At 39.0% G+C, this 125,401-nt stretch overlaps 7 protein-coding genes across 10 annotated transcripts in view; 3 read left to right on the top strand and 4 right to left on the bottom strand.

Moving 5' to 3' along the window:
* Positions 1-31,292: 31,292 nt before the first annotated feature.
* LOC136763384 (5-beta-cholestane-3-alpha,7-alpha-diol 12-alpha-hydroxylase-like) lies at positions 31,293-32,994 on the bottom strand. Its single transcript, XM_066717362.1, has one exon. It carries the CDS (start codon positions 32,929-32,931, stop codon positions 31,396-31,398), a length of 1,536 nt encoding a protein of 511 aa, XP_066573459.1. The 5' UTR covers positions 32,932-32,994; the 3' UTR covers positions 31,293-31,395.
* A 13,767-nt stretch (positions 32,995-46,761) lies between these two features.
* On the bottom strand, positions 46,762-48,458 carry LOC136763377 (5-beta-cholestane-3-alpha,7-alpha-diol 12-alpha-hydroxylase). The gene has a single exon (XM_066717349.1). It carries the CDS (start codon positions 48,398-48,400, stop codon positions 46,865-46,867), a length of 1,536 nt encoding a protein of 511 aa, XP_066573446.1. The 5' UTR covers positions 48,401-48,458; the 3' UTR covers positions 46,762-46,864.
* A 10,796-nt stretch (positions 48,459-59,254) lies between these two features.
* On the bottom strand, positions 59,255-72,283 carry LOC136763351 (atypical chemokine receptor 2). 3 transcript variants are annotated; one of them, XM_066717315.1, is made up of 2 exons: positions 72,215-72,283; positions 59,255-61,670 (listed from the first exon to the last, which is right to left on the bottom strand). In XM_066717315.1, exon 2 carries the CDS (start codon positions 61,646-61,648, stop codon positions 60,479-60,481), a length of 1,170 nt encoding a protein of 389 aa, XP_066573412.1. In that variant the 5' UTR covers positions 61,649-61,670; positions 72,215-72,283; the 3' UTR covers positions 59,255-60,478. The 3 variants fall into 3 exon arrangements, with proteins under 3 accessions (XP_066573412.1, XP_066573404.1, XP_066573395.1); XM_066717307.1 differs by lacking the exon at positions 72,215-72,283 and adding an exon at positions 63,827-64,128; XM_066717298.1 differs by lacking the exon at positions 72,215-72,283 and adding an exon at positions 63,747-64,127.
* Positions 67,498-70,863, top strand: higd1a (HIG1 hypoxia inducible domain family, member 1A). 2 transcript variants are annotated; one of them, XM_066717329.1, is made up of 4 exons: positions 67,498-67,641; positions 68,919-69,020; positions 69,467-69,601; positions 70,202-70,863. In XM_066717329.1, the coding sequence occupies exons 2-4, from the start codon at positions 68,924-68,926 to the stop codon at positions 70,249-70,251; spliced, it is 282 nt and encodes a 93-aa protein (XP_066573426.1). In that variant the 5' UTR covers positions 67,498-67,641; positions 68,919-68,923; the 3' UTR covers positions 70,252-70,863. The 2 variants fall into 2 exon arrangements, with proteins under 2 accessions (XP_066573426.1, XP_066573434.1); XM_066717337.1 differs by lacking the exon at positions 67,498-67,641 and adding an exon at positions 68,726-68,751.
* A 108-nt stretch (positions 72,284-72,391) lies between the features above and the next one.
* On the top strand, positions 72,392-81,613 carry ccdc13 (coiled-coil domain containing 13). The gene is made up of 15 exons (XM_066717285.1): positions 72,392-72,519; positions 73,177-73,455; positions 74,202-74,350; positions 74,696-74,838; positions 75,465-75,551; positions 76,119-76,235; positions 76,490-76,594; positions 77,244-77,405; positions 77,589-77,765; positions 77,899-78,096; positions 78,451-78,668; positions 79,007-79,126; positions 79,667-79,863; positions 80,212-80,326; positions 80,518-81,613. Exons 2-15 carry the CDS (start codon positions 73,238-73,240, stop codon positions 80,684-80,686), a joined length of 2,175 nt encoding a protein of 724 aa, XP_066573382.1. The 5' UTR covers positions 72,392-72,519; positions 73,177-73,237; the 3' UTR covers positions 80,687-81,613.
* A 1,951-nt stretch (positions 81,614-83,564) lies between these two features.
* LOC136763336 (ALS2 C-terminal-like protein) lies at positions 83,565-117,403 on the bottom strand. Its single transcript, XM_066717272.1, has 28 exons — positions 117,291-117,403; positions 106,263-106,403; positions 105,320-105,425; positions 104,897-105,089; positions 104,401-104,466; positions 103,557-103,725; positions 102,798-102,926; positions 102,182-102,307; positions 100,757-100,827; positions 100,579-100,645; positions 99,974-100,179; positions 99,493-99,558; positions 98,863-98,961; positions 98,260-98,421; positions 97,600-97,711; positions 96,660-96,737; positions 96,118-96,248; positions 94,868-95,083; positions 94,368-94,461; positions 93,434-93,591; positions 92,755-92,805; positions 92,219-92,248; positions 91,923-92,099; positions 88,233-88,275; positions 87,591-87,652; positions 87,226-87,375; positions 86,192-86,288; positions 83,565-85,723 (listed from the first exon to the last, which is right to left on the bottom strand). The coding sequence occupies exons 2-28, from the start codon at positions 106,383-106,385 to the stop codon at positions 85,661-85,663; spliced, it is 3,045 nt and encodes a 1,014-aa protein (XP_066573369.1). The 5' UTR covers positions 106,386-106,403; positions 117,291-117,403; the 3' UTR covers positions 83,565-85,660.
* Positions 117,404-120,514: 3,111 nt separating this feature from the next.
* Positions 120,515-125,401, top strand: part of tmie (transmembrane inner ear) — an 18,010-nt gene continuing 13,123 nt past the window's right edge. The window contains exon 1 of the mRNA XM_066689082.1: positions 120,515-120,749. Within this exon, the coding sequence (XP_066545179.1) occupies positions 120,642-120,749 (108 nt within the window). The 5' untranslated portion in view covers positions 120,515-120,641. The remainder of the gene's footprint in view (positions 120,750-125,401) is intronic.

Raw genomic sequence — 125,401 nt, 5'->3', positions numbered from 1 at the left:
CAAATGAAGACATGAAGAGACCCCTCCGAGACAAGTCTGTATCTCAGCGGAGTCTCAGTGCTTCAGTCTAAAGATGAGCACGAGATGCTACAGCGACCCAAGGATCGGCGAGTGTGCATCTTTGCACATGGAGGGAGGGGGAGCTTAGTATTTTGCAGACACTAAAGTTATCATTTAAATAGTAGTTTGCAGTTCAAATAATAAAATAATAGAATACAGATACATGATATGCAACAAGCTTTCTCTTCACTACATACAGTAAAACAAAATCTCTCTATATTTAATGTTCACATATTTTGATTGGAATCTTCATTTTGAAAATAAAATAAAACACGTTTAGGAAATTGTGAATAGCAGAATCGTAAATTGAGCACACACTCCTAAATAGTGGAGTGGACACTTCTTTGGTATTATAAATATTGACCAAGCTACCAGGTATGGTTATATCAATGTCTGTTCCTTCCTTTCATTTATTTTTAAACTTTGCTTTTTTAAAGTGCTTTTTTCCCACACAGGTATGCCAAGTTATGTCCTTTTATCTGGTCTGGAGAAGACAAACACAACTAGATACAAAGTGGCTCCTGACAATAACAGCACAATAGGGGACAGATGTAGCCCTAAATCTAAACCTGGCATTAAATCCAAGACATTACTTTGAGACATGTAAGACATTCCATACTAAGAGACGAAAAATGTGATCCTCTCCGATCACGCCTCAGTGGGTGGAAACGCAGTGTAATTATATTGCTGTGATGCTCTGAGGAGCTACAGGTTCACAATCCCTGTTCCAAACATTTGACACACTGCAAGCGAGTTAAATACTCTAATTAAGCCTACGGATATCTTTCACTGTCTCCTGTGAAGCATAAAGAGATCAGAACTGACAAAAACAGTCTGCTCTCTTCTGTTTCTCTGCAAAGCTTATGATGCCGAAGAATTATATGTAGTAGCGCAGGGGTTTTCAATCCGGTCCTGGAGTACCCCCTGCCCTGCTGGTTTTTGTTCCTACTGAGGTCGTAATTGCTTAATTGCATCCTTAATTGACCTAACAAAGCAATATACCATCCAATTAAGTAATTAAGACCTAGGTTGGAACAAAAACCAGCAGGGCAGGGGGTACTCCAGGACCGGATTGAAAACCCCTGTAGTAGCGTAAGTATGTAAGCACAAACATTTGCAGTGAATGCTTCGTCTATGATCAAGACAAAGAACATGCATACCTGTAGGGACCCTCACTCCATTACCTGTTCACTTACTATACAAACTCCTGCCGATGCTACAAGATTAGCCGACCACTTTCACTACATATTGAATAAATGTAGTTTTCTCACTGTAGTAGAGGATAACAAACATAACGCTTGCAGAGAGTCCAGTGAAATCTGTTCAATGCTTTTATTGCACAATCATGTTTATTTTGGATATGTGATTTGGCTTGGATTTAAGCTACAGTGACAGATATGTTGCATTATAACTTAAAACGCATTTCAAATGTACTTAAACAGCACAGATAACAGAGATGCCATGAGTTTACAATCTACAGGGAAGTCCGCTTTGCTTTCCTGTTAATGCAGTGTTTCACACAAGGTGAGAATGAGGCTGTGATATAAAGCACATGCCAACAGAGCCGTGGGTCTGGTTTGTGTTTAGAAAGTGATACATCAGGCGTGGATCTGTCATGCTTGGTAGGAAGACCCTCTCTGAAGTCCCGCATTGCGCTTTACACACATTCAGAGCCTGAGTCTGGCCAGATGTTTCAAAAAGGAAAACACAACTATGGACAAGATTAATGACAAGCATATGTCTTTATATTTATAAACGTCACTTAATGCAAATATTAAGAATTTGTTTTGCATACGATAGTAATTGAATAATTCATAAATGCATGGATTGGCAGGCATTACGGTCGCAGACACGTATTTCTCATTTTCCTGTTGCTATTACACGGGCTGGAAAGCAATGTGGATCAAGGCATTTTGTGTATTTATGTATTTGTTTGTTTGATGACTTATTATGACCATAACAACTTTATGTATGCAAAAATCAACACATACTGTAGAGAGCACAACAAGGACTACAAGTTCTGCAGGAGTAAACACTGAGCACACAGAGGACTAACACTTATATTCCTACTATTATAACTAGATTTGGTAGCCGTATTGTAGGATACGAACTATGCTGACACAGACGCACCTCTGAGCTCTGCATCACACAGCTCCGCCCATATCGAGGACAAACCCGTGATGCCAAAACACAGCTCTGCAGTTTTATACACTCTACTGATTTCACAGAAGGATTGTGTCACTCTAATGATCTCATAAATACAACAAGACCCATTATACATACATTCACTGTAACAAATGGTTATCTGTGTTCATCCCTGCGCATTTCTGTGACTAATGTCCATTACTCTGAAATGAAGCCATGGACGGGTTTAATTGTCACTGAATACTGTTTAGTTAGCTAGGATAATTTTTCAAAATGTATATTTACATATTTTATAGGATGTAAATGTGCATACAGTCACCAAGCCAATAATTAGGGACTATATTTGCTTTTGAAAACAGTGTTAGAACAGTTTTCAAAGAATCAAAAATACAAACAAAACACTTTAGGAACAATACTTTCACACCAATTTCATTGGATTTAAACACGTTTTGTAGATAGTAATAATTCATAAAACAAGAATGTGATTATTAAGTTTCAAGTATTTTAATTGGCTCTGCACAAAGGCAGGTAATTTGTTTCAATTTAATTCGAATGTCGGTTTCATATTAACCGCTACAAGATACATACTTTGATTTTATACCTTATTTCCACTAACGTCATAGTTGTGTGTGTGTGAGTTTGGTTTAATGGAATATTCCATTTTTTTTTTTGTCCAGGGATAGCCTTACTTCCCCGTACAGCACAATTCAATTATTTCCTATGATTGAACGTGAGGCATTTAATTGAAAAACATGTAGAGAAATTTCCACTACGTATGTATGTAAGCGAAGGTTGTCGGGTAAAGGAAGATCCCCACGCTTTACTTTGGGGATGCATCTGGAAAGACAATATCTGACACATCCCTGCACAGTGCGTCAAAAACGATTAAGCAGGGCTTCTTCTGAACAGAGCATTTTCACTTTGCTCCACTGGCTTTTGTGCTTTAGCCTTGTATCTACAAGTGGTTATAAATAGTCTTTTCATTCATAACTGCCTTATCTTCCACATCATTTACAATACACATAAACACTGTCCGGATCAGTCAGCATCCCACTAAGCATTAGACTTCTAGAATAGGTAAAAGTACAGTGTCTTCTACAATTATTCAGGCAGTGCTGCATTTACATCCTTGTATTTAGTTTACATTGAATTGGAACATTGCGACACACACATAGGCTGCGATTAAACAAGTCTTCTACACATACAGACAATGTCACCAGCTTCAGGGTTATTATTTTCAATAATTTGGTGGTAACATTTATTTATCTATTCCCAGCTATAGTATTAAGTATACTGTCAATGTGAAAAATGTACGGGTTAAGCAAAGTATGTATATAATGCTCCCAATTTTAGGAACCAAGTCTTATGAAAACTCCTGTAATTTATGATGGATAATTATGCATTACACAAAGCAGTCAAATTTTTTACTAACCCTTATTGCTACATCTTTCCAGGGACAAATCATAACAGTGCATATATCAAGGACTAATAAAGAGTTTTAGTGCTAAAATTCATGTTTACAATTTCATTTATACTCTTCGGTGATATATATATATATATACAGTGAGGGAAAAAAGTATTTGATCCCCTGCTGATTTTGTACGTTTGCCCACTGACAAAGAAATGATCAGTCTATAATTTTAATGGTAGGTGTATTTTAACAGTGAGAGACAGAATAACAACAAAAAAATCCAGAAAAGCGCATTTCAAAAAAGTTATACACTGATTTGCATGTTAATGAGGGAAATAAGTATTTGACCCCTTCGACTTAGTACTTGGTGGCAAAACCCTTGTTGGCAATCACAGAGGTCAGACGTTTCTTGTAGTTGGCCACCAGGTTTGTACACATCTCAGGAGATATTTTGTCCCACTCCTCTTTGCAGATCCTCTCCAAGTCATTAAGGTTTGGAGGCTGACATTTGGCAACTTGAACCTTCAGCTCCCTCCATAGATTTTCTATGGGATTAAGGTCTGGAGACTGGCTAGGCCACTCCAGGACCTTAATGTCCTTCTTCTTGAGCCACTCCTTTGTTGCCTTGGCTGTGTGTTTTGGGTCATTGTCATGCTGGAATACCCATCCACGACCCATTTTCAATGCCCTGGCTGAGGGAAGGAGGTTCTCACCCAAGATTTGACTGTACATGGCCCCGTCCATCGTCCCTTTGATGCGGTGCAGTTGTCCTGTCCCCTTAGCAGAAAAACACCCCAAAGCATAATGTTTCCACCTCCATGTTTGACGGTGGGGATGGTGTTCTTGGGGTCATTCCTCCTCCTCCAAACACGGCGAGTTGAGTTGATGCCAAAGAGCTCGATTTTGGTCTCATCTGACCACAACACTTTCACCCAGTTGTCCTCTGAATCATTCAGATGTTCATTGGCAAACTTCAGATGGGCCTGTACATGTGCTTTCTTGAGCAGGGGGACCTTGTGGGCGCTGCAGGATTTCACTCCTTCACGGCGTAGTGTGTTACCAATTGTTTTCTTGGTGACTATGGTCCCAGCTGCCTTGAGATCATTAACAAGATCCTCCCGTGTAGTTCTGGGCTGATTCCTCACCGTTCTCATGATCATTGAAACTCCACGAGGTGAGATCTTGCATGGAGCCCCAGACCGAGGGAGACTGACAGTTATTTTGTGTTTCTTCCATTTGCGAATAATCGCACCAACTGTTGTCACCTTCTCACCAAGCTGCTTGGCGATGGTCTTGTAGCCCATTCCAGCCTTGTGTAGGTCTACAATCTTGTCCCTGATATCCTTGGACAGCTCTTTGGTCTTGGCCATGGTGGAGAGTTTGGAATCTGATTGATTGATTGCTTCTGTGGACAGGTGTCTTTTATACAGGTAACGAGCTGAGATTAGGAGCACTCCCTTTAAAACTGACAAAACTTCGCAATTTATAACTTTTTTGAAATGTGTTTTTCTGGATTTTTTTGTTGTTCTTCTGTCTCTCACTGTTAAAATACACCTACCATTAAAATTATAGACTGATCATTTCTTTGTCAGTGGGCAAACGTACAAAATCAGCAGGGGATCAAATTCTTTTTTCCCTCACTGTATATATATATATGTGAGTGCTTGTGTGTGTGTGTGTGTGTGTGTGTGTGTGTGTGTGTGTGTGTGTACGCCTGCGCTGTCAGCTTATTTTAATGTTTTTGCAATGTTTATAAGAATACAGCAACACATTAACTTATGTAATATCCTAACACGGCTCAATGTGAAAAATGTTTTTAGGACATTTGCTTCATTTTATTATAATAATAATTATTTGTTTATTATTAGTAGTATTAGCAGCTGTAGTAGTATCAGTAGTAGGGATCTCAAAGCTTAAAGAAAAGGGGCAAGTGAAAGAAAATATCAAATATTTGCATCCCTGCTTTGAAAATTTGACTGTTTCAGACAGAACATCTGCGCTCTTTTCTAAGAGAGTTACAGTCTGATTTAAAAAACAGACCCGATTTGTTTTTATTTGCCTGGGGAATTCATCTTCCTAAGTATCTTAAACTGAAACCTGATTTTTGTGACACTAGGCCTTAAGGTTTTATTATTAAAATAAGTGAATGTCGAAAACACATGTTCTGAAATAGCCAAATGCGAAATGTCACTAGATAGAAGTAGCACAAAAAACTATTGTGAGGTTTCCTAAAACAATATTGATCACTTCCCTAAAAAAATCTGATCACAGTTCTGCATGTTATATACTCAACATTTGGTAGCAACCAAATCCATAACCCAGGGACTGCACTCAAAAAGCAATGCACCACAATATGTTCCTCATGGTCTCATGTTCAAATCAGTAGCTTGACAATGGGCTGGATTAAATCAAAACTTTGACCCACCCGCTAATAGAAAACTACAGAACTGTTCATCATAGTGGTTACATTTCTGATTAGAAGAAAGTGGCATCTTACTAAAAATGCACCCACGAGTACAGTTCTGTAGTTTGATTTAATCCGGCCCAATGTTTCATTCAGAAATACAGATCAAACCACCCTTTATATTAAAGAATTGTATGATCTGTATTTTATGCTAACTCTCACAAACAAAACAAACAATCCCCCCAAAAACCCACACACAATAAAACAAACGTGTCACCATCTCAAGCAATACATCACAGAGCCGCCTTAAGGCAGGTGATCCCAATAGACCTCTTACTGAGAGAACTACTGCAATCCCATTTATTCAATCCCAAATTGGTTCTCATAATGTTTGTGAAATGTATTTAACCGTTGTTTGGTTTTAGAACTCTTATTATAATGAGTGATCTTATTTTAGTGAAAAGCCCACTGACTACTTTCTTTTGCTTAAAAATGTTGTTTCCGTTCTTGTGCATTTTGATTGAATATGTTTTGCACGTATACAGTTTCCCAGGCACAGTGATGTGCAGAGCACCAGGTGTTTGGCCTGAGGAGTGAGTTCACAGTAGACTTTGCACGGATGTCAACTGATTTAATCCTTCATGCAGCTCTTAAATCTTAAGCAAGTGCGCCCTCTCTCTGATATTTAAAAAAATAAATGCCCTTGTAATCCAACCTCAACTCTGAATGAGACAAATGACCTGTGATACCAAGGTTCTCCCTGGATTAATACACTACAGCCATTAATAAATACACATACATTACAGCCATTAATAAATACACATACATGCACAGACACACACATCCTAGGAGGTATCTGCCAATTGACCTCCAACAGTTGTGAGCTGTCAAGTTACAAAATTAAAATACAGGGTGTATTGAAGGATGTGAATACAAATAAGAAAGCCTGGGTCTTCCAGAGACCCAGATAGAGCGCACACCCTGATTTAATAATAATAATAATAATAATAATAATAATAATAATAATAATAATAATAATAATAATAATAATAATAATACAGGGTGCCCTAAAAGGAGTCATAGGCAATCTTGTGCCAAATTCTACCAAGTCCACATCAATATTGAGCAATTGCCACAGCACCCTTTTGAGTTCAGTCAAATTTTCAACATTCATTTCCTGTTTTAAAAAACAAACAAAACGTACTGCCGGGGGGCAAATGTGGCAGCATCCACAGAGACAGCTTCTGTTTGTTCTGTACATCGAGGAGCACGCACTAGATCCCTGTCCGGCAAGTTTAAAATGCTATACATATCACAGGTAGCTGCCATATGGCGTGATGCCCAGGCTGCTGGCAAGTAGCCCAGGTACAGCAGGAAATAAGACGAAGTATTTATGTAATTTCAGCTGCTGGGCAGGGAAGTTCAGACCACAAAACCAACTCAAATATGACATTAATGACAGAGGAGACAAATAATAAAAACAACAGCAGCATACTGATGATGATGATAATACTAATTATTTTTATAAATGTTGTAACTTACAATGTAAGATCCATTTATATTCTTTAAATTATCTTGCGCATATGCATATCTGTATTTATGCATTTTAGCAGTTTCACTTTTCTTTAGCCTGGCTTTAAATGTTGAAACTGTTTTACAATGCAAACTATTTAATTAACAGAACTTTGATGTCTTTAGCATAAATAAAAACAACTATCTATATACATTTTGACTCATGTAAGCTGTCTGAATATACAGTTAGGTCCATAAATATTTGGACAGTGACAATTGCCATCATTATGGCTCTGTACGCCACCACAATGGATTTGAAAGGAAACAATCAAGATGTAGACTTTCATCTTTAATTTGTGTAACGTACCGTGGGGCACGGGAACAGGGGACCCAGTTGCGGTGCGTGGTAGAGGTGGTCAGACAGGTGTGGGTCAGATACTGGTGGTCGTGGTCACAGGCAAGGGTCGGGCGATCAGGCAAACAGAGTCAAGAGGGAAGTCCAAAGTCGTGGTCAGGAGGTCAGGCAAGGAATCGATGGAACAAGGCAATGATCAAAATACGGGGAGTAATGCTCGGAGATGTAGCTGAAAACTGACAAAACTTCGCAGTGACTGGGAGTGAAGGGTTTAAATGTGGAGTAGAGAAACAAGATGAGAGGTGCAGGGCAAATGGGAGCAGGGGGTGATTACAGAAGTGCACAAGGGTTCCAGGAATGTTGATTGATAAGGCAGGGTGATGGTGACGGTGACATCTAGTGGGGGACAGTGGAAGTGCTAGATGGTAGCCATGACAATTTGAGGGTAGTTACATCCAAATTGGGTGAACGATGTAGGAATTACACCCATTTTTATATGTGGTCCCTCCAATTTTAGGGGCTCAAAAGTAATTGGACAAACAAACATAATCATGAATTATGAATGAGTTTCAATACTTGGTGGCAAATCCTTTGCAATCAATGACTGCCTGACGTCTGGAACCCATAGACATCACCAGATGCTGGGTTTCTTCCCTGGTGATGCTCTGCCAGGCCTGCACTGCAGCTGTCTTTAGTTCCTGCTTGTTCTTGGGCATTTTGCATTCAGTTTTGCCTTCAGAATTCTTTCCCTGGTGGAGACAAACCCCTTCACAACAGTTGGCAAGATCAAGAACACCCTCCAGGAGGTAGGCGTATCTGTGTCAAAGTCAACAATCAAGAGCAGACTTCACCAGAGTAAATACAGAGGGTTTACCACAAGATGTAAACAGGAAACAGGAAGACCAGATTAGAATTTGCCAAAAAACATCTAAAGAACCCTGTACAGTTCTGGAACAACATCCTATGGACAGATGAGACAAAGATCAACTTGTACCAGAATGATGTGAAGAGAAGAGTATTGAGAAAGGAAGGAACTGCTCATGATCCGAAGCATACCACCTCATCTGTGAAGCATGTTATGGCATGGTCATGTATGTCTGCCAAGGGAGCTGGTTCCCTTGTACTTATCGATGATGTGACTGCTGACAAAAGCAGCAGGATGAATTGTGAAGTGTTTAGTGCTATATTATCTGTTTAGATTCAGCCAAATGCTTCAAAACAGTGCTTCACAGTGCAGATGGACAATGACCCAAAGCATATTCTTCTTCTTGATTGTTTCGTTTCCAATACATAGTGGTGGAGTACATAGCCAAATGATGACAATTGTGTTACTGTCCAAATATTTATTGACCTAACTGTACTTAATATAGGCATGAAAGCTAAAATAGAAATGGTGTCGGGCGTATTGTTTTGAATTAGACTCATAAATCATGAATTTATTTACACTGACATTTAGATTTTTGGGGGATTGCTGTTTGATAAATGAAAAAAATAATGCTATGATATCAAGTAAATAACACTTGTTCTCAGGGGTTTGCATATCTTTGCAAGGCCTGAATGCAGAAAGTCTTGATTGTTGTTTTTCTTTTCCCCGTGTAGCATCTTGAGATTCTTGTTCAGGAAATTGAAGTAATTGCATTAGTGTCTGCATTCAGGACAACAACTAATTCACTTTCAGGCTAATTCACTTATTCAGAGTAAGTGTATTGGTTCAGCATGTATATGTTTGCCTCCTCTTCACGTGATCACCCATGGAACTGTAAAAACAGATTAACCCTTTTCTGGGGAGAATAAATCGGACTGGAGGTTCAACCACTGGGCTTCCTGTGTGGAGCAGAACGATCGCCAAGCACCACACTCAGGTCACATGATGAGGCCAATGCAACAGCCCAAGGGCACTGTTCTATAAATGGTTTGGCGCTTCCCTAGTATATTAACCATGTTGATCTGCTCCAGTTAAATATTTGTGTTCACATAGACTGACAATACATAGCTAGGGATGTTAAAAACACACAAACACACACTACTTATTAGTAAGGTGAACAATAGAGTCATTAACTTTATCCCACTGTAGCGGGGATAAATTGACAAAGAGTCAATTTCAAATGTTCACGTCTATAATGGGAACACTGTTCTCTAATATCCAAAGGTATGTGAGTGTAAAGAAGAAGCTATCATTAACATACAGCATATTTATGTAAACATACATATTCACAAATACACATATAAATACTGTCTTTAAACAGCACTGCAGTAAACACAGAGTCCTCACAGTTTACACTCACACAAACATATTATAAATCCGACTTTCATTCAACATAATTTTACTCCTCAGAAAACTAGAGCAAAATGTTAACAAATGCAATTGTGAAGAAATGCATGTAAAATATAAATGGATGCCTTATTTAGCACTATAATAGCATCACAAATAGCAAGGAAGTTCAGGACAAGGTACAATTCTCATTATTTTATTCACATATAGTCTAAACCCTTCTAGAAATGTAATTACCATTTTGATTTCTAAAATTAGTTTAAAATAACTATTTAGTCAGATATTCCAGTCGCACCTAAAAAAATGCAATCAACTATCTCTCTCGTGTATTTAAAATAAGTGATTCTTCAGCTGAATATGGCAAGTTAGCCTTTCAACATAAAAGTAACACCATAACACCATCCCCTTTAAAGAAGCTTCACCCAATAATTAAACCATATTTGCTGTACATACCTTCCCATAGAGAGAAAAACAAAGATGTTTCACTTCCAATCACTGCACAGCATGCTATACTGGTTTCCGCAGCACGGTTAGCCAGTGTATACCTAGAACAGAGAGACAATGGTTCATTCTGTGGGCATTGTGCCGCAGGCTCTCACCACCAAGTACAGGCAGAGCACACAGGGGCCCCGCAGCCTCCCAATACCCCTATTGTTTCCCTGGGCCCTCATCACACTGGGCAGCACTCGGATTGTCTGTAGTATTTGTTCATTTTATCAATTGTGGGTTTTGTTACACGTTTCATTCAGATCTTTCACCAATGTGTGCCCGACTCTCCAGAGCCATGTGACACCAGACCAAGAGTATGGCATTAAAATACTGTAAAAACAGTTTATAAATAGTGAATTAATTAATTAATTAATAATTAAAATAGGTACATAAATAATACAATGATAATTCTACACTGTAGATCTAATTCAAGAGCTTATGTTTGTATGAAAATAATAGCTTAATTGTTTTAATTGTGATAGTATTGGACTTATGTAAGTAAAGTACAACAATGTCTGACTAATAAAACATGCAATATGAAAACATGGATGTCAAAGTGAAAATCTTTTTTTTTAGTTAATCTGGGTAACATTGGAATAATAATAATAATTGCAACTCCCAAACAAAAAACCCAATCTATGTCTCCCATTCGCAGCAAGGTTAGGCACACTTCCTTTGATCCGCAATGTATCTGGAGGTGTGGTTTCCCATGCCTTTCACTGAGGCACCCCGAGGGCTGCCCAAATCCCAAGTCATATAACGCTGGTATGGATAATATGGAGGGACACAGAAAGAAGGAAATCCTTTAAATACGATGAATCATTTCAGCTAAGTACGATGGTCATTTTCCTCTACAACACTGCCCCTGAGCTTTCCAGTCTCTATCTGCCCTGTAACAGCAGCTTAGCATCAAGTAATACGACTCTACCATGCAGAAAATAAATATTATATAATAAACCCAGTACTCAAAAAGAAGATAAAGAAGAAGAATAAATGTTTTGTCTTCTTTGCCAAAATAGAATTGAAGGGAATCTTGAGATAAATTACTTCGTTCCTTAAGCCAAGACATCACTATTGTCCAAGCATCTAACAGCCAAACCCCCTTATATAATATACATTTAATATTGAATGCTTCCCTTTTCACACCTTTTAAAATCTATGCCACAAAAGCACTGTGATCCCCACTTACTGAGACAGTCTTTATACTCAGACAGGCTGTACAACTCTCTCCACACTATTTAGAAATATTATTACACATAAAGGGAAACAACTTTGCAAACCATTAGGAAAAAGATGGGAATATTTCTGAAAGCAAAATACAGGATAAAACTGTGCCCCAAAAGAAAGACAAGATACATTCAACAAACATATACAAGCAATAAAATGCCAGATTACACACAATTTCTCTCTCTCTCTATATATATATATATATATATATATATATATATATATATTTTTTTTTTTTTTTTTTTTGGAATCACAAACATTCTCACTTGTCGTGTGTACAACAACTGTACATGTTATTACTGTTAAAAAAAATCCACATCTATCTACACCAACATCCTGAAGACTTGTTTCTACCTAGTTCTGGGAAGCTACAGGGACTTCTGGTTATTATTCCCATTATCATTGTTATCAGTGCACAACTCATGAAATGCTAATCAATAACTAATATACTACATTAAGATCTGCAACAAACATACCACATAATCTATTTTTACCCCTACATTCCTACAAATTCACAATTAACTGTGCTGTGAGAAAGGGTGTCTTCTAGGAAATAAATGATAAACATTTTTGCATATTTTGACAAGCTAAGAACATTTGTCATTAGGGTTTTCCCTGATACGTTTTTACAACAAACACAGGAAGTAGGTTGGGTGGGTTTTGCTGTACTGGGAGTGTCAAAGCACAAAGAGAATTGTTTAATTTAGCACATCTCTCACAACTCATTATTTGCATGGAAGCAGGTGGGTTTGGTCCACTGCTGAAAGTTAAGTGCTAAAACAAAACATCTGCTCCTTGTCACACTATGCTGTACAGAACACAGTCCTTGACTTGTCAGTATGTGTTGGTAGGCTGTCTGGATGGAAACTTTGGTGAATGTACAAAAGGGATAAACCAGCTATAGTCTGGACCTACCTAAACATGTCCTGAAAAGCCTATTGGGAATGTAGGTCTGGTTAGAGCTGCTAATCTGACTTTCTAGATAAATTCCTTGTATTCAGTTTTCCAACACATACTGTCACGGTGCTGAGGTTGTATGGCAAGTCAAATTGTCATTTAGAGATATCTCAAAATACAATTTAAGATATCTTACATTGAATTGCAGATATCTCAAATTGACTTAATTTGAGATATCTTGAAATGGAGTTAGAGGCCTTGCATTTATTTGATTTTGCTTTGGACATGTTGTTTGCAGCATCATATATTTATCATTCTTTGACAGGATTGTTTTCTATTAAGCAGAGTACTTAATTATAATTAGTATATGTTATTCTATGCAGTGAAGACCTAAGGAAATGATTGTCTCTGTTCACAGGTGATTTGCAGCATGTTGTTCTTAACTTTGCAAACCTGCTTGTGCTCCCTGCAAGGTAAATTACACATTTCAAAAAGCTGTGCTTATACATCAGAAAACCAATTGAATATACTCCAGTTAAACCAAGGCATTGTCTTGTTAATCAACAAAAACACCATTACATGGTTTATTCTGTATTCTTATACAGAAATAATCTATCAGTTTTGGAAAACCTGTAAATCTGTCCTCCAGATTGGATGCAAAAGTCATATATATTCAAATATGTATGTATTATGGTTGAGAATGTAGTTAATTGTATTAAGCACTATTCAGATTTATCATAATTTGAATTTAAATGAAGCCAGGAGATCTGTATGAACGCTTCTTGCATAAATCTCAATGTTACAAAATGAATTTGTACAGCTCTTAAAAGCACCACAATCATGTGAAAATCAAGCATTCCTGCTCCTCTCAATAATTAATTCACCTTTAAATGAACAGGCATTAGAAAAAAATAGATTTCAATGTAAAAGCACACATTTGCTTTCTTTTATTTTCTCATGAGCTATTTTCCTCGACAATGTTATGGAAGACAAAGCTTTTGTTCTGCTATTGCAGGGGATGATGCTCTGTACAGAAAAGGCTGTAGTTCCTTCAGGGCATAGATCACACATATTTGTAATGTCATAACTCTGTGACTGCAACTAGACCTTATATGATTTGTATTGCAAATGTAAAGTAGTACAGCAATAGCCTACATTGTTAATTGTTATCACAATACATTTAATAATAATAGTAGTAATTCAAGAATAACCTATTTGCTGCTGCTGTACTGTTACCCCTAACCCTCCCCTAGCCCAAATCATGCAAAGTACATTTAGAAACATAACACTTTCAGAAAGCAACTGAATTTGAGAACACAATAGGATGTAAACCTAAGCCTATTAACTATGGAGTTCTCCTACTGAATACATAATGTTTTTGTAAACACCCTGGAGAGTGATCAGTTTAGAAAATAACAATAAGTTAACACATCATTCTTACAGCTATAAAAACTACGTAAAACATTTTTTTGGCAAATTACAAATAAAACTAGACTCACACAATCATTAGTTAACTATATCTATCACCATGGGCCCATCATTGGAAATTGGCCTTTAGTGTGTCTGCAGCCTGTGCACTTGCCAATACACGATAAACTATACTATACTACACTATACTATACTATACTATACTATACTATAGACAGTCTTGGCTGAGATTACAGCATCATTCAGACAGCAAACACATTCACACAATATTCTAAAAATGTATGAATGTTAATGCCATTCGACTAACTTGCATTAATTAAACACTGTACTCCTCTTAAATGACACACGTATGGTTTATTAAACAAATAAATAAATAATTAAACGACGTTCAACACCTGTACACATGTCTATTATTAAACTTACAATTCGATAACAATAGATTCGTTAGGACTGTAATGATAGGTTACTCATAACGCAGCAGATTAGGGGGTTGAAAATAGTGTAGACTCCAGTATCTTTCCTTTATTAAGGAAGAAAACATGAAATGGTAGCAGGGGGGTTCAGGTATATTTCTTGCATAAACTTATATTCAAAAATGTAGTAAACAGAAATTACAAGTTACTGTAGCCTATAAGGGTGTTTTTCTTATGAAATATGCGGTTTAAAAAGTACAAACATTCCTACACAAATAAAAGGGAATATATTGACTTTAATTTAGATGACTGTGAAATATTGACTAAAAAAACAACAACCACACACACAAACATTTAAAAAACGGATAGTATTTCCACTTTCACAAGTCGTGCGCAATAGCCAGAATGGTTTTTAGGAATAAATCTGCATCACAGAAATCTTAAATAACACATGAAAAGTGCACGTTAACCTTTATTAGCATGCTTCACAGAAACAAATGATTATACTCACAAGTCCATTTGCCCCCATGGTAGCAAATTATTGACCGTGTGGGATGATCAGAGCAAACAATAATAACAGAGGGATGCAAATGCTGCAGGTTAACCTTTTCTATCCTTTTACAAGGCAGCTGCATCATCATAAGGACACATTTAGGAAGCTTTTCACTTAGTGCCACTCACGAATCCCTCTTTGGCGTATATATATATATACTTTTGCAGTAATGCACATGCACGCACACACGCACAGACACACATGCACATGCGTCCCTGCTGTCATGCTTTTCCAATGTGTCGACGGCTCGCACAGCTGGCACGCGCGCCCGGACCACCCGAGCGGCAGGAGCCGAGTGACGTCACAGGTGTCCGCGGACTGCAGGGGGGCGCTCGGGCACCTTTGCAATCCCACAAGCCGCACTGCTCTGAAAGTAGCACACTCTCACACACACAAACTATCGGCAGTCCCAAGACAAACAGCACAAGAAGGGAACAAGGGTTTAGATTCGTTTTTCATCCTATGCATGTTTATTCTGGAACCTATCCTAGGGGCTTTCAATACTGCTCCATAGTCCTGACTTGTGTTGAGTTATTAACTCTTGAACACTATTTTGAACGGCTACATGATCGAATAATCAGCTGTTTAATAGTAATAATAATAATAAATACATAATTATATTAATTAATAAATAAATAAATAAATAAATAAATATTATTGCATAGTTAGTTGTTGCAAGTTTTGTCAAAATGCTTGTTATAAATCACTATTTACATGTACAGGACAATAAATTGACTGCCTAGTCTGCTGCCCTAGAAAAGCCTATCGACTTTGCCCTGATACATTGTACTGTAATACACTGTAATGCACTGTAATACACGGTAATGTTCTATAACACACTATAATGCATTGTGTAACACTGTACACACTACATTGTATTGTAATATAATATACTATAGACTGTATTATAAGGTATTGTATTGTTCTTAAAAAGGCACAGGCAAACCTGATGTGCATCATGATGTCGTAACCCTGTACAAAGTTTCATTCACACAGCACAAATCTGTAGGTGGAGTTAGTGATTAAATAATAATAATAATAATAATAATAATAATAATAATAATAATAATAATAATCCTGCAAGAGAAGAGTACTCTGTGTGTTATCACACATAAATAAAACTCACAGCTAGTTGACAGGCAATCAGTTTGTCAGTGAGTATTGAATTGCACATTTTATTTCTATTTACTTGACTCTTTTACTACTTTTTTACTACTCTTTTACTCTATCCACAGTGATGTGGTTGAAGCTGAAAATTTGGGAACATTCAAACAGAGACTGGAAAGGATCCTTGGATCACTTAGTTATTAATGCACTTATCAGTTTTTACAATCTAGGATGTAAGACCTTATATATTGCTTACTGTATCTCCTATACACTTGTGTAAATTCTGAATTTGTAAAATGTATTATGCCTTGAACTGCACTGTATTATTGCCCTGTATTATTGCACTTTGTATTGCTCTGATATTTTGTAAGTTGCCCTGGACAAGGGCATCTGCTAATAAGTAAGTAAGTAAGTAAGTAAGTAAGTAAGTAAGTAAATAAATAAATACATACATAAATAAATAATAATAATAATAATAATAATAATAATAATAATAATAATAGTAATAATATTAATAATAATAATAATAATAATAATAATAATAATAATAATAATAATAATGGAGACCAAACGAGCATGATGGGTCAAATGGCCTGCTCTCGTTTGTAAACTTTCTTATGTTCTTATGTAGTGTATCAGATATCAGTCAGTTAGGGAAGTTTCATAGAGAAACTTAGCTTGTTATGGGGACAGGTGCGTGTCATAAGGGATAATAGCACATAATAGAGGACGGGAGTGGCCATACCACTTGGGCTGAGGATGCAAAATCCAGGACTGCGCCTGGATTCAGTTGGCATGGTTGCCTCCTTGGCGCCAGAGAGAGGTTTGCTGACCTTCGCTAACCTCTCACTCGTTTGGCTGAGAGGCAGCATGATGGTTGAAGCTGGTTTCCTTAAAGACTGGCCATCTTCTGCGAAATGGGTGAGTGAGCTGCATGCATTGTGGGTGCAGCCTTTGTGTGTGCGCTTTGGGGGTGATGACTCCAGGTATGCATCTCTCCATTCCATGTGAACCGGCCGGTAGAGGTATTCCCTCCTCCCTTCTCTTGAGCAGAGGAGAGTCGGTTGCACCTGCTTTGCCTTGTGCTGGTGTTGAGCTGCTATGTGGACAGTTCTTTTATGTTGGGGTAGATCTCTGTGCTCCTGTCCCCTCACAGTTTATTTATCTGCCAGTAGAGCAGGCTTCTGAGCCCTCCCCCTATGGATATTATCCTCTTTCCCTTTAATTACCATAAAAGGAATTAGTTATTTTTTTATTTAATGAATATTGATTTAAAATGTTTTCTGTGCCGGGATAATGACTGATTTATTTTAAATTGATTTTCCAAAATTCACATGAGCTGCTGAATAAAGTGAATTGCAATATTACAATTTTTACTTAACCAAATGTACATTACTATTATATTGGTACTAATTGTATGAACAAAATGTGTTGACAGAAGGCAATGCAGTCTCCAAGCACAGAGGACACATCTTGCAAGTGCAGCAGTGGTTAGCTGATTGGTTAGCATTAAGAAAAAATTATATAAATATATATGCTGGAGCGAATTCTTGGGACAGCAGTTCCAGTCATTCAGCTTTATTTCCAAATGAATTCACACAGAAGCCCTGTGTCTGGTTAGGGCTGGAAAGCCTATTGATTTCCTGGTTAAAAGCAGTTCTATTACCCACCAGAAGAGGCACTCTACCCTATTGGAGTAGGCAATGTTACAGAAGCAAAACAGACCCAGAATTAGGGTGATCTTATGTATGTTTCAGCAGTAAAATTGAGTCAGAGTGTGCTGCTGCTCACACTCAAGATTAAACTCACACACAGACAAAATATCTATATATATATATATATATATATATATATATATATATATATATATATTGTGGCACAGTTTAAGGTATGGCATATGACAGCACAATATCAGAACTATATCAGAACAAGTTGGATTGTTGGACACACACCTGCAAGTCCGTATTTCTACAATTCACTGCATAAAAGGACAGCAAATACTTTCTCACAGTGCATTGCATTGATTTTTGATAAGGGTATTAACAAATATGAAGGCTACTGTAAATATGTGTGTGTGTGTGTGTGTGTGTGTGTGTGTGTGTGTGTGTGTGTGTGTGTGTGTGTGTGTATTTTATATAATTTAATTTTAAAATCAATGCTTCAATTTGGTTTTGGTCAAAAATAACATAGCTTGGTGCTATCCTCTCCAATTTATATCTTTTGGTAAATTAAATATCTGACTAATTATTTTTTGTTCTCATTTTATGTTTGCTGTACTTATATCCTCATGAGTTTCTCAACAGAAATATTAAGAATCTTTGTTGTATTACAGAAGATAGAGATTATTTTATTGAAGGAGAAACAGCAAATGGGATTGAAACAGATTTTGTCTTACTTTCAGTCTACGCAAGGAATTAAGAGATAAAATGCAAAATAACATCTTTGTAGCCAGAGGTTGTTTACAGCCCAACTTACAGAAAATAGATTCAAGGCACAATGTGAAATCAAAACAGCAGAAGCTGCCTTTGGAAGAAATAATATTATCACAGAATAGCTTGATTTCATATCCCTGAGTCTTGTGCGACTATGTATTTTAAGATATGGATGATTAAAAAGAGAAAACGTATGAACATCTGTTCATGAAAAATGTTCATGTGAGTATGTATGTGTAATTGGATTGTTGTAATTTGGAGGTGTTTTCTAAAGCTTCTTGTTCTTGTCATATGCTTGTGTCTGTGAACTATAGATGTTGTGTTTGTGTAATTTGTAAACATCATCAATTAACATATTCATTAATTCTGTTTTTACGAGTACTGATGTGGGACAGTAACCTGTCTAAATGCAGAATATATTATATTTGCAAGATTGTGTAACCCATGTAAGAAAGTTATAATTTATAGAGTACAGATTGAATTGTTAGAAACAGAGGAGAGAAAAACTTAAATTACATAAATCTATGGGGTCTAAGGCCAGTGGGATGCATCCCCTATAGACCATGGGTCATGGGTTGGGTGGGTCTATGATAGCAGGGGGGAATTGGAGTTCCCCGACCAAAGCATGTGTTGAGGCCCACCATCCAGGGCCTAGCATTTCAAGACCTGTCATCTTAGGTCCAGCATCAAGTAAGATTTATCCACCAAATCAAGTCCACCATCTCATGTTGGTGAGAGGGAGTTCTCAGAGATTGGTGCCACAGTCGGCGCCTGAGGGAAACTGGACAGAGAAGTACATTAACCTTTAAGACAAAAATATATCATCCCAATTTACCAGGCTAGAAGCTTACTAAAATGTGGAGGGAGCCTAGTGTCTTAGTATATATTTTTGTGTTATATCAGATCCTTGCTGGGGTATTCTCCACAAGCTGAAATGCAGACAGAGAGCAGTTAAGCCCAGTACAGAATTGGTTATTTACGAGGTTCGTCTCAGGTAGAAAATGACAATGTGAAAGTGCTTGATTTTCAACCCGGGGTCACCCTGGGTTGAACTGTCTAGTGTAAAAGCAGCTTTAGAGGGACTTCCAGCATGGTTCTGGCACTCCGATTGTATTCTTGATCATAGATGAGGGCTTGAAACAAAGTACTAACAAATCTCTGAATGAGTCAATGATTATGACACTGAGCACAATAGAAAAAGAGTGAACTGGAAAACATTCGAGTTGACACCAGGCCCTCAATATGAATGTCATTAGCAGATTTCCAGCAGGCTTCTGCATATTTTAAATTCCAAAAATAAAGTTCAACAGGTGTGTATGACATTTTTGTATTGGTTTTACTTTTTCTTGGGGGAGCACTGAAATTACTACCTTACAGAAGAAGTGCACCTGCACACTGTTCAATCTTTAAACATTTGCAATCCCATTCTTAAGTCTTCTAGTATGTAAAATAATGCATGTTCTGTAAGTATCCATTATAGACTCCTTCCTGTACCAAACCCCAGTAAAAGTCAGAGGATCCCTGTGGTGCTGCTAGTCTGTCACAGAGTCAGCTAACAGGGGGCCAAGAGTCCAGGCGGCTCCGGGACATCCTTGTAGGGAGGGGTGATGGGCAGGAGACATGGGCAGTGGAAGATACTGTTGGGCAGTTGTGCAGCAGCAGAGACAGTTGCTTGGTTCACTGACAAGCCCAGCAGCTTCCCTGGAAAGCAGTAAAGATTTAGAGTGACAGACTGTTGTCTGGGCCATCAAGATGGGGGAAAAATTAAATGTTGATTCCCTTGTAAGCAAGTGTCATGATTACTTTAACTCTTTCGCTGTTTCTTGGATTTGGGACTCGTGGAGTTTGATGGTGACCACAGAAGACAGAAAAAGGACACAAGTTGAGGCACACAGTGCACCCCTCTTGTTCTTGAGATGTTTTGCGGCTTTCTACAGGTGATTGGGTTTACAGAAGAGAACAAGGCCCAAGCTGACCGAGGCCTAAACCGAGCAATAGAGTTGTTACAGTGATATGATACAGTTACAGTGACATTGTTCTATTTATTGCAGATTTTTAATGCACATGGTGTGGATTCCAAAGTATATAATACATACAAATATGTTAGATGTGTATGTGCACCCCCATATGCTGAAAACAGTCACAATCTATCTGAAATCATAAATATGTAAGATAATTTAACAGACCTAGTTATATTTCATATTGTATGTACCAATGTCATCCAGTACATTTATCAAGAATGCATCTTTCGTATTGGAATGTCTTACGTTTTTCTGATCACTAGTACTGGTTACAGATCATATCACTACCCCAAACAATGCACGTTGGCATGCTCACCCTTATAGGAACAGCAAGACAGTTTCATCAGAGGTACACTTTCTCCTCTCACATATCAGCAATGCCACTAAAGCCAAGAGAAATGTGAGTGAGGGCAGTTTTCTTACATCCAGAATATGTGTATACAGAATGTATCAAATTCAAAAAATACAACAATTCAGGTGTTGACAGTGTAAAATAATACGACCAAATTTGATTGTAAGAATCACAGGCAGAAGACTTGGTGTGATTACTGCAAGGGACTGTAACAGCTGTAGAACAATTGCCAGTTTGTATTTTGGCATTAAAACCTACAACAAAGGGTGCCAATGCTCAATAATGAGTACAAATTAAACATGCTAATAGACAGGAGAGTGGCTGGTGATAGAGGTTAATAAGTTCAATGGCTGTGTCCATTTGCACCCATGGGCACCTGGTTTGAAAGCTATACCAGGTCCCAATTTATATCAAGCTAGTAGACTCAATGTAGAGCTCAATGGGCATTGGTGTATAGCACATGGGCATCACAGAACTAAGCCAACATTGGCAGTCATGCTTGGCATTAGTACTCGGGTTGAAGTCAGGTGTATTTATGAGAACAGCTGACCGAAAAGTCACTTGTTTTATTAGACAATTGTGAATAACGACGGCATCTTCTGATATGACTCCACTGTCGCTTGAATGATGTTAAATTTGTTTGTTTGTTTATGAGAAAAGATACAGGAAGTAAACTGCATCTAAAAGTAAATAAAATAATGAGTACATTAAAGCATGGTTCAATATATTATTGTAAGGAAAAATAATGGTTTAGCTGAAATCTGTGTAAGATTAAAAATAAAAATAAACAACCAACTGCATACAGTGCTATGCTAAACATTTCCTTTTAATTACACATAGTAGTAAAACATTAGATTAATACCTCATGTAATTTAGAAATACATAACTGGACATGTAGGCCAAACTTTTTGCAAAATGCACATTTACATGACCCACTTCCCCGACAAAGGCACAGAAAGGTGGTCATCCATAGTAATTTAATGCAATTGTGTTCAGTTTCATTCAACTGTGAGGAATTATAGAAACAGCTGTCACTCCATGGTAAGCAGAGGGTCATAGGTATGGTCTTAGGCATTATGTTCAAGAATTGATGAGGAAAAGCATAATCTTAAATTGCTCTGTATTGGCAGCCCTCTATACTTTGATCAGTAGGGTTCAGGTCAAGTGACTAGTTTTTCCAGGAATGCTCTGATCTAAACCATAATGGAGAAGAAGAAAATGGGCCAGCCTGTGATTCTGTACGTAGTGGAAAAATTTGGCCCCCACAGTGTCACAAAAGTCAATTTGTCTGTCCCAGTTACAACATGAAACAATATGAGGCATTGTCGCAGCATGGAAAGTTACCCTTAATGGCAAACAATTGTGTTAGCCAGGCACAGGGCCCGTACTGTCTATTGTCCTCTCACCTACACAGCTGTGCATCCCAGCCATGCAAGGCAGAGAGACGGGCAATAGACCATCACAAGACCGGAGGCACTGATGAGAGACGTAGTTTTCTTTTGAACTTGACTGATGACAGGATCCAATCAGAAGAAGTTGAGGAGGAAGATGGTGATTATTAATCATGTTATTATTTATTTTTATGAACTTATAGAAAAAAAAAAGAACTAGGAATTCACAATTTACAAACTGTACCATGTCTAGACAGTGAGGCTGTTCTAAAACCTTCCTCTTTATGATTAAAATGAACCAGAGACATAAACCTCATAGTATGTAGTTCATCATGTACATTTTATTAATATATTGTGTATACATGAACTGCTGTCCCGCTCGCTGTCTTTGGTATGTCAGTGCAAAAACATTTTCTAACTGTTCATTTTGAAACCCAACTTGAGCATTTATATTCCAAGGTCATTTTATTAAAATGACGCACACTTTTCTTCAGCACTTCAAGTTAAAAATAGTAGATGTTACTTGTGAATTGGTGTCTGTATTTGCTCTGACTACCTCTGCTGGCATGTCCACCATTCTGCCCTCTTCTAATTATAGCTGATCACTGAGATACACTGAGCAGCTCAAACTAATAATTCAACCAGAAATGGCTCAAAATAGTACGGCAGTCCACAGATACTCATTTGCCTCGGGAACACGTTTCTCCTTGCATTCGCTCAGAGTAAACTTTGGTTCAGTGAAGAAACACACACAAGCATTTTCTTCCACATTCTGTAAAAATTTCCTCCGAGGCATAATAAACCTGAAGGAAATCGTGTTTGTCTTGAAGTATTGACTTGTATTGACCTTGATTCGGAGGCATAATGTGCACTGTCTTGGCGCATCTCTTTATGATTCTTAACTCGGTGAAGATTCGGTTCATTTTAATATATTGCAGCAAGTCATCCGAATTTGGCTTGGTGCCTGTGTCTGAAGGAGGAAGATTATACTCTTTAACTTGTGAATTGACTCCGTAAGAAGGAATGGGGGACTGTGGACAGTCGTGCTACTGTAAAGGGCTGTTATTGTACTTTGTGTGTACGTATGTGCCTCTAGCATTTGTCTGAATAATCTGCTCCTGTTTTGCGTCGCGTAGTCATTGTGGCCGTGTGTTTCCGCTGTGGGCTGCAATGGGCTCCGTCTTTCTGGCATCTGTAAACTGTTAGTGGTATTGCTGCAGGGCCAGGCATTCCTTTCACAGAGCCTTTGAATATTATTAATAAGCCGTTCATATGGCTAAAAAAATAACAAGTTTTATGGATTATTTTCCTCCCCAGTGTTTGTCAGTGCAGTAGAGTTTGTGCTCAAGCAGAATCGTTTTGAGAGCTATGGCAGTGAAAGTCGAAGTGAGCACCACTGTGATTGGCATGATATGAGAGCTGAAGTGAAGGGGGTGAGCAGGTAACACGAACCTCTTCTTTCATCTCAGTTCAGTCTTTTTATTGCCTCAACGGGGCTTGGAACTGAATATGTAATGAATGGTAGGGTTCCTCTATAAAGGCCAAAGATATTTCTGACACAATTACTGTCTTGTAAGCTATATACACATACTGAGTTAAAACATTAACATTAATGACACAATAGCTCAATCAGTGTGTGGATTACACAAATGTTTTCATGTGCAGTGGAATCACAATACAATTAAAACCACCTTAAAACTGAACTTAAATCTGCATCAAACGACAACTTTAAAGGTTCAGTTCTGATTTCAAACCGACTAGCAACCAAACACTTAACGAATGTGATGCTCCAAACTCCGATGTCAAGCCTCTAGCATGTTTCCAAGTAAGCTGATATCATTGACGTTTACTTTTACCATTCGGCATGATCTTTTTGTTTTGTGACATACTGCATACATTAGATGCACAATAAGGCCACGATCTTCCATTTTAAGGATGTTAAATCTATTACAATGGAGATGAGAAAAGTTTCAAACACCACTGGGCTGGAATCAAGAATAAAGTTCTGGCTCTGATCAAGGGAAGATGACCTCTGCTTTTCTGAAGACATCAGGATGTATTAGGGATGCTTTTGTTTATTCTTACCCTTGTATTTATCATTACATAAATTAGTTCTGTACCCTTTTAAAAGATCCCAGTCACACTGAATATCAGACATACTGTAATGTCATGTAATGCGGTGTCACAATGTCTATTAGAAACCCATGTCAACATAACTGAAAACCCCACTTATCACAAGCACCCGATTGAATCATTTCCTCCAGCTTCATCATGTAACTTGTGATGATCCTTTCATTTTCTTCCAGCTCTAATGAATCATACTCTGAAATGTCTTAACAACATTAATAACAAACTGAGTAGCAGTACTAATGGATTCAGTATTGTGCTTTTTTGTGTGTGAAGGATTATGCTTATTGTCACTATTTGTAAATTAAATATAGCTTTCAATTAATAGAAGATTGCATCCCAGGTCACATCTGGGGTCACAAATGTATATATACATCACACACACACACACACACACACACACACACACACACTCACCTAAAGGATTATTAGGAACACCATACTAATACTGTGTTTGACCCCCTTTCGCCTTCAGAACTGCCTTAATTCTACGTGACATTGATTCAACAAGGTGCTGAAAGCATTCTTTAGAAATGTTGGCCCATATTGATAGGATAGCATCTTACAGTTGATGGAGATTTGTGGGATGCACATCCAGAGCATGAAGCTCCCGTTCCACCACATCCCAAAGATGCTCTATTGGGTTGAGATCTGGTGACTGTGGGGGCCAGTTCAGTACAGTGAACTCATTGTCATGTTCAAGAAACCAATTTGAAATGATTCGACCTTTGTGACATGGTGCATTATCCTGCTGGAAGTAGCCATCAGAGGATGGGTACATGGTGGTCATAAAGGGATAGACATGGTCAGAAACAATGCTCAGGTAGGCCGTGGCATTTAAACAATGCCCAATTGGCACTAAGGGGCCTAAAGTGTGCCAAGAAAACATCCCCCACACCATTACACCACCACCACCAGCCTGCACAGTGGTAACAAGGCATGATGGATCCATGTTCTCATTCGGTTTACGCCAAATTCTGACTCTACCATCTGAATGTCTCAACAGAAATCGAGACTCATCAGACCAGGCAACATTTTTCCAGTCTTCAACTGTCCAATTTTGGTGAGCTTGTGCAAATTGTAGCCTCTTTTTCCTATTTGTAGTGGAGATGAGTGGTACCCGGTGGGGTCTTCTGCTGTTGTAGCCCATCCGCCTCAAGGTTGTACGTGTTGTGGCTTCACAAATGCTTTGCTGCATACCTCGGTTGTAACGAATGCTTATTTCAGTCAAAGTTGCTCTTCTATCAGCTTGAATCAGTCGGCCCATTCTCCTCTGACCTCTAGCATCAACAAGGCATTTTCGCCCACAGGACTGCCGCATACTGGATGTTTTTCCCTTTTCACACCATTCTTTGTAAACCCTAGAAATGGTTGTGCGTGAAAATCCCAGTAACTGAGCAGATTGTGAAATACTCAGACCAGCCCGTCTGGCACCAACAACCATGCCACGCTCAAAATTGCTTAAATCACCTTTCTTTCCCATTCAGACATTCAGTTTGGAGTTCAGGAGATTGTCTTGACCAGGACCACACCCCTAAATGCATTGAAGCAACTGCCATGTGATTGGTTGGTTAGATAATTGCATTAATGAGAAATTGAACAGATGTTCCTAATAATCCTTTAGGTGAGTGTATATAATAGACACCTATCAAAGCTTTAAAATAACAAGCTGACATTTTTGTTGTTTGAGTTAACATTTAGATCCTTCTGGAAAAGACAAATATCTGCACATCTGCATAAAATTGGCACAATAAGCTACTGAAATACAGATCCTAATCACAATAATATATTAAATTGAGCATCGTATTGAAACAGCTGCTCCGAGTAACGTTTCATTTCTTCCCCAGTGGTGGTGGAAATACATCATTTGAGGCTGTAAAGATGGATGGTCTCAAACAATTATGTAAACACTAGCCAAAGAATTAGAAGCCTTATCCTTATAGTCACTTAAAATTTAAAGAGCATAACCATTTGTTCTGCACCATAAACCCATTTGTATCCTCATCAGAATGCCATATTGTGTTGAATAACTGCTGTATTTGTTTTGATGTTTTAAATACTTTTTACTATTGATGTGGGTCACTGCCCAGTCTAGATGCCAAAGCAATCTGTATCTGTATTGTGCAAGATTGTGTAATCTAGACCAGGGTTCAGTGCAGTTTCTGTATAGCTGATTCTTAGAAAAAATTGCTCAATGTAGTTGCTCACCCACCAAAGTTGGTTAGTAAGAAAACTTTAGATGAGTCTTCCTGACTGTTCATCTCCGCAGCGCTTTGTTATACTGAATAAACTACTTTGGTATGATTTGAATTCAGTCGGGTCCTGAATTTCTCCCTATCACTACAATAGATAGATAGATACTTGAGATATATTGTTTCATTTTTAAATCAAGACTTGGACACTCTTTCTTATCTCATTCTCTTTTGGAGTTTCTCCATCTCTCTCTCTGTTAGTGAAGTTAAACTCAAAGGACACACTTGCATGCAAGTCCCCCAGGTTGCGTTGTGAAGCTGTACCAGACAAGGTCAACATACTGTGCATCACATGAGTTGCTGGTGAAGACAGCTTCGCTCCATATGGAGACACAGGTTGCACCGCAGCATGTTCCTCAGTGTCGTTTTGGAGCACAGAGCATGTTCACGGATCTGAAATATGTGTGTATGTCATTACAAGGAACTCTTTGGGAGCGGGAAATGTAATGCAAGGCGACTGCAGAGTCTGTTCTTATTAGGAGAGTCTTCGCTGCGAGTCTGTCTCACAGGCGACTGTGCTGTGGACTTCCATCAGTCCTGTTTGTCCCCTTCTAGTCTTTCTGTCTTTCTTTCTGTCAATTTTATCCCTCCTCAATTGGCTCATTTCCTAAACATTAGCAAGCTTATTAAACTCTTTATGCAAAGCAGTTCAGAGCGATTTCAAAATTATACCATCAAGCTATGCCAAGGTTAAAGCATGTTCTCCACAGAGGAACAAGATGTCTCTGGCGTGTAATGAGTTTGATTGAGTATGAACCGGGTTATCAAAGCTACATCTAGACAGTTCGGGTCAGGATTCAAGATAAATGACAGGATTCCAGTTTGTGGATTTTAGGATTCTTCTGTGTTCATATATGTGTGCAGTCAGACTGTGCCCGAAAAATACACAGCCCCAAAAAGACCAGTCCCCTAAAACAGGGGATTGGTGTGTCTTTCAAGTCTCGTGTGAGGTCACCGTTACGGGCTCATGTACACAATATTCATTATAATCCAAAGTTGTGTGTGTGGACTTGTGTGTAATTTAATGAGAGGAGACATTAGTTAACTTATAGTGAGTTTAGTTTTACTTTAAAATATTTACAGTTTTTCTTCACTAAATTGTTCTTGTGTTATGTATCATTTGCTTTATTGATTGTTTTATGTCACAGGTGTTTTCTTGATTGATTGCTTGATTTCTTTCGTTCTGTGCTACACCTGACTAGTCACACCTGGCTGTTTATGGGCAACGCTGTACCTTGTAACCCACAGAGTTTCAATCGCCTGTTCCCACTTTCATTAGAACAGTGGTTTCCTCCCTAAAAAGCAGTCTTCTTTACAGATTAGAGGTGAGCAGAGGAAGCAGGAAAAGATAGCAGCTGGAGCTGTGCGTGGAGCGACAGACAACAACTGTCTTGTTTTCAGAAGAGTTCCAGGTAATTTGTCATACTTGCAGTGGTGATTTGTTTACACACCCCAAACAAATTACCACAGTAAACTAACCGTACCCCTCTTCCCCCTGGCTAGAGCTCGGGAGATTCTGAAAGGCTTTTGATTACATAACAAAAGTAAACACATGCAGGCTGCACGCTATGTCAAGATGTTTAGTCGGAAAATAAAATAAAATGCTGCAGAGCGGCATCTCTGAACCACTGTTGAGATGGACAGCCATCTTGCATACATGAGTGAGAGAAGAGAGCGGCCAGAACTGCCCGTGCATCTTGGTTCCCCGGGGCTTTTCTCCTCCTTGGTTGCCTTCAGTCAGAATACTATATTGAGTGGAGGTGCTGGGAGCTGAAAGGGAGTCTTCATGGGTGATTAACTCTTTCCACTTTCCAACAGAGTTAATTTTATAGCCAAGAGAGCACAAGATTCGCTGTCAAAAGTGCTGAGACTGATTCTGCTTGATGGGTGGTAGTTACTTCCCAAGCTGCCCCAGGTTGGGATGTTTAGGCCTTCAGAAACGCAGACATGGAACACAGTTTTAATTAGAGCCCAGGGCTGACGATTATGCCGGTTCATATGGGGCTCCGTTGTGAAATGGCACATCTTGGTTAACCTCCTCCTTGGCACTCCAGACGAGCTGTGGGACTCAAATGTGCAGTGTTGGCTTAAAAACAAGTAAATCAATAGATACATAAATAAAGGAGTGGGGCGAGAAGGCAGACTTGGGGCCTGGGGGACACAGTGGGGGCATTTTAAAGAGCTGTTGGCCATTGATAAAAGGTTTGACATTTCTACCACATGATGTTTGTGTATTCAGTTCTGTCCACTAACACAAAATGAAATGTTTAATCCTCCTGTGAGGCATTAGGTTGTACTGATTAATGCATTATGCGCTCCCCCAATGCACTTGTCTTTTCAAGCTCGAGATTTTAGTATGAAAACTGTTTTGGACGCTGACTGGTCAGTGCAGGGCAGAGCCAGAGCCAGTGAACTTGAATTATCATTATAGTTTTTTTTTAATAGTTTAGTTATGAGTGTGAGATAAGGGTGAAACAAAAGTATCAAATCAAATCATACCAGTTGAATCCTTTGACATCATCATCAGCAAATGAAGGCAAGTCTGTTTCACTCTTCTTAGTGTCTCCATTTGTCATTTATGCAAAACCCTTTCTCTGCCTCATCAAATGTTGAGAAAAACACTGGGATAAATCTGTCCTGGAGAAATTTCTGAACAAGGGGAAATGGTGAGAATAACCTTTAGAACTCAATAATTGAGAAGTGTCTGTGTGTGTAGGTGTGTGTATTTTCTTTGGAATTGAAAAAATGTAATTAGTTTGCCCTAACGTTTTTCAGGAAAAAATATGTTGATGCATTTATACCAGATATTCATGGTATATGATGTATTTTCTGCCATACTTGGTGAACATGTGTTTGTGAATATAAACCTTGGACTCCAGTTTTTAATATGTTGGTTAGCTGCTCCTATTCTTTATGCTTTTATCCCATGATTAATCTAACCTTATAGAGTTTCACTCTAATTATATCTAACTTCACGAGGCTGTGCATTGTTTTTATATGGTCTTGCATGACTCTTAAACATTGACCTTGATCTAGTGTCTTTTAATAATTAATAGATATGTACTCATTTATGGCTGGCTGCAGGTCCTTGTCCGCACTATAACACAAGGTTGTGCACTATTGTAGTTTGTATAAACACTGGCAACCTGTACATAACTTTAACTCTGCATCAATACCATAATGTTACTGTAGATCACAAACTAAAGCTCAGTGCTTCTCCCAAATGGCAAGATGTACTTAACTGTTACAGTAAAAGTAGCACTATTTCACCTATAGTTTATCTTACAATAACTACAGTATGGGCAGTAGATATATCACTGTAAGTCCTTCAGTAATCTATGTGACCCTGTAGCAGATGAAGCGGTTATTGACAGTGGATGGGTGGATGAATGGATGTTACAATGCAAATATTTATGCATTTGTTTTGTATGCTTTTACCTTGAGTTGGTTCTTATTTCAGGTGTTGACTGGAGAATTTGGGAAACTGAGAAGGAAACAAAAATTAGTTCATTTGTTGTGTCTGTCCTAAGCTGTAACTGAAGCTTTTACACTATTTTCTGCCTCCTGATGATCACATATTGTATCCCTTCTTGTACTCTGCTGAGGTCATCGAAGAGGTTTTCTTTGTCCATTCTCTCATTCTATTCAATAAACTATTCCCGTTTATAAATAATGTGTAGCATTTCTGGTTTATTTTCTTCTTGTTTTTGTGACCCTACTTATCAACCCATGAAAGACAGTTTCATTTTTAATTTTTATTTTCCGGTTTTCCTGTTTAAACACACAAGTACCAGAGCTTGTGTATTTGATCTCAAAAGCTCTTTTTAGTTTGGAAACCATGCCTTCAGTTGAGCAATACCTTATTTTCACTACTTTAGTTTTATTGATTAAGAAAGAAATTCGGAATATAAAAAGATCTATTCGTGTATAACATACATTTACATTGTAAAGCCAGTAGGTGGTGATATCACCTCAAAAAAATTGCATTTTTAAAGCCATTTCTACTTCTGCTTTTACAATATTTCATAAGATGCATCCATTGTGGTTGTTATGTGGATATGTCCCTGCATGACAATATGAAAAAGGGGAAATATTTGGTAAGCATCAGCTTGAATGAGATTTGTATATTTAAAAGGGTTTAATCTATTTGATATTTAAATACTTGTAATATATTGAGTGTTATAATTTAAGTACAACTATATTATTTGACTTTAAAGTTACCTAATTGATATTTAGTCCCCATTTGCTCTGTGTTACTTGGATTGAACAAATGGTTTGGAAAGTACAAGAAGAATGTGAAGATGATAAGTAAACTTAACAGACAAGTCCTGCAGTATTCTGCTGCCAGATTTAGCCTGAAGTAACACTCAATCACACTTGTTCAACAAGCTCTTTCAGAGAGAATCAAAAACAAAAACAGAAAGAAAAACATTTGGCAAGCACAAGCATTTCAAGCACAAAAATATTTATTTTTTACACAACCTCAAGAAGGATGAAAATAAACAAACATTTCGTAGAACGCTGTAAAGCAGACAGAAAATGAAACTCTAAAAGCGTAGTCGGTATTTAAACTGGATGTCTCTGGTGGGTTGCATGGACCCAAACCCCCAGCGTGTGATGTCAATGGGGGGGATTTCTTCCACAGGGTTCTTCAACTCAAACTCAAAATATGTGAGCATTAAAAAGACATACTGCTTGAGCTCGTTTGTTGCAAAGAAGCGACCAGGACACATAGTCACTCCTGCACCCCAGGGCATGCTATAGTATTTCATCTTCTTACCATTTCTGTAGAAATCAGTCTTTTTGGTACCGTCAGGGTTTAGGAACCGGTCATATTTAAAGCTCTGGGGGTCGGGGTGGACCTCGGGGTCTATATGAACAGCAGCATACGGAAACAGAGCCACTCGGTCCCCTTCCCGGAGGCTATACTCTCTCCCGTCTGCCATCTTCAGGGTCATGTCCTGCAAAACAGCCCTGGTCAGGACGGGGGCCGCTATGAGCCGAAGCGTCTCCTCCACTGTGCTGTCCAGGATGGGGGTCTTCAACAGCATGTCTCTCGTCAGGTTGATCAGTGCCCCCCCCGGTGTCACCTCCTGCCCCGTCTCCTTCAAGACATCCTCCACCTCCTTTTGCACTGCCTTCATCGCTTCTGGGTGCTTCATGAGGAACAGGAGAAGCCAGAAGGCCGCCGGGCCCGTGTTGCCCTGAGACGCCCACAGGAGCAGGAACATGTACCTGTCCTGCATGGACTCCTCCATGCCGTTCTCAGCTCTGATCTGCTGCTGCTCCATCACCCAGCCACTGATGTTTTCCTTCTCATTCACGTTCTTCACAGACAGCATATTCCAGAATAGCCTCTTGAGCCTTTCGGCTTCTATCTTCTCCTTGGGTGGCAGCACACCGTAGGCCAGTTTGGGGAACAGTTTGTCATACTTTCTGAACTCATAGAACAGTTTGTCAGACTCAATCCGGTCCTTCTCTTTGGCTTTCTCTGTGCTGCCCGATGCTTTGGGCGTTTCGTTGCCAAAAAGAGCCAGGTAGCCAGCTCTGAATACGATGTTGTAGCTATAGTTAAATAGTCCATCTTCATTCCATTTTCCCACAGATTTTTCTGAACCCACACTGTGTAGCATCAAGTTCTGAAGGTTAGTCATCATCGCCTGGGTCATGACTACTAACCCGTCTCCCATTAGGTGTTTGTTGCTTGAAGCCTGCATGAATTTGTGGCCATTCTCCAAGCCATAGTAACCAAAAACTCTTGCCACCAGTTGCTCAGCAAATTTGGTAAAATCCAGCTTTCCTCTGGATTCCTTGACCACAGTTCCGAAGGACAGTGGATCCATCAGAAAGGTAAAGTAATAGCCACCGAGCTGCACAGTGAAAATATCCCCATGTTTCTTCTTCATTTTCTGAAGAAACTTAGAGGTGTCCCTTCGGAAGTCCAGAACATGTCCCAGCCAAGGTATTGGGCCCCTGTCCAGTGGTGGCTCCCCAGGGCGTCTCTTGCGAAAAGCTCCCAAGAGGTAGAGACCCCCTAGAATACACATCAACAAAGTGAGGAGAACTGGTACTAGATAGCCCATTTTCTCTGCTTCAGCTCTCAGAGCTGCTGCGAGTGAATGATCTGCCTAACCTGTTTATGAAAGGAGTTTGCTCCTCCCCGGTCGCACTGGACTCTTTTTTTGAAGCTGGGGGAGGACCAGGAAGTATGAAGTATCATCCTGGGAGTTTTTTTTATTAACTCTTTGTTTCCAGCTTGTTAATATTTTCTGTGCTTCCCTAGGCTTTATACATGTGCTTTTCTATGACATTGGTAAATGTTGGCTGATGTTGCAACCTACAGTCTTAGGAATTACAAGTTTGTTGTGGTAACCAACTGATTCATTCAATGTGTCTTGTGATGTGTAGCATTGCTTTCATTTCAGCTGATTGCATTTCATCAAAACAGGAATTACATGTCAAACATCTGTTTGATATTAAAATCCACAGCTCATATCAATGTATTGAACTCAAACAGTTTCCTACAATGTTCTGTATAATTTAGATAACTATGTTTATAATTAACATATTAATTGATTTATTTTCAGGAATATATTGTAGTGGTTTAGTAAGTTCTCAGGATACACTGAGAAAGTAATAAAAAGTGTATTACATAACAATAGTTAAGAAAAGAACCGAGGATGTAATTTTTGTATCTTCGGATAGACAATGGGTTGCAGTCTTATCTATCACAAGTGATTACATCTAATTAAAATACAGTTGCACAAAATAGATGTACCACTTGCATTATAATTAACACAGGCCTGAGTTTATTACTGTTGTTGAAGTGTTTGATGAGTTGATTGGTGCTGGGGGCATTATTCTTCAGGCAGCAGACATTGTTTTAAGACTTCAGACAAATACCTGTGCCCCAGAATACACAACCTTAATACTGTTTACTGGTCATTGAATAACCTAAAGGCAATAGGTGTAGTACAACTTCAGGAAACTAATAATTAAAGTAGTCTCCAGAAAGGAGTGAATACAAACTAATGATTGCCTTTTAGACAAAACAAAATGAACATAAATCCAATTAACAACATGAAGATAATAATAAAAGTCAAATTTTCCACTACAATATTAGCACAATGACATCGGAAGAAAATACTGCAATTCACATATTTTCTTTAAATACGTTTAATATCTGCAGATTGCAGATTATTATTAAGGGTTATTCCAATCTGATGTTTTAATTATTTAATTCCGACCCTTCCTCACCAACTACTCGACTCAGCTGCTTGTCCAGTCACTGGTCCTCTCCCACCTGGACTACTGCAACTCCCTCCTGGCCGGCCTGCCTGCAACTACTACCCACCGCTCCAGCTCATCCAGAACTCTGCGGCTCGTCTGGTATTAAAGGGACTAGCAGAATTAAAAACAAACAAATCACCTGGGCCAGAAGGTATATTTCCAACAGTACTTAAAGAAATGAGGGACATGATTTATAGGCCGCTAACTAAAATATTCCAAAAGACACTTAGAACAGGGGATGTGCCAACTGACTGGAAGACAGCAAATATCATACCAATCCACAAGAAAGGGGACAAAACTGAGCCAGGAAATTACAGACCAATCAGTCTCACCTGCATCACTTGTAAAATGTTGGAGAAAATTATAATACAGAAAATAGAGGAGCATCTTAATGAAAACCATATTCTTGGAGATAGTCAACATGGGTTTAGACGAGGCAGATCATGTCTTACTAATCTATTCGAGTTTTTTGAACATGCAACTGCAGCTGTAGATCATGTGAAAGCATATGATATGATATACTTAGATTTTAGGAAAGCTTTTGATAAGGTTCCACACCAAAGACTGATCCTCAAATTTGAAACTGTAGGCGTTCAGGGTAATGTAAGTAGATGGATTATGAACTGGTTGATGTATAGGAAACAGAGGGTGTCGATTAGAGGAGTCGCTTCTAACTGGAGTGAGGTTGTTAGTGGAGTTCCACAGGGATCAGTACTAGGGCCTTTGCTTTTTCTAATCTATATTAATGATCTGGACTCTGGGATAGTTAACAAACTTGTCAAATTTGCAGATGATACTAAAATAGGTGGCTCAGCAGATACAATCTCAGCAAACAGGCTTTTCAAATGGACTTAGATAATACTCAGTTTTGGGCAAAATGGACAAAATTGTCCACTATAATTACACTTATGAGGGATAGAACTAGATGAAGTAATGCATAAGAAAGACCTAGGAGTTTATGTGGAAACGGAAAACAAGGAGACACATCTTCACACAGAGAGGCGTCACAATCTGGAACAAACTCTCCAGTGATGTGGTTGAAGCTGAAAGTTTGGGAACATTTAAAAATAGACTGGATAGGATCCTTGGATCACTTAGTTATTAATGGACACCAAACGAGCATGATGGGTCGAATGGCCTCCTCTCGTTTGTAAACTTTCTTATGTTCTTATTCTCTCTGTTCCGATTCTACTTGTAATTTAGTCATTAATTCTCCTGTAAGATTGCACTTATACAATGTTTTGTCATACTCTTGCCTTTGCATTACTAGCACTTTTATTTTTTATTTTGATTTCCCCTATGCTCCCTTTCCCTTAGCTCTTAACTTTGACTTAACATCTTGTCTGCACTCATCAGCTCTTACAATCTAGGATGTAAGACCTTATATATTAAACAGTGTCCTGCTGCACCAAGGAAGACTGCTTTCCTCTCTTCCCCAAGCTGAGTAGTTCAAAATGCCTTTATGCTTTTAATTGCTCGCTCACCTGTTGTTCAAAAGAAAAAACTCAGATTATATTGCCCCAGAGAAGGGGAGACAGGTGAAAACAATCGGACAAGGGATTCTTGGGAAGACCAATCCAGTTGCAGATTTGTGTCTCGGACAGCACAACTTGATAAGTGTCCGCATGTGAAAACAAGTTAAATCCCAACACCTCATAACATAATCAGTGATAATAAAATAAAATAAGAATAAGACTAAGAATAAGAATAATAACTTGATAATACTATGAAAAGTGCAAACAAATAAGTAAATGAGAAATAGGGTAATCATTATAATGTGTCATATACTTCACACCGTCACCGTCCGTGACACCACTCCACACAGTATGAAGTGTGGCAAGAACGTATCGATTTACAGATGGTCTTTGCTCCCTCATAATGTTCTACAGCCCTGTCCTATCTTCGATCCTGCGTTTGCTTCCACTCTAGGAGTGTCCTCTGGCCTTGACCCGTGTGATCATTGCCAATTTACCTATATATATCAGTCTCAGTTTGATGGACCTGTCTGTACCATTAATGTCCTTGTGTCCTTGATTTAGAGAAGGTGGTTTAACATGATAGATTGTGTAATGATTTACACACATTTCAGATCTAATTTTTGGCATGTTAACAAATTACTTATTAGAACATATTTATACTTTTTTAGACCTTAGTAGATTTAGAGCCCTGACACTACATACATTATCTAAGCAGACTGAAAAATGTAAGTGTTCAATGCTGTTTGTGGTGCGGGATTCTTTGTATCATTAAATTGTCTGTATTCCCATGTTCTCGCTGTCATTGTCCATTTTAAAATTCACTTCAACAAAAAGCAACACCACCAGCTTGAGCCTTGTACAAAAAAGCTGAGGCGACAATTTGCAAACCCAGACAATGATTTAATATATAGGTGTTGTAGCGTTAGATGACTAATATTGTAATATTCTAATAATGCACACTTCTGCTAAAGCATTTTGCACTGGAAGACTCAAACTCACATATATTTACAATGAATCCAAAATAGTTAGCACATGACGTAAGCAGCTTTAGGAGAAATTCGTCATCTGATTTTCATTCGAGAATGAGTTACCACCTCGTTAATCCCTGTTCTGGCTGTTCAGGCTCATCACTTTGTGTTTCTGTTATGCTTACACAAGGAGAAGGAGAATGAATGCTTTGGCAGCTCTGTAAGCACTATGCAAAAGACTCAGAGCTGGCGATGTCGATGTTTTATTATGGAGAGGAGTTATGAAGTACCCTGTACCGGTACGATCTAGGTGTGGTGGGCCTCAGGGAGTATTGATGTACTGGTACATTCTACAATAGAAAAATATGAAACTATATAAAACTTGCTACAACTGTATATTTTTTAATAATTTAACAACCATATGTTACTGTAATTGATTTAACTGGGTTTCTGTCTCGTTATTTTGGACCCTTTCAGTGTTTTAGTCTAACAAAACAACTAAACAAAAGTAGAAGTCGAGTCAGATCAAAACCTGTACTGTTACAAGCTTTGTACTGATTAAACACACACCCAGGTCTGATTTGTAATTTGCAAGTAGTGGTTAAAGTGTAATTTAGTTTATTATAAAGTAAACCTTTTTCACTGAGTGTACCTGAGTTCATACACAGTGTGACAGGCTTGTTTGTGAAATGAAAACAAATAAAACAGGGAGTACAGAACAAAAGGTGCCTTCTGGGGTTTTAGAGGGGCTTTTCAGCAAACACACAATAACAGAGAAAGAAAACTAAATATCCTCCTCACTTATGTACGTGCTCAAAAAAAAAAGAAGACCGTGCTTCCTTGTCGCAATAGATGCAGCGATTGAGGATCGTACTGCAAACAGAAGAAATATCTGAATAAGGAGATACTTTTCATCTATTTCATCATATGCATAGATCTATCTAGCTAAAATACATATTGTAAAGTGAAAATGTCCCATAAAATAAATACGTACTCTCTCTCTCTCTCTCTCTCTCTCTCTCTCTCTCTCTCTCTCTCTGTCTGTCTGTCTCTGTCTGTGGCACACATGCATTCAAACTTTGAATAAGTGCTGTATTGGAACAAAAAAATAGTGTTTCCAGTGCTATAATTGAAATATTTATGATTTATTGAAAGCAAACTCAGTGAACTTAGCAATTAATAGTCATTTGACTGTAATAAACATTTATTTTGTGTGATTTTTTCCCACCAGTGGTCAATCTTATTTATTATTTAATATACTAAGAGTCACAGCAGAGCATCTTAGAATGTGCTGCTGAAAAGGTAAAATCAAAACATGTGTGTAACTTGCTGACCCCGTGGACGAGGCAGTGTTGCCTAAGTAAACAACCTGAGGTTCCCTTCATTTGTGTTTATCTTACTGACTAATAATTAAACTATGATACTGGTATTAGTAATTAAGCAATACCAGAACTGACCGCAGGAATTGCCGGGTCAGCAGTTGAGCTTTAACGACGTGCTGTGGAGATGAAACTGACTGAAAGGATGTGAGTGTTATGAGGGGAAGGGTGACCTTGTGGTTGTAACAGGCATTTAACCCAGTGGCAGTAGGAAGGGTATGACTCTCCTGCTATTGCCTAATGGTCAGTTCAATTTTTCTTTTGTGTGGAAATACTTTTTAAAATGCCTCTAAAACTATGCATTCTATGGATATGAATAAGGATGTTACTACCATGGATGGAGTTATTTTGTGAACATGATTATTATTACTATTAGGCCTATTATTATCATTATTATTTTGATTATGATTAATCTTTTGTATAACACTTTGGAAAGTGTCAGTCTTGTCGTTTATAGATTGGATGTAAACGGCTATATTTTAAGTATAGTACGTCACGTTGAGCATTTTCTACATTAAGTGAATTATTATATGTAGGGCTCAAGGTCATAATCATATTGTTTATGTTAATAAAAACATATCCATCCTCTATTCATAGTAGGACGTGCTACATGTAAATGTACAAACTTTGCAAAGTAATAGTTATGTTTAAAGCATATTAATCCAAGATCATACTTTTTAGACTCTCCCTCTGCGGCCGTGTGGTCAGCCATGTTTGATGAGAATGGAGATCAATAGTGTGATGATCATCTCGGATGCCTGATCTACACGTTGTTTTTGAGTCTGTGTGAAAATTGTGCAAAAGAACTGCGAGCGTGTAGAGAACTGCACATGTGCAGCGAGAACTGCAGATGTGTAAACCAGATTGAATGAACACAGAATTTAATTCCAAGCATAAATTAAAAACTTTTGCACTTATAAGTTGTATTTCTGTGCTCACTAATTTTGACAGTGAATTCACTCCATAGGGCAGTGGTGGGTTTGCTGGAGAGGTGAAGCTGCATGTCTTCAGCATGGCAATTAAAATTGACTTTGTGAAGACCCATAAACTTGCCCAGCGGTAGGAGGTAAATGATGAAAAGAAGTGGACCCAACACTGACCTCTGGGGGACACCCTGTGAAAAAGCTGCACACTCTGATCTGTGTTTTTTCATTTGCACAAACTGTTGACGGTCAGTAAGTTAAAAGGAAAACTGAGAGAGTGCAACACCCAAGACAACAACACCAGCCAAACATACCATGAGGAGTGGAAAGAACTTGATATCAAAGGCTGTACTCCAGTCAAGAATAGATGAGGATAGATAGTATGCCTGAGTCAGCTGCACAGAGGAGGTCATTGGTGATTTTTACTAGGGCTGTTTCAGTGCTGAGCTTAGAGCAAAAACCAGACTTCATGGAGGTTATTGGAGCTGAGATGGAGTTGAAGCTGAGTGGCCACAACCATAAGTGTTTTCAGAAGGAGGGAAAGGTTTGAGATGGGACGGAGGTTGCTCAGGTCATCAGGGTCAGCATTATTTTTGTAAGAACAGCAGCAACCTTGGAGTGGAAGGTACAATGCCAATAGTGATGGAATAATTCATTATGCCAGTGTGCAGAGGAGTGATTGTAGGCAGGCAGGTTTTGGGCATGGGGTCAAGTTCGCAGGTACGCTACCATTCCAAAGTTTGGGGTCACTTAGAAATGTCCTTGTTTTCAAAAGAAAAGCAAATTGATCAGAAATACAGTGTAGACATTGTTAATGTTGTAAATGACTATTGTAGCTGGAAATGGCTGATTTGTAATGGAATATCTACACAGGCATACAGAGGCCTATTATCAGCAACCATCAGTCCTGTGTTCCAATGGCACATTGTGTTTGCTAATCCAAGTTTATCATTTTAAAAGACTAATTGATCATTAGAAAACCCTTTTCAATTATGTTAGCACAGCTGTAAACTGTTGTGCTGATTAAAGAAGCAATAAAACTGGCCTTCTTTAGACTAGTTGAGTATGTGGAGCATCAGCAATTGTGGGTTCATTTACAGGCTCAAAATGGACAGAAACAAAGAACTTTCTTCTGAAACTCGTCAGTCTGTTCTTGTTCTGAGAAATGAAGGCTATTCCATGCGAGAAATTGCCAAAAAACTGAAGATCTCGTACAACGCTGTGTACTACTCCCTTCACAGAACAGTGCAAACTGGCTCTAACCAGGATAGAAAGAGGAGTGAGAGGCCCCGGTGCACAACTGAGCAAGAGGACAAATACATTAGAGTGTCTAGTTTGAGAAACAGACGCCTCACAGGTCCTCAACTGGCAGCTTCATTAAATAGTACCACAAAACACCAGTCTCAACGTCAACAGTGAAGAGGCGACTCTGGGATGTTGGCCTTCTAGGCAGAGTGAAAAAGCCATATCTCAGACTGGCCAATGAAAAGAAAAGATTAGGATGGGCAAAAGAACACAGACACTGGACAGAGCAAGATTGGAAAAAAGTGTTATTGACAGACAAATGTAAGTTTGATGTGTTCGGATCACAAAGAAGAACATTCGTGAGACACAGACCAAATGAAAAGATGCTGGAGGAGTGCTTGACACCATCTGTCAAGCATGGTGGAGGTGTGGCACTGTGTGTGCTGAACTTAACGATAAACATTGCACCCCCATAGTACAGCCCTTTAAATTGGGATAATACAATAGACTGCATTGTTATAGCTTCCGACCAGCAGGTGGCGAGCGTTATGTCTTCTTTCACTGAAATGCATCAGTAACACAAGTAAACAAGTCCAAAGAAGATGCAAGATAGAACTGAATAAGTAAAAGAATACCCTTTTTCTGTGTTTTACAGAGACAATAAATGTGTTGCACCGGGATGGACTCCGTTCTCTTCATTCTATAAATGCAACAGAGGCAATGTGATGGTCTGCAGGTGCTTTGGTGGTGGTAAAATGGGAGAGTTGTACAGGGTAAAAGGGATCTTGAAGAAGGAAGGCTATCACTCCATTTTGCAATGCCATTCCATACCCTGTGGACGGCGCTTGATTGGAGCCAATTTCCTCCTACAACAGGACAATGACCCAAAGCACAGCTCCAAACTATGCAAGAACTATATAGGGAAGAAGCAGTCAGCTGGTATTCTGTCTGTAATGTAGTGGCCAGCACAGTCACCGGATCTCAACCCTATTGAGCTGTCGTGGGAGCAGCTTGACCATATGGTACGTAAGAAGTGCCCATCCAGCCAATCCAACTTGTGGGAGGTGCTTGAGGAAGCATGGGATGAAATCTCTTCAGATTTCCTCAACAAATTGACAACTAGAATGCCAAAGGTCTATAAGGCTGCAATTTCTGCAAATGGTGGATTCTTTTACAAAAGCAAAGTTTGAAGGACACAATTATTATTTCAATTAAAAATCATTATTTCTAACCTTGTCAATGACTATATTTCCTATTCATTTTGCTATATTTCCTATTCATTTTGCTATATTTCCTATTCAAACTCATGTAATGTATGTTTTCATGTAAAACTTTTGAACGGTAGTGTAGATGATTTTGATTTGCCGATAAGTTCAGTGATGGAATTCTCAGAAACCAGAGTGAAATCAGAGAACAGGCGTAGTTCTGGGGTCTACCAGTGAGCAGTGCGAGTGAAAGACACTGAACGGGTTTTAAAGGGAAAAAGGATGTCCAGGGAGGAGGAGAGGCAGTCTATAAAGGCCATAGTAACTGTGCTTTATTACTATTTATTATGCCTTGGTGGGATTTTATTATAATTCCTCATCTTAATTTTCACAATAAGCACTTACCAACTCAGTGAAAGGCAGAACAGGAAGTGATGCTACGCTCGAAGCAGGCTCCACAATGCCATACTGACACTTCCGAAGCACAATGTATCAATACAATGGGTCAAAGTCTTGTAACACCTTGCTAGAAAACACTTGAGCACTGCAAACAAAGCTTTGTTACATCACACCAGCAGCTGACAGTGGTGAATTGGTTTGGAATACGTGTCGGTGTATCAAACCCCCATAATGCTTAAAAGACATCTGAACCACCTCAGCCGTAAACAGTTCAAACTACTCGGTCAGTTAAAATAAAAGTGTGTAGCTGGTAAACTTGCTATTGTTATTTTTATTGTACTAAGTATGATTGAAGTCTGAAATGTAACAGTATGCATTTACACGTGAAAATTGCATTGTGAAATTGTGAACGGGACCAGGTAACCTTATTAATTATCCAAATTTTGCATTAAATGATATACATTTAACCGAGGCAGGTTTCCATTCAAATCAGTACATTTTAAAACGAGACCAGCTGTTTACTATCCAATCCGAAATGCGATTATATTGAGCTGAGCAGGACAATCACAAATGCTGGCGTTAGAGGTAAAAACTGGGCCGATGCAGAAATGAAAGCGCTGTTTACAATGTGGATGAACCGCAGGAAGTGCAGCGCTGCTGTCTGGGGATATTCTCACTATAGACGCGTCAAAGAGGCTGCTTTCGATGGGTATCAATCACTCACCTGACCAAGTGAAAAGGAAAATAAAAATGCAAAGATCAGACTTTAAAAATTAGAACAAACGCCGTGGAGTCCAGAAAAAAGTTTCCACGTTTTTCCGAGGAACTCAGAAGAAACACTGAGCAGCAGCTTGGATTGCATGGGACACACCGACCTGCAGCAGACCACTGAAGAGACAGATCCTTGAAGTACTACTACGGTAATATATTGATATGGCTTTTTGTTTGCCATATCGTTGTTAGACTTCGCCACTAACAGCAGGAATGACGGACGCAGGATAAACCACAAACAGGAACTTTTATTGAGAACACAAGGGCCCTGTTTCAGAAAGCAGGTTTAACAAAGTCTGAGTTGGAACCTGAACTCTGGGTTGACTAACTCTGAGCTGTCAAACTCAGAGTTTTCGCTTTCAAAACAGATGATAACAATGAGTTCAATCAACAGAGTTGAGTTAACCCTGAGTAAAGCGCGCGCACGAGGAGCTCAAAAGCCTCATCAATGGATTGCAGAGAACACGATTCACAATGGCAACAGGAGAAAAAGGGCTCGAACCTCCGACTTCTGCCCAGTGGAGTTAGACATATTAATGACTGCGCATGCAGAATATGAGTATATAGTTAAGAAAAAAAGCAATACAGTAGCAGCAGCAAAAGAACGGGAGCTGGCGTGGCAGAAAATTGCTGACCGAGTCAATGCGTGAGCATTAATCTCGAGTGTTCCACTTATTCAACATATATGTGTGAAATAGAAAAATAGAAATACAACTACTGGAACATTAGTTAAAGGTGGGTGAGGTGCACACAGGTGGATGATTTTACTTGTTTTGACAACATAAAACATTAACTACTGTACTGCATTTGTACTTGCAGGAAATAAACAAGACTTCATAAGCAGAAAGGCATATTGTCTTTATTTGACACTGGGGAGGTGATGGGTCAATCAGAAATGATGGTAGCATATTGTGTCTCTGACTGCTCTTCCATCTCATGCGTCAACGGGGTGGTCAGGATCGTTATCAGGATCGTTCACTGGTTCAGTAGGACATTGTTCTCCTCTAATTGTGGCAATGTTGTGGAGAATCACACATGCCACAATCATGTCACATGCCCTTTCTGGGGTGACCCTGAGCCTACAAAGGCACTGGAACCAGGCCTTGAGCATCCCAATGGTCATCTCTACCTTGGCTCATGTCCTGCAGTGAACCAAGTTATAACGTTGCTGCGGGATAGGCTCAGGATCAGGGGAAGGGGTCAGCAAATAGGGCTGGCAGGGGTACCCTCTGTCACCGAGCAGGTAACCATCGAACTCTCCTATGATCATACAAGGATACATTTTAAATTTTAAGTTGCAATAGGAGAAAACAAAATATTGATTATAATAGGATATAGCTATATATATAAACTCACCATGGGCAAATCTAGCGCTCAGTGTACACTCACGAAATATTTGCGAGTCATGCACAGACCCAGGCCACTTTGCTTCCACGTTGCTGATGGTGTGGGCTGCATCACGTATGATCTTCACAGTGCAGAGCAGTAATTAGCTGCAGTAGCTGTATTGTGAAGTATCTTTCATTGGAATGCTAAAGGCTATTATTTATGCCTACCTGCATATGAATGCTGTGGAAAGACTTCCTATTCACAGAATCTCCTTCATTTACTGAAGGAGCTGTGATAGGAATATGAGTGCCATCTATGCAGACAATCACACCTGGAAACCATAAAATATATCAAATTAACCGACTAGTGCTTCAAGTCTCAAAGCTTCATAGTTAATAAATTAATTATTGCTTAGACAGATAATCATAAGGGCATGATAAGACATCCAGGCGGGGTCTGATCACCCTCTCCCGACGGAGTATTTGTGCTTCAATATCAACTGGCTCTTCAAGAAAAGGACACGCCATGTCTGACCCCTCCTTCAGTCTTCATGCTGCAGCTAAAGAGCAGGAGAAACTCTGGGTTAGTTGAAGAAAACCTGCCAGCGAGCAGGTTAGCTTCACGGAGTATGTTGCCATAGTTAGAGACTCGGAGTTGAGCTGAACTGGCTGTGAAACCAACAACCCAAAGTTTCCTTCAACTCTGAGTCAACTAACTGAGTTTTCACTAAACCCGCTTTCTGAAACGGGGCCAAGATCTTCAGGTTGGAGCGACTGTCTCTAGCACTGTCTACTACATCTCGTCAAGCGAGATGTGAGCTGGACTTGCAGACAGACAGGGAAGAGATCAGCTACATTATGTCAGAAGATATAATCTCAATCGTGAAATGTGTGTATGTTGTTTCAACTATAACTCATCCTAGTTAAGGACGTCTTCTTGTAAATTATAAATAATATGGCAAAAAGTATTGTTTGCAGTTACAAATCGGCAGACAGAGTAATAAGGAGTCATGTTGTGCTGTTTAAAATACATATATACTAGCACTAATGATGAAAATACTAAATAGCAAATATGTATTGTTATTGTTGCACATGGAAACATATTCTTATTGGGACGTGCTTGTCTGAATATAATGTTTTCTGTACACGTTTAGCTCTACCTAATATCTCTTAACAGAAACATGTATTTATTACACTGTTTACAATCATGTAAAGCACAAAGAATAAAATAGACACAAAAGTCCTTCTCTGTCTTTGTTTTTAAAAAGAAACACAAACCAAACCCACAGTCGCTGCTCGTCCTTTGACATCATCCCTAAGTTCTGCAACTGATTCTGTAATCTAACTTACATGATTTCACATAAACAACAAAAAACAGCAGCAAACGAAGGCAAGTCTGTTTCACTCTTCTTAGTGTCTCCATTTGTCATTAATGCAAAACCCTTTCTCTGCCTCATCAAATGTTGAGAAAAACACTGGGATAAATCTGTCCTGGAGAAATTACTGAACAAGGGGAAATGGTGAGAATAACCTTTAGAACTCAATAATTGAGAAATTTCTGTGTAATATGCTATGTTTGCATTTCCTATTTATTATATTATAGGTGAGTGTATTTTCTCTGGAATTGAAAAAATGTAATTAGTTTGCCCTAACTTTTTGCAGGAAAAAATATGTTGATGCTTTTATACCAGATATTCATGGTATATGATGTATTTTCTGCCGTACTTGGTGAACATGTGTTTGTGAATATAAACCTTGGACTCCAGTTTTTAATATGTTGGTTAGCTGCTCCTATTCTTTATAAGGTTAGATTAATCATGGGATAAAAGCATAGAGCTTCACACTAATTATATCTAACTTCACGAGGCTGTGCATTGTTTTTGTATGGTCTTGCATGACTCTTAAACATTGACCTTGATCTAGTGTCTTTTAATAATTAATAGATATGTACTCATTTATGGCTGGCTGCAGGTCCTTGTCCGCAGATGAAGCGGTTATTGACAGTGGATGGGTGGATGAATGGATGTTACAATGCAAATATTTATGCATTTGTTTTGTATGCTTTTACCTTGAGTTGGTTCTTATTTCAGGTGTTGACTGGAGAATTTGGGAAACTGAGAAGGAAACAGAAATTAGTTCATTTGTTGTGTCTGTCCTAAGCTGTAACTGAAGCTTTTACACTATTTTCTGTCTCCTGGTGTGTTATAAATAGATCATATATTGTATCCCTTCTTCTACTCTGCTGAGGTAATTATTTCATTCTATTCAATAAACTATTGCTGTTTATAAATAATGTGTACCATTTCTGGTTTACCTTCTTGTTGTTTTTGTGACCCTCCTTACCAACCCACGAATTATTATTTTAATTGATTGAGAAATAAATTCTTTCTATCTTCAGATCTCTGCGGGTATGACATACATTTACATTGTAAAGCCAGTAGGTGGTGATATCACCTCAATAAAATGGCATTTTTAAAGCCATTTCTACTTCTGCTTTTACAATATTTCATAAGATGCATCCATTGTGGTTGTTATGTGGATATGTCCCTGCATGACAATATGAAAAAGGGGAAATATTTGGTAAGCATCAGCTTGAATGAGATTTGTATATTTAAAAGGGTTTAATCTATTTGATATTTAAATACTTGTAATATACTGAGTGTTATAATTTAAGTACAACTATATTATTTGACTTTAAAGTTACCTAATTGATATTTAGTCCCCATTTGCTCTGTGTTACTTGGATTGAACAAATGGTTTGGAAAGTACAAGAAGAATGTGAAGATGATAAGTAAACTTAACAGACAAGTCCTGCAGTATTCTGCTGCCAGATTTAGCCTGAAGTAACACTCAATCACACTTGTTCAACAAGCTCTTTCAGAGAGAATCAAAAACAAAAACAGAAAGAAAAACATTTGGCAAGCACAAGCATTTCAAGCACAAAAATATTTATTTTTTACACAACCTCAAGAAGGATGAAAATAAACAAACATTTCGTAGAACGCTGTAAAGCAGACAGAAAATGAAACTCTAAAAGCGTAGTCGGTATTTAAACTGGATGTCTCTGGTGGGTTGCATGGACCCAAACCCCCAGCGTGTGATGTCAATGGGGGGGATTTCTTCCGCAGGGTTCTTCAACTCAAACTCAAAATATGTGAGCATTAAAAAGACATACTGCTTGAGCTCGTTTGTTGCAAAGAAGCGACCAGGACACATAGTCACTCCTGCACCCCAGGGCATGCTATAGTATTTCAGCTTCTTACCATTTTTGTAGAAATCAGTCTTTTTGGTACCGTCAGGGTTTAGGAACCGGTCATATTTAAAGCTCTGGGGGTCGGGGTGGACCTCGGGGTCCATATGAACAGCAGCATACGGAAACAGAGCCACTCGATCCCCTTCCCGGAGGCTATACTCTCTCCCGTCTGCCATCTTCAGGGTCATGTCCTGCAAAACAGCCCTGGTCAGGACGGGGGCCGCTATGAGCCGAAGCGTCTCCTCCACTGTGCTGTCCAGGATGGGGGTCTTCAACAGCATGTCTCTCGTCAGGTTGATCAGTGCCCCCCCCGGTGTCACCTCCTGCCCCGTCTCCTTCAAGACATCCTCCACCTCCTTTTGCACTGCCTTCATCGCTTCTGGGTGCTTCATGAGGAACAGGAGAAGCCAGAAGGCCGCCGGGCCCGTGTTGCCCTGAGACGCCCACAGGAGCAGGAACATGTACCTGTCCTGCATGGACTCCTCCATGCCGTTCTCAGCTCTGATCTGCTGCTGCTCCATCACCCAGCCACTGATGTTGTCCTTCTCATTCACGTTCTTCACAGACAGCATATTCCAGAATAGCCTCTTGAGCCTTTCGGCTTCTATCTTCTCCTTGGGTGGCAGCACACCGTAGGCCAGTTTGGGGAACAGTTTGTCATACTTTCTGAACTCATAGAACAGTTTGTCAGACTGAATCCGGTCCTTCTCTTTGGCTTTCTCCGTGCTGCCCGATGCTTTGGGCGTCTCATTGCCATAAAGAGCCAGGTAGCCAGCTCTGAATACGATGTTGTAGCTATAGTTAAATAGTCCATCTTCATTCCATTTTCCCACAGATTTTTCTGAACCCACACTGTGTAGCATCAAGTTCTGAAGGTTAGTCATCATCGCCTGGGTCATGACTACTAACCCGTCTCCCATTAGGTGTTTGTTGCTTGAAGCCTGCATGAATTTGTGATCATTCTCAATGGCATAGTAACCAAAAACTCTTGCCACCAGTTGCTCAGCAAATTTGGTAAAATCCAGCTTTCCTCTGGATTCCTTGACCACAGTTCCGAAGGACAGTGGATCCATCAGAAAGGTAAAGTAATAGCCACCGAGCTGCACAGTGAAAATATCCCCATGTTTCTTCTTCATTTTCTGAAGAAACTTAGAGGTGTCCCTTCGGAAGTCCAGAACATGTCCCAGCCAAGGTATTGGGCCCCTGTCCAGTGGTGGCTCCCCAGGGCGTCTCTTGCGAAAAGCTCCCAAGAGGTAGAGACCCCCTAGAATACACATCAACAAAGTGAGGAGAACTGGTACTAGATAGCCCATTTTCTCTGCTTCAGCTCTCAGAGCTGCTGTGAGTAAAATGTCTGCCTAATCTGTTTATGAAAGGAGTTTGCTCCTCCCCGGTCGCACTGGACTCTTTTTTTGAAGCTGGGGGAGGACCAGGAAGTATGGGAGTTTTTTTATTAACTCTTTGTTTCCAGCTTGTTAATATTTTCTGTGCTTCCCTAGGCTTTATACATGTGCTTTTCTATGACATTGGTAAATGTTGGCTGATGTTGCAACCTACAGTCTTAGGAATTACAAGTTTGTTGTGGTAACCAACTGATTCATTCAATGTGTCTTGTGATGTGTAGCATTGCTTTCATTTCAGCTGATTGCATTTCATCAAAACAGGAATTACATGTCAAACATCTGTTTGATATTAAAATCCACAGCTTATATCAATGTATTGAACTCAAGCAGTTTACTACAATGTTCCATGTAATTTAGATAACTTTGTTTTAAATTAACATATTAATTGATTTATTTTCAGGAAGATATTGTAATGGTTTAGTTAGGCAATAGGTGTAGTACAACTTCAGGAAACACTTCAGGAAACACTATGTACTGTAACACAATTTTTGTTCCTGGGTAGTAAGTGTTATTTCCTAATTGCTTATGCCTCAAAACTATAGAAAATGGCTATTATTCCCCACAAACTTTGCTTTTGTGACCAGGACAGTGATATTTTGAAATATAACTATTTCCAATGAGAAAAAGGGGCAAATGTGTCTTTTCGTTCACATAAAGTCAGAAAAAACAACATATGAATCCAAATTAACATGTATTTATACTAAAGTAATACAAAAATGACTACAAAAGATTTGAATAGTTTTTCAAGATTTACGATTATACTGTAATTTACAGTATAATCGTACAATAATAAATAATAGGCATTTTCTATAGATTTGAGGCAGAAGCAATTAGGAAATATAACTTACTACCCAGGAACAAAAAAAACTAAAAATCTTAAACTGTATAATTAAAGTTGTCTGCAGGAAGGAGTGAATACAAAGTCATGATTGCCTTATAGACAAATCCATTAACAACATGAAGATAATAATAAAAGTAAAATGTTTCACTATAATATTAGCACAAAGACATAGGATGAAAATACTGCAATTCACATATTTTCTTTAAATACATTTAAAGCTTGCAGATTGCAGATTATTATTAAGGGATATTATAAACAGATGTTTTGATTATTTTATTGTACTCCACATAAATTTAATTCCATAGCTTGCTTGATAATTGTGAGATTTCTGTTAATTTCCCAGGGTGTCTTGTCTTTTTTACTCAGCTGAAAAACCCAGTAAAGAATTGAAGTATTTGAAGCACAGAGGATAATGTATTTATTAAACATGCCTGGCCTGGAAGGTCCTGACATGGAAGCTCTCCACCTGAGTGGAGTCTCTGTGGGCTATTTATCTGTTTGGGTGTTCCTCTTATCATAATAAACAGAAATCAAATTGGAGAGAAGAATGTCTAGAGGGTATGCCCTGAACAACTGCCTTGGTGGCTGTTGCTAGCTCGATAAATCTAATTTGCTAGGTCTGCATGTTATTAGTAATATAAAACATTATACAGTTTAATAAAACATTATACTGGCTCATCACAGCTGATTGCATAGCCTACCTCATAGTGATCTAGGCTTGTTAGTGATGTTTTGGATTACTAGATTATTGGTTCAAAAAACAAGACTTAAGTGATTTTCATAAGGGTCAGGTACACTTCATTTGTTTATTACCATTGCCACAGCTGCAGTCTTTTTCTTATATTTAACTATTAAGTATATATAACTATTGCCCAAGCAAGCAGACTGAGTGTCCAAAAAAAACATGATGCTTCTTTACACAGAGAGTAGTCACAATCTGGAATAAACTACCCAGCGATGTGGTAGAAGCTGAAAGTTTGGGAACATTTAAAAATAGACTGGATAGGATCATTGGATCACTTAGATATTAATGGACACCAAACGAGCACGATGGGTCGAATGGCCTCCTCTCGTTTGTAAACTTTCTTATGTTCTTATGTTCTTCTTAACATGAAGTAGGAATAGGAAACTATTCATGAAAACAATGTGTATCTTTTCCCAATGGGTACCTCAATGAGGATAGAGTTTTGTGCGAGACTTCCAAGCCCTATTCGTAATAATGGCCTGACTTACAAAACCTATAATTAAGCAATAAAGAATGTATTATTTAAAATTAGCCTGAAAGGATTGTTAATTGGTCTCATAATGTTGGATATATTACTCTGTATTACTCACTGTCCAATATAATTCTCACAGCTGAACGGCCCACCCACATTTCCTAAAATGACAATACAACCTCATTTCAGATACAACATTTTCATTAATTATACACCAAATCATTTACCAGGACTAGGAAATCACAGTCTTTGAATGCCAGGTTCCTGCATGATTTACTGTATAGATACCTTTCAATTGGCAGTTGGTTAAGACCTGGAATAAGCAGGTGATTTGACTTCTTCAATTATCACAACTGAGTATTCAATACAAGTGGTGGCATGAAAACCAGAAAGCCTTCTGCATTCGAGAGCTGCCTTCAGCAAAGCAATGGCAGACAATTGGAGAATAGCAGTTTTTGCTCTCCAACATGTTCTTGGGACCATCATTCCTCCTCCATCAATCTTTATAGTTGGCACAATGCATTCAGGCAGGTAGCGTTCTCCTGGCTTCCGCCGAACCAGATTCCTCAGTCGAACTGCCAGATGGTGAAGTGTGATTCATCACTCCAGAGAACGCGTGTCCACTGCTCCAGAGTCCAATGACAGTGAGCTGTACACCACTCCAGGCAATGCTTGTCATTGCACATGGTGATCTTAGGCTTGTGTGCTTTGCATCCCTCATCCACCCCTGTTACGACCCCAAGTGGCTGATGTAAGGGGATGATGGGGACATAACATAGAACACAGAAATATAGTAGTGGGAGAGTGAGGTGAGTGCCAAACCAACACTAAGAGTCAACTATATATACAAAAAGGGTTTATTTACAAAGGGGAGGGGAGTATATACAACTGAATAACTGCATTTATTTCCCTGTGAGTCTGTGTAAACAAGGTCACTGTCTTACTGTGCTACGGTACTGTGCTATAGTTCAACCCTGATACCCAGAGGAACAGAGACTTTGACCCTCACCTACCGCTGTCTTGACCACACTGCACCAAGCTACCTTCAGTCACTCGTCTCTCCATACATCCCCACCAGACCACTGCGCTCCTCCAGTGCCAGAAGGCTAACTTTGCCTCCTCTCCACTCTCCTTCCTCCAGAGCCGCTCCTTCTCATCCCTGGCCCCTAAGTTGTGGAACGACCAGCCCACCGAAGTCAAAACAGCAGAGTCCTTGACCTCATTCCGACGCTTACTCAAGACGCATCTCTTCCGACAGCACTTGTAATATTAGTGCTCTATCCCTGCTAGATAGCACTTCAGCTTATTATGCTCCTCGCGTTCTTGATTGTTTTCCTCCTTGCTCCCTTTCCCGTAGCCCTTGACTGTGACCCTACATCTTGACAGCACTTAGCTTTCACCATCCAGGATGTAGGAAGTCTCTTACTGTACTTGTGTAAATTCTAATTGGAATTTGTAAAATTTATTATTTTGAATTGCTATGTTTTAGCTAAGTTGAATTTGTAATGATTGATGCCTTGTACGTCTCTGTAGTTTTGCACTTATGTTGTAAGTTGCCCTGGATAAGGGCGTCTGCCAAGAAATAAAAAAAATAAAAATAAAAAAAATAATAATAATAATAACAGAGTCTGATAAGAACCAGTTTTCACCAGTAATTTGGGCTTGATACATCGTACAAACCCCCCTTATATTAAACATTACATATGCTTTAATTTTCCCCGGTTTATCCATATATGGGTTTTCCTAACGAGTTGTCAGGCAGAAACCGAACTTGCACTCATCACGGGACAGACATGTGGGCCTGTTATCTCTCTTTCCTGTCTGGTCTGCATAAAAGTGCCTGTAGTTTGTAACTTCTCTAAGACTGTTCTTGAGATCACCTCTTGAACCTCTTCCTAGCAGCTGCATGTATTAAAAACCTTTGTTTGGAAACATACATCTCTCTCAGGATTTCTATGACTCTTCAACAACTGTGTACATTATTCCAAAATAGAAGTAATAACAATAATAATAATACAAATAATAAACAAATACACACAGAGGAAAACACCCTGGGCGGTGACAGCTAATACTGAAACAAAACAAAACCTATCTAAGCTAGTATAGAAGGGAATCCACTACCTGACTTGTGTTTCTGGACAGACCCTAACTAAACTATACCGATCAGCCATAACATTATGACCACTGACAGGTGAAGTGAATAACACTGATAATCTTGTTATCATGGCACCTGTCAGTGGGTGGGATATATTAGGCAGCAAGTGAACATTTTGTCCTCAAAGTTGATGTATTAGAAGCAGGAATAATAGGCAAGCGTAAGGATCTGAGCGACTTTGACAAGGGCCAAATTGTGATGGCTAGACCACTGGGTCAGAGCATCTCCAGAACTGCAGCTCTTGTGGGGTGTTCCCGGTCTGCAGTGGTCAGTACCTATCAAAAGTGGTCCAAGGAAGGAAAAGCAGTGAACCGGCGACAGGGTCATGGGCGGCCAAGGCTCATTGATATACGTGGGGAGCGAAGGCTGGCCCGTGTGGTCCGATCCAACAGACGAGCTACTGTAGCTCAAATTGCTGAAAAAGTGAATGCTGGTTCTGATAGAAAGGTGTCAGAACACACAGTGCATCGCAGTTTGTCGCGTATGGGGCTGTGTAGCCGCAGACCAGTCAGGGTGCCCATGCTGACCCCTGTCCACTGCCGAAAGCGCCTACAATGGGCACGTGAGCATCAGAACTGGACCACGGAGCAATGGAAGAAGGTGGCCTGGTCTGATGAATCACGAGTTCAAGGTGTTGACTTGGCCTCCAAATTCCTCAGATCTCAATCCAATCGAGCATCTGTGGGATGTGCTGGACAAACAAGTCCGATCCATGGAGGCCCCACCTCGCAACTTACAGGATTTAAAGGATCTGATGCTAAAGTCTTGGTGCCAGATACCACAGCACACCTTCAGAGGTCTAGTGGAGTCCATGCCTCGAAGGGTCAAGGCTGTTTTGGCGATTAAAGGGGCACCTATACAATATTAGGCAGGTGGTCATAATGTTATGGCTGATCGGTGTATATACACTGTATATATTAAAAAAACAATATTTATCTGTTTTTCATAGGCAGACAATTGTAAAATTAAGGACCGCATTCTACATAGGTTAGCAAATGCTCTCCCAAGACTTTTAGGTTTTGTGTATGTGTGTGTGGGGGGGGGTACATGTCAAGTATCACACTTAGTTAGAAACATATATGTAAGCAACTGCATCAATGAGAGATAAAATGTTGCCTAATAAAGATTTGCTATGAAGTGTAAGAAAGATCAAGGTCAACCCTTTCTTAAAGATTAGATAAAACTTTACCTGTATGTATTTTATCTGTCAGTTATCAGTTTGGGCAGCGGGAATCGTGTTCCATTCGATCCCACGAGCAACAATGAACTGACAACTGTGAACGAAGGGGAACCATGTACACAAATGTGTTAAAATAAAATAGCACTCTCTACATAGAAGGGCTAAATAAATGCAGAAACAGCAGCATTGTTAAATGGTTTGCATTATTTCAAAGATCTCTTGCTTTAAACAATAGTTACATTGTAATTACATTAAATAAATAACTACATACAGAAAAATAAATAACTTCTGCTACTATCATGACTACTAATAACACAGTGTAACATTTTTTTTTGTTAGTGGGTACTAAGTGTTATTTCCTAATTGCTTATGCCTCAAAAGTATAGAAAATGGCTATTATTCCCCATAGACTTTGCTTTTGTGACCAGTACAGTGATATTTTGAAATGTCCAATGAGACAATTGGCAAATGTGTCTTTTCGTTCACATAAAGTCAGAAAAAAAAACATATGAATCCAAATTAACATGTATTTATAATGAAGTAATACAAAAATGACTACAAAAGATTTAGAAGTGAGTAGTTTTTCAAGATTTATGATTATACTGTAAATCACTTTCACGAATCAGCCCCCAGATGTAGTCTCCCGTCATGTTCTCATTATGCTGTCCTTGGTAGCTGTGTTCAAAGTCCAGTATATCCTGGTGGAAGCGCTCGCCTTGCTCCTCCGAGTACGATCCCATGTTCTCCTTGAATTTATCAAGATGAGCATCAAGGATATGGACTTTCAGGGATATCCTACAGCCCATTGTGCCGTAGTTCTTCACCAGAGTCTCAACAAGCTCCACATAGTTTTCGGCCTTGTGATCGCCCAGGAAGCCCCGAACCACTGCGACAAAGCTGTTCCAAGCCGCTTTCTCCTTACTAGTGAGCTTCTTGGGGAATTTATTGCACTCCAGGATTTTCTTTATCTGTGGTCCGACGAAGACCCCGGCTTTGACCTTTGCCTCAGACAGCTTAGGGAAGAAGTCTCGATGGTACTTGAAGGCTTATCTAGAGCTCTGACAAATTGTTTCATAAGGCCCAATTTGATGTGCAGTGGTAGCATCAGCACCTTCCTGGGGTCCACCTGTGGCTCCCACTTGATGTTATTCCTCCCCACAGAGAACTCGGGCCACAGCAAAGTTTGTGGGGAATAATAGCCATTTTCTATAGTTTTGAGGCATAAGCAATTAGGAAATAACACTTACTAGCCAGGAACAAAAATTGTGTTACATAGTGTAATAATAACACTAATTAAAATTTAAAAAAACTTAATACCAGTTGACACTTTTGAGTAGCCCTCACGGCAGCCTGACACATATTTTTGATTGTGTGTGTTGTGTGTCAGTGGGGAGCTTTAGACATGGGTTACATTGTTCAAGTTTCATACCACTCCACACAGTATGAAGTGTGGCAAGAACGTATCGATTTACAGATGGTCTTTGCTCCCTCATAATGTTCTACAGCCCTGTCCTATCTTCGATCCTGCGTTTGCTTCCACTCTAGGAGTGTCCTCTGGCCTTGACCCGTGTGATCATTGCCAATTATCTATTTTTTCAAACACTAATCAGTCTCAGTTTGATGGACCTGTCTGTACCATTAATGTCCTTGTGTCCTTGATTAGAGATTTAGAGAAGGTGGTTTAACATGATAGATTGTGTAATGATTTACACACATTTCAGATCTAATTTTTGGCATGTTAACAAATTACTTATTAGAACATATTTATACTTTTTTAGACCTTAGTAGATTTAGAGCACTGACACTACATACATTATCTAAGCAGACTGAAAAATGTAAGTGTTCAATGCTGTTTGTGGTGCGGGATTCTTTGTATCATTAAATTGTCTGTATTCCCATGTTCTCGCTGTCATTGTCCATTTTAAAATTCACTTCAACAAAAAGCAACACCACCAGCTTGAGCCTTGTACAAAAAAGCTGAGGCGACAATTTGCAAACCCAGACAATGATTTAATATATAGGTGTTGTAGCGTTAGATGACTAATATTGTAATATTCTAATAATGCACACTTCTGCTAAAGCATTTTGCACTGGAAGACTCAAACTCACATATATTTACAATGAATCCAAAATAGTTAGCACATGACGTAAGCAGCTTTAGGAGAAATTCGTCATCTGATTTTCTTTCGAGAATGAGTTACCACCTCGTTAATCCCTGTTCTGGCTGTTCAGGCTCATCACTTTGTGTTTCTGTTATGCTTACACAAGGAGAAGGAGAATGAATGCTTTGGCAGCTCTGTAAGCACTATGCAAAAGACTCAGAGCTGGCGATGTCGATGTTTTATTATGGAGAGGAGTTATGAAGTACCCTGTACCGGTACGATCTAGGTGTGGTGGGCCTCAGGGAGTATTGATGTACTGGTACATTCTACAATAGAAAAATATGAAACTATATAAAACTTGCTACAACTGTATATTTTATAATAATTTAACAACCATATGTTACTGTAATTGATTTAACTGGGTTTCTGTCTCGTTATTTTGGACCCTTTCAGTGTTTTAGTCTAACAAAACAACTAAACAAAAGTAGAAGTCGAGTCAGATCAAAACCTGTACTGTTACAAGCTTTGTACTTTGTAAAGTGTAATTTAATTTATTATAAAGTAAACTTTTTTCACTGAGTGTACCTGTTAAAAAATGTGAAGATTGTGAGTGTCAGTAATACTATATTCAGTGCAGAGAGTTCATACACAGTGTGACAGGCTAGTTTGTGAAAGGAAAACACAAAAAAACAGGGAGTACAGAACAAAAGGTGCCTTCTGGGGTTTTAGAGGGGCTTTTCAGCAAACACACAATAACAGAGAAAGAAAACTAAATATCCTCCTCACTTATGTACGTGCTCAAAAAAAAAGAAGACCATGCTTCCTTTTCGCAATAGATGCAGCGATTGAGGATCATACTACAAACAGAAGAAATACCTAAATAAGGAGATACTTTTAATCTATTTCATATGCATAGATCTATAACATCGGGAAAAAAACACAAACAAAATGCAAGCTAAAACACATATTGTAAACTGAAAATTTCCCATAAACAAATATGTACTCTCTCTCTCTCTCTCTCTCTCTCTCTCTCTCTCTCTGTCTGTCTGTCTGTCTCTCTCAATTCAATTCAAGGGTGCTTTATTGGCATGACAAACAGTTTCGTAGTGTTGCCAAAGCAGTTGATTATTATATTATTATTATTATATATTATTATTATTATACACATACATTGAAAAATAATAAAAGGTAAGAAAAAGGAGGAAAAAAGAAAAAAAATTGAAAAAGTACAATATAATTTATAAATAAAATCTTAATAGACATGTACTGTACATTTACTTTATTTATAGTTTACAGGTTTACAGCTGGTGCTCATGTATGTTTTGCTCAAGTAGTTGAATGATTAATCCAGTCTCTCCAATATTTCAAAAAAGCTGATATTCTGATATTTCTGTGAAAGTTATAAACATACACTGAGTGTACAAAACATTAGGAACACCTGCTCTTTCGATTAAAAAGGCAGGTAAGGTGAATCCAGGTGAAAGTTAAATTCACTTCAACCAGTGTAGAAGAAGGGGAGACAGGTTAAAGCCTTGACACAAGTGAGACATGGATTGGGATGGGGGAAGGTAAATGGGCAAGACAACAGATTTAAGTGCCTCTGAATGGGGTGTGGCGGTAGGTACCAGGTGAGTGGAGTGTAGCAACATTTGAATGCCACCGGATATCTGAACATCGCTGCCAATCAGGTGCAGCCTTTCATGGCAGCAGTTTGTCCATCTGCTAATGGATGTTTTAGCAGGATAGCGCCCCATGCCATAAGGCTAGGAGTGTCCAGGAATTAATTGAGGCTGTTCTGAGGGGCAAAAGGGAGTGCAACTAAAAATTAGGAAGGTGTTCCTAATGTTTTGTTCACTCAGTGTATAATTAACCAAATGACTAAAGAACTTGTCCCATATGAATGAAGCACATTCAGATAATGCAAGCAATATTATTTGATTTGATTGATTTCAAACGGCAAGAGAAGGAGATCATGTTATCCCCTTTCACTGTGGAACATGTGTGTAACATTGCACATTATTTTTTAACATGTTGGGTTGCTTGTGCTCATAGAGTCCATTTAAAATAGATGAGTTGACCTTCCCAAAAGACCCGCAGTAGATGAGGAACAAAAGACAATCTCCACCCCCCAATAAACAACAAGATGCCTTACAATACAACGTTAATAATAAGGCTCACATCAGTGACACTGCTATAGATTGATTCAATACAGAAAAAGTATACCTTGTTCCAGCGTCTTCTGACCCCGTGGACGTGGCAGTGTTGCCTAACTAAACAACCTGAGGTTACCTTCGTTTGTGTTTATCTTACTGACTAATAATTAAACTATGATACTGGTATTAGTAATTAAGCAATACCAGAACTGACCGCAGGAATTGCCGGGTCAGCAGTTGAGCTTTAACGACGTGCTGTGGAGATGAAACTGACTGAAAGGATGTGAGTGTTATGAAGGGAAGGGTGACCTTGTGGTTGTAACAGGCATTTAACCCAGTGGCAGTAGGAAGGGTATGACTCTCCTGCTATTGCCTAATGGTCAGATCAATCTCTTTTGTGTGGAAATACTTTTTAAAATGCCTCTAAAACTATGCCTTCTATGGATATGAATAAGGATGTTATTAACATGGATGGCATTATTTTGTGAATATTACTATTATTACTATTAGGCCTATTATTATGATTATTATTTGATTATGATTAATATTATTATGATTATTAATACATATGTGCCTGGCTTGTAACTAGCAATGCAGTTGGGTGAAAAAAAGATGTCTGGATGGCTTTTATGTGGGGTTCAAATGAGAGCATACAGTCCCAGATGACACCAAGGCTTTTGACCAGAAAACCATCTACAGTATGGTGACACTGAGGTTGTGCTGTTTGGAGAGGATAGATTTAGAGCCGATAAGCATTACCTGAGGTTCTTGGAGACAGTTAATGAGGGAGGGGAGTGGTGGGTTTGGTGGAGAGGTGAAGCTGCGTGTCATCAGCATAGCAAATGAAAATTGACTTTGTGATGACGCATAATCTTGCCCAGATAGATTTCCCAGCTGCACAAGCATATCTGTCTGATACACAAAATGTAGGCTATACTCTATATATCAGCATCACCTGGATCATTACACAACTACTTCCATAGATATATGAATATGAAATACATGCAACTGTTGACTCTATCTACGCTATATGAAATGTAGACTGCACTCAATATGACATACGACATTCATCACGTAAAAATGACTACTATACTACTATAAATTCAACATCCAGTCTTGAGTCTCTATATGATTTTATTAGTATTTATTACTTAGCAGAGGCCCTTATCCAGGATGACTTACAAAACATGAGCATTATACAAGTGCAATACAGTATACAATTACAGATAAAAACATAGTAGCAATTACAAGGTCAAAATTATATAAGTGCATAAGAAAATATACAGTTAATATAAGTCCTATATCCTAGATTGTGACCTAATAATTGCCATCAAGATGTGAAGTCATAGTTAATAGCTCAGGGTTCATATGTATGTTGCTGGCTTTCGAATAACTCGATAGTCGCAATAGCATGTATTGACCAGCTGATGTCATTAATGACAGATTTAAAACTATTACAAGCACTTTCATTTGTATAAACTTGCAGTTGACCTTCAAATGCCTACAGATACCGGCCTTTTTTATCCTACACAAGGCCATTCTACCACAGCATTTGTGAGGTTTTTTATGTTAAGATTCTTGTTAAACGTTCCTGTATAAAGGTTTGTTATACAGCTCATGTACACTCAGAACAACAACATCTTTTGTGCAGATTGTGTCATTCATAGTCGTATATCACAAATTGCTTTAACTTGAATTACAATAAATTATATTATATTTTCAGATCAATCTTGGAAATATTACACATATGTAAATTAACCATAACTGATGCTTTTTTGATAGTTAGCATTTTGAATTTTTGTATTATATCATTATAAATTAATCTTGATTAAATGCATATTGGAGTATAAATTATATTAATAAAGACACACAAAGTTAAGTTTTATTGAATTAAAAAGCCCAAGTGTACAGTGAGGCCCTTGACACACTGACAATGCTAATACAAAGCAGGGTTGCCAGATTTTCATGAGGAAATAAGCAACCTTGATAGTCTACTAAATAACACAAACATTAATTTTGCAATATATGAGAAATGAATCAATACAATTTTAAAAATCTACAATAATGTTTTATGGTTTGTGTTTGGGTCAGCTGTGTAATTAGTCATGGGTCTCTGCGACTTCATTTTCCAATTATGTCAACTGATTAGTCCAAATGCAAAATAATGGGTGATGCTGGTTGGTTGAATCATGCAATTCATTTTAATTAGCATATTTATACACCATTCATATGTTGTTGCAACACAGATAATATGGAAATGTTTTGTTACACCTTGGCACATTTTCACCAAGTGACCACGGCTTAAAACAAGCCCAGAATACACCAAGCGGCAAAGCTAAATTATAGTCCACTGTTCTGTTGGACAAGCCCAATTTCGGGGTCTATGGGTAGAATTGGCAACACTGATACACAGACTAGAGCATTTCCACCCCCACTCAAGTCAGTGACAGTGTTTTGAGTTGAGGAATGACCTTCGTGCTCCAGAGAATATTCTCTGCCTCTTCTGCAGATCATTTTCAGCATGCTCATGAGGTGGTGCTGAAACTTCTTGTTTACAAATGCATACAGGATTGGGTTGAGGCAAGCGTGAACAAAAGCAAGGCTCTCCGTCACTTGAATGGCAAAGTCTAGGTGCTGGCTGGTGGTACAGTGTGAAATCACATGAAGGTCTTGCAAAGAGTGCAGGAACACCACCAGGTTGTAAGGGAACCACAACACGAAAAAAAAAACCACCAAAGCAATAGCTAACTTTAGACTTTTGGTTCCCCTGTGGAGCTTTGCTCTGGTTATGACACAAGAAATACGGGAGTAGAAAAACAGCATGGCCAGAAATGGAATGAAAAAACCAACAATATTCAGCTCGAACTTCATGAAGATTTTCCACCAGGACATGTGCTCCCCTCCGAAATTGTGCAAACACAGTTTATGATCTCTAAATTCTTGCAGCTCGGTGAAGATGACATCCGGAGCAGAGGCCAAGGCGGAGACAGTCCACACCGCTGCACAGATCGCACAACTCACTGGCAGTTTCCTGAGGTTAATGGTGTGGAAAGACCAGACGAACTCCAAATACCTGTCCAAGCTGATGCAGGTTATGAAGAAGATACTGCTGTACAAATTCATGGTGTAAATTAGGGTGACAGCTTTGCATGTAGTGCTTCCAAAAATCCACTCAGAATGTGCATAGACTGCCCAGAATGGCAGGGTTACCACAAACAAAAGGTCTGAGACGGCCAAGTTCAGCAAGTATATATCCACCATTCTTTTGAGCTTGATATATCTGATCAAAATGCCAGCCAGAAGCCCATTCCCGACCATTCCTAGCACGAACACAGAGGTGTACAGTACGGGCAGGAAAACTCTCGCGAATGCCTTCACGTGTCCCTTCTCACACACTCCATAATTGTGAAGGTGGTTTCCATTTTCCAAGTACTCGTTGTAGTAGCTGTAGTCATACATGTCATCATGTTCATCTTGAGAATCGTTGTTAAGGGCACTCAGGTCAGCCATTATGTTGTTTTTAGTTCAGAATCTGAAACAATAAAAAAATGCATCACATAATTATACAGAATTGTTATTTTAGTTTTTGCCTTTTCATTTGAGAGAGTTTGTTAAGTCTTTGTAGAGACATTACAGTGTAGTATAATACACATCTTAACTTACTCCTCCTATAATAATAATAATAATCATAATAACAATAATAATTTGAACACCTTCAAATTCTGCTGTCATACAATCTGTTTAGGCAGATACAAATACAAAGACAAAAACAGAAAATGCTATTTAATCAAAAACATATCACTTTACAAAATCCCTAGAAAAGTGTAATTTCTTCCATTGTCACATTTATCCCCTTTCTATCAGTGGAGGGGACATAAGAACATGATAAAATGTACAATCAAGAGGAGGCCATTTGACCCATCGTGCTCATTTGGTGTCCATTAATAACTAAGTGATCCAAGGATCCTATCCAGTCTATTTTTAAATGTTCCCAAATTGTCTCTTCAGCCACATCGCTGTAGAGTTTGTTCAGATTGTGACGCCTCTCTGTGTGAAGAAGCGTCTCCTGTTTTCTGTCTTGAATGCCTTGAAGCCTAATTTCCATTTGTGTCCCCGGGTGCGTGTGTCCCTGCTGATCTGGAAAAGCTCCTCTGGTTTGATGTGGTCGATGCCTTTCATGATTTTGAAGACTTGGATCAAGTCCCCACGTAGTCTCCTCTGTTCCAGGGTGAAAAGGTTCAGTTCCTCAGTCTCTCAGTAGGACATTCCCTTCAGACCTGGAATAAGTCTGGTTGCTCTCCTCTGAACTGCCTCTAGAGCAGCGATATCTTTCTTGAAGTGTGGAGCCCAGAACTGTCCACAGTATCCAGATGAGCTCTAACTAGTGCATTGTACAGTCTGAACATCACTGCCCTTGTTCTCAATTCTACACTTTTGACAATATACCCTAACATCCTGTTTGCCTCATGAATGTATCAATATACTTTCCAAAGAGCTATTTTTAGTAGGGTTTACAGTCATATTTTCCTTTACTGCATAATAAAGCAGTAAGCTTCTCAATATTGTCCTACGGTTACACTGCACCTGAAGAATGTGGTTCAAGATTGTGAATCTAATCATCTCCAGATGTCAGATTAACAGCCTGCCAAACAAAACAGTGATTCAAACCTTCACAAAATCACAATACACAAACACAATCAAAATATGTAGACTAACAGCGCCCTCATGTGACAATACAAAAGTAGTTCTCAACAACAGTAATATAAAAATTATAATCTACAAAGTTCCCAAAATACTCAACCCGACGTTCTGCAGAAAGAGTAAACGGCAGCGATGTACGGATAATCAGAAGCACACACTACAGTTTGATTAAATGCCACTAAATGCTTATACCAAGAAATGCCAGAAATGAAGGGAAATTGGTTATTTCCTTATCTGCAGAAGTGAAGAATGATTGTGTGTTTGTTTTCCAAAGTAAAAGAGGTGATGCATTTCTAAAACTAAGAAATTTCTTGGCAAAAGGAGACAAAAGAAGGAAATTGCATAACAGTCTGAAACAGCAATAAACACCTTCAACTTCCCTTATTCCATGAATTTTGCATAATTTAGCTCATTCAGGAAAGACTTGTTTACAAACTACTGGTTTCAGTTACTGACTTGAAGAATTTAATTGACAAAGAGTATTTTAAAACAGCTTTATATATTGCTCTTAAACTAGTATTATCATTATGTGATATCAATTTATTTGTAAAGAATTTGTCTGATTTACATCCTGCTATGTGGTCCCATTCAAATAATGAATAATATAAAAGCCAATACATTTCACACATGATTAATGTGTATTTCATGCACTTGTTTACACTGATGTTTCTTACACTTCTATACTACAGCCTATCATATGCCAAACCCATGATCTGAGCAATGTTTTCCTGGTAGAGAAAAGGGTAGATAAACTATTTTTTAATCTTCATAATTGTATAACAATCTTAGTCTATTTGTGCTAAAATCATGCTGAACATCAGTACAGTAATAAAAACATATTTCCAGACAATCACTGCAGTTTTAATCTGCCAAAGTTTGTAGATAAAACTCAGCATTCAATACTCACTCAATAATTCTTATTGCTGCTAATGATGCACAAAATGATAAGGAGATTGTTGGCTGTTCTTTAAAGTTTAAATTTTAAACCTTATGATGGGAGATCTCTCCTCTGTCCCACAGAAGCCCATCTGATCCGTTTCCCAGAGTTTTGCGTTGTTTTCCTGAAATGCTGAAAATCCTTTCCTCTGGAACACTCCACCCTCCCCAGAGTAACTCATTCTTTCCTATGTTTATTACATTCTTTAAAATATTAGGACCAGCCAGCTCAAACCAGAATCAAAGTCTTCATGTGACAGAGCTGAATGGATAACAATAAATTATCATTCAGTTCATGACACTGTATCTGAAAAACATATTTTCATGCTGAGCACAACTTCCAACCTCATTATTATGCGCATATGTGATTACTATGCCCCTGAGTATGTGAAGCATGTTTGGTATGTCATGTTACTAATTAAACTACACAAAGATTACCGAACATTCATAAACAATTACAATCCAGGCAGAATCCAGTTCTAAAAATCAAGTAACCTTAGAAGTTACAATGAAATAAATCTTTACAGTTTTAATTGGTAAAATTACACTTTTTCTGAATAAAATTCTTAACTTGGAATTCAACAATGACAAAAACATCCAGTGTGAGATTAACTTGCCAGAGTTTTTATCTCTTTAGCTATGCACTAGATTGCATCTCTCCCCCAGCCAGAACACTGCCTTTACAGCTATGGAAATAACTATGCTTGTCACATACATTATCTTCTGCAATTTCCCTAACTCCCTTTATTTCCCTGAGGATTATCTTTAAGGAGGGTTAGAAACACACACACACACACACACACACACACACACACACACACACACACACTACGTAACTAGTTGTATTGCTAGCTGGCATCGTTCCTGAGGAGAGAGTTCCCTGTAATCTATCACAGCCAAAGATTTGTTTTCAATGTGTAAAGCACTCTATCTACCCTGTGAAGGGGGCTATACTAAATAAACATGGATTGGTTGATTAATCTTATGATATTGATGTAAGATGAGACAGAGAAGGAGTTTGGAAAAGTACCGACTTGGTTAAACATTTTCTGAATCGGAAATCACATTCCTATTGAAGTCTGCAAGAGTGTAAACGTGTATGTAAGTTGCAAAACTATCTACAAAGTTTCAGGAATGTTTCAGGAATAATGAGAGGTTTGTTCTTTATCGTACCAGTGTGGCAGTGTGCTTCTGAGAAAGCCTGTTAATCAAGCAAGTTGTCTTACTATGAAGAAGCTATAAGGACTAACTCATAGTGAAGCAGCATGAAAGGGCTGCACATGATAATAAGTGATGAATAATCTTATGCACATAGAAACAGAAAATGTGTGTCACTGACTGCAGCGCAGTGTGCAGATGCTGCTTTTATCACTTCATTAGGATGATATTATGATGGTACATTAGTTTGTGTAACCTCCTGATCTGTGAATCTTAGAATGCACACACCTATCGCTTACTTCTATAAAACTGCTTGTAATCCTTTGCTCCCATACCGGTGTGAATAGAAACTTCTGAGTGAGATCAACGCAGTGACTTCTTCCTTCTTCCTGACTCTCACTCTTCACTGCCATAGCAGGAGATAACATACCTTTTGTTTTCTGCAGTCTTTATTATTTATGCAAGAAAGAGCTACAACCAACATTGTGTGTCTGCAGGCCTGATTGGCAAACTGTCTGTAAACAGCAGCTGCACCCAGCTGGTATTTCTATGCCAACCTGGGCAGCAACTTTCCTTCACCTGGCTGATGTGTTTAGTGCCTTTGAGAAAGACAATATTTTTCCCTGGAATCCAAGGAAGGCAATAGTCTTCGAAGTTTGTGGGAAATAATTGCCAATTTCTATACTTTTGAGGCATAGGCAATTACGAAATAACACTTACTACCCAGGAACAAAAATTATGTTACATAGTGTTATGATCTACTACAACCTTCAAAGACCTACAACATCTCGTGAGTCAATCAGCATGAGTCAACAATAGCTCAACAACAGAGTGGTGAGGAGGAAGACATTAAAAAAAAAAAAAGGCCCATCTCGAAGATCCACAAAAGCATCTAGAAACCTCTCAGACAACGTGGACAATCATTTTGTGGGCTGATGAGACAAAATGAGTTATTTGGCCTCAATGCCAAGCGCTATGTCTGCCGAAAGAGCACAGCTCATCAGATAACACCATCCCCACTTAGAAGCATGGAGGTGGCAGCATAACGTTGTAGGCTTGTCAGAATAGATGGCAGAATGGATGGAGCCAAATACAGGCAGATCCATGAGCAAAACCTGGAACAGTCTGAAACTGGGTGGGTAATTTTGTCTTTCAACAGGACAATGACCCTAAAGACAAAGACAAAGCAACCTTGGAGTGCCTTGAAGCCAAGAAAGTGTCAGTCCTCGAGTGGCCAAGTTAAAGTTCAGACTTAAATCCCACAGACAATCTGTGGCAGGAGTTGAAGGTCTCTGTACCCTGAGGGTCTCCAAGTAACACAAGAGCAAGAGGAGTGGGCGCACATTAACCCCTCAAGATCCAAAGAGCTGGTTATAACATACCACAAGAGACCTGAGGCTGTCATTGCTGCAAAAGGGGGAGCAATTAAATATTAAATGCTAAATGACTCAGGGGGGTGAATACTTATCCAAGGTAGATTTTTCAGTCTCCCCCAAAGGCTCCATCAAAGTGTTAAGTATGTTTTATTAATTGTACTGACATTTTCAGTGGGGCCACTTACAAGGGATTGTGGTGGGGTGGAGCTGCGTGTAGTATGACTGCGTCTCATAAACATAAAGATCCTACCTGCTCCTGTATTACTACTGCCCCACACCTCTGTGCTACCACTGTCTATGCTACATAGTACTACTTGACCCTACACTGACACTAACCTGTATACTACCATATACACAAATACAAATGCAATCATATCTCACGCAACAAGGACTGACACAAATATATTCACTATGGCAAGCCATTGTGCCATTTAATCCATAATTGCTTATAACAACAATTCAATTTCTGATATTAAAATTTCAAAAATACAATTATTGATGTCAAGAATGATCTGCTATTTGTGATAAGCAAATGTATTTTTGATATCGGCAATTATGGCTGAAATGTAAGCAGCTCCAGTGATCTCCCATCCCTGATCACACTGCCTTATATGGTCATCGCCTAATTACCTGGCGCGCGTGACTCAGCACTACACGAGCCGGCGGCTTCTGCACGTGACCGGAAACGGCGCGCATATCGAAAGGCCCCGCCCATTGACGTCACTCTACAGCTGGGTTTCAGGCTGCGACGTGATTGGGCGGCTGAAACGTCCTTCTCAAGTCATGCGTTAGCTAGTCGTGGTGTGTTATGGGATATGTAGTGTTTGGTGGAATATAGCAGCCCTAAATCAAGTTATCCATGCTTTCATTTACGAATGCAAGAATAACTTACAATAATATACAATACCTATTAGTGATACTTTATTTAACACGCGTTTAATGACCGTCAATATTTTAGTTTACATTTGATACACTTCCCAGCACTACAATTCCCAGTTTGCTAAGCGACAAAGACCGACTCGCCGTGTTGCTTTACTCTTTCTTTGCTTCACTGATATTTCACATTAAGCTAATTTATTTAAAGTAGAATTATATTTGTCACGTACATTCTAGTAATGCACACGAATAATATATATTTGTTAGATAAAAATAGTTATGCAAAAACTAGGTCACCCGACGTTTTCCGGTATTGACGTCACACAAAAGCCAGCTATTTTCCCACCGTGAAGACTCTGTGACACTTGTACTGCCAAGAAGCCTTTACAGGAAACTGTGCTGTACAGAGCCAAGTCCCGGGAGTGTTTAATTCAACAAAACTGTCTGTAAAACAAGGTGAGTTCTTCATTTAACATATAACAGTATATTCAGTGTATTATACAGTGTAGTACACTCTACATACGAACTGCGCACAACTGTTATTAAAGTGATGATTTATCTCATGTGATCCCACATAAAAGGACCGTAATCTGGCATCATCATCATCATCATCATCATTTTTAATCATAACCTTCATCATCATTATCATTATCTTTAATAGAGTGACGTAACCAAGTGATGTACTAATTGAGCCGATATACTGTGACACGTGCGCATGAATTGTAACTTTCGTGGGATTCTAATTGGAAATCCAACTAATTGAATATTTTTTTAATAGGGATGCCTGGAGAATTTAAATGCGTTTGTCCTTCGTCATCGTAAGGTCACAGGCATCCTGGTTAGTTACGAGCTGACATGATACTTGAAGGTTACATACAGGACGTGGTCGGTAGTGTTAGGGAAGTAGACCGGCTATACGTTAACAATGATTATATGCAAATGATTTCGGTCAGTTCAGATTGGTGTAAAAAGTGACTATTTTTAGTCCGTGGAGATGATATTGAATGCTTAATCAATCCAAAGCACCTAACATTAATTAATACATAATAACTATATTAACTACTGTTTGGAGATGGGTTAAGTGTTAATGTTGATTTAATTCAGATATTTGCAAGTTCTTGAATACATTGCCATACAATCGAATTAGTTTAGATTTGTTAAATTTTCATCATCAATATGAGCTTTTCACTATTCATGACATCTGCCGTGTTTTTCAATGTAAATGGTTAACATTAATAGTGATGTTCTGTAACTTTATTGGGCTGCATTCATTCCAACAGCCGTACAATTGCACAATAGTCATTGAAGGCAATTATAAAGTGATCAGGTCTATAGCACTAGGGCAATTTGCTTGCATCATTGTGTCTGGCCCATTTTTATTGTGGCTCGTATACAATGTAGGGCGGTAGGTGTTCTTGTGAAATTCAACAGCATTTATTTCCTTATTAAAAAAAAATGCCATATCATTGTAGTGTCATAGCTACTATATAAAGAGGGATCAGGAGATCAGGAAACAGATTTGAAAAGTATCAGTAACTGATTTAAATTGTAGTAACTGACTTCCAGGTGAGCAAATGTAAATGTGTCTGTATGATTTGTAGCGTAGTATTTATTTATTTATTCCTGTGGGTGTGTAGAAACAAAACAAAAAGTATTGGCAAAAGGTACAGCTTCTGATTTAAGATTTAATATTAAAAAGTAATTAACCTTCCATCTAAATCATTGTGTTTCAGTAATCATGTCTGTTGGTGAGACTGTGGCTCCAGCCTACACAGAGGATTCCCATTCCTCTAAATTTATGAGGAAGGCAAAGGAATCTCCCTTTGTTCCTGCAGGTATGTTGTTAATTAATACGTGTTTTAATGTATATGTTAATAAATACTAATTGAAGCATAGTGTCTACTGTATTAGTTCTAAAAGCACAGAATAAATATGTGAGTGGGGAAATACATATTTGGACTGTGGGGTGGTAGATTTATGCTGTATCTGTAAATCTGTATGTTGTAGGTCTGTCTTATTCTTTTAACTATGTTGGAGTGTAGATTTTCAAAATGATTTTCTTATGGAAAGAGAGAAGAAATGTAATCCTTTATTTGGTTAAGTAACATAAGATAAGATAAATCGCCAAATGTTGGACCAGTGAAGTATTTTTCCTCTTTTACCTGAAGGTATGTGTTTTGTGCATTGACTTGATTCAGTTCTGTAATTTTACTCGGAACAGAAAGGAAAAAGAGGAGCTTTGGAAACTTAATTTCCCTGGTTTTCTTTTAATCTCTCCCAGGCATGGTTGGGTTTTGCGGAATCGTTGCCTATGGCTTGTACAAACTGAGGACTCGGGGAGACACCAAAATGTCCGTTCACCTCATTCACATGCGAGTTGGAGCTCAGGGGTTTGTTGTGGGAGCCATGACTCTGGGTACGTACTGCTTAAGGTTCGGAGTCCAAATGAGATGCGAGTACTGTGTTAAGTTTACAAATACTTCAATCCATCCATTATCAATGACTGCTTCATAAAGTGCAAGGTTGCAGTAAAAATGTACACACATCATATTGTTTTGTGAAGCAGGAGCAGATTAGGATCTCAGCTGTAACGTGCTGTGTGTTGCTCTTTAACCTGTATTTTCTCAGTCTTCTAGTCTTTAAAGTACTAAAGCAAGTGTATTATTGTAACACATTTCCATATATATTTTCAACATAACGAATACAATCTATTAATAGGCTAAAATGTTGTGTACAAAGCAAAGATGTACACAGTAGATCACAGATTGCAGATGACTATTTATCTATTTTCATATACAGAAAGGGTTTAATATTGAAACAATAACTGGAAGCTTGTTTATTTTCTTAGAATTTGTGATGCAATATGCTTGTTATCAAGAAATAATGTAGATCTATGGCAGGTTGCATTGTACTTTTTCAAATCCGTATTCTAACAATGTACATTTTTAAGCCTGTAATGTCTTTTAGTATTCTGGCAAGTGCTACTGATTTTTAACTTTATTTTTATTTCTTACAGGAGTTATTTACTCAATGTACAATGAATACATTGTCAAGCCACGGAAGTAAGCAAAAACATCCTGAAAGACTCTGGACACTATTTGTGCACTTTTAGCTTCCTGTGTTCATTTAATTGCACCTCATATTAAGGTGTTTGTCTTTTCTAAGTTTAAAATGGGACAAAAAATGTCCCATAGTCTGTACACCATTGCACTCAATTTACCGATTTAGATTATCCCTTGTCATATCCACACTCTCTTCAAAACAATATTTGATCCATGGACAAAGCAGATCAGTTTTATTTTTTTCTATGAGTAAAATGTTTGCATAGAAATCTAAGTAAAAGAACAAGAAATACTTCATCAAATTCATGACTTAACTACTGTTGCATTAGGAAAAAATGTGATTGGCTTTACTATATAGGCTACAGTGCATTTCTTTCTGAAATGCAATGTTTTAATTGTAATGGATAAGTAAGTGCCAGGAATGCTTTGCCTCTTTTGCTATATTATTAAGTGCCATGAAAAGGGAATGAAATCCAAGTGACAAGTATAGGAAGGTACACAAAGTATAATATAAATTATAAAATATTTATTTTTTTAGTCTTTGTTCTAAGATTAAGTATAATTTAATGGTTGACTGTCATATCTTTCTTCAATAAATCCTGAGTTATGTAGTAAATGTTTGTCTGTTTTTTTTTTTTCTGTCACATGGGTAGTTTGAAGCATTTGGACACGTAGCAGGAAAAACATCTCCAGCCGCTATCATTTCAACTTGTCTGAGAGGTTCATGTAAACAAGTAAATTACAGGAAAAGATGGGCAAGGCACATTCATCTAATCTAAATCACTCACAGCGAGGGTGGGGTGGTGGGAATTGCTTATGAAGAATTGTAGTTTATTGCATGGCAGTGCAATTTATGATAAGACATTTTATTGAAATCCAGCTAAGAAGGGAAGAAACTGACCCGAATTGCAAGAAAATGTCAGCCACCGACCCTGAAAATAATATTAAAGTAACCATGTGTTGTCAAGTTGGAATTGAAGAGATCCGACATTAATCACTAATAACCATTATTTTTTTAGTGCCTTTCAGGAGGACATCACAAAGCACAATTAAAACCTAGGCTAAACCTATTTAAATAGCCAACACACGCAATAAATACATTTAAAACGTATACAAGTAATAAAAAACACTATGGAAACTGAGCTGGGTCAGCAGGGAACATGCATTTGCTATGGCTGACCACAGCGGTGCGGATGCTGTAGCCGTGTCCGTTATTATAAGCTATATAAGGCAGGGCTTGTATCAGCGTTTCCCAATCCCAATCCCCCATCCCGAAACAACGCACTGATGCAAACGGGCAGGAAAGTGGGGAGGCAAACAACCCACCTTTGCACCAAGCAGCAGGTACTGTCAATATGAATGACTAGACGTGTCCACTCTTGGTGACAATCACATGCCACAATTTGGGATCGGGTCAACAAAGAAAAATCGACGATCGACTACCTTTGCCTGCTTGAATACGTGTGTCTGGATTCAACGTTTATTCCGCCATTCCCTGTATTTTGTAAAAACAATAACCCAGACAGCTGCTTTATACACGGATCCACTGCACACTCGTTATTATTGTAATCCCTGGCAGATATCGACAAGTACTGAAATAAAAAAAAATCTGAACGTTTCTTCCCATATGTTGATATTGAAACCATGAAATAGATGAATTGCATTGGCTAAGCCAGCCTATACACCGTGCATTTCACACACGTGTTTGTGGAAGCAGCGTGCACAATACGGTCCTCTGTGTCCAGTGCAGTGTGCACACAAAACCCGTGTTTGGCTTCACATGTACGACATGCAGATGCTCCCTCAGCAGCCAGTCGATCCCCGGTTGACTTGGCAGAATGTGATTGACACTAGTGCAAAGATTGTGCCACCATGAAATGCCAAATCAATCAATACAAGTATACATGTATGTATTTGTAACTGTAGCAAGAAAAAGTACATCCCAGTGCACCCACACACTACGTTACCGTCACTGTTTATGGTAAACGAAATAGTCTTCAAGAAGCGTAAAGATTGTTGCTGCTCGCTCAGCTGCACACAGATGCAATCTAGTTTTATAATTTGCTGCTAATGAGCCCCAGAGCCGAGTCTGCGCACTCCGGCGCGGCTGTAGGCATGGCAACAGCGCGACCAGGAAGTACCGACAGGAGCGTCAACACGTGAAACAGCGCAAACCGCAGCACATACCGGCTCACCGCACTCTGCATGCGGGAAAATACCATTTCAACACGATATTCTCAGTGCAAACATGTAAATATTCTTGACATATACGGTGAGTTCATTTTATGTTATTTCTGTTGTGTTGTGCACAGTGTAGCTGGTCTCAATAAACTGATATTGAGGATTTTCGACTTTTCTCGTTCTAGTTAAAATGAATTTCACCATATGATCACTTGTTGTGTTTTGTTGGGTCACTACAGGAGTTGGGTCACTACAGGAGTTGTGCACTTTTTGTTAAAGCTACATATGCATACCTGCGAATTCGCCATTGCAGTGTGCCTGATGCTATATCTGCAAATAAATATTGTCAGACTAGACATATAAGCCAGTCACGTATAATTTTAATACGTATATTTATATATGCATCTTTAAACATTAAACGATACATTTATTCTTCACATTCACCCGAAGCAAGTGCATGCACTTTCACCTTTTGTTATGGGAATATGAGTATCCCTAGAGCTGATGGGTGTCTATTAGTATACATGTGGAAATACTGATGATGACCTCACATCACTATAGAAATGGACAAGAAATGGACCAGAGCATAGAATATAAAAAAATGTAATAATAATAATAATAATAATAATAATAATAATGCAAAACTAAGATTCCAATAAACCTCCTCTCAACTATCTGTAGAAATGGTCTGATGCCTTCTTTTAAATAGTTTATTTCCTTTTCTTCCTGGAACATTCCTGGGTTCAAGACTGAAAACTGTCTTGGTCAAGCAGTTCCGGTATGACAGCCGTGCGTGTCCCTCCCCTGTGATGGACAGCGACGAGGTGGTGAACGAGAGCCTGAGGCAGCAGTTCCAGGCTCTGCAGGCGCAGCAGCAGAAGCGCCTGCAGAAACGGCTGCAGAGGAAGGAGGAGGTGCAGCTGAGCCAGAGAGATCCTGTCAGCACAGAGACAGAGTCCTTTAGCATCCAGGATGGGCTGAACCTCCTGGAGCTGGACCGAGAGCCAGCCGGTGGCATGGAAACCAGGTGGAGTGAAAACCTTGATAGCCCACCCTGACATCTTAAGGGCTACTCAGTGATTCAATACATGTTGCTTCCTTCATGACACACATTGTAGTATCTATGTTGGCCCTTTTGTTTAATTTCCAGAAATCTCTGTTGTAGGTGAATGTAGGCGTCCAGGGCCAGGCTTGCTGACCCCTGAACCGAAGGTTTCTGGGAATATAGAGCAACTACCAAATTATTGCCATAGATCAGGGATGGCTACAGGGCATACAGGTTTTTGTTTTATCCAGATCGTTTACTGCTTAATTGAACCAATTGTGGGTATTAATTAGGCAAAAAGTCCCTGTGTTCAAGGTATGTAGTGATTGGTGATATAAAGACACCTGTGAAACCTGCAGGATTGTGGCTCTCCAGGAACAGGGTTGGTCCCCCACTGCTGTAGATGCTGAGTCAGGGAGTTCTTCAATTATTCACATCCTTACACCTGGATGCGTTTTCCCCTGAGCTGTAGAGCTGCACGGTGTCTAACTGCCTCTCGAAGCCTGCTTCAGACACACCTGTTCTCTCGAGGCCAATATAATCCCCAGTTTAGTTCTAAAATAAGTCTAATAGATCATTTGTTTACAGTGATGCTGTTACGCTTTCAATATTGTGTAGGGGACCAATGTTCTTTCCATTCCCCCGCTGCCCGCTTCAAGGCTTCCTCATCTCATAGTGACTCACCAAGTGTCTTCACTGTCTTGTGTCCTTCACTCCTGGGGCTCCAGGTTACTGCAGGATGAGAATGGACAGCTGCAGGACCAGCTGCGCGAGCTGCGAGATGAGAGCGGCCGACTCCACAGACTCCTGAGCGAGAAGAACTTCGAGATCAAACACCTGAGGAAGAAACGAGAGGAAGACAGACTGGCTTTAGCAGGTGCTGCCACTGCATCATTCAGATGAATAAATCTCACATGCTACGATGAGTTGTTGTTTTATAAGGAACTGTACCTGCACTGTATTATTACACAAAGGATATGTATTTATTTAGTAATACCGATTTATAGGAACAACATTTTTAAGGAGAATTTGGTGTGGCTATGCTTATTGACCATTGTTGGATAGCAGTGTGAAATACTGTGATAGGAAGCCATCTTTTTTTCATCATCTTCATGAGCCCAATTTAAGCTGTAAATGGCCTGTATCTTGTACAGGATTGGTTAGCCTGTGTTCTTGATGATGTGAAGCTTTGTGAAAGTGTAATACTCTTTTTCTTCACCAGGTACCTCGGGACTGGCAGGTGATGCAGCTGCCACGAAGATAGTAGAGCTGTCAAAGAGGAACCGGGAACTGACTGCGGAGATGGAGAGGGAGAAGACCAAAGTAAAGCAAATGAGCAACAGGGTCAAAGAGCTAGAGAAGGAGGTAGGTTCCACTGGAAACAAATGGCAGCATCTGTTTATTTTGAGTGATTTAGTGTGAAGAGCTGTTCTGTCTGTTCAGGTATATGCTCTGTATTAAAAGTAGTAGGCCTAACAGATGTTTAGATGTTGTAAAGGAAGCAAACCATTTTTAATTTACAAAGAATCCCTTTTCAATATGTATTTTTATGCATTTTTAATTATTAACTACAATTTCTGAAAATGTGTGCTTCTTTTTTCTTGATACTAAGAACATTATGGGAGTCTTACATTATAGTGTCACCTTCAAGATAAATCCTGTTAGTTCATCTTTAGAACAAGTATTTAAATAAACTTGAATACTGCACATTGCCAATGCTCAGCCAGAATCTAAAACATAACTTTACAGTCATAAAAGCCTTATTTTTACAGCCCTAACAAATCTAAAATTTGTAATTCATTTTATTTTATGTTTTTTATATATTAGACTTCGACATGGTAGTCTACATTAGGTGGGCCCTGTTTTATGGCTGAAATAGGTCTGGTGATACCATCCCTCTTATTTGTTTGAATTTTTATAAAGACTTAGATGTGTTTCATTAAAATCAAGGTGGGTAAAACAAAACTAATAATTTGCATTGTGTTCAATAGCTGCAGGTTGCCTTAAATAGTCCTACCTGTGCTGAAAATAAAACTGGAAGAAAAATGCAGACTCCAGGGGCAACAGATGACCTCATGGTAAGAATACCAGAGATTACATCATCTAATGGAATTCCTTGTTTATGTGACATAAAAGAGTGAAAATGCATTGAGATGAATAGAACCATGTTCAGAACTATGGAAAGGCAACAGATGTAGCTTCCTTATAATAATCCTTGAAATAATCATTTTTTATTCCTTTGATGTTTAAAACACAAGGTTGCCGAATGATCAATTATTTCCCCATTTTAACAATACAGATAGTATTTAGAATTCTGCTAAATGTTAGGAATAAGTGTTTTTACAATTATGAGAAAGATTGGAGCATCTGAATGCTTAATTTAGGCACATTTAACTGTAGAGAGATTACATCCAGGGAATCTAAACCCTTGGTGCATAACAGCACAAAAGTCTATTGCCAAGCCCATGTCAATGAAGATGTGAACAACCTGTCCCACATTCACCAGCACAGAGGAAAAGGCCTTTCTGTGGAACTGTGAACATTTCACCTTATTTTAAACAACTTAGGTTTTTAGAATGTGTTACTTTAGTGTTTTTATTTATTGTGTAAATCAATGCTGATTTGTATTTCTTCTCTCTCTCCAGCCCAGCAGTCCTGATGTGAAAGCTCTACAGGATAAACTGTCTGCAGCTAATTTTAAAATGACAGAGTACCGCAACCAGATCCAAGCTGCGAAGCAAGAGCTCAAAATAGCACAAAAGGTCCCTGGCCAGATATCCCTTATTGTCTTATTTCCTGTGGTGTCTTTTTTCTCCACTTCTGCCCCTCTTCACCGGACACCATTGACAAAGGGGTTGAGTTTGCTGCTTCCTTCTTTCTGACAGTGACTTGGTTTGTGTGTCAGCATCGTGCCCGTTGCACTCTTCTTTCAAGCAAATTATGTTTCTCAACACAGGAAAGGTCTGTCAAGGACGATATTAAGGCAGATACTGATGAATGTGGTGTCGATTGACAGGTTCTGGCCAGTGAGGTTGGAGAGGATGTGAACATCCAGCAGCTCTTGAGCTCCAGTGGGAACTGGCGTGGACGCTCCCAGCAGATCCTCGCTCTGCAGAACAGGGTGAGGAACTCAGAGTTGACTTATCAGTTCGTTTGTTTTTCGTCTGAATACACAAACTTCGACTGAACTATCAACCTTCTTGATATCTAGGGGATTGTGCAGTGAACTGAGTGGCCACCAATACACTGCGCTGATTCCAAGTGTTTATATTATATTTAGTGTCTAGTTATAAGTTTCCTTTAAAATGTACTTGACTACACATAATAACCAAGATTTAATACTTTTTTTTATTCTTATTGAAGACATGGAAAGAGTAAAGATACAAACAAACAAATACATGAATGCATGCGTACATAAATACACAAACAAATTGAAGGATCCCTTTTGTGGAAAAAATTAAGCATTCATGTAGTAAAACTGTACGTTTGAGTCATTATGATGTCGTGTCCTTATCTCACTAATTGCAATTTTAGTTCCGTAAGACGACATTTATTCACTAAACAAACTAGCATTGCAGGGTCAGTTCTGTGAATGGCATTTTCAGTTTACTCACGTTCTCAGAGCCATCTCTGATGAATGCATAATTTGTGCTGCTGTTGTGCCTCTCCCGAGCCCCTGCCTCGTGTCTAGGGGTTATGCACTGTAGTGGTTGTGTGCCTGTGTTTCCTTTTCGCCTGTGCTGGGTGCTAATTGCGGTGGTCGGGATCAGGTGCGAGACCTGGAGATGCAGCTGGCACAGGGGGCTCAGAGGAAGCAGGCCTCAGAGCTCAGCTTCGAGGACATGCTGGGGGGCTTGCGGGGGTCTCCGCTACAGGACCGGAACGTCAGTCGCATTCGAGCGATGGAGAGGGAGAAGAAGGAGACTTTAGAGGTAATGATATCTGATTTGCCTGACAGTAAACTGTTACACTGTTGTCAAGCAGTGCTGATCCACACGTTATGCTCACTGAATCAAACACGCTAAGAGTGAAACCTGAACGTATGTATCGTATTCTCAACACGTTTAATATCCAAGTTTGTGGATATTGATGCCAGATGTGTTTTGGACGTGCAGAAGGTCACCGGCGAGTACGATACTCTCCAGAAGGAGCATGAAGAGCTGAAGAAGAAGCTTGAGGGATCCAAGGCCAGAAACAAAGTGCTGAGCAACGAGGTGAAGACACTGAAGGGCCAGATCTCCACCTTACTGGACAAGGGCAAGCATGATGACGAGCTGGTGGACGCTTTACTGGTGAGAGCCGCCTTACAAAGCTGGGCTCTGTTTTTAATTCTGTAGGACCATATTCATTTATATGTAAACATCAATAAAATTCAAGGTACGGTGCAGGGTTTCAGTCCGCTTCCCCTCCTCTCTCCCTCTACAGAAGCAGCAAAAGCAGCTACAGGAGGTTCTGGGCCGCATGAGCCAGCAGGAGCAGAAGAGCAAGGAGAGCTCGGGCCAGCAGATGAGCACCGAGGCCCAGCGGCACAGCTCCCTCGTCCAGCAGCTCCGACAGATGGTTTCCGAGAGGGAAGCCAAGGTCAAGCAGCTCGAGGAAGAAATCACACAACTGTCTCTCAAGGTAAACTTGTCGGCCCACAGATCCAGATGAGGCTAAATGCTCCCGTGTAAGCAGAAGAAAATGTCTTTGTCAACATGCTGAGGAACTGGATTCGCTCTCACGTGAGAGAGGATTAGCTCAATTACGGCTTTTCCCCCCTCTGGGTGCCGGGACTTCAGTCTTGCAGTCGTTTCATATTTGCAGTGATTGCTGCTTTCTAATTCTTTTGACATCCATGATGACACCCTTTTAAACTAAATGTACTTTTACTTCAATAGAAACATACAGGAACTGACATGATTATTGTTCAGTAGGGCAGCCCATTAGACTGCTCTCTGGATCTGTGCTAAACTACTGTATCACCCGTTCTTCTAGAGGCATGCTGAAGAGGAGGGCAGCTCTAAAGGTATGGACAGACCGCTGTCTGGGGGGCAGACGGAGAGGGGCGGTACCTGTAGCTCCAGACCTTCGACAGCAGTGGGCGATACCACTGAGAAGATGCCATCTGTGTCGTCTTGCAGAACCATTTCCAAACTGGGGCACACACTGGTCGAATCGGCAGCTACTCCTTCAATTAGCAGCTCTGCAGTGGGGTTAGTCTTTATCCTTTGTTGTCATCCACTCACACAATGATTGCTCTGCGAACTTCACACATTTGTGTTATAAGATAAACACGGTGTGATGGCAGGTAGCTCCATTTTCAGTCATTTTTAGAACAACTACCTTTGAAATGACTTTCTTAAAGAGCATGGAAGTAATACTAACACTGTGGACTGGTTTCACAGACTCAGATCAGCTTGGCCAGCCCGATGTTATTGTACATGGGTAGTCCAAGACTAGAGTGAAACCAGCTGTCTATGCAGACAGAACATGTGTTGTCTGTAGATCATATTCTTGGACAGAATAAATACACAGATTCCACTCCCTGTAGTGTGAACGCCGCCGATGTGAAGTCCCTGCAGGCCAAGTGCACCGAATACAGGGCACTCTACCAGGTGGCAGAGGTGGAGAGAGATAAACTGATGGAACTGGTGAAGGTGTTGCAGAAAAGGTAAAGTTTCCTTCAACCTTGACATCGATATATATAACAATATAAATATCTATATACAAATGTTGTTGAAATTGAATTGTAAGGGCTGGTTACTCTGTCCGGTCTTGGATGACTCCATGTTATCTTAGGTAGAGCAGTCCAAGGTCTGTGAGACCAGCTGTAAAAGTTCAAGTGCAAGTCAACACTTCTTTGGCATGGCCTAGTCCAGTGGATTACAATGGTGTGATGCTGACTGTCAGAGATAACGTCTGCAGGAAGCGGATGGACAGAAGGCCTGGATATCGTTCACAGAATCTGAAATCTCTCTGAAACTTCTGAAACTCTCGCTGAACCAGTGATTTCCCTGTCACATGGGATGTCCCACAGGTCACTTCTCTTTTCAGTATTTAAAATGAGAAATGGGAGAAACTGCTCCTCTCAGTGATCTGCACTCATGTGTAATAACACGCCACCTGTGGGAAGCTGTAACGGATAAGTGTAATTAAGGAGCTGAATTGGAAAGCTTTTAGTGCCCAACCTCTGATGTGGTCTGTGTGACAGAGAGCAAGAGACCAAGGACAGAGGTCTGGCCGCGGAGCAGGCGCTGCAGGCGGAGCGCAGGCGAGCCGTGGTCCTGGAGCAGCGCCTGGAGAAGGCCAAGCTGGTGTCGAGCCTCCTGGAGCAGCGACTGGAGAAGGCCAAGCTGGACCAGAGCCCAGGCCAGAGCTCCTACCGAGCAACACACAGGGGCAAAGCAGGTGAGCACCGGCAAACCAGGCACTCCTCAGGAATCGGAGACGGCAGAACATTTTATTTGTATTATTTACTTGCTGCACATGCAGACTCAACAGGGGATTGACCTTTTCTGAAGGCAGTCGAACATATTTCATGCTGTTTAAATAATGATAAGATAATAATGAGGGAAAATAACTGCACTGTTCAATTGCTGCATCAAATCACTCAGAAAATAAGACACTTTCCAAATCATATATATAATCCTTGAAAGCCTAACTTTCTTGATAAATATATATAATCTGTCACTTTCTGCATATTGTGCATTATATGTATTTATGTATTTATTCCCTTCTTTGTTGTGCTGCACCAAGGCATATCTGCCAGCAGTACGGGGTTCGCTGTGAATCAGATCGACTCCTCGGACATCTCTCCTAGAGGCTCCCTGGGCGTAACTTTTGAGACTCAGGTCGAAGAACTAAACACAAAGTAAGTAAGAAGGATTTTCAGCGTTTCATCTTTCATTAGTATTGTGTGCGCATGTTCAGGTCAACATTAGGAGACCTGCCCAGGTTTAATGGCTGAGATTTAGTCACGGGAATAAGCTTGGGTTGTGTGATGATGATTATACATGAGAAGTAAACTGTCGTAAGCAACACAATTGACTTGCTGTCTTCTAGACTCGCAATCCAGCAGGATGAGAACGAGGCGTTGAAGGTGGCGCTCCAGAGCAGCCTGCAGGGCAAGGAGGAGGACCTGCGGCAGTACAATGACATGGTGGGCAAGGTGAAGCAGGTCTTCCTTCAGGCTCTGTGGAAGCACCGACAGGAGAAGGGCAACAGCAGCTAGCGGCTCCAGGGAACTGGATCTCCTCAGCAATGTGAGGTTCCTTGACCTCGTGAAGGGCTTGTCTTTCTGACTTGGAAGTCTGAGAACATTTGTACTTTGTGTGAAGAGGTGGCGCTTATTTCATTCCTGAACAGACCTGCTCAGATTTCCCTCTCGTGGCGTCTGGTCCTTGTTTAAGTGTTAAGTGCATCTCTCTCCATGTGTTGTTTTGTGTTCTTTAAACGCATTGAGAATCTTGAGCAATATAAAGTGATTGCCGTTTTAGAAGTGTATTTTTGTCACATATTACTCATGATAAAGAACAGGATAAGAGCGATCGTTGTTTAGCGTGTGCTGGTAATGTAGTGAATTGTGTTGTACTAGCTTTACACATGCTCAGTATCGCACAATACCAATAACGATGAAAGACATGGCATCATACAAAGAAAAGATTGGAAAACCAAGACTTGAATTTTCATCATTTGAAAAACTTTTTGTAAGTAATGATATATGGCATCTTTATATTTTCCATACAGCAAAATATATATTTAAAACATATCCCATATCAAAGGGCACAATTTTGGTATATACAAATACAGGCATCATACATTTCTACCAATCATTAATGGAAATTTAACTTTAAGCCCTGGACTTCCTTATGTATGTATCAGTTGCCAAGTTATAAAATCTGTTTTTCTAAATTGCAGCCAAGAAGATTGCATCAGACGCCTTTATTTTTGTTCTTCCCACATCTTCCCGCTCCGTTTATGAACACACAGACTTTCTGTCTGGGCTGAAATACCACACGATTTTACTGAGCATCCTTTGAGGCGCAGACATTCCCAATTTGGACTGAATTAAATCACCACAAGACAAACACATTCCAGTTATTCCAATTTATCACATAGCCTCCATGTGCTTTGAGAGGAATAAAGTGTTTTGCAAACATCATGGGATTCCTGGCATTCCCGTTTCTCGTCACGAGCCAAGCCATTTTGATCAAAGTTGTGTTTCATACATGTGCTACCCGTGTAAGTAGTAATTTCTAGAATAGCATGTCAGCAAACATTCCATGTGTTTGACATGACACATTCACATTTGGGTATTGTTCATATACATGTGATCAAATTTGTTGGTACCCTTAAAGCTCATTGAAATAATGCTTCATTCCTCCTGAAAAGTGATGAAATTAAAAGCTATTGCATCATGTATACTTGCATGCCTTTGGTATGTCATAGAAGCTGTGATAAGAGATTAATTATTGCCCATTCTATAAAGATATTCTCAAATGTCCTGGACACATGTGGTACCCCTTAGAAAAGATAATAAATAATTGGATTATAGTGATATTCCTAATTAGTTTCTTTAATTAGTATCATCTTTAATCAGTCATTCAGCCTATTTAAATGGAGGAAAGTAGTCACTGTGCCATTTGGTATCATTGTGTGCACCACACTGAACATGGACCAGAGAAAGCAAAGGAGAGAGTTGTCTGAGGAGATCAGAAAGAAAATAATAGACAAGCATGGTAAAGGTAAAGGCTACAAGACCATCTCCAAGCAGCCTGATGTTCCTGTGACAACAGTTGCAAATTTTATTTTGCAACTAGGTAGCCGCAAGAGGAAAATCTACCCCAGATTGAACAGAAGGATAGTGCGAATGGCAGAAAAAGAACCAAGGATAATTGCCAAAGAGATACAAGCTGAACTCCAAGTTGAAGGTACGACAGTTTCTGATCACACCATCCGTCGCTTTTTGAGCCTCTCAGGAGGACGCCACTTTTTAAAGAAAAACATAAAAAAGACATTGGAATTTGCTAACATGCATATTAACAAGCCACAATCCTTCTGGAAGAATGTCCTTTGGACAGATGAGTCCAAACTGGAGCTTTTTGGCAAGTCACTTCAGCTCTATGTTGGCAGTCGAAAAATGAAGCTTTCAAAGAAAAGAACACCATACCTACAGTAAAGCATGGAGGAGGCTCAGTTATGTTTTGGGGCTGCTTTGCTGCGCCTGGCACAGGGTGCCTTGAATCTGTGCAGGCCACAATGAAATCTCAAGACTATCGAGGCATTCTGGATTGAAACGTACTGCCCAGTATCAGAAAGCTCTGTCTTAGTCGCAGGTCATGGGGTCAACAGGATAATGACCCAAAACACACAGCTAAACGCACCCAAGAATGGATAAGAACAAAACATTGGGCTGTTCTGAAGTGGCCTTCTATGAGTCCTGATCTGAATCCTATCGAACATCTATGGAAAGAGCTGAAACTTGCAGTCTGGAGAAGCACCCATGAAACCTGAGACAGCTGGAGCAGTTTGCTCAGGAAGAGTGGGCCACACTGCCTGTGAACAGGTGCAGAAGTCTCATTGAGAGCTACAGAAAATGTTTGATTGCAGTGATTGCCTCTTGTTGTGCAACAAAATATTAGGTTGAGGGTCCCATCATTTTTGTCCATGCCATTTTCAGAAAAGTCTGATTTCTATTAAATATGGAATAAACAATGGTGGATGCCAATAACTTGTGTCAGTTTCAAGTTATTTCAGAGGAAATTGTGCATTCTTTGTTTTTTGTGGAGGGGTACCAACATATTTGAGAACGTCTGTACATATTTGTTCCCCTTAAATTGTGTGTGCTATCCCTTTGTTGTATCAACTAACATGACGACTTATGTATTATTGTTGAGGTTATATTGGTTTAAAATCTTTAAATATACCCTGTTCAGTGGTTCAGTGTGAGCAGGGTACTGAGAGAAGTCTTATTAAAGCCATCTAGTGCTTCACACTCTTCTATAATGTATAGAACAAAATAAAAACAAGTACGACTGAAAGCATTTTTAATTCGATCTATACATTTTTTTTTTTTTTACACTACCAAAGAGTCAAGTTTACAAAATGTACATGATTTAACATTTGCCTTTTATTTACACCATGGCTTCCATTGTCTGTTAACATCTCTTAATTTAGGAATACATTAACTGTTTAATCAGCACTTTACATGGAAACAGCAAGCAACTCTAAGTGTAACGATGTAAATTTGATGTATTTTTTGTTCTAGATGCTCACCATATTGGCAAAATACAGTGGTGAACAAAGTTGCAGTAACATTTATACTCCTTTCACTTTATGGAGGTAACCAATATTTCTTATTTCTTATTTATTATTATCACAATACATATTTTTTGTCACCATTTTGACGTTGTTAATGTCTTGGCATTATGTGCCTATAATTCTGCATAGGACAGTAATAAGTAACTTGTGTCAGTAAATGTAGACTACCTTTCTGAAAATATATGTATAAACTTTTGTCTCTATAATAACCAATTCACTATTTTGTCTTTTCTGTTTAATACATTCTGGGAACAAACGCAAATAAAACTACATAAGGGACACTTATTTCTTAAGTACAATAGATTTGAGTGTTTCTAAACAAATACAGAAACAATTTAAAATGAATTTATAAAAATAACATCAAAAGGAGTTCTGTCACCGGATCTTAGTTCCATCTGAGCTCTTAAGTTATTAAACTGTTTTCTTAAAGAGATGGGTGTTTGAAACAAACTAGAGAGAAAAAAAGGTCTGTTCAGTCTCTCCTGAACACGGTGACTAATTTGTTGCTCCCTGAAGATTTTATTAACAAGACTAGGTTGCAAATTAATGATGTACAGGCTCAGTTGGTAAATACACTGCACCAGACACATACGTGTTCATACTGCATGGGAACAGTGGAACATTGGATTTAATTCCAGACATCTGGACTTTAAACAATATCAATTAGGGGAGCTTGGAAACCCAGGAACTGGCACAGGTGTAATTTGATTTGTAACCTGAAAATGATCAGATCAAAACAAACAAAAAAACATGAAAATTAAGATTCAGTTGGAAACAAAAACAGATTAAATGTGGGCCCCAGAGCCAAGATTTTGAAATTGTGTTTTATTGATTCTCTAAACATAATTATTCAGTGTATTGTGGAGTATGTAAAATCAAAATAAATCCCCCTTTCTACTGTCATTAGTTTATGTGCATTGATATGCACTGTGGCAGAAAACCAACAACTTTCTGGGAAACAATATTAGCAGACGATACCAAAGCTGTAAAAATCATTGACCAACTGCCACCCCCCTCCCCCGTAGATGAAACTACATCCATCCGTATATGTAGGACACAGATGTATTCTTAAGTTATTGTTTCAGTCTACTTCAATTGAATTTTAATTATATTATGAATATATCACCATACTGTCACCTTTCAAGCTAATTCCAATGAAGAAAAATACGATACTGTTAAAACAAAGTGCTATACATCTGAACAGAAAATGAAATATGCTGTAGTTATAAAAATAAATACATTTAATTTTAAAAAGCCTTTTTAATTTGCTTGTTCAGAAATGCTTTTGAAATACTTTATCCTAGTTATCCTATAAATATACTGCAGCTGCTGAATAAACTCCCTCATTTGCATGTCAGTGTTGATTTACATAAAAGTGACGTCAGGGTAAATACAGTGCTGTAGAGCTTGACCCATAAATAACTTCTATGTTTATATATTATCTGTAAACATTAAATAATACAGAACATAAATCCCAGACTGGCAATGTGGAGAAAACACAAACGCAACAACACAATCTGAAAGTCTCCTGTTCTTGCACTGACACTAAAATATAACAAACAATACTGTGTTCAACTCAGTAACATTGAGATACACTGACAGCTCGTCGTTTGGCATTGGGATTGGAGATTCATATCCAGTGTAAGGCACCATGCATGTGTGAGCACTCATGTCAATATACAAACAGAAAACAGTGGCAACCTGGATGCAGCGCTCAGACCGCACCACCAGCGTGCGCAGGGCTTGAGGACAGCTTGCCTAGCTCTTAATTTTCTTATATCCACAGCTGGGTTTGAGAAGCTTTGGAGAATATTGAATTATTATAATAATTTAATCATGGCCTTGACCAGCGTTTGATGAGGTATCTAGTCCGTCCCAGTCGTGTTCAGAGTGAGTCTGTGAACCGGCCTTGTCTTATCTCCTGCTTTTGGACATGCTGGAAACAAGACTGTGGATGAGGAGAGAAAGGTTGAGCATCAGAGCCAGAGGTTTTCTGCATCAAATCTAATCGAATTATTCACAGCTAATGTTTTTTATACCATGCATTAACTAATACTGTATTGTGGCATACCTGGACAGACAACCTCTCTGGTTTTGTACAATGAATTATGTTTCCTGTCCTGTTTGTTTAATATGGTAAAGAGGTACTGTACCATTTAAATAAGCTGGTTTTATATTGTGAAAATGATCATGCAACATGTGTAAACAAGTAAATGTGTATTAAGACCTTTAATAGATTACTCTTTGAAGTCTGTCTGCATTATGGTTGCCTACTACAGAGGAAACCCAAGGAAGGAGTTGCTATAAGCCCATATTTTAGTTAATAAATAAAAACAGTGATCTCTCGCCTTCTCAAAACGAATTAGGACAGTATACGATCTATGAAATACATTCAAAAGAAAAGCCTCAGACGCACCTCCAGTGCAGTTAGTAAGAAGTCAGTGATTCCTCCTTCTCCCTCCGGGTCCATCATGTCCCTAATGAGGTGCAACTCAGCCCCCAAGTGCTGAATCCTGCAAACAGAACAACGACCCAAATCAATAAGACTTCTGTGTGCCCCCCCCCACTAGAGCTAGTCTCCTTAAACAGAGGAGAGCAAATATTTACAATCAAAATGTTCTTAAATGAAAACATGCAATTGTTTATTTCCAGATGTGTCCAAGTAAATAACATGTATGTCCTTTACAAACAAACAAACAAATTAATCACTGTAACACAAATGCAATGTCAGAAAGCGGAAAAAAAGGGGGGAAGCTATTAAAGTTGAATCGATACTAGTATACCTTTATATCGTCAGGTGTAAAATAAGTGTACAATGAGTAATGTTACAATACGGCACAGAAAAAGTGCAGGAGTCACATATAACAGTGTGGATAATAACACATTTAAGATAATCAGTTAGCAGAAGCGAACAAAAGAAACACTAAATCAATGTACCACTGCTCTGCACTCCGAGGCTATGGATCTGAGTAAGTGATGAAGTCTCGACACGGACACAATTCAGAAAGCACCGTGTGGCTTATTAGGGTGAGAAACAAGCATTGATCAGACACCGATAATGAGTCGGAATCGATATGAGAAAGATTGTGGGTTAAGGGAGAGACGTCGAGGGAATGGGTCTGGATTTCAATAGAGAACGGACGGGGGGCAGAGGAACCCACGGTGAGGACACAGCCCGGCAGAGTGAGCATCGCTGAGACAGAAAGGGCTCGGCTGGAGGGGTAGAATTAAGTCAGTTATGGTGAACAGTGTTGAGTGAACGGGGAACAGTGTTGAGGAAGGCTCTGCAGTTCAGGAAAAGTTTGCCAGGATGCCACAGAGAGCTCCACAGATTTAAATAAGATACAAATAGTGGTTAATACAACTAATTAAAAGTAAACCACTAGGCACGGAGGAGAAGAAAATAGAAAAACGTCTATAGAACGACAAGAACTGCTCTATCACCTGTACCTCGCTCTGGACACGACGTAGACCAGCAGGGGCAGCAAGTCATCCATGGGCAGCTTGTAGTCCTTGTTCAGGACCCGGGACACCGTCTTCTCAATCTCCTCAAACGTCCGAAACATAGTGTCAATCTTCTCCCGAGGGTCAGCAGTAGTGCTGTCAGGAGAGAGAGAGAGAGAGAGGGAAACAATCTTTTTAGTACATTCTGTCCACTTGAAGAGGAGTTTGAAAATGGGACCACTACAAACCTAGTAACATTACAGATTTGGTCAAAAAAATGTTCAAATGCAGTGATATTTGGCCTTTATATTCAAAAAATAAAATACAATAGAGGGAACTGTGAATAGTTTAAAAAGTTGCTTCGGGATTACCTTATTTTTTGGAAACACTCGATCGCTGAAAGGAAGCACTGGTCCTTCACTAGAGAATACCTCTGAAGAAGAGATAAGAAAAGGGTACGTTCAGGCGAGAACATATGAGAGAATATTCTCACAAAACTGTACACAGGCATGTATTAAGCACAATGTTTTGCCTTTGTGGACACATCCACGCCTTTCTGTGTCATCACCGGTTTCATTATGATATTCCAAGTCACTGAGAACAGTGAGCTGTGAGCCATTTGCAGGATAAGTATATTACTTTCAACAGAGAGATTTCAACAGATTAATTTATCTTGTCACAGGCTCTGGGGGACTCCTGTCTTACTCCGAACCATGAGTTACACTGAACCAATCAGTATGTTTCCTGCAGAACAAATTAAAGGCAAATTCAAGAATACATTTCATAACTACTGTGACCAGAAACAAAGAGTTGGGTTGGTTAATTGTTTTCACTATAATTGAATACAAAATCAGTCAATAACAAGCAGAACAATTATCTCAAAATGCAGACCAAGAAACTGATGCACCATGATGTCAACTGATTAAGGGAGCACTAGTGTGTGATAGTTGTCACCATTATTTCCCAGCATTACTTCCAACATTCATGAAATTATAGTTAGCAAAGACTGTTACCTGATTGCTAGTAAGGTGGAGATCTTTGAGCGGCCACAGGTGTCTGCATTAAAAATACAATACATATATTAAGACATTCATTCAGTATGAGACACGTGAGAATATAGATTTACACATTAATGTTTTTATTGAATTGTTTGAGTGCTTTTATGAAACCATGGTCACAGAAGACCAGTAATTTATTTCAATTCTTTCTTTAGCAAGTTCTGCTCTGAGAACCCGGGACTGGAGCAGGCACACATTAACCAGGCAACAGCTTGATAACATTGACAACTGCTTTATATGCATTGATCTAAACACTGGATATGACTTGGCTTCCCTCCCCGATTTCTCCATGGACAGAAGAAACATGCAAACCACAATAAAAAAGCAAGGTACTTAAATGCGTTCTCCCGTTTGCTGTCTTGTGATTTAATTTCTGCTTGCTGTTTAAAGCACTCAGGCTGGTGCTGTGTTGCTCAAATAAACAACACTAATTTGCTTCCCCTTGAACTTCTCCTGGCAATCAGCTGGAAGAAGTCTTTGTAGAAGCTATTTTTAAATATTGTTTCATGATGGAGAGCAATAATCTAATGATACACAACAGCAGAGGATTAAACTAAACAGATTGCATATAATTTATAATAATTTAATAGAAGTGCGTATGGTACTCAGCTTAATTTCACCACAACATAGAGTTCGCATGATTCTGCGAGACCTCAGCTATACTGTTGATATACACTCACCTAAAGGATTATTAGGAACACCATACTAATACTGTGTTTGACCCCCTTTCGCCTTCAGAACTGCCTTAATTCTACGTGGCATTGATTCAACAAGGTGCTGAAAGCATTCTTTAGAAATGTTGGCCCATATTGATAGGATAGCATCTTGCAGTTGATGGAGATTTGTGGGATGCACATCCAGGGCACGAAGCTCCCGTTCCACCACATCCCAAAGATGCTCTATTGGGTTGAGATCTGGTGACTGTGGGGGCCAGTTTAGTACAGTGAACTCATTGTCATGTTCAAGAAACCAATTTGAAATGATTCGACCTTTGTGACATGGTGCATTATCCTGCTGGAAGTAGCCATCAGAGGATGGGTACATGGTGGTCATAAAGGGATGGACATGGTCAGAAACAATGCTCAGGTAGGCCGTGGCATTTAAACGATGCCCAATTGGCACTAAGGGGCCTAAAGTGTGCCAAGAAAACATCCCCCACACCATTACACCACCACCACCAGCCTGCACAGTGGTAACAAGGCATGATGGATCCATGTTCTCATTCTGTTTACACCAAATTCTGACTCTACCATCTGAATGTCTCAACAGAAATCGAGACTCATCAGACCAGGCAACATTTTTCCAGTCTTCAACTGTCCAATTTTGGTGAGCTTGTGCAAATTGTAGCCTCTTTGTCCTATTTGTAGTGGAGATGAGTGGTACCCGGTGGGGTCTTCTGCTGTTGTAGCCCATCCGCCTCAAGGTTGTATGTGTTGTGGCTTCACAAATGCTTTGCTGCATACCTCGGTTGTAACGAGTGGTTATTTCAGTCAAAGTTGCTCTTCTATCAGCTTGAATCAGTCGGCCCATTCTCCTCTGACCTCTAGCATCAACAAGGCATTTTCGCCCACAGGACTGCCGCATACTGGATGTTTTTCCCTTTTCACACCATTCTTTGTAAACCCTAGAAATGGTTGTGCGTGAAAATCCCAGTAACCGAGCAGATTGTGAAATACTCAGACCGGCCCGTCTGGCACCAACAACCATGCCACGCTCAAAATTGCTTAAATCACCTTTCTTTCCCATTCAGACATTCATTTTGGAGTTCAGGAGATTGTCTTGACCAGGACCACACCCCTAAATGCGTTGAAGCAACTGCCATGTGATTGGTTGGTTAGATAATTGCATTAATGAGAAATTGAACAGGTGTTCCTAATAATCCTTTAGGTGAGTGTATATATATATATATATATATATATATATATACACAGTGGGGGAAAAAAGTATTTGATCCCCTGCTGATTTTGTACGTTTGCCCACTGACAAAGAAATGATCAGTCTATAATTTTAATGGTAGGTGTATTTTAACAGTGAGAGACAGAATAACAACAAAAAAATCCAGAAAAATGCATTTCAAAAAAGTTATAAATTGATTTGCATGTTAATGAGGGAAATAAGTATTTGACCCCTTCGACTTAGTACTTGGTGGCAAAACCCTTGTTGGCAATCACAGAGGTCAGACGTTTCTTGTAGTTGGCCACCAGGTTTGCACACATCTCAGGAGGGATTTTGTCCCACTCCTCTTTGCAGATCCTCTCCAAGTCATTAAGGTTTCGAGGCTGACGTTTGGCAACTCAAACCTTCAGCTCCCTCCACAGATTTTCTATGGGATTAAGGTCTGGAGACTGGCTAGGCCACTCCAGGACCTTAATGTGCTTCTTCTTGAGCCACTCCTTTGTTGCCTTGGCTGTGTGTTTTGGGTCATTGTCATGCTGGAATACCCATCCACGACCCATTTTCAATGCCCTGGCTGAGGGAAGGAGGTTCTCACCCAAGATTTGACGGTACATGGCCCCGTCCATCGTCCCTTTGATGCGGTGCAGTTGTCCTGTCCCCTTAGCAGAAAAACACCCCCAAAGCATAATGTTTCCACCTCCATGTTTGACGGTGGGGATGGTGTTCTTGGGGTCATTCCTCCTCCTCCAAACAAGGCGAGTTAAGATGATGCCAAAGAGCTCGATTTTGGTCTCATCTGACCACAACACTTTCACCCAGTTCTCCTCTGAATCATTCAGATGTTGGCAAACTTCAGACAGGCCTGTACATGTGCTTTCTTGAGCAGGGGGACCTTGCGGGCGCTGCAGGATTTCAGTCCTTCACGGCGTAGTGTGTTACCAATTGTTTTCTTGGTGACTATGGTCCCAGCTGCCTTGAGAACCTTAAGAAGATCCTCCCGTGTAGTTCTGGGCTGATTCCTCACCGTTCTCATGATCATTGAAACTCCACGAGGTGAGATCTTGCATGGAGCCCCAGACCGAGGGAGACTGACAGTTATTTTGTGTTTCTTCCATTTGCGAATAATCGCACCAACTGTTGTCACTTTCTCACCAAGCTGCTTGGCGATGGTCTTGTAGCCCATTCCAGCCTTGTGTAGGTCTACAATCTTGTCCCTGACAACCTTGGACAGCTCTTTGGTCGTGGCCATGGTGGAGAGTTTGGAATCTGATTGATTGATTGATTCTGTGGACAGGTGTCTTTTATACAGGTAACGAGCTGAGATTAGGAGCACTCCCTTTAAGAGAGAACTCCTAATCTCAGTTTGTTACCTGTATAAAAGACACCTGGGAGCCAGAAATCTTGCTGATTGATAGGGGATCAAATACTTATTTCCCTCATTAACATGCAAATCAATGTATAACTTTTGTGAAATGCGTTTTTCTGGATTTTTTTGCTGTTATTCTGTCTCTCACTGTTAAAATACACCTACCATTAAAATTATAGACTGATCATTTCTTTGTCAGTGGGCAAACATACAAAATCAGCAGGGGATCAAATACTTTTTTCCCTCACTGTATATGTGTGTGTGTGTGTATGTGTGTGTGTGAATATTTGATTATTTCATTACAGCTGAAAGTGAAAGCTAGAATGTCCATCTGTTGCAAGAAAACAGTGGTCAATGGAAATGCAAACAAATGAAAGACTCACTTCTGCACATCCAGGAACTCCAGCAGCTTAGTGTCAGAGAGCAGGCCCAGGTGCACGACACCCTGCCAGTAGAGGGCATCATCCTTCTCGTGGTACAGCATGTAGAGCATCGAGAGCTCGGGGTAGAAGGCCGGCATGATCAGGGGCAAGACCAGGGTGTAACAGTTAATCTCCTCCCTGCAGACAGAGAGAGGGGGATTAATCTGCATGCTGGTGCTTGTCCTTGCGTGATTACGAGAGTCCTGAGTGAATTGGATTTGATAAATGAATAGTGTTGGTCAGATAACAGTACTCACACCGGCAGAGCAGGAGGGAGCAGGTGATCCCTAGGATACAATTTAAATCCCACAGACTGTCAACTCACAATTTCATTACTGGTAGAAATGAAAAACATTTTTAAAAATAATTGCAGTTTTACATGAAATCCATACTTTCACCCGTTGAAATGCAGATTTCGATTTTCAATTTTCAGAAGTAAGTCGAGGCTTGTCTGAGATTCAGCCAATGGCAATAGACCCAGAGACGTGTTTTGGCCTGCGGTTTGTAACTCCTCCTGGATTCACACACATACCCCTTACAAATAAAGTCTTATTTTACCAGATTATTTATTATTTCTGAAACTGTCAAAATGTGTCAGAAAAATACATTCTACCTATAAATCAAACTTGGGAAATAAAGAACGCATTTCTTGATTTCTTAGGGGGAAAAAAATCTACATAAGTCAGTTTAGATAACATTTATGGTATTTAAAACTTTAAGGGGAGTATTGTGAGCATTGCCAGGGCAGGTGAAGTCCAGTGAGTACCAAGATAGAAACAAATCCTCCACATACCTCGTCACGTCTTCCTGAGAGCCCGTTCTATGCGACACAGGGATATAATCCCTGAAACACACACAAAGACAACACAGAAACAGCACGCATGAGAAACACTGACTTTTTTGTCACTTACTGGCAAAGGAGTTGTGCATGAAAACACAGTTTTACTCTTCATGCTTGAGAAATGTAACTGCTGTGGTATTTTATCAAACACAGTGCATTTTTTACGCTTAATCCCATTTGGTTGTATTGTGTTATTGTTGGTTTAATTATTTAAAGCATTTTTAATGTATTTATTTTGTTCTATTTGTGCCATAAATGCTGGTATACAAGGACACCATTTTAACACAGAGGCAGGAGAGGTGAAGATCTGAGCCAAGACACAACAGACGAGAGTCAATTGTTTTCTTATAATATGAGTTAAAGTAAACACAAGAAAAGCCCTCCTTGCTCAACTCATTCCCAGCAAACTGAAGCTCAGAAACCCTGCGGAGACCCCAGGCCTCTGTGACTCATCAGCCCCGGCCTGCACTTCTCCGAACCGCATCGATACACAGAGACCCGAGACAGGAACTGAAAGTCACTGATGGGTTTAATAATGCTCTCAGGGTTAAAACGTAGCACAATAAAGAACTAAATTATGGATCTCAGGCTCCACAGACACTGCTCTGGGGTGTGGGTTCACTCCACTCACGTGATGAGCTCCAGGATCTTCTCAGCGTGGGATTTGACCTCTTCCTGGGCCATGGACAGCAGGTGCTTGTTTGCTCCCATTCCCGAATAGGTGGCCCGAAACACCAGGACTTGGGTCTTCAGGAGCTTGCCCAAGGGGTGCATGGGAGACTGGAATGACTGAAACATTAAAGAATACAATAATAAATACATAAACTGCCTTTGTTTCTGTTGTGTGGCAACTCCAAATCCTAACCATCCTTCTCAAAAGCAGAGAAATCAAGAGAGAACATCAGATGTACAATGCATCACCAAAAGGAATGATCTGTTTATGATTCTGCATGCTGATTACAGGAAATAGTGTGAATTAATATGACATGGAATAGATGCTTAATTCATGCATAGAAAGACATGGGTTCACATACAAATGTAATCAATAATTAAATTTTAAAAGCAGCCACTTCTCGTATGTAAATGTCATTACATCATATTTCTTACATCATCTGTCCTGCACATGACATCGTACAGAAGCAGAAAAACTACTAATACAATTAAGACATAATTTCAACAGTGTTTTTACTGTGACCTCAAGCTTTTATTTGGTAAAAAAGTATATTAATGAATTTAAACACAGATCTGAGTAAAGCAACACTAATTTACTAACGAAACCTTTAAGACTCAAACATTCTTGGGTGAAGCATTACTGACTAAACCTAATACAGTATAACGAAATCACTGATACCCAAGTGTGCACATCGGTGGACTTATTCAAGTAAATTGTTCCTCTGCTCTGTAATCAATTTGGAGAAATGTCAGTAAACTACCCATGCGTTAAATTGTAGTCTGAACTGTAAACACTGGAACTCCACATTAAAACACATCTGTATTCAGTGACATTTACATGTCGCAGAGGCTGGTGGAGTTTAAAAAGCTGCCCTAATTGTGTTGCCTTATACCTTTTCCAAGTACTGCTGTAGCTGATCACTGTCCCATCGACTCTTGAGCTCCCTAATGAAGTCCGTGTTCTTCACTGGCAGTTCTCCAGATTTTCTATCAAAATGGAATAGAGAACATATGTCACAATCTAATTCCCCGAGCATTTGGCCCCTTCGCTCTTGAAGATGTGCATGGAAGCAGATGGAGGAAAGAAAAGCTGCACACGTATATTCATTGTGGGAAAGTGTATGTCTTCAGAAAGTGTCCTGTTGCCAGTAACATAAGTTGTTTAGAGTGGAGGAACAATAGCGGAATATCAGAAGTGTGATGGATTCGAAGCTGAAACAATGGCCTTCAGCGGCCAGTTATGGATTATGACTACCTGTAGATAGTCAACAAACACAGTTGTGGGTTTGTAGTATTTCTTAATCACTCCTTAAAGTCATAATCACTGATCTAAGGCACTGTTGCAGAGTAAATGGTACTCCACCATGACTTCACTTACTGTGAGTGAACTCACCTGTTGCACGAAAGATAAGGCAGGGATGTATCACTTTGGTTTTGAGCAGCTACTTCCTCATTGACAGCCTTCCTCAGTGACCTGCCGCTCTCTACATGGAAACCAACGAAGGCCTCCTCGGATTCGTCCGTGGCTCCTGTGCGTAGGTACTCCATGAACGGGTCAAAGATGCCCTGCCATCTCTCAAACACTGGGAGACTATCCACTCCCAACTGTCTGGAAAACACAGTATATTAATCTTCTGGTTAAAAGTTCTGTAAGGTTAGAAAAAGGCCGGTAATCCTTAGTTTGCCAGCTAATTTCAATACAAATAAGCCAATATCCCCACAAGGTTTTAAACAAAGTCATATAGCAAAAAGTTTCAAGCGTTCTCATCTTGACTGAGAAAACATTAAAGGCAAACTGCAGCAGACAAAACGTCTTTGCTCCGTCGCTAACCAACCTTAATTACATTGAGTTCACAGACTTCCTAAAACATCATTCAGTTCCATCAACAAACACCCAGTGGCCCCTTCGCACGACACATCTCACACTTCTCCTGGTAAAAAGTAGAAAATGCCCTTCTATTTATTTATCCCCTTTTAGGCTGTTAAAATAACTCTCCAAAGAGACAGTTTGCCTCTTTCATCTTTCTCTATGTTTTAGTTTCAGTCGCCTAGGGACCGGGGCCGAGACTCATCTCTGAACGTTTCCAGAGCTTTAAAGTCATTTTTGTAGCACAGAGCTGGAGCACGGTGCTCTGAATACTAGAGATAGGATGGTCGCTGAAGCTTTGGGTTGTCGCAAACCAGATGGATTTCTTCAAGGATTCTTGTGTTTTGTGTTAAATTAAAACATGTCATATGATTGAAGAATTAAGTTATTACTTGAAATAAACACAATTTCTACCCTAACCATTGTGGAATACTCATATATTTACAATATATTATATTTGTAACACTATATTTAAAGATATATTACAAATACATAATCACTCAGTATGGGAAGATCTAATATTGACAAAAAGAAAGCCATTAATTTAAATACCTATAAAACCATACTGGTGTAGATGCAATAAATTCACAGCAGTAAAAACTGACATTTCACAGGTCGCTGTGAAGTGAGAGTAGCTGCAGCACAAGGAGACTAATAGGCACTGTGCTGCTTTTACACCATGCTCTGAATGCCAACCAGAGTCTAAAAAAGGTTTTTGTACAAAAACAAAACATTCTCTCCTCACGGAAAGTGCCACATTTTTTCGATCCACTTACAGCAGTGAGGCGTTCTCGGCGGTGACATCATTGCCCGCTGTTTTCAGAACCCCATTTGCCTGTAAGCCATTTCCAAATGTGCTGCTGAAAACCCCCTCGATAGTGTAGCCATTTGGAAATGTCAGCTTCCCCTTAAAAGCAAACACACACACACACACACAGATGTATATTTTTCTATTGTTATATCTATATTTTCTATTTAAATAATAGGTTACCATCTTTGTTAGTTTTTTTCAGAAGATAAGCTAGATCAATTATGTTTTGACATGTCAAGATCAGTCAGGGAATGTCTGGTCACAAGGGCACAAGATTCAACTCAGGAAAAGAGAGCAATCTTCTCTATTTGGTAGGACATCAAATTGCAGAAGCAAGTTTCTTCAGTTAGAACGACAACAACAACAATAAACAGAAAGGATATTAAAAAAAACCCGTTTTCTGTACCTTGTTCTGAAAGGAAACTTCAGTATTAAATACAGCTGAATAATAGTTAGTGCCACTTAGCCTAAACTTCAGCCACTTAGTGCATGAATGAAAATAACTACCTTTCCTTTTAGCTGCAGGTCTTCGGTAAATTCCCCTTCATAAAGAGCGTTATCTTCGGACAGCAAAACTCCTTTGCCCTTTTAACATGAAAGACATTTGTAAAGTTGCAGGTTTCTAAAGAGTCCAGACACTTATTTCCAGAGAGCAGAACCACGGTGCTGGAGTGCCCTGTGTCTATCCAGCAGAGCTCCCATTTACTTCACAGCTGATTGTGAAAAGGGTCCAATTAAGTTTAATAGTTTAGTTAAGTTTCTGATTAAGTAATCTGGAGCTCAGCTGGAATGAAAATCTGCAGAGAAAGTGGTACTCCAGGACCAGGGCTGGGATACTAAAATAGATTATATTATAGATATGGTAAAAACCCTTTTTTTGGTTAGAGCCGAACTACCTTCTTCAAGTGCATTTGTGTTTTTCTCCTATACCTGATAACCCACCAGGGAGTCTCAGACAACTTACACTTGGTGACAGATTTGTTTTTTTTGCTTTTGTTTAAATTTTGTTTCTGTACAGACAACCTGGCTTTGTTCAGGGGGAGTTGGAATTGCTCCTCCAAATGTACTTACATGAAAAACAATTATTATTATAATAACATTTAAAAGATAATATAGCTGATCAAAACAAATATATATATATATATATATATATATATATATCATATATATATATATCATATATATATAAGGCATCTTAGACAAACAAAAGATGCAATAAAGTGCGTGCTCTTCAGAACCGTGGGGAAGAACAATTCTTCATTAAATTGTATGTTGTATTAATGCTAAATTTGAATTGTGTATGGAATTGTATTACTACACTTTTGTATTGCTTGTGTAAACTGTAAGTCACCCTGGATAACAGCGTCTGCCAATAAATAAATAATAATAATTCCAGCTACTCCAGATTCTCCAGATAATTCTCCAGATATTTAATGCACACACTTACTGTCAGCTTGTCACAGTGAAAGGTGCCCTCATAGCAGAGCCCAGACTGCGTGACCACGATCCCCGGGCCTTGTCTTTGGTCTTCCTGCCACATGCCGATGTAAGTCTCCCCACTGCATCGAAACACAAAGACACATTAATATCTTGACACAAAGCGCTGAAAAAAACAAATGACACAACCTAAACAGAATAAACAGATGGAAATGTTTAGTTTTTCCATGTTTTCACCTTGGAAGCGATTTGTCAGTCCAAATTTAAATGAAACAATTGTTTTCTAATTATATCTCAGAAAATCCTGCCATGTCTTACAGAGGTCCATTCGTCTCACTCCGATTTGACCTTTTCAGTAATTAGAGACTCTAGAGACGGGCCATCACACCGGCTCTAACTTTCTGTTGTTTGGAGGAAATGACGCTTGTGTAATCTTCCTTTTCTGTTCTATGTAATCTAGCAACTAAAACACTACGACCATCACTTATTTTCAGTTCTTTTCCAGAATGTAATTCATCTTCTAAGAAAGAGGAACAACTTGGAAGCAGACATTAGTCACATAAGTCAGTCACATCCGAAAGACAAATGATCAACATTAATATCAAAATAAATAATAAAGAAATATATATGTAGGAGTATAGTCATTATCATTTCATTTGAAGATAACTACCTGTCAGTACTTTCCAGGACCCCATAGCCATGTTTCTTGTCATTCTCCCAGTGTCCCACATATCTGATCGAGCTGCTGTCAACACGAGAGCTTTCCAAAATCCCAAAGCCGTGGCGCAGGTTGTCTTTGAAGTACCCTCTGTACACCATGTTGTTGCTGTACCTATAAATACATATTCAGATAAGTCGGTATGGTCACACAAAGGGATGTGGCCGTGGGATGAAATGGATTATAGATGTTACTGTTCTCTGTTTGGTTAAGGAGATATATTTAATTATAGATCAGGAAGAACTCAGATTAAGAGTGACCTGTGAAGGCATCCCAGTGGGAGTTCGGGCTGGTTGTTGGCCAGAGATTGCCGGTTCAAATCTGGACTGTCATCAGCCACCTTACTGACCTCTCACTCCACGCCCCAGTGAGCTTTCAGTATTGAGTAGCAGTGAAGACAATACTAGCTGTGCTGTGAGCTTGCATCAACTGTCAACTGTCAACCTCTTCCGCCGATACAAGACTTGTCGAGGTCAGCCTGATATGGAATTGAGGAATTTAAAACAAACAAACGAGCAATTCCCTAGAAAGGATAACACATAAGACGTTACTTACTCACAGATTCCATATCTTTGCATTTTTCCTTCCCTCCAGTGACCCTTGTAACAGTCATATCCCTCTTCTCCGAGTCTAGGAATCAGACACACTCCGAACCTGGTAAAATATATATGAGAAATGAAATGTGTGCTAACCACATATGTCTGCAGCAACACTTTAGGGACTGATCTGGTTAGGAAAGCAGGGCCTGAAAGACGTTTACGTAAAATGAGGGGCAGCGAAATGGTGTTGATATACCAGCAGGAGATTAAATCCATACCAATTTCCAGGCAAGATGACAAGAACTGCCGTGCGCGTAGGAAACTTTGCCTTTCAGATGAGATGCAAACCCAAGGCCGTGTTTATACTATGGATGTAAAATATTCTGTGGCATTCTTTCATAGCGGTACGGGAAGACATTTTGTTGCTGTTGCCAAGTCCAGTCTTGGCAGCTGCACACATGGTTCCCTCCACTGCGATTAATTCTCAGAAAACAGTCAATAACCCTCAATAACCCCTTCCAGGCCGGCTATCTGGCTTGTATGTGGTGAACTGGCCGAGACAGGTGAACAATGCCCACACAGGAGGCAGCACATGATCCTCAATGTTTATAGCTGACATGGCACATTATCACACAGTCTTTCTCACCCATGTTCCTGGCCATCCTTGAAGTCTCCTGTATAGTTACGCTCGTCTTCCCATTTTAATGTGCCTCTGAAAATCAAAATATCCGTATGAAATTCAAAAGCAACACAAAGCCAACTTTCTATATATAACATTTAAAACAAACTCCTCAAATGGTACAAGTTTGTAATGCCACGGTCCTTTAGGAAACTTAAAAACACTATTTTCAACCAGCAGTCAGATATGTTGCTTATTGCTACACAAATTAATTTCCAAAACACAGGCTGACAGAATCAATAATATAACACTTCATATTACAGTGTCCTTAATAAATGATTGGTACATCGTTTATAAAGCAGCTTTATTAATAATTCCTTTCATACATTATTAATAAACCTTTATAAGATATGATGTATAATTTATAGTAAACATTTGAAACAAAATAGTGTTTTTATAAACTATTGATGCATCTGACTGTGGTGAAATCCCAGAGAACACTACTTACTTCCCATGTGGCTTGCCTTGATTCCAGTAGCCTTCATAAATGGCATTTTTCAACCTGCCCTCATTTTTGTAGGTGTAAGCAGCGAATCGGCAAGCCGGGGGGCTGCTTGGTGTTTCACTATGGCTGCCTTTACCCCAGAGTGGGTAGTCCCTCTTCCCACATAGACACTGGCGAAGGGACTGGTTGATCTTCCAGTGCCACACCACCTGAAAAATGACCGCCACACAGACCACCCCTGGGTTCAGTCTTAATCTACAAAACGTACAAACATCGCTGACAGATTGCTTTGTTTCTAAATTAAAACCAAGTTGACTGTTTTTCTGAATTAGTGTTTGAGCTGTTTTCAACCCAAGACCGTACACCATACACCGTGCTTGATTCATTTTAAAGACCTGCAATACATCTTCCCTTTGAACTTTTACAGCGTTACAGCGTGATTCAGAGATCTAGTATTATTTATTTGATCAGATGTCTAGTTGAACTCGACTGCACCGCAGCCGGACGCGGATCTCTTGGGCTGTGAAATGAGGTCAGTTCAAATTCAGCAGCATTGACCGGTACAGTGACTGCTGCCACAGCATTATCATAAAATGAAGATGGCTGACCTCATGCTGTGCCTCCTGGCTGTACAACATAAATATCTCCTCTGGGGTAATCAGTTTCAAATTCCTCCTGCAGAGCAACAAAATGAAACATTTATCATTATGGCTGGAGCAAACAAATCAGGGTAAAAACAACGAGATCACAATGGCATTACATAATACGAGGCCCCGGTGTTCTCACCTTTCAGAAGATGCATCGTCTGTCTCCTCAACCCAAAGCGTCGTGAGATCATAGCAGTGGATATCGGAGCCCTGGAAATATTCAGATGAGAGATGATGCATCTGTAAATAACTTTAAAAGAAACATATTTACCTTTCTTTTTGTGCTTTTGCTTTTTTATCATACCTTCATGGTACATGGGGTTTAAACCGAATTGATTCAGTCTGCTTTTTTAAACGTTACTGCCAATTTTCTTAAAAGCACATCATCCCACTGGACTCGTGCTGTTCTCGGTCGCTCACTGAACTTTGCTGTTGCTGGAAGGAAGCCCAGCAATTACAGGTTTCCTCTGCTATGTTTCTCAAGCTATTACTTACAATAATAGGCACAGATTGTCAAAAGTCAACTTAATGGAACGATAACAGTGACAAAAGACCATGTGGATAGAAAGTGCATGTGTGGATTGGGGGCTCACACAAAGAACAGAAGTATATTTTAGCTCTAGGTTTGTGAATACCAACAGAAAATTGACCATTTCCCCTCTCAAGAAAGATGTGTGTGCATGCTGTGTGCACCTGTTCTGTGAGTGATGTGAATGCAAATGCTGTGGTGAATAATAATTCAGGTCTACACAGAATGATGATGAAGAGATGGTACTGAAGTGAAAAACATTTGAAAAAGGCCCCCTTGTGTAATGGTTCCTTGTGAATTAATGCATACATTCAATCTAGCTTGTAAAGTTACATACTATGCATTGTTAAGCACACATACACACACACACGACAACCAAAAAACGCTTCACAGTACTTAACACCAGAGGAAACTTTCAAAACAAAGTGACAAGTCAAGGACGGAGAAGTGGAAGATAGAGGCCATCGAAAAGAGAACTTGGGGAGAGTGAAACAAGACTTCAAACCACATGAGCGCCCGAATGCTAATCAGTAATGTGAAAGTGAAGGCAGTGCCACAGCCACAAAGCATGTCACCCAGAACCAAAACAAAGCAACTAACCATACTTTATAGCTTTTGACTGTTTTAGTTATTCTGATTTCCTTCATTGCCCTTCTCTTGAAATCCCCAATACCAGTATGTGAGTGGTTTAATCTGGATAACTTCATAAACCTTCATAAGGGAAGGCAGACCTCATATTTTCACACCCATTCATCTGCAAAAGATGCGTTTTTTTGTATTTTTCTGAGACCACAGTCAAGTATATATATATAACCCAGCACTAAGAACTAAAATAAAGTGTTATAGTATTAGGGTCTACTGATCTTAAAGACAAAGTAATGACAAAAAAAGGGATTTCATACCCCACATATTCTTTTCATGATTCTTTTAAGTTTTTTACCAGCAACATCAATTATGTGGGGAGTGTCATGAGAATTGCTGTTCAGAGAAGTGTCAGAAATGGTTTAAATATGTGAATTGTCTTCATCAGCTGACCTGAAGGACTACTAACACATCATCAAAGAGCAGTATCCTCTCATGGCCAAATTTCCCAGGCGAGAGGGAGACCGGGGCACTCCTGCTGTCTTCTCGAAGCCTGCGCTCAGGGCTGCGCAAAACATCCTGACGAGTGAAAGAAAGCGATTAATTAATCTAAAGTCAGAGCAGAAACAAGAACAGACTATTATTGTGTGAGAGGGGAAATAAACAGGGTGTGTTAATGGCAATGTGTGGTAATAGAAAGATATGGGTTTGACAAACACTGTTCATCCAGCATTAACGTCTGTGGCATTCCTAAAATTGTTGAATGGACTCTCACAGTAATTTGGATTATCTTTGTTAAAGCACAGTATGTGACAGAATTAAGATGTATACAGAGTTATGAATCTGAATTTCTTTGGTGAAATCACACAGACAATTTTCTTTCACCGTGAAAACTTGTCAGAAATGTCTCTCATTCTTAAAATGTACAGTAAGCATGCCGTTTACACTCTGAAATGAGATCATCATTTTGAGACCACCTCAAGCTATGGTTAACTTTGGCTCATTGTCATATACAACCTGCTCTACCATCCTTGCAAAATGTACTTGATTAAACAAACGTCAAACATACCGTTAATTTCTGCCCCAGAGATTTCCACAAGACCTTGGTATGGGAGGCTTCGTCCAGAACTTGGCTAATGTGGCTCTGTAGATCTACATACACCCTCAGAGCTTCACTCAGTTCATCAGCGCCTGTAGACTAAAATCACAGACATCTTCTTCAGAGCAGCCGATGAAATCCATTCAATATATTAATGACAAAAAATAAGCACCTCTAACGACAACAACAACCAAATCAGCCTTCATCTGCTTGGCCTAGAGTAAATATTCTCCAAACAACAGTTTACTGATCACCATAAGGAATACCTAGACCACAGACATTTATTTTCTACCATAACAATCTCTCTTCCTATACGAGTTTTTGATTTTCTCTGTTCCGTGCCTAATGTCTGTTTATTATCGATCCTTAAAGCACTCTGTGGCTACCCTGAGAAGGACGCTATACTAAATGAAAATTAATTGATTGATTGATTGACTGAGCTTGGGCTTCAACTGGTCAAGTCAACATATAGAGCAGGGGTGGCTAAACCTGGTCCTGGAGAGCCGCAATCCTGCAGGATTTCCAGGTCTCTCTTAATTACCAATCAATGGATATCTTGAACACAGGGACATTTTGCCTAATTAAGACCCATAATTGGTTCAATTAAGCAGTTAACGATCTGGATTAAACGAAAACCTGCAGACCCTGTGGCTCTCCAGGACCAGGGTTAGCCACCCCTGATATAGAGTATATATAGTACAAGTAGCTTGCCTTCTGGTTTAATTGTACCTGGTCACCGGGCTGGCAGAGGTGTTTGAGGATGAGGGTGTACTGGTTGACCTGCTCCCTAATGCGCTCGTGAAGGATCCTGAACAGACTGACCGATACAGAGTTCTCTGCTTTTTGGGAAGTAGTCAGGAACTTGCTGAGATGGTCCTTGTTCTTCTTCCAATAGCTGCTGCAGGTTCAACACAGGGGAAGTGTAAACCGTTAGTAGGTTTAAAATACAAATCAATTGGGACCACTGGGCTAAACTCATAGTAATATGTTTGACAGGAAAGAGCTGTAAATGATCTAGATGTACACAACCTCAGTATCCAGTAAAGTTGGATGTCTGAAAACTGAAGTATGTCTTTCAACTTGCAAACATTAATAAACCCACGGAATGCTGGAATTCTATTTAGAAGGAAAATTACTTCCATGAATCACAGTTGAAGATAGAGTGTTCAAAGCTTCATGTCTAAGGGCTACAACAAAATATGTTTTCCCCATTTATGCCTAGAGGTAATTATGGCAGGAAGATTATGGCAGGCAGGCTACTACAGGAAAAAAGTGATTTTGTAGTTACAGTACATAACCTTGAATGAGGACGCAAATGAACAGCATAATTACCCAAATTATATGTTCCCGTACATCAGCAACAAAAAATGTTACATTAACAGGAATTAAGAGTCTCAAATAATGATGCATTTCATTTCAATATTTTAGCCGAAGCCTATTACCGCATTCTCCCTGACAACTGTTCATTGCCAAGATATTTCAGAAAGACTGAAGTGATCATTAATTTCTCTCTTAATTCCAGCTCAAGAACGCAGACTTATGGGAGGGAATTGCTAAGCACCACTTTCCATACCTTGTCTTCTTGGCAAGATAATCAAACCCTCCGACCACAGAAAGGCTTGTGAAGGACGAGAAGTATCTGAAACGAGGAAAAAACCTCCCCTGACATAAACAATTACCTGTTTAATTAAACTCTAAACATTGCACATGTTTTTCCAAAAGCTTTTAATGATTCACACACTGATATATACATTTGAATTAATGATCACATAACCTTGAGGGTTGGAGTAATTTCCAATTGCATGCAGCGCACACAATATAACTATTTCGGAAGCTGCGGATGAAAAGCCTGGGCCTTGGCTGCCACTAACCAAACTGTAACATCTGAATATATGTTTGGATACTGATACTATGATTATGACTATGAAGAAGAAAGAAGGAAGAATAAGGAGGGGAAGAAGAGGAAGAATGAGAAGGAGAAGGAGAAGAAAGAAGGGAGACAGAAGTAGAAGAACAAAAACAAGAAGATATATGGGTCAGCTCTCTGCAGGATATTCTGGCCAGCTTACTGTACGTAGCCCTCCTGAACCCCGGTGATGCTGCTGACGAGGTACAGGTCCCGGGGGCCGAGGGGGCCACCCGCGTTGAGGCCCTGCTGCAGTGCTTTGCACCTCTTCCCGGTCTGGTCCCACAGGGCCTGGAATCTCTCATTGAGCTGCAGCAGTTGCTTCATCTGCACCTGCCATTTCTGATCGACCGTATCTGGAAAAGAGCGAGAGTCAATGGACCTCCACTTCAGCACTGCAGTGTCGAGAGGCCCCGGGGGGTTCGGTGATGAATTACGCAGCCCTGCATTTGCATGAATCTGCATAATGGATTGTAAAAAACTGACAGTGATAATAAAGTTGCCGTAAAAACACTAGCAGTCGTGATCAAAGGCTGAACTTTTATATATATATATATTTATACATTCTTCTTTTCGCAGGACTTACTGTGGTACAGTAGATGCTGAAGAACACTAGTGTTGATGTCAGACAGGCAGTTCACAAAGACACTTTCAGCCTCCACGAGAGACCTGCTGGCAATCCGCCATTTCTCCTACCAAAGACAATAGCATGATAATATGCACAGTTCAGATCACCAAACAGTATAATCCATTGTTAGCTGTTTTAAATAACAAACAAGTGAGAGGAACTACTGTGCATTATAGCCCTCAGCATGGGCGTTGTTCATGAAATTTATGAGAAAAAATGAGTAAAATACTTCACAGGAAGGCATTTTAATACTTTTCTCTATGATCTGAGAAAGAGGTTATTATGTACAAGTATGGTTACTGAAGAAGCTGTTAAGATTTTTTTAAGGAACTGCAAATATAATACATTATATAATAATCATAAAATGGTTCTGCTATACAGAGACTGAAAAAAACTGCAATCAGATAAGCATTTGTTTGCTGTTTCTTCTATTCATTCATACATTTGTTTGAATCCCTTCATTCACAGAAGATAACTGACATAAGTTATACTTTTAAGTCAAAACCTACAAACTGATGGGCACACGGAGACTTGAAGAAACAAGTTGTTATTATTTATTTGCATTACATCTGTCTGCCAGCTTAGAAGAGTTGCTGAGAGTGTTCCCTCTGCAGCAGGCAAGACAAAGCATGTAATGCCATTCTCAGTCTGAAGTAAATCAACTCAGAGACTAGATTCCTCAGATTCTGGGAAACTGACATGCTAAAATACGAGGATGAACAAAAAGGCAAACAAACTATGTGAAAATGTGAATTTTCTTGTAAATACCAGCAATGCCTTTCACAGCACATCCGTGTTACTAAGACACAATAGATTTTAAGACAATGAGTTGGTAATCAGTCCTGTTTTGTCACAACCTATGAGCTATTCCTCCAAAGTCAGTGTTGTTAAACTAAATTACCTGCAGTTGTGATTCTTCAGGTGCAGAGGGAGACGAACAAGTCCAAACAGCAGAGCAGCTGAGCCTGTTGGGATTTGTCATGAGGGATGCCGTCAGGTGGGCAAAATCATCCGCAATTCTCATCTGTTTTGGTCGGGGATCCTTTATATTAATACACAAACAACACATGTTAAAAATGGGTTATAAGCTGTGCATTGACTCATAGACTGCGTTGGCGGCACCAGACAGAACGTGATTTCTTGGGGGGAACCAAACGTTCTGCATCGACACAAAGCGTATGTTCGTACTCTGTGATGATCAGTACATAGGCAAGTAAAGGCAGGAAATTAAACAGCCTTTTGTTCGGGACTCGTCTTCCTCACCACATCTACTGGTGAACATTGTGTTTCTCTTACACAATGTGGAAATGGACTAGTGATATGAATTGCGCTGGTGTCTTGGTGGTTATTAAGTACAAGTACTACAATTAATAAGCAAGTAGCAAATGAGGGAAGGAACTGCTGTTCATGAGAAGTGAACTAGTGAAAACATTTCAGCTTAAGCAGAGAGCTATATTTAACCATTTACGCAACTAACCTAGCTTAAAATAATTATTGTTGTGTTGAGTACTGTAGGCAGAGTGTGTTCAAGATGACTTATTTCACACAGGCTCAGACATGGCCTCTTCTATGAAATACAAGAAAAGACACACAACCACACAACCCAAGTGTCAAAGAGTATCTCATTTTAAGACCTGGAAAAATATAATATCCCTTTTTTAAGTACTGATGTGGAGTGTGACTTGAATTGTTGTTTAAAGTGTTGCAGTAAAATAGAATACATTTGGATGGACAGGGTCTTGGTATCTTTTCAATAAATAATTATTTTGTGAGAAACCATTGCAGGATTCAGAGCATGCTTTCATTTCTTTGGGTTTAAAAACTACATTTACGATATATCAATTTAAATAACTTGAAGGCTGTGTTTGTTTGTTTAAGCATTGAATGAGAATATAAGTGATTTTAATATTCTATTATTTCACTTTAATTATGACTAATTACATAGAATAAACAACATATATGAAGACATAATATGGGATAGCTTAAAATGTAGTAACAAAAATGAATTAACAATACTATATAGGCAACATAAACAGAAAACCCTAAGAAGTATAATCAATCATTTAACGTTTACTGAAATGTAATTGCTTCACTTTGCCTGAACATACGTAAAAATATCTGAAAATGCCGGGTGATTGTGAATACTTAGACAATCCATTAACATTGCAACTATTGCTTAATTGTAAAGTTTCCTCTGGAGCTCTGATTATATATGTGGAGAAATCTTCAGCAGTTGATAGCCACTTATTTTATATAGCAGAGAGATGCTGAATTAATATAAATAAGAACTATTTATTTTGGTATATCCATACAGATCTTCTGAGTAGGTCAACAGTCGGAAACTGGACTAGTCAGGATTAGAGTGCGGGCTATAGGAGAAACACTGCCTTGAGCAAGAAATGTCAAACAAACAAACACTAAAATAAAAAATACATTACTATTTTTTATGAATGATTGAGCAAGAAATGTCTTTGGGAAGAAAGAGCTTTCAGACTAAAGACAATTCTCTTTTGTGCATACCATTCATAATTGATTTGTCTTTTTGGGGAGGGAGGGTGAAAAGTCCCAAAATAAAATACAAAAACAAACAATATTCATTATTAATGAACCACGGACCCGGCCCCACCCGAGCCTGAACAGTTTACACAAAATATAGATCCAACCCAGCCAGGCTTTACCGTGCACCTTTTTAATGTACAATGTATTGTGTTGAGGAAGGTGTAAATTAGTTGGATTTTGTTTGTTTGCTACTGTTTAATTCTACATGAGAAAATAAATAAGAATGAAGCCTATGTGAGAACAGGGATTTACCAAATGCTTCATAAGTTACAGGAAAAACAGGACAATCAAGCTACGATACTTCCACACTTACACACAAAACATGCGTTCCCACCCACTAAGAACATCCGGTAATTGTATTTTCATCGGGTTGTCATTGCGGACAAATCAACAGAGCTGCCCTTATGGAAGTCAAGCTATTGTTGATAATTCAGGACTATCTGAGGTTTTATAACTCGTGTCTAGCCTGCAGCAGATATGCTGCTTGAAGCTGCATCACAGTCTGTAACAAATGAATACAGACGGTACAAGAGGGTATTCAATTGAATGTTCCTTAAAGGCCACAGCATACAGATAACTATACAAGAACAAGAAATATGTCATTTTGGGTGAAAACACATGATTTCACAGGGGATTTGCTTCTTCAGTTATTCATGTGACCAATATGGTTAGCAAACATATAACATATTCGTAACATATACAAAAGTAAGACAAAAAAACTTAGAGAATTCATTGCACATTTGGAATAAAGGGCCACAGTGTCATTATAATGGAGAGCCACAGATTTATAGCTGCCAATGTAAATGCATATAACTTTATAATATATTTTTGGAGGTTTACAGGTAATGTTGTATTTGTAACCCACATTATCAGTGTAACAATAAATTGTCAAAATATATAGTTTTTCAGTAGTTTGCATCATTCAAATCTATGTGCATGTTTATAAAGTGTCTGGTAACTCATGTAAAAGGATATTGTACAATTTAAATTGAACAATAAACAAATGCATAAAGCACTAGGAGATGTTAGGTAGACTTGAATGGAGCATTTTATGTAACAGACCTGGAGGGTAGAAAGAAGTGCTAAGAAATAATAAACCTCACTAATGTTGTGAGTGTGATCTCATTCCAGTCTCTCTACACTCTCCTCCCCAATGCAGTGTCTCACCGTTCCCTACAATCAACCCCTTCCCCTGCTCTGTTTTACCTCAAGCTAGATTGTATTCTGTGTAGCAACATATTTACATAGAACAGAATTATGCAGTATGGCTCTTACAAAAACAATAACTGCACTACTTGTGTCTGTCTGAGGTTGAAAATGGCCAAACTAACCTTAGAATGGACAGATTGTGAGCTCTGCAGTCACACCATAAAATTAAGAAAAAAATCCTAAACTGCTTTCACACTAGACCAGGGGTTTTCAAACCGGTCCTGGAGTTCCCCCTGCCCTGCTGGTTTTTGTTCCAACTGAGGTCTTATTTGCTTAAGAAACCCCCTGCCCTAGACAGTTCAATCCGGTGTCGTGCCAGGTTGATGGTGTGAACACCGATCTAGACAATGTCGCTAACGTTACAGTATTATATTTAGAAGCAGGCACAGCATTTTAACTTGATAAAGTTAGCTAACGGTACCTAGGCAGCGGATTAGCTAGCTAGAGAGATGCAACAAGGGTGTGTACACAGGAATATAAAAATAGATTTGAATGTATAACTGTGTTTGCTATATTAGAAGTCACACCTATTTCGTTAACTCACTTCTTCTCTCCGACGATCACACTCTCTTGCCGCGCTTGTGCTCAGCCACTATTGGTTGAGGCCCAACGTTCTGGTCACGCTTATTTAGTGCAGATTTCCAGATCTGTGCTGATACACCACTGGGATCGCTGGGATTCTGCAGATCTGCGCATAACTGCGGAAATCTGTGCTACACAAACACAACCTCTTTTCTCCTCTGCTCCTTAATTTAAAGTAACCGTCACACACATTATTGGGGGCAACCGACTGATGGTAGACTTGACCATCCCGGCCCCCACACAAATAACGCCCGTGGAACACTGTAATTTTGAGAGGTAAGTCAAAGACTCAAAACATTAAAACTACACTAAGATTTTTTTTTTCCTCCAGTTATGTTATCTGATTTGTATGACTATTTTAGGCGTCCACTCTTCATTCCTGAGCTGGCTTGAGAGAAAAAAATTGAGTCTTTCATTCTTTCTCCATAGAACAAGGGAAAAAGGTCAGGTCAGAAAGACTAAATAACCGCAGCTGCAAGCCATGCTTTCTGGCTTTCTATTCACATATACGGACTTGTGAATCGATTCATACTGTGTGGCTACAAAATATATTTTCTTGTTTAACATGTCCTTATATTTGTCACATCCTAATAACAAGTTCAGAAGCAACAAGCTTTGAACAGTTTTTTGCAAACAACTGATGAAAACAAAATAATATTTAAAGTAAATGGCATACCATACACCACATTTGACAAGTCACACTTTTCAAAGACTAAGCACTCGCGAATTGCACAGTGTGATGCAAATTGTGAGTGTAAAGCCTTGAGCAATCAACATTTCTACATGTGTTTACATAACACCTGAAGTTGTAATAGTTCTATTATTCACTGTCTAGCAAAAACCTTGCTTATGGTAGCAGTGTTGACATGATATTTACTGTTGATTGCAATATGTATAATAGTAGTGAAGTCTTACCTACAACAAAGTGATAACAAATCTAGGTTAAATACTCGGGATTGGGATGTATACTATTACTATTGTACTTGCTCCATAAAATATAACATTTGGTGAAAAGCGTTTTTTAATCACAGTGTTATTTTTGTTAATGGAAGTGCCATTGAGAATGTCTGCTAATAAATAGATAAATAAATAATGTGCAGATTAGTTACTGATATGGTAAAGATGGTGGCCCTGTTTGTAAATAATTGCTTTCTTGCATTAAAGGAAGTGAGGGGAATACAACAAAACTAAAAACACTATACTTTAGGTTTTCTAGTTTGTAACAATCAATCTACCCTAGATATAAAGTAATTAGAGGATTTCTCTCCCTGTCTTACAATATAAAAAATACAGGATTCAATCTACCATGTACTGTAATTTAAATAAAAAGAGCAGACACTAAATTGGAAAACAGCATAAAAGACAGCATACAGGGCTAGAAATAAAACATGAGGTATTCATTAAAACTCCCCACTAGCGTACATGCTAGATAAAATCAGTATTGCAACTTAACCACTTATTTTTTTTGTAATTAGAGCAGAGAGATAGGCTTGAGAACATGACACTTGAAGACTGTCAATTGAAAAAGAGAAAGATGTCTCAGACCAGACACAAGATGCTTAATGGCAGCTTTTTGCATAGCAGAGGTTTTCTACCTCACACCTAATGAGAAACTCCCATCACGTACTGTGTTTTTATTTGGGCTGGTGGGCGGATGTTTTGATTACTTCTGTGTTTAGGCTGTCTGAATAACCAAGAGATATTTATTAAGTCACACATGGTACAATGCATAAACAATGTTTAATAATTCACCATATGGCCTTAATCAGAACTAACTGAGGAGAAACTTTACCTCTGTGTATGAGCTGTAGGCCTCAGTCTGTGTGAAAGTTTGGCTTTGATATCTGAGCTGATGCCAGAATCGCAGGCTCATGTCTATGTATAGCAGCCATTCCTTGTAAACAGAGATAGTTGCTTCAGATTCTAGCCTGCATTTCTACAGCCAGCCATCGGCACAAGGTCATGAAAGAGAGTAGTTATAAAAAAGCACACATACCAAAGCTCAATACCCCACTAAGTGCAACAGTATTTGTGTACATACCATAGAGACCCATTCACAAAACAAATACGTGTACCAGTGTATTTGTATATAAAAAAAGATTATTGTTAGGAATAACTGATAAGCACATTTATATTTTCCTCAGTGATCGGTAAGTGCCTAATGTTATTGTTATTATTATTATTACTATTACTATTATTCATGTCCTTAATTATAGATGCTCAGTGGAAATGCACATCTTGTAACTGCATTTAAACCTCTATCCTTTTGGCTTCTGGTCTTTTCAAGGACAGAGAAAGTATTTATTGATGGGTTATGTAAGCTTGTTGTCTAATTAACAGAGCTGCAGTCCTTGAGTTCTGTATGGGTACAAGTGATTGTCCCAAATGATCTCTAAATTATAGAAATTGCCAAAACACTTCACTGATTTTAGTTACATGGAGAGAGCTGAACCAGTAATTCATAAGCATTTGCAAGTTGTTGTGCTCCTGTTGACACTGAAGGCCAGTCATCTCAAATTGTAAAATAAAACAAACCATTTTGAAAACAGCACTTTAACACTTTAAATATGTGTAGTGCTGAGTTTTGGAAGTAGGTTTTCTGATATATTTTGTTTTACATAAATGCTGGCGACATCATTGAATTCCCTTTGAGGTGAATTAAATTGAAGAAACAGTGTTTTGGAAAATTACAGTGGTTCCAGTGTGCTGTTCTTTAGATTTTATGAAGTTGTACATTTATATATATATATATATATATATATATATAAATTCCAAATTCAGAAATTTCACCTAGAAAAACGTCTGGAATGACATGACCTTCTCCGTTGCCCTGACATTGATACTTACACAAAACATTGTTTAATGCAGGGGTTCCCAATGTCTGGTGATGGAGGGTTGCATGAGAGGGGGGGGGGGGGGGGGGGGCACAGTAGAAAATGAACTACCGATGAAAACAAAATATGTCCCAAATCATACCTTTTTATTTCCTATACATTTCTGTTAGGGAACATTTATGAACTCTAATTGTTGTTGTATTATTTCCCCCCAAATTACATGTGCAATTTGTAGCAAATTCCTTTCAGAAAGTTTTAAAATATAGTAAAAGTTCAGAAAAGGGGTGGTTGAAGGTTGGCTTTGGGGAGGCGCACCAATCATCCTTGAGCCCCTGGGCCGCACTTTAGGAACCCACTAATAAAGACACATTGAACCTCCTATAATACACAATCTCACTCCTGATAAGCAGTATACCTGACTGTACCTACCTATTTTTAAAACAACCTAAGAGCTTGTTAAGAGGGTTAACCATATAGAAGTTTCCATGAAAGAGGGAGTTGTCCCATAAAATAAGTGAGTGGGAGTCACAATGTGATTCCTGGAGCTCGGAGGTGGATCTGCGCGACGCAATAATTGTTATTTAAACTTTGTGATGAAAAATGGGTTGATCTACAAATCGAATGTGCTTGTAATGAGTCATGCATTATGTGCACACCTCCCTCGTGACAAGTCCCTGCACAGAACACAGCTTAATTGTTCAATAATGACCCCCATTTTTTGACATCACCGGGTGCAGAGATGATATATAACATGACATAAAACTTTACCATAAATATACAAACCCATTTACTCACACTGATATTTGAATGGAACAACATGCACAAACAAGTATGACTTGCCTCTACACTTTAAAACATGACATTTATTTTGTAACACATTTAGGAATACCATCAGGGAGGCCTACAGGAATCTCAACTCCTTTTTTAATCACCCGGTTTGCTGAGATCTCAATGTTGCACCCAGTAAATATCTGCCTTGAGTATAGCTGCCTGGCCCTGAGAGGCATGATAGCAGATACATACAGTTTTTATTTAAATTGTTCTCCACCAGTAACATGTTGCTCTACAGTCGTAAGTCTGATTTGAATTGTAGGCTTGAAGAAGAGGGCAGATAATGTTCCTGTACAGATGTCTTGGCTGAACAGAGCACAATCATTTGTCTTTCAATCCACATGACTTTCAACAAACAAGAAAATCTTGTCAGAAAAATAATTAAACAAGAATGTTTAGATTCCACCAGATGCTCTGATCGGCTGCCATAGTTTGAATTTCGTTGTCAGCTATGAATGAGCTGCAATAATATGTGATCATTCACATAGGAAGTTCCCACACTTCCTTGCCAGTCTAAGACTGCGTTAGGCTTCCTTATCCGAGATATTGCTTAACATCGCAAACGTAATACAGCATCTTCAGAAAAAAACGAACTGAAAAGTTTAGGAGACAATCAATGTGACACTTGTGTGATCAAGTGTTCAGAGCACAGGGGTAATGAGAATGTTAGGCAGTGCCGTAACTTTAGTCTCAGAAGTAGTGGAGGTGGGAGTGCTGCTGGGTTGTTGAGATTTATACCCCATATACAACAATTTAAAATGATCGAGACTTCTGGGAACTGGAGTCCATTGCTGTTCACGAATCCAGATGATTGACAATAATGCCTGCAGACAGGGTGTTTCTTTTTCTTTTCCACAACATAATGCCACATGTTGGCATGCCATACAGCCAGCTCCAGAAGTGAAATATTGATACAGTGTATGTGAAAAACTTTACCACTACATTTGTCAGTAGCATCGGCATAGTGCAAGAATGATCTGATTTCTAAACTGTCCGAGTCATCTAGATGAAGTGCAGATGACTCTGGAAACTGAAAAAAAGCCTGAGAAGAGTGTGACATTATGATGCCACAGAATGGGTTTCTTTCACAAAGCATCTTGCGAGTTCCAGGTTGCTGCAACTTGAATCATATCTGAAAAAAGCCCATGTAAAATTCTGCATGCAATTTGCAAAAAGGCATGTGGGAGACTTAAAAAATGTTGCACAAGATTCTGTGGTCCGATGAAACAAAAACTGATCTATTTGGCCTAAATGCAAAGCATTATGTCTGGCGCAAAACCAGCACAGCACATCACCCAGCATGGTGGTGACAGTATCATGCTATGGTAGGGACTGGGAAGCTTGTCATGTTAGAGGGTAAAATGGATGGAGCTAAATACAGGCAAATCCTTGAGGAAAACTTGCTTCGGACTGCAAATGAGCTAAAACTGGGATGGTGATTTAGCCTTTCAGCAGGACAGTGACCCCAAGTGCACAGTCAAAGCCACACTGAATTGGCTTAAAAACAAGAAAGTGAATGTCCTGGTGTGGCGCAGTAAAAACCTGATCTGACTTGAAGATTGAATGGGCGAATATCACATAATCTAAATGTGCAAACCTGGTAGAGACTTTTACCCCAGAAGATTGTAATTTCTGCCAAAGGTGATTCTAACTAGGATTGACTCAGAGCTGTGAATATTTCTCTAACCAAGACATTTCAGTTGTTCTTACTTTTCATTAACTGTTGTTTCACAATAAAAAAAGATCTTGCCTCTTCTGCGGAGTTAATGATGTAAATGAAAGGGGGGGAAATCCCATTTAAATGCATCAAAATTGCAAGTATTAACACAACAAAATGTGAAAAAGTCCAAGGGAGTGAATAGTTCCTATAGCCTGCCACGAGTTTGTAATTGCTCAAATGAAATAATTAAACTCATAGTATATCATGAAAGCATTATTCTGTACATATTATAGAAAATGTACAGTATTCATAAGAATCAGTTTCATGTATTAATTAACATTATTTCAGCAGAAGTAGCTTCAAATAGAAGGAAAGTATTTGAAAAATGCCTCACAGATTGTCAGCTTTGGTCAAGGATCAAAAGCCCTGTTACAGCAAAAATGGCTACACATTTCCCCTAGAACAAAAAGGGAAGGATAGACTTATAGATCCTCACTGGGCTCGGCTATAAATACGAGTGACTCGCTCGTTACCAAATGAGCATTGCGCACTGCTGCTGCAGTTAGTCTGGCAGCCCACCAGATTGCTCAATATGAACTGCATGTACAAGCATAATACCAGTCTACTGCCTGGGGTGTGATTAGCAGAAAAGAAAACTTTATTTTCCCTTCTACTGAAAACATTTGAATGCTGTCAAATTAATGCACACATTAATTACACAAGTCTGAACATAAAAAATAATCCCTGCCTCTTTGCCGTTCTGTAAGGAGAGTATTACGCTGAGTATTTGGTCCTATTGTTTATTTTTCTTACATAACTTGTTACTCCTTTATCAATTGAAGATCCAACCATTTTTGAACGAACTCTCTCTCTCCTGATGCTAATAACATACTAGTTCAAGGTTTACAGATTGCATTATTTATACAACAGCTTTTTCAATGTATATATTTTTGTATTGATCTACTTTAATTTGATCTATATATATAAAAAAAAAAACATTGATATGCAATGGTGTTTTATCCAGCACATTTCTGACATTCTTGGCATTCACAGTTAAATACAGTTTTATTTTTGAAATGAATCACTCTGTCTGTCTGCTGTCTAGTTCACAGAAGTCACAGTCGAAGTCGAAACTTACAGAAAAGGAATAACCAAACAGAGATATAAGACAAGGCCTCAAAATATAATGATGTCATTGTGACTTTTCTTAAATACTATTCCTTCATTTTATCTTTGGAAAATTATCTAATGCACTCCTCCCTGTTCTGACTAAATACTACATAAGTGAGGGGCAGGACAAAAATAGATGTTCCTGTAGCACCCTGTCCTTTTACACTTTTTGAAAAATGAAACAGATTTAAAATTGTTAAGGATAGTGTTGACACATATTCCACCTGCTGAGAAGTCAAAAGATGGACCTGTATTTTCTCTGTGACTGTAGGGTTGAAAGAACACATTTAATACATTAGATCCACGAAGAGAAAGAAAAGCAAATTAAATCCACACCTTCAATTCAACCACAGCTTTAAAAATAATTAAACATAAAACGTGTTTTGACTTACTGGGTTGCATGAGGGCACATATTTCAGCACATTAGTAAAATAAGATTGGGACATAATCTGAAGGAGGTAAAGCGACAGATTTGTCACTGGACAAACTCTGCTCAGTCCCAAACACAACAAAGTTGCCCTTTGTTTGAATCCTATGTTGGCATGAGCGAGGGCCTCGACAGGGCCATTCCACACTCGACACAAAGTGAAAAAGGACAGCAGCCCTACCAATGAAAATCAGCTAACATTTCATTAACCACAGCAAGGTTATTCTTCTTTTAATTATTATTATTATTATTATTATTATTGAATCTATAAGATATAGTTTGCATTAATTCCAATTATAGTGTTTTTTTTGTACACACTTTAATGTATACCTAAAACTATTGAAATCACAATATTACTCATCTATAGAAGTGTTTTTTAACTATAAATATACTCTGTGACTTAAAAGTGTCTTCAAATCAGATTATCACAGAAAACACACACAGGATTCTCCCAAAATAAAATAAAAATCAGTTGTTACCCCTTTAATATGTGTATTTATTGCACCTGCTTTGCCAAGTTTGCACAACATGGGATACACACATAGGGGTATATTGCTTCTCTTTTTCCACAGCCACTGCAGTTATAACCACCAACACATTTTCACATTTCATCTTGACTTATAGTTCCTCATGTAAACATTCAGTTCTGCTCCTTACCAGAAGATTTGTGTCCTGTCTCTGCCTGCCTGCGTCCCATGCTGCTCTGAGAATATGAGCTCTACTTTTCCACCATTCCCTCTCACTAAGCAAACGACCTGCTACTGAATAGAAACAAGGAAGTCATGCACCCAGCTGACAGCGTATCCCAAGGTGCTTTGCACACATTCCTGGTAGACGTGGAAACAGCAGGCTATGCCTTCTTTGTTCCTGGCATGGCTCGCTCATGAGTTACTCGGATGCATTCAAGTCACTCCCAAATTCCTGTACGATCTTGTGTGGATGTTCACAGACTGTGATCCAGGAAAGTGAGGGAAAAAAACTCATCCTGAGTCTGCCTGGAGAAAAATAAGTGATAATTTGACAAATTACAGTAGCAGCCACAACTTTTACTGTGGGGTTTGCAACATCTGCATTAGATAACAACAGCAGCCAACAGGCAAACACTGCTGCTAAATATTTTCAAAGTAAAACAGAGAAAACTGCTTCTGCTCTTCAGGTTTGCTCCTTGAAGGAAAAGAAAAACATATTTCCATTAATTCACTTCAAACAATATTGCTCTGCTTCAAACACTTGATACATTACAAATATGTAGGCTAACCTGTTTAAAATAATGAGGATTTACTTCCGCCCAACAGATGTCTGTGGGATATAAGCCTATGCTGAAGGCAATGGGCTCATTCAGATAAAAAGTACATGACATTTCTGTTAAGGCTTATCACAAAAAGATAATGTAAACAAAGTTCAGCACCATGGAAAGTACTCTTTTGATATTATTGAAACTAAACAACCACAATAAGATTCCCCCCTCCAAGCCCCAATACTAAAATAATATTATCCATGATATATGTTAGCTATTAATACATTACAGTACACTATTTATGTGTATACCTGCTAATAGTCTAAATATGGTTAATCATAAAGTCAGGTACAATTGTTAATGCTTGCAAGTTTCCAACGTAAACAATAATGTCTTCAACTGAAAAATAATCAAGACTACAGAGCTGTATAGTTTTATATACATGTTCTATTCATGTATGTCTTTTTCTAACGTTCAACAGCATTCCTGAAGCAGGCATTTTACACATTTTAAGCACTTCCATAATTTACACTTTAGTTAGTCTGCAGTAATTTTCAAATTATTAATTTTATAAAATGTTGATTAGAACATACTTTTAGGGAATAACTTATTTTGTTAAGCAAGAGTACATATTACAGCAACTACAATCCATATGATTAATACTGTAGCCTTGAAGAGTGAGCATTTTGAAGATGACAAAAGACACATTAAAACAAAAGGTGACTGTGATTTAAAATATTCCACCGTGGGTGCTTTGAAGAGGTGATGAAGGTCTATAGGTTTGAAAAGCATAGAGATAACTTCAGACTTATCACCCATACTTGTATTACATTTATATTTATGGATTTCATAAGAAGACAGAATCTGTTATATTGGATATAGTGTAACAGCAATGTATTGTTCTGGGCTTAAAAAAATACTGTACAGGGGCTCCCCATAGGATGACAAGCCTTCATTATTAATGACGATCTTCAAATATCAATTTTTGGGCCACTATGTTTTAACAATGAAAATCAGTGATCTAGACCAGCTGTTAAGCTTGTAAATTTGTTAACTGAAGACAAAAATAAATGCAGCATCAAACACTAAATCCACAAGTATACAGACTGTGTATTCCTAACTGGGCACCTGTATGTCAAATTCAGTTGAGGTTAAATAAATGTAATTGATTGTGTGCAAGTAACAACAACATGTTCTATACATTTTGAATCGGTGGTACGTAACTAGAAAAGACAAACTATGAAAGGGATTTAGGTGCTGACTCATCAATATGCTTTAATTGACATTGTGGGGGGGTGATAAAAAAGCCTTGTGTTTGTAATTTATCAAAGTACGCTGAAATACAAATGTACTGTAAAAGCTGTATGACATATGGCCACATTGTACTGCTGTATTCAGTTTTTGGGCACTATATTAAATAAATAAAAAACAGTGCTGCTATGGAAAGACTTCAGACAAGAGTGAGTCAAATAATTCTTAGCGTACGTCATAACCAGAAAGACTAAAAGAATCAAACAAGTGCCACTTCAATTGACACAAGGGAATTCACCAAAGGACACAAATGTTAGGAAAGTGAAAGCATGTATATACAGGACTGAGTCACTTCTTTACAAAAAGTGTTGTGGAAGATTGGAAAACAAGCTGAATCACAGAGTTTCTACAAGAAGCATCTGGACAAGGTTTTTGGATCAATAAGCTATTAGCAATCAGAGGGGAACGAGGAAGCGGTAGCAGAAGGCTATCATCTCATTTGCATGTTAAAAAAACGGATAAGGGGAGTTCATCTGTTTGTACTGTTTTTTCTCTTAGTAAGCAGAATACAGTCTGGAACTTTATTTTAGGAACCTAAAGTTCCTCTTATTTCATGCAGAACGAGAACAAGGTTAAACATTTAAGTACTATACATTTTTGGATCAGTATAATCAAGTTTAAGTAAGTTTAATATTGTTTCAGCTTCTATAATAACAAGAACTAATGTATATTGTGCTTTCTATTCAGACAAATAGTTAAGTACAGTGACACCAATCGGGCCTTAGTAGAATTGCAGAGTTCTAATGTCATGTCAATTTTGCATCTACAAAGTATGAAAAGTGTCAAAACAAGGGATGAAACATTCAATATGATATTTTTCAAATAAGTATCACATGCCTTTGTCCCACAACTGGTTGACAGCAACGGCTTCATCAGAAACATCTTGATTATATGCAGCAAAAAGAAGAAGAAAAAAACAGATTTTAATTGTTCACTGGGGAGCAACATTAACAATATTGCACCAGTCATTTCTGACTGTAGAACCTTAACCAGATCTGGCAAGGGTTTCTGAAAAGGGCACCCTGGACCATGAGACCAAACGGCATTCAATCTTGATGAGCAAAAGCCGCTTGAGGACCTGTCTGGAAAGTAAATAAGTACAAAATAAAACCAGAAAAAGATAAATGTATAGAAAAATAACGCAGATTAAATCACTCTGAGATTCCCTCATGCTTTCTCCCCATCTCTCTTCCAGCCTCTGAGTTCCCTGTGTCGTATCTCCGTCCCCCAGCAGAAGAAGGTGTAAGTGACACCGGCCTTATTAATTAATGGCCCCTGAGGGACTGGCCCTGGGCGGTGACCGGCGGAGTGGAAAAGCATTGCTCTGTGGGAGGAAGCCACAACACGGCGACAGATGCAAGGGTGCTGTCAGCAGCTTGCTGGCTATCAATCACCAGGGCCATTGTGGTCCTCCCTTCACGGAGAGCGAGAGTGGGAGAGGGAGAGGGAGAGGGGAGAAGATGGCGTGGGATCTGCTCCCGTGCTCTCTGGCATCGGTGCTGGGCTCCGTGTTTGTGCTGCTTTCCCTGCACCTGGCGCTGGTGCTGCCACAGATCATAGACCCCGAGGTAAGAGCAGACTTATCCCCTTTCTGGATGGTGTCATCATCAGGTTACAGCAAACACTGCAGTCAGTAGGTTCATTACCTGGGTGTTTAAGGTGGCGCCGGATCTGCTGCTGTTTCGACTGTTATGTCAGTCTGGGAAATGTGGACAATGACCTTAATAGGCATGGGTCCTTTATCTCTCTTTCTTTTTTCTTATCCCAACGCTTTGTCTTATTAGTTACGTGAAGTATTTGTTAAATAGAAATAAAGAATGGAAGAAAATATATGAATTGTGAAACGTGTGATAATTCATGCTTTCTGATTTGAACAAAGGCAGTTTTAATTGAATAAACCAATGGATATACAATAAAGGTTCCGTTTTCATACAGGTCATTTTATACAGTGCAAACAATGAAAATTGACTTTGATAGCTTAAGGTTGGTTTAAGGTTAAGAGTGGGGCTCATACAATCACAGGCATAAGTTCAAATAAAAGGCAACAGCATGAACCTTCAAAAAATCCTTTGGGATATATATATGACTGGAAAGGCATCAGTGAGGATTGTGATAGTCCTTCAATAACACAGGATGTTAATGATACGTTTAACAGGTTTCACAACAATATACTGCCCTGTCAGTTATGTCAGCTGTCCAGATAAATATACAAAATCTATATAATGTAATACTCTATGCAATAAACAGCAGAATAGCTGTATTATTCAGCTGTAGATGTATTATGTACATAGAAGGCTGTAATAGCTCCTGTGCAATCGCAGAGTGAATATGAACAATATGAATTAAAGCTGATTTAAAATTTAAATTGATTACAGGGGATATAAGGTATAGTACACTCAATTGCCTACATCATGGTTCGTGGCTTAGATCTGTGCATTGCTACAAAGAAGCAGATCTATCCTGGACCATTTCTGTTCTGCATGAATGTCATCTTATTTATAAACAGCGAGCAAGTCAATGATAATGTATTTTGGTAAAAGCTAATATCCTGGTGTCTGTTTCAGGTAAAACTCATAAAGAGATTAAACAAACCTACAGCATTATGAGATTGAATTAGCTACTCATCTCAAACCTCAGCAGAGATTTTGAAAAAGGCATCAAAAGTGTTTTAGAAGCTTTATTCAAAATATATGATTAAATATATGTTTGATGCTTCCAGCCAGCATGGTGTGTGGATTAATCTTTGAAAATAATGAAATTATAGATTAATGAAACCCAAGACGTTTAGTTAACTTCGATTTCTTGAGAAATACAATTTCTCCATCACAGTGGGACCGTATCAGAGAGGCAGATCAAGCTTTATGTGTTCACACAGATTATGTTTTCCAGTTATGCAAAAGGGACGCTGTGATCGAATTTAATAACATTATCATTAGCTACACATCACATTCAAATTCTCACTGAATTTGAACTCAGATACATAAAAAAATCTGTTGGTCAATGGATTTAATTTTTCCTGACCAGTTCATGTGAAGCAATCGACATCCACGGCCGATAACATGTTATGGACAGGTCAGAAATGTCAATTTCTAGGCTAGTGAACAGAAAAGATTATCCAAGTATGTAATTGATTTTCTGTCTCAGGCAAAAGCTTAAGCTTCTATGTTTTGTATCTATCAGATATTTGATAGCACTTTAAACCTGCCAGGGGAATTATGCCATTACCATGTTTTTAACCTTTTAATGTGTTCCAAGGAATCTGGTCTTAATCTCTCTCACTCTCTCACTCTCATCTCTCACTTTCATTTCAAAATGTTCCCAAGCCATTTTCACAAACATACATACAGATGTGCACACAGATATAATAATAGCTATACACATCAGGGAATTAATTAATAGATAATGCTGATTAAACATGACAGGAAAGCAATTTGTTTAAAAAAGAAAATTGCTTGGAACGTGTAAGGCCCTTGTTCATAGGAAGTGAACAATGACTATGAGACGCCTTTCTGGCAGTGTTTAATCCAATTAAAGGCATATGCAACCCTCAAAAAGTCCCACTTAATCATTAACATTAACTACTTTCTGTGTTGAAACTACACCTACCACACAGCGATAATAGTGCATTTTGTTTCTGATGTATTTATTTTCATATACTTCAACCTTTCATATTCCTGATATATGTTTTGTACAATTCTATTCCAGAATATTGTAAGGAAATGGGGACTGGTCTTCTTTTATAAGTCTTCATTGCAGCTGTTGAATAAAATTAAGTAGACTCTTATTTGTCTTAGTTATTAATGGACACCAAACGAGCAAGATCGTTCGAATGGCCTCCTCTCATCTGTAATCTTTCTTATGTTCTTATGTTCACATCCTGAAAAGCACAGCTTGATTCCACATAATGCTTTGAAAACATTTTAGGAAGATAATATGAGAAAAGAGTCAGAACTCTACACATGCATTAGAATACCACGCTTTAAACTGCATCAATACTATTTGAACGATTTTTCCCGGTTGTGTACTCTTATCTTGACATCAGTTTTATTTTATTATGTTTTTGTACAGAGGAATTTATTTAATGGTTGTCAAGAATTTTACACAAGGCTTATTGAAAATGCAGCATGAGAAATAATGTTCATCGTATCATTTAAATCCCCACACAAAACCTTTTATATATTTCATATGATTTAGTGAAAGGGCATTCCATTCATTAGAGTATACAATTTGTCTTGGGTTTTGCATCGGGATACACATTAATCTGAAAACATTAATGAATGGTTCCCTCAGATGCCTGTTTAAAAGCTTTGGCTTAACAGGCTGGATTTTCAGTGTGTAGGTAGGTAAACATTGAATTATATCCCTTGCTTTAGTGCAAAACGATTATTCATGTTACCATCTTAACTTCCTGTTTACAAACGTGTAGTGTTGGTGACCACAAAGTGGCAACAAACTAACCATATTTGCAAATACGGAGTTGCTTAGTCAGTAGAGCCAAAATGTATTTAAAAAAATTAACACAGATGCAAGTTCCAAGAAATACAAAATAACAAATTTTATTAAAGGAACAACTAAACTAGTAATACATATATGTCTATGTACTTTGGGGGTTTAATGACTGCAAAACTTAATTAAGACTAAGGTTAATAGTAATATTGCTAATTTGATACATATCTAACTGTATTAGTATTTTGAGTATTTAAGATTGTTACTGTCTTATTACAAGAAATAAGTTACAGTTCCCCAGGTTGGGATGTCTTTGGCAATCCCACTAATTCTTGTAAGAATTGTTTGCTATCACTTTAGATATAGACAAGGTCCCAAGTCCTTAGACTTAGACTGTCCCAAGCCTGTTGGGTGTTTGTGTTCTCGCTCCTGTGTTTTTGAGTGTGAACCTTGTCCTTGAACTTTTCAAACTGAGCATGTTCGCTCTTTTCACACCTCCCTTGTTGGTAGGGGCGGACTGGAACCAACGAAGAGCGGCCGGGCGGGGTGTTGGCAATGTGAGGTCCAGGTGTCTACCCGGGGCGACCGGCCCACATGAGAATCGACTGGCCCTTCTGGCATTTGCCAGAATTGCCCGATGGCCAGTCCACCAATGCTTGTTGGCGATAATCAGACAAATTCATGAGCTGTGATCTGAGGTGACTGAGGTGGTTCCACATTAGTCTTTCTAGTCAAAGGACTTGTTGATTATTGATTGGTCAGCTGTCCAGCCAATAGACAATGGCTGATCTGCATGTGTCAGCAGATTTGACTGGATAAGTCAAGCTCTCTGTCAATCTCTCTTATGGGAGCGTTCTGGAGGCCGCTATGCGGAGATGAAGTGTTCTGGTGTGCTTTGTGTTCAGGACAGGCTTTCATCTCGTTTATGTAAACGAGTACTTAATTAAACAAAGAATAGCCCTGGTGTTTTGTCACCTTCCACTGAGGGGAGTAACACAGATAAATACATTTGGCTTCAAATCCATCACAGAGTTTAAGTCTGTTATTTCCTAACAGAAAGATCTGGCAATACCGGCATGATGCGACATACTAGTGAATGAATTGCAACACGTTACAGTGTCAAAACATTGTAGGTGATCTGTGGAATAAACGACATTCAGGATACTATAAAGTACACCCTTAACTCACAAAATAATAGATTAAACTTCATTAGATCAGTCAAAAGTTTAGACCTTACACAATCTTATTGTATCTAGTCAAACTGCAATATAAATGTAAGGACATTATTTACAAATATATTGGTGAGTTGGGTCTTTATTTTCCTTATGGATATTTTTAAACTTTGGTCTCCAAACAGACACATGCATACTGAAGAAAAATAATCAGAAAATTGGTCACAAGTAGAATCAGAATAAGTCAGCCAGCATATTATAACTCTGATAACCTAATATAACCTGTCTAATAAGGACAGACAACTCCCGTTGAGAGTCATGTAGATGTCTGGTCAGAGACAGAGATGGCTGGTATAGGGCAAGCAACACTTTCCCAGGCATCTGAAGAAGTTAGCCTTTTTTGGAGGACACATATTGAACCATTCGAGAGAGAAGAAATTGGTCACGAACCCTTTGTGCAGGAGGCTGGGGGCTATGAGTTTAAAGTCATCCCTGAGGTACCGATGTCCAGCTGTGATACAGAACACTACATGTCCCTGCTGGACATCACGCCAGACTGTCCTCAAATGTCCCACGTACTAACATGAGTTCTATACACAGAC

Source organism: Amia ocellicauda, chromosome 2, assembly GCF_036373705.1.
Source record: "Amia ocellicauda isolate fAmiCal2 chromosome 2, fAmiCal2.hap1, whole genome shotgun sequence".
In the NCBI taxonomy this organism is placed as follows: domain Eukaryota; kingdom Metazoa; phylum Chordata; class Actinopteri; order Amiiformes; family Amiidae; genus Amia; species Amia ocellicauda.
This window is presented reverse-complemented; position numbering and strand designations above follow the sequence as displayed.

What these genes read in the sequence shown, in the direction of transcription:
- LOC136763384 (XM_066717362.1), bottom strand. Translation starts at nt 32,931, where the DNA reads ATGGGCTATCTAGTACCAGTTCTCCTCACTTTGTTGATGTGTATTCTA.
- LOC136763377 (XM_066717349.1), bottom strand. Translation starts at nt 48,400, where the DNA reads ATGGGCTATCTAGTACCAGTTCTCCTCACTTTGTTGATGTGTATTCTA.
- LOC136763351 (XM_066717315.1), bottom strand. Translation starts at nt 61,648, where the DNA reads ATGGCTGACCTGAGTGCCCTTAACAACGATTCTCAAGATGAACATGAT.
- higd1a (XM_066717329.1), top strand. Translation starts at nt 68,924, where the DNA reads ATGTCTGTTGGTGAGACTGTGGCTCCAGCCTACACAGAGGATTCCCAT. An exon ending in ATCTCCCTTTGTTCCTGCAG is followed by an intron (nt 69,021 to 69,466) that starts GTATGTTGTTAA and finishes AATCTCTCCCAG; the next exon opens with GCATGGTTGGGTTTTGCGGA. An exon ending in TGTGGGAGCCATGACTCTGG is followed by an intron (nt 69,602 to 70,201) that starts GTACGTACTGCT and finishes TATTTCTTACAG; the next exon opens with GAGTTATTTACTCAATGTAC.
- ccdc13 (XM_066717285.1), top strand. Translation starts at nt 73,238, where the DNA reads ATGGACAGCGACGAGGTGGTGAACGAGAGCCTGAGGCAGCAGTTCCAG. An exon ending in ATTAGCAGCTCTGCAGTGGG is followed by an intron (nt 78,669 to 79,006) that starts GTTAGTCTTTAT and finishes CACTCCCTGTAG; the next exon opens with TGTGAACGCCGCCGATGTGA. An exon ending in GTGAAGGTGTTGCAGAAAAG is followed by an intron (nt 79,127 to 79,666) that starts GTAAAGTTTCCT and finishes TCTGTGTGACAG; the next exon opens with AGAGCAAGAGACCAAGGACA.
- LOC136763336 (XM_066717272.1), bottom strand. Translation starts at nt 106,385, where the DNA reads ATGAGAATTGCGGATGATTTTGCCCACCTGACGGCATCCCTCATGACA. An exon ending in CAAGGCAAGCCACATGGGAA is followed by an intron (nt 99,559 to 99,973) that starts GTAAGTAGTGTT and finishes TTTGATTTTCAG; the next exon opens with AGGCACATTAAAATGGGAAG. An exon ending in GTCCTGGAAAGTACTGACAG is followed by an intron (nt 97,712 to 98,259) that starts GTAGTTATCTTC and finishes GTTTCGATGCAG; the next exon opens with TGGGGAGACTTACATCGGCA.